Consider the following 144179-nt stretch of genomic DNA (forward strand, 5'->3'; position numbering starts at 1 on the left):
AAAAAAGCAAAGTATTTATAATAATAAATATGCCGTCGCCATACATCATATTTACCCATATATCAACGAATTTTGACAAGCAAACATACGAGTATAAGCTGGGCATAAGAATGCACCAAAATAAAACAGCGCGCTATAAAAGGCGCATAATCACTGAAAGCGCACATTTCTTTCTTTTCTACACAGTCACAGAAACACATATGTATATAGAGTCTCCTTTGGGTAGTCGCGTCATAAGAGCATTCCGTACATGCCAATTAAGTTAAAATCTTTAAATTGCTTTTAATTTGATAATGATTTGAAATGTTTAGGCTGCAATTTATTGTGTACGAGTATATATTTATAAGAAAGCTTGTGCGCTGCGTGTGTGTAGGTATCTGCGTCTTTTTCACATACAAATGCAGGGGCACGCATGCAGGCCTATTAAAAAGGGGATATGTGCCGGTGTGTGTGCGCGTCAAAGATTTGAGTAAATTATGTTGCATTGGCCGCGTCGCTAAGTGGCGCAACAAATGCATGCAACCGTAGTTTGATCTGTTGTTGCTTGTGCTGTTTTTTGACTCATCGCAACGCGTCTGGCCAAATTTTTGTACGGCTGTCCCCCTTTTTTGGCGCTTTCTTGTTAGTCTGGATCTCAATTGCCGGCTTGCTAGGCGGTTCACATTTATTATGTGTCTTCCAGTTTTTCTTTCTTCAATGCGGTTTCTTAGAAGTGCTTGCGTCCGTTTAAAATATTTCGGTTTCACTTTTTTTCCATATGCTGCGTAGTATTTTGCTTTTCTTCTTTATTCTTAAACTCTTCAAAGCGCTTAATTGTATATTTAGTTTATTTTGCTGTGATTTAGTAGAACAATGCAATAAATAATTATAAATTTATGTGTAGCTTAATGGTAATTTGCCCCCGCAGGGGAAACGTTTAATATTTCAAAAATATTATTCTTAACATAGCAGACAATACTAAATGCTTTGTAAAAAACTTATTGCGAATTGCTGCCTAATAACGTGTTGCTGCTGAAGCTTCAGACAAATTGACTTTATATCTGAATACTATGAAGACTTTGCAAAAAAAAGCTACCATAGAAGCAGCTTTTAACGAGATAACAGTCAAAACAGCTTCTGTATATATCGAAAACATACCAAACGTGCATTAGATGAGCTTACTTGGAAACTTTCGCATGTATTTCATAGTAAAAGCTTTCACGAAAGCTTTCACGTAAACTTCCCAAAGTTTCCAAAACTCCATTTAAGACGTCAGCTTGGAGATTAAAAATATGCTTCAAAATATTCAAAACTGAAAATGTCACAAAAAGCTTCATTTGTTGGTTACAATATGTTATTAAATATTTAACTGAGCTTTCAAGATAATTTCTTTTTTCTAAATACATAATTTCAAGCTATTTACTAAATTGTTGAAAATGATTTGTCAGTTCTTCAAAAAAGCTCTCTTTATCTAAAGACCTAATTTCAAGTTATTTACAAAAAAGTACGGAAATGATTTATCAGCTCATAATTAATGGAAAAAGCTCATAAAAAGCTTTTGGCTAAGAATTTATCGAAAAGCTTACCGAGGTAAGGCTTTGTTTTTTTTGTTCCCACCAAAATCTTACTACAATAGATATACGAAATCTTCAATTTCACATTTCAAACTTTTTTCATATCCACATTTTAAACAAATCATTAGTGCAGAATTATAGATCAACGACGTGAACTGACTATCATACTGAAAAAGCTTACCTGATTTAGAGCAAAAGTGTCAGGAATGTGAAAAGCCTACAGCTGACAAAACAAACAAAAAATAGTGTGAATGAGGCAACGAAAAAAGCTGTCAAATTAACACTTTCTAAAAATGTTGAAAACCCCCACAGGGAATGACAGTCGCAGCAGCCTAAAGAGGCGAGACAATATAAAGCGCAAAAAAAGTGGTTTGCAGTAGCGCAAAACGACAACAAGAAAAGGTCAAAGTGACAGTGAAAAAGGTCAAGTATCAAGCTGAGCTGAGCTGGAAAAGCAAGCATAAAAAAATTCAAAATAAATGAGAGCAGTGGTATACAAAGTTAGCAAAGTGAAACAAATAGATGCTCAAAACAGAAATGGCAACCGAAATTATTGCGCCATACACTGCACACAGTTGAAGAAGTGGACACGAAAAGGAAATAAGTGAAATAAACCAAAAGTCAACATGCGTAATAACCGCAGGCTATCGCTGACCAAAAAGCATCAAAGTTATGTCGAAGTGCAAATGCCGAAGTTTGTGCTGTGACAGTAAGATCTGGTTTTGTATTTGAAAGGCTCGTGAACTGGCACTGAGCCTAGAGCTGTGGCTGATAAGCATTTTAATGTCATCTCATTTGAGTGCTGTCAGTTGGCGTTTAAATGTTTCGCTCGAATGCATACGCATATAATGGGTGACCTTTGAAATAATTGAAAAAAAAAGCTTCTTTCTTATACTTTTACCAACTTTCAGAAGAACGATATTTCAGTTCTGGTCTTAATCTCAGTACTAAACTTACTTACGTGTAAAATCTCAACCCGAACTCAGATTTCGATTCGATGATAGCAATGAGATTAAATAAATGATCCCTTGAGATCATTGTTCTCGAAAGCTTATGAGCTTTCTATGAGTGGAAAAAAATGTGTCGAAATTTTTTGCAAACATCTTAGTCTTACAAATTCACCGGCGAGAAATTAATCAGTTAGCGAAAAATTTCGGAGAATATGGATTTCTTAGAATAACTCTGTGATATAGCTGAAAGTGGTAATTTAAAAAGCTGGTTAAATGATGAAGAAACTAGTACCTCTAATTCTAAAAGAAGCTTTTATTTGGACCACCCTGTATATGCCTATTTACTCTTCACGCTTTAGTTATGTTATAATATTAGCGACAAAGCTCATCTTGTTGCTAATGCTAATGATGACACTGATGAGCGTCAATAAAGCACCTACAACCAACAAGGCGCACATACAACAAATAAAACAATACTATCTCAACATTTACGAAACGCTGCGTTTGGTCCATGATTTGTGTGTCTGAAAAATTGCCGCTGGTCCCTACTGTTATCCTGCTGCTGTCCATAAATGTTTTATCTCATTTAAATGTCGAAAAGGAAAAAAAAGAAAAGCTTCTAGCAAACAACTACGATGTTGTTGCACATCAAAATATAGTAAAATGTTTTTTTTTGTTATTGTTTTCTTACGGTGACATGTTGCGGATGTGTTTTGTATTTACTGTTATTATCCTACGCTGCTTCTTTGCATTATTGTTTGTTGTTGCGTTTTGAAATATTACACTGCGGCATGTAGCATACGCAGCGGGTATAAGCAGTTCCACACAGCACTCGAAAGCATTTCAGAAATTAAATTACGCCCAACTCGCCTTATCAGCGTTTTTAATTGTATTTCGGCCAATAACAACACCGCAAACAAGCAAACAACCCGCATGCACAAATACATACACACACATATATACCACATACCCTATTTATGGCCTGCGCCTGCTGAATTGTTGTTGGCTATATTGTCATTGCAGAAGAATTGCCAAAACAGCTTATTTGATTTTATGGCAACATCTTAAATTATCTAATTGCCGCCGCCGCTGGGCAGCGTTGCCGATATCCTTGCATCCACCACTGACCTCCGCCCTCGCTTGCGCTCCAGCTGTGTCGCTTATGTCATGCCACGCTTAATTTTCTACAGCCTCAAGCTATTTGAACGTCTTCGTTGTTGCAGCGCGCCTTGTAAGCTTTATAGTGGCTGCCTCTTCCACTAATTTTCCTGTAGTTGGCAACGTCAGCTGGTAATTATTGTTATCCTGCTTGTCTGCTCGGTTGTCTTATCCGATTTTTGGGTATGCATATATGCCTGGGTGTATATTTATGTGTGCTTGCATATGCAGCACAATAAATTGCCCTGTGACTTGATCCTTTAATGCCACTTATCTGCTTCAATTGTCTAGCCCACACGCGCCAGCTTAGTGCGTCAAGCACCACGTATACTAGAAGGAAGCACGGCGCCAGAACCCAAACTATAATCTATGTATTATCTGCCTTAACCCCACTCCCAACTCATATTACGCACAACTATTAAATTGTCACTCTTTTCTTAGCAACACGCTCCTATTTAAACTTCCTCTCATTTTCGCCCGCTTTGTGCCTTCTCTGTCTGCTCTGCGATTGCTCTTACCATATTGGTATCTTATCTAACTAATTATATCCTTGGCATATAAAAACCAACGCTCTTAAGATTTATACGCACACAGTTGTATTTGTGTATGTGTATGTGTATACAAATACCCGCCTTTATGGTTCGAATTTAATTGCGAACGTATTATCTCTCTCAATTGCTAATGTATGCGTGTATATTGTGTGTCTGTGTAAGCTTACTGCTGTTGTGTGTGTGTATTTTCTATTCCGGTTTTCCTTTGTGTATGCTGTTGCTGGCTTTAGTACACACGTATATTCCCCGAATTAATTGGATTTTATGGCGTCATCCTTAAGGCACTCTTAAATACACTCATACTTCTCAAGGAACATCCGAAATTCCATTTAAAGCATATATTTCGAATAAAAATTTATCGAGGAAATATTTATTGGTTTGCTTAAGATTTTAACACACTCACTCAGGAGAACAAGAACACCCGACAAATTCTGCTACTCAACTTATTTACTGTTTACTAAGGTGATCGAAAAGAGTAAAATTATAAATTTATTTTTAATTTCGAAGAAATGCTATTCAAGGCTAAAAAGAAAAAATTTATAAACATATCATTATCATTTTATTTTTCAAAACCTTCTTAAAGCTTGACATTATTTCAACTACTAAAATTTAATTACTTAATAAAAGTTTATTAAACTGTACAATTTTACGAAAGCTTTGCAAACGCTTGTTATAACAGTTTTTCCCTTCCGTTTATACTACGGACACTTAAAGGAGAGCTTTCATTTGCTTTCAAACAGTTTTTCTCTTTCATTGCCAGCTTCCATAAGCTTTTATTAACCTTCAATAGCTGCCCACTAGTTTTTATATGAAATAATCGCCAAAGACACTTCTATATCTCACAGCTATTATAATTTGTAGGAACTCTTGAAACATGTATAAAAATAATATTATAATTCCATAGTAGTCGTTATGTTGTTATTATATCTTATTATTCTAGCATAAAATGTAAAGATATATACCTATATATATACTATGATGAAAGCTCTTTGAAAACTGTTAAGTTAACGGGTACTAAAGCCAACTTAAGTATTCTACGAAATTTATAATTAGCAGAGCTTTCGCGAAAGCTTTCATTAAGTTTGATAAACTATTCATATAATGAAAACATACTTCGAAAAGCTCTAATTATACCATTTCGTTCAGTGTTTTAGTGTAAAACCATTAGACAATGTAAATGCAGACTACAAGCTTATACCGTTAAAGTTATTTTAAAAGCTTAATACATTACCGAGTTAGTAGTAAATACATATACGTTTACTTGCATATACCTATTACGAGTATTCACTTTGCCTGAATCAAAAATCACATTGCTACTACATGCTAATCTTGTAAATCTCTTTAAGCTTCCATTAAATTTGTCAATTATTCGATATCTGTAAATGTGTAAGCATTTATGTATCGCTCAGTTAAGGATTTTGTTTTCAATGTTATTTCAAATATCTCCTGAAAATAATTAAAGCATCCCACTAGGAAAAAGTTGCATACCTACATTTTGTTTTTATTTGTAATGATGTATTGTAGTTTTACATGCTGAGTGGTTTACTTTTTATCACTCTCTCTCTCTCTCTCTCTTACTGTCTCTATTTATGCTGAATCGTTTACATATTTATCTCTCTCTCACTCTCCCTTTTTCTCTTCCTCTCTTTATTTATGCTATTCTATCTTATCCTGTTATCTTTTCTATCTCTCTCTCTCTCTCTTTGTCTCATTTTCTCTTTCCAAATCGCTATTCTCTGATATCATGGCTCATATTACGCCAAAGAGCTTTATCTAGGCTATTTCCTTTTCAACTTAAAGAAGATTCGCTGATGACTTGACAAGTTGGAATAAGAGTCCTTACTTCCCCATAAAAATTTTTCTTCTGAGGTAAAGAAATTGTCACCTAGATTTCCTGCATGGTACAAGTAAGTATATATTTTTTAAGCATAACCTTGCGTGTATGGTATATATGTGTATCCGTTTATTTTATGTCGACTATATCTTGTAGGCGTTGCATAACAATTGTAAATGCAGGATTAACTCACCACTTACCATAATAAGCGAAACTGCCTTACTCTAAAGCACACCACAAACATACTTAACAACACATACAAACACACACAGACAACATATGAGTGAGTCAGTGCGTGTATAAATTAATGTTGCACGTGCAAGCCAAGATGTCAACACCGTGATATATGTAACGACGACGCCATTTTACACTTAAAGCCGACCTTCTCGCAACAACTGCGTATATGTTTCTATATTTGCGTGTGTATGTGTGTCTTTCGAACGCATAAATAAAATACGCTTAAACTGAGATAATCTCATTGTGATTTTTGAACTCAAGTAAATGCCAGGCGTTATTAAGTCAACGCTTAAGTTATGCGGAAAATGTCAAATGAAATGTTCAATAACACTGCACACACACACACACGCAAGCGCATTTATATGCTATTTTATACATAAATGTAGACACATGTTTATATGAAATCTCATTTTAGCAGCATATCAGTGAGCAGCGTTGGCTTAAGCTGTTTCATATGTCCATTTGTGCAAGTTGCTTTCGTGTATATAATTGCGTCAGTGCATATGTGTGCGTGCCAAAGTAATGACTATTATTTTCCAAGTAATTGACAGCTAGGCAAAATGTGCAAAATCTTAATTGATTAATCCAGGATGTTGCAAGCCACAACTTTTGCCTATCACCAAAAATAATATCAACAGAATTTTCGACATTATTGTAAATACTTAGCAAGATATTTATGTGCATATACTATATATCATATGCATATGTATATGCTCATATATGCGTCTGAATGTATCGCTCTGTTTGTGTGTTGAATTGCTTTTTGCCTTACACATTTTAAAATTTGCTATCTAAGCCAATTTATTCAACTTAGAAATTTATTAGTTCACAATATTTACAAATATTTTTTGTTGTTCTTGTTATTTTAAGTAATTGTAGCCTAAATGTTTGGGACAATTTCAAATAAATAATTCACTTTAAAATTGAATGTGATATAACGCTGGCTGACGACAAGCTATTAAAGTGTTAAGTGGAAATAGTTCAGCAGACATTTTAATAAATATTCAGAGAAAATTGTTGCTATTGAAAAATGTAGGAGTAAAATAAAAAATCACTGGAAATCAAATTACTAAATATTATAAAATATTTAAAATATTGGATATTGCTTTAAGAAGTTGCAATTTAAACTCAAAAATCAAAGTAAATATGCATACTTGCACGAAAAACAATATCAAACGGTTGAAACTGTGTAAGTTTAAGGTCTTTAGTTACACATTTCTTCTTATAAGTAAATAGAAAAAAAGGAGCTCTCATTCGCTTCCTCTGATATAAACTGTTAGGGCGTTGTATATTTTCTGAGCTTTAGAACGTTGTATAAATTTGATAATGCACGTAACAGCTTAGTTACCAAACTAGATATTGTTATATCGCTATCAAGCTGGCACAACTCACTGTCTCTTCTCCTAAGCTGATCGACATTTTAACCCACAAACGTTGCAAAAGTGTACGTATAATCGTCCGCTCAAACGCATCATCTGGTTTATCATTATCATCGCTCCGTACTATATTTGGTATTTACGACAAAGAAAGTTTTATCAAAAAAAAAAAAAAATTATTTAAGATAGTCTAAGTAAATTCGTATCGCCTTCGAAAAAATATTTTAAACACATTGCTTTCTTTTTCCGCTAAGACAAACGCGGTTCTTATGAGTAATCATTTCTGGCAAGGCATTTGATGGAAGTTTCGCACTTGCGCTTCAATAAATAAAACTCTTTCGCCTTCCTACATACTCAAAGCAAATATACTGTTCATTACCTTTTTTTATTTACATACCTACAATCGTATTTATTTATATTTAATTACTTTTCTTTGACAAGCTCCATAGAAAGCTCAGTTAATTACCCAAAATATTTATGATATCGGACTTTTATGTGACTGCAGACATCTACAAGTACGAGTATATATTAGTGCTTGGGCGAAGAGTTGTTAGTTAAGTGAATCAAAATAAAATAAATAATTAGTGCTTAAACGCATATATACCATATATATGTTATATGTTTGTAAGTATGTAATTACTTCAATATTCATTGCGCTTTGAAGGTATTAGCCGCTCGCGTAACGAAGTCGCATAAAGTCGTGTCATGCCAATTTGACGCGCTGAGCACACACACAGCGCTCCACAACACAACTATAAATGAAATAATAATAAAATTTGTTATGCATATAATAATGAGCAGTGTGGGTAAAGAGCGCAAGCGAAATATGCATTGGCGAGGATTTGCTGGTGAAAGCATTAAAACCAATGAAATGCTGAGCTTTCATTTCACTCTCCAAGCGCAAAGCTACGTAGAAATGTGTGTGCGCGTGTGTGCCAACGGCAGTAGATGGAAGGGTAAAAAGGAAAAACAAAGTTAAGCAAATGAAATCTAATGAAATGAAACGAATTGAATGTGGAAAAGAAAACAAAAGGAAATGAATGAAAATTGTTGGAAAACTTTTTTGCCGCCACACACACACACACAAACACACATATGTATGTATATATAGAAGTTGGCATGAAATTACATCAACATATATAAGCATAAATAGCATTACATGGCAACGAGCTAAACTTTTTGTTGTAACCTTTGGCATTAATGGCGGCTGCAATGGTCGTTCCGCGGCAAGGCCAGTAACAAGCCGTCCACTTTTACTTTCGCCGCATTTAGTATCGCGCTGCTGTCTTCCAGGATAGTGACGCTTATAATAGCATAGACTACAGCACCCCAATGAGTTGTTTGCAATAAAAATCAAATAAATACCGTTGAATTTCGTTGTGTTAGTTTAGCAGGGAAGAAAAATGTTTGGACTACAATAATGCGGGGTAACTGCGTTTGGGCAGGTGTATGTGACGGCGGCAGCATGGCAACCCTCGTTAATTTGTAATAAAATCCGATTATAACCACAAAAATGCGGAAGGTGTTGGAGGAGATGAACAAAAAATGCGCAAAATCAGAGATATTGGGTGCAAGGTGTACAGAGAGTGAGTGGTCACAATCTACAGTGTAATAAAAAGAATGAAAATTTGCAATTATTGCGCTCAGCTGACTGTGTGGTAGTTCTGAATCTAGAACTCCTTTGAGTTTACTAAGATCCTAGTACTACATTACCGCCTGATGGCGACATATTTATTGTGCCGTTCCCACGACAATCGGGTCTTTGTAATCGGTTGGACCCGGATTTTATCCGGCCAAGGACTGTCAACTCGGCAGAATTCTACCGCTACAACAACAACATATTTATTGTCATTAAATTTTTGCACAAAAGCTTCGATGTAATACCCTGTTAAAGAGTAAACTTAGCTAAAGTTGCTTTGTGGGAAATTTTTGGATATTTGGTATTTTACTTTAGCTTAGTCTCAGTTTCACAATCTTGGAACCGGCACTTGTTGTTGGTTAAACTCAGCTTTGGATGTCTTTCAATTAATTTTCTTATATTTCTTAGCTTCTTGCTTGTAAATATTTTGATCCAAGTTCTTTCACCCATATTAGTCTGATTCCTTGCTGGCGCTCTTTTTATATCTCTCTTTACTAGATTTAAGAGTTGTTCTTAATTTTTTGCTGTTAAAACCGATCCATATTTCTTTCACCTAATGCTTTTTTCTCTTTTATCAAATTTATTGTTTTGAGCTCTTCTACAGTTTCCATAAAAGAATTTCTGCTGCAATTTTTACAACAACGAAACCACTGTGCGTCTATTGTCGATATACTCGTAATACATACGTCTTGTATGTCTATCCTTGCCTTCTCTGTTTCAAAAAATTTGTAGTGCCGACCACAGAAATTATGCACTCACCGGTACAGGGTTAAACTAATAAAGCATTCATTGGCATTTAAACGCATTTGGCGCGGCTGTCTGCCCAAAATACGATACATACTTACCACAGACCATAGCGTAACTAGGTAGTTTGTACTTGTGCTATGAAAAGGCAATATATACGACAGTTGAGTCCTTTATAGCTCGCATTTCTCGCTTCATACTTCGGTGGTAGCTTACTTTTAATGATGCTTGTTGTACTGATTTGGCTAGCAAAGCGTAACCGAATGCCTTGTCGTTCTAGTAGAGGCTGAAAGAAAAATATGGCTGGGAAAAATGTATCGTCACCCCAACCAATAGCGGGAGCTTCATGAAATCACACAAAGCTAATATTACTTGCGCACAGTTGGCGTGCTCCAACCCCACCCAACTGCGTTATAAAGCATTTTTACGCCCGAGGCGACGGAAATTCAAACTCGTTAGCAAATGAATTGTAAAAAATTGCGTACGTAGCCGAATGCCACACGGTGTTGCAGTGAGCGAGGGAGGTGTATAAGTGCGCGTGTGTGGAAAGTAAACTGAGACAAGACTGCAAGAAAGTAAAAGTAATAAAAACATTAACGTAAGAACTTTTGCCAGCGCCACTTTCTTGTCGATATTTATGTTTACAACAAAAAAACGTCCTGCGGCTTTCGAAGTAAGGCAGCACTCGTGCGTTGTCTGACGTAAGTATGTAGCTGGTGGAGTTTGCTGCACTTCATTACATCAAGCAAACAAATATATTAATAGTTATGTATGTATGTATATATATGCATGTGTGAGTGTCCGTTATGCGCTATATAGGCATTTGTGGGTACGCGAGTAGTCGAAATTAGTACCAGCTTGCGCCCATTTCCTGCATACTCACAAACAAACTGTGTGCTCTAAACATCCTGCTGCTCTACCACGCACACTCCACTCTGCACATCCGTTATCTTTGATGCTTTTAAATTATATCCCCAAGCTAAAAAGCGACAAAACACCAAAACAGTTAGACAGCATAAGCAAGCAATGCAAACTTTATTGCTTTTATCAAATTTGTTAAACAATACTTAAAAAAACAAGGTAACTCAAATAAACTGTGCGCCGTGGCTGGGGGTTGCTTGGATGAGCTTGGTTGTTTCGCTTTAACCTGGCTTCATTTTCTGCAGCTTTCGAAAGGGTAACACAATCTGTTTGCGCCCCCTTTTTTGTGTCCCCATCTTTTGTTTATTTGTTGACTGGTGTAATTTTTGTCTGGTAATTACCTGAGAAAATCCTTTTTGTGGGCGTTGAGCGTTGCACAACAAAAAAGAAACATTTTAATGGTGGTGATAATACATATGCATACAGAGTAACCACATGTAAAGCTATTTGTATAGCTGTGTTATATATATTGAAATTTTTATTTAGCTAAACGTGAATTTGCGGGCGATTTTGTGGATTAATTTTTATGTCGTTTATATATCGATAAATTTTTAGAACAGCGGTTTATATTTTTTATGGTTTTCGACGTATTTAAATAGCGAAGCACAACAACACACTGTATGACGTGTTTTTAGTGGAGAGTTCTAAAAGTAAGTACCAGATTTTTAGTTTCAGATGTATTTTTATATAGGTTTATAGCACAACATTTCAAAGTCTGGTGTTAAAAGTAAGGTGAAGTGTCTTTAAAGTAGTTCCAAAGTAGTTATAGAGTCCTATTCGATATACCACTTGATTATAGCGAACGCAGATCCGGATCACGCTTCTGTCTATTCACCAACAAGAGTGAACAAATTGTATAGAGTTTCAGCAAGCTCTTAGGAAGACAATCAGAGTTCTTAAAGACCACCAGCTTAATTCTGCCGCTGTAAGTTGTGATCTTTCAAAGGTTTTAGAGATATATAATATGATCGCCGAGATTAATAACATTTTCGAAATTGTGGAAGAAATAAGGTTGAAAACCAAAACAGTTATCATATTTGACATTCAAAACCGAAAAGGTTGAATCTTTAACATATATTCAAACTCGAGTAAAGTTTTTGGCTTCCGCTTCAATGAAGTACACTTAACATTTGGTAGTTGATTAGCTGAGCTTTTTCCGCTTTGTAATTTTTTTGCAGGGTATTGGGCAAAACTAAGGTCCTACGTGGCGGTCCTAAGTTAAAAAGTATGGAGGATATATACTTACTCACTTATTTTTGACAAAATATGGCTAAACAGGTTGAATACTAAACTGGAATGCAAATCCGCACATATATATGTAAGTATTTGCATGCAAATGCAGTAATTGACTTGTTTCTTCGACTCTGGCGGACATTGCACTCTTCCAATCGACTGCTGCTGTTGTGATTGTTGTTGTCACTGTGGCAAAAGAAGCAATTTCAAGCTAAATTTAAGTTAAATTCATTTGCAACACTGCGCTGTTCATAAAGCGCTTGTTGTTGTTGATCGGTTTCGACTTTTGCTTTGGAGCAGCGGCAGCAACAACAGCAACAGCTACAGCAACAGCAGCAGCTGCTGTCAATCGCAACACGTACAACAGCAGTAATGCGAACGAAATACCCCGACAATTGCTGCTTTCTGCTCGCTAGCACACCGTTCGTCTTACCGCGGCGCGCATCGACTGCTGGCTGTTCGCTGCCGGTCGCTAGTTGCCTCTATTATTGAGTAAAATTACTTTGTATGGAATTCAATTAACTCGAATTTGTTGCACCATCTCGACGTGATAGCATGTCTCCGGACTGCAGTCTAGCGGCGACTGACGGTAGTACTTATGCCACATCTACGGGGCCGCACTTGCGCCGCTGCAGCCGCTATTCGCTCACTTCGATTTCTTTTGTAAAATTTTGCAAAACTTTCGGTTGCCGGAGGCCGTACAACAAAAGTGCGGCAAATGCAAATCGGCGAGCTGTTATCCGTTTCGGGGAGCCGTTAAGGTGAGGCGCAAAAGGGGCAACGTAATTTTCCCTGCAACCGTCAGGTAGCACAAGTGTAGTGTAAGCAAACAAACAATATTTCTTAATTATTTAAATAATAAATAGAAATAGAAAAATGTATTTTAATTAAATTTTCTGATGAGAAAGTCAACCGTGGAAAATTAATTTACTACAAGTTGAGTTTGTAATCGCGACGGTGGGGCGCTGCCTTGAAATTATATATGAATATGAATTTAATTAAAATTATTTATGCCAGTATGAAAAATGAACGGAATGCAAATGTAAAAAACCCTCTTTACTATTTTAATTACAACTTTATTTTAAACCATAATTGTAATACGATATTATCCCCTTCACATTTTTATTGTGAAAGCTTTGAGCATTTGTAGCGTTAAATACCTAAACTTTAGTAATCAACTGTAGAGCTTACGGTTGTTTGTATATGAAGTGAATTATGAAAGCGCTTTTATCGTTGGTAAAACTGTGAAAGCTTTTTAGCCCGTTTATATAAGTTTTTTTTTTGGTATATAAAAATATATGTGGCAGTAGTAAGCCCACCTGCGTTGCAACTTCTTGTTTTTGCATCAAATTATCTTTCAAAAAAGATTTGACATAAAATATACAAAAAAAAGCTTTCGATCGTTTTCTCTGTTTCTCAAATATTCAAAAACAAATTTGCTGAAAGTGAAAGCTTTTAGTGCAGCTTAATAGTAAGAAGCTTTTTAAACATTTTTCAGCATTACGTGTTTTAAAAAGTAAAGCTCTGTAAGCTTTCTAGCGAAATTGCTTATAGGTTTCTCGCTTATGTAGCCTACATATTGGCAATTTATTAATTTTATTATTTCAAGCGCTATTAAGTGCGTTTAGTGTTTTCATACATATTTTATTTTTGCCAGAAAATTCCAATTTTTTTCCATTATTAACTTTTTGCAATTTTCTATATAATTCATTAAATAAATTCCATATTTTTTGCTTTGAGAAATTTTCTTTGGCAATTACTTGAAATATTTACTGGTAATTATAGTGTATTATGTTGCTGTGAACAAGCGTTTCTGATAAACATAAACTAGTTCAGCCAGCTTTAAAAGCACTTGCGCCTGCGCACATTCCCACCACAACCGTTACAGGTTTTTCAGCACCAGGTATATAATAGAAATAAAAGAAATATACTGAAAGTTGTTTTTAGTTCGTATATAGTCCACGTAATAGCTGGCGCCAACAAAACAATTATTACATTAAAAATAATTGCAAAAAGCAATCCTTTGCACTGTGAAGCTTTAGCCGCAGTCGTGTTTGCTTTTGTATTGTGTGTATAATATTCTCCCACCTTTCGCGCGCACTCAACCTCATTTGGCTTTGGCCTTTTCTAATGCTTTAAAAATTCGTGCACAGCTTTGTCTCGAGCTCAAAGCGCTATTGACTTTGTTCTTTTATTGTAATTATTTTATTATTTATTTTTTTCTGCGCATTTTCCGTTTGTGAGTTATATCCGCTGGTTTTTAGGCGATTTTTAAAACAGTTAATGTTGGAAAAGGTTGGTGTACGTACACTGTATATATGTATATTATACAAAAACAATACAAATAGACTATCTAAAGTTTTTAAAAAATTGTGTCGGGTTCGAAACCAAATACGTAATATTTAGCGGAATATGCGCGAAAGAATGTAAATGCAACAAAAAATCAAATAATGCTACAATCTTGTTTGCCAGGAAAAGCAGAATATTTGTTATAAATAAATGTTAGTTAAAACCCGCTAGGTTATGAAAATCAACCCAAAAGGTTAAGCCTGCTTTTTGTGTGCTTTTATAGGCCATGTATGCAGAAACTCTTGCACATATGCATACATGCAAAAATTGTGTATTTTATCGTCGAAGAAAAAACTTAGTTGCTCTCCATTTATCTTTCTTCCCCATTTCATTGTGGTAAATTGTTGGTGGTTAGTGCTTTTACTTTTACCGGAAATTTTACTTTTTTTGACCGGAAGCTTTATGCATGAAAATGAATTATTTGCGGTTTGTGGTAAAGCTGTGACCGTAAATAATGTGTTGCTGGTGTAGTTGGATGAAAAAAAATATATTATTGAAAAATTATTGAAAGCAAAGGATAAATCAGCGCAGTTACCTATTTGACTCACCATATTGATTGCTATAAACATTTATTTATGTTTGCAGCGCCTTGTCATTCAAATTGCAGCTTGACCTATTTACGCAATAAAAACGCTAATAATTCAAGCTTTCACCCATTCCTCATACAAAACTCAATTCTGCTTACCTACAATTTTTGCACATATTGGATTCTTATTTTTTGCAGCAGCTTTTGTGTTGCACATATATGTTGACTATGAATTTTTTTTTTTAATATTTTGTTAAGCTTTCGTCTAATTTAAGCTTCATTTTCCTTTTAGACTTTTCCAATTTCAGAGATGTTAGTTCATATACTCGTATGCTGCTGCTCTTTCTAATCTTTTATAGTTTCAGATTTACCAAACTTTCAAGGTATTTTAGCCATGTGTTGCCAGTTGAAAGCACTAATACGTTAATATTATTCGAATTTCTCATATTTACATTAGTTTTTGACAATTATTTAATTTATTCCGTACAAGCTTATACGGCAGTGAAAGCACTGTGCTTTCAAGCTTTCGTGATTTTAGAAGCTTTTGCATAAAATTTTATTTCAATTTCAATTATGTTAAAATCTGATATTTTTGTTTACTCTACGGCAGTGAAAGCACTGTGCTTTTAAGCTTTCGTGATTTTCGAAGCTTTTGCATAAAATTTTATTTCAATTTCAATTATGTTAAAATCTGATATTTTTGTTTACTCTAGCAAAGCTTTCTGTTGTGTAAATATGCCTAAGCTTTCTAATCAAACCATTTCATCCATAATTCATTAGTTGTTAAAAACCCATTTTTAGTATAACAAAAGCCGCTCTTCTGGGTAATGTATGCTACTTTCAATGTCTCTCGGCTGAATATTTGTGCTCACATTATCATTCACTTACCGACCTATTTCATCTTCAACTCACTCCAAATAAAAGCAATGATTTGCTATTGTAAGCAATCTTTATAGGTGCTTCATACAAATTAAAAGTCCTGTTTGAGAAAAGCTCTTACGACCATGTGTAGTGCACTAGAGCTTTCCTATTCACTTGTTCAATGCGTTAACCAAATTTCCATTGACCAAGCGTTCTTCCATGTGGCTATTGTGTGGCTGAAGAATCGTAATTCTAAGGCTTTATGCTTTCATACATAATTCGCAGCAGCAGCAGGCACTCTACACTAAACGAAAAAAGTCAGCACACAGTTGCATTGACCACAAAGAAAATTGATTTTCACCACCCACTCAGGCAGATACATGTATATCCACGGCTCTATGTGCCATATAGCCAAGCACAAACTCACATGCAAGTGATAGCGGCAGCTTGACAAGGATGCGTATGGTTTTGCGCCGTTGGCCGTAAGCCCGCATCGGCTGTGCAAGTACATATGCATGTAGTGGTGAGGCGTTGGCGCAAAACCGAAAATTTTCATTTTCATTTCCAATTGTCATTCATTTTCTATGCAGCAATTTCGTTGTTCTCACATCCAACCATGTATGTGTGTGTGTGTGTTGGTGCTTTCACTGCAAATTGCTACGAGTGCGTCGCTGCTAACTATAATTCACAGGCTCAGTGCCTGTTGGACATCGCCACTCGTTCCTTCAATCAGTTGGTAACTTCAATATCCAATAACTGCAATGACGCGTTGTCCGTGATCTCTGGCAGGCGGTCAGCTAGCCCCGAAAGGACACGCATCCTATCCTATCAACGCCCACAGCCCATTAAGCGCGTAACATCCGCAGTACAGCCATCGAGCACTTGTAGTTGCTTCTGCATATAGGTATGTATGTGTGTATTTAGTGCGATTTTATTCAACGTTTGCGCTGCTGATGCGTGTATCTGCTGGTATTTGCGTATTGATGTCCGCAAATATAATCAGAATATTCAAACAAAGCATTTTCTGCAGCACAGCGCTATGTGCGTACAATTGTTCGTTTCATAAAGCATGTAGCTTTAGATGTGGATTGCTGGAAATTGGTTAATACAAATGAAGGATTCCGCCAGTACATTTTTCACATGTGCGCTGATATATGCACAGTTGTTTGTTTGTGTGCAATGGTAAAAGGTTGCAGATAAATTGAAATAGATGTCACTTTCGTTGGCTACAACCTTCATTCAGCTGCAGGCAATGTGTAACCAAATGTGTAACGTATGGCACATTTTTCAAAATTAGTGAAAGCTTGCTAATTTGAGTGAAAGCTTTATTCGCAGAAGTTGAGTTTTAGTGTGAAAGTCCTTTAAAAGTGCACACAAAATATATAATGGAAAATTTTAATGTATTTGAAAGTTGAATGAGCTTTGAATAGCTTTCATATAAGTATATAAATTTGTATTGCTTTAAATTAGAGAAAGTTTCGCAAAAGTATGTTTTTCAAGATATCATTCATTTCAATGTTCAATGAAAAAATCTGCAACCAAAGCATCAAAACTACTAACTAAAGTTATTTTGTTTATTTTTATGGTTGATAAGCCTTGAGATGGCTTTGTCAGCTTTTGTACTGCAATTATGTAAAGTATTGTGTAATTTTCAAAACATATTTGTCAATAATCGGCTTTCTCATTTGTTACGCGATATTTTTAATTTTAAAAGTGGTTGCGCATATAAGCACAAAATCTTTTAGGCATCGTTTATTCTAAGCACAAAGAAAGCTTGCATAATCGTTACCAATTACTTGTATGTATATTTGTAATATCGTCTTTAGATTGTTAATATGTATTATATACTGAGGGATATTTAGGTAAAACAATTGAAATTGAATTTTATAATAGTGAAATTTATTTATCGTTGAGCTTAAAGCTTTTGAAATTTTTTATATTCTTTCATAGCCATAATAATTAAAAAAAAGCTTTTAGTGAAAGTTCAATTGTGTTCGAAAAGTTTAAGGAGTTTTTCATACTTCAAAGCTTTTAGTGTAAGTTCAAGTGAAATGAGATCACCTAGTTTACCTTCCGAAAACCCAAAGAATTTTAGAAATAAATTTACAAAAGTAATGCAACAAACCGAAAACACTGTGTGAACTTGAGCTTTTTGCATAAGCATTTACTCGCATATATATGTACATATTACGCGCATCATATTCTATGCATATTTTACCCACAATCTACATATGTATTTCGCCTGATGAACAACACTGCCATAAAGCTTTCAAATACGGTTTTGTTTTATCACAATTGTATAAACAATGCACTACTCTTTTATCATCCGCAACCATAGTGTGCGTAATGGGTTGCAAATGATTACATAGCATATGTATTACATACACACACGTTGCTCTCATTAAACTACTATTTTTCAGCAATATTAATCAGTTGAGGAAGTCCAACGATTTTCAGGAAATGTGTTGTAAATTCCAATTGCCGCTGGCACTTACTTACTTCTGTGTGCTTATTTCGGTGCACTTGATTTGCTGTAACTGCAAATTGTAATAGCAATCAATGCGTGTGTGTGTATGTATCCGATATACACCACTACTACATACGCTCCGAAATACCCACTCAGAACCTACAACCGAATGTTGATGTTGGTGTGACGAAGGGATTTGCTTTTGTTGGCGAGCAGACAAGATTTTGATACATACGTTAAATTATCTACGACTCGTTTGGCTGGGCTGTGATTGTTGTGTTAATTCTATTCATATTGTTTTTGTGATTTCAATAGTTTGTGTAATTGAATGGGAATTGTAGCAATTTGAGTATCAAGTGTGATTGATTTTTTTTACATACAAGTAGTTGGTAGTTGTGTAATTGAGAGAATTATTTCAACTTGCTTTTAGTTTGTGTTTGAAATTCCTAGGCTCAAGCAAGGTTGGTATCTAAAATATAAGGTGAAATCTTTTTTCTAGGATTTTTTCTAGGCTGCACAGGATTTATGATGGAGCAGCGCAGCTTTTTCGGTAACAGAAGTAATCTTCCCAAACAGAGAAATCTGGAGCTAAGGTACAACAATCTGTATTGATATTTTAGGTGATTGAACTTCAACGCGCAAAAGTAATTATTTAAACAAGGCCAAGAGTATGCTTATGTTGAAAACTTCTTTGTACAGAAAGAAACTTTATACTGAAGATATTTTAATACGTTCTTCAAGAAGTAGGAAGTGAGCTGATTTTTTTTTTAAAGGTTTATTAGATGTCTCGTTGATAACTAATTGCCGAAAGAGGTTATCTAGTCGATCGAAATTAAATTGAAAATTCTAGTTTGTGAAAAGAGGGCACAAATAGGATTTATACTTTAGGTACTCTAAAGTTGGAGTTTCCTAGAAGTAATAAATAATAAATTAGAATATGTCAAATATTAAGGAAGCACAATGAACCCTCTTGCTGGCTTAAAAGTGACCGCTTGAAAACAAACGAGTTAAAAAAAGAGCTTAATTCACTATCTCACCTGTTTAAGGATTAAATAGTGACGGTCAAAGCGGTCACTCTGCTGAAGCCACAATTAAAGACGTTAACCAAAAAGGTCTCCTAATTCATTTGAGGTTTCGTTTTTAGTCGAGCCTTTATTTTGAATCACTTTTAGTTTCTTCAGAAATTACAAGAGAACAATATTGAAATAAGATATTTTGAGTTAAAGAAATAAATAAAATCTCGAATATAATTATTCTCTTGTAACTATTACGCCTGAAAAATTGCAAAATTCAAGGAAGTGCGCGAATAAAAGAAAATAATATTGCATTTTCTTGCACTTCTCTCCATATCCAACCTTTAAAACTCCTTGTTGATAAATTTTACTTGCATTTTCTGTGCCTTATATGCACATATACACATGTAACTTATTTATTGTCAATGCCATTGTTATGATTATGCATTATCTGTACATCTAAATTGCTCACTCGAGCATGTTATAGAAGAAGAGAGCGCAAACATGCAAGTTGTGTTAAATCCGTATGCTCATCTCCACATACTTACATATATTTCTTTTCTTTACCTAGAGATGTCTATCTACTTACCTACAGTGGTCTCCATCATCTTACATTTGTATTTTCCAGTCACTCGCTCCTTTCAAGCGTTATTTGCACGCTTCAAGTGCCAGTATAATGATCTGCTTGGACTCGGACTGCCTGGTACGTACATTCAATCATTCAGTCATACATCCCAACTAGCCAGCTATTACTTACTACTTGCACTGCAGCACTTGAGCATTGTTTGCTTAGGGGTTTTCTTTATATTTTTATTTTGTCATTTCACATGTTTTCTACATTTCTTTGTGTGCGTATTTTTTTTCGCTGCATCCGTTGACAAACCATTGACATTGTTGTTTATTTAATGATTTTAGACATACAAGAAGTAAATATAAGTGACGTCCTGTGCTTAAGATTGGCAAATGTGAGTATTGTGTTTGAAATGTTAAAGCATCCGAAAGAGGTATAGTTGTAAACTAGTTAATTTTTAACTAGTCCGAAACTAGTTTGAGTTTAATAAACTCGGTAGTTTAGCATAAAGGAGCGATGCAGGTCTTTAAGTTCAATAATTACCACTTAAAGTTTAGTACACAAGAATTTTATAGGCTTATGATTTCTCAAGGAATCATACAAACGACCCTGATTTCGGTTACTGGTATCCATATAATATTTAGTTCCTATTAACCATATTTACTTATGATACTACTGAAGCTCCAAAAGCCGTAGGACATCTCACTATAGTTTTTTATGTCGAATAACTGCGGTTATATAATATATGAGCTTATTGTGCGCAGAAAGTCAGGGGTGGTCACGGAGTATACAAGAATGATGCAAATGGATAGGTTTGTTTGAGGTGTGAGTCAACACTGTAAAATAAACAATAATAGAGGTTTAATATCTGGCTTGAAAGAACTAATGTCCAACTGGAACTAAACAGACTAGTTCAACACTAGTATGAATTGTATTTTGTGCTATTTTTTCAAATTTTTCACTCAACTGAACTCCCAAACACTGCACATAAAAGTATATAACCAAAATTATTATGTACAAGTATATACAGATGAAAATATTTCATTACTGTAAACCGCTATCAAGCGTGGACGCTATTTTTGTATGACATCTGCGCATCCTTAGCACATACGTATATATTTTTACAGTCTGTGCGCATACATCTACTTGTACCTATGTATATACTCAATTCTATTGATTTCGCTCTTTTTGTATGTCACCAATTTGCCCTAGAACTATTTCATTAATGGTTTTTGAAGCGCGCATAATTGTTAAAACACAATGAACCATCTAGATAAATATACCTATAATCAAATTCAAAGGTCTGCGCTGTGTCTTTGACATAAAAAAATATTTTTCCAGTAACAAAAATATGTGTTGTCTTTCAACTTTTTTCTTCAAAAGTAAACAATTATCTCTTCAAAACCCAGCTTTACTTATTCAGCTTCGTTTGGTTTATCGCAAGCATTTAACTCGCTGACGATATCAGCGTTTCATCATCTTTCCGCATGACAAAAATCACTGATCTGTTGCCAAATTAAAGCAGTTTATTTTAGTTGTGTTATATTATGCAGCTACGGTAGTCGTTTGCGCCTGCGCAGCAACAAAATATGCCGCAGCGCCTTTGATGAGCATTCGTAACGGTTGCTTTGCGCTAATGGGGGAACCTTTAAAGCAAATGTATATAGATTTATATATTTTCTTATTTTAGCAATCCAATTTTATCAGTCATCCATCTTCACATGCTCATATTCACTGCTTCACGCTTAGTATCTGCGTACCAGCGTCTCAACTGGTGCTCAGTTCAATTGTCTTGCCTTTTGTTGATTTTACGTGAAATTGTCGCATACGGAAGCAGATGTTCCAACCACACTTTTTGTCGTCTCTACCTACTCGCCTGGCTCTCGCTGCGTTGTACTCGTTTGCAGCACATCAAGCATCTCCAATTGCCATTTGGTTGATCAGTCAACGCCTCTGATTGCTTCCATATGTTTTGCCATTTCAGTTTCTTCCTTGGTGTAACACATGTAAAATGTGTTGGCGTATGTGCCGCATTATATTGCATGAAAAATTAATTAGTTTGCATGTACAACGCAGTGCCTGAAAGTGAGAATGTTGAGTTTATTTCAGTTAAATTAAAATAGCTGCTATAGGTATGTATTATACCTATAATTATGTATGGTATATTATGCCTGACTGATGATTTTTTTTATGGTTATAATATAAGCGTTCAATATCTGGGCTACATATTAGTTATTCCGACTTGCAGCCGCAACTTTCAAAGAGATGGTTAATTTGACCTTATTTTAGCTTCTTCATAGGATGTAACACCTCAATCCTTTAAAAATGACACAAGCTTGCCTGATACTATAAAAAAGTAAGACCCCATTTATTTACAGGTATATTGTCTATTTTTCACAAGCTCTTAGTCTGCATTAGTGGTGAATTAACGCAGCTGCGAGCTTATATAAGGTTGTCAAATATCTCCCTTTCGCTTTTTTGTCTTTTGAATTTCGCGGCTATGTACAAAGCGCTACAGAGCTCATATCTGACTACACTATACATAATTTGAAAGGTCTTGACATAACCTACAAAACAACGCTATGCATGATTAGTTTGGATATTGCGTTCAACAGTTATAGACGTGTAAACATGGAGTTCACTAACGCCGAAATTCGCGCTATTTTAAAGTTCGTTAAAGGCAAATCCGCTAGAGAAACGTTCCGTGAGATTAATGGTGTTTTGAGGGATGGTACTCTATCACTTCGAACCGCGGAGGAATGGTTTCGACGATTCAGAGCCGGTGAAAACGACACCATGGATAAGCCAGCCGGCGGAAGACCTGTAACGACAAATACCGATCAAATCATGGAATACATCGAGTTAGACCGGCATATGGCATCTCGTGACATCGCCCAGGAGATGGGAGTTAGTCACCAAACCATTTTGAACCATCTGCAGAAGGCTGGATACAAAAAAAAGTTTGATGTTTGGGTGCCGCATAATTTGACACAAAAAAACCTTCTGGACCGAATCAACGCCTGCGATATGCTGCTGAAATGGAACGAACTCGTCCCATTCTTGAAACGGATGGTGACTGCCAACGAAAAATGGATCACATACGACAATATCAAGCGAAAACGGTCGTGGTCGAAGGCCGGTGAATCGTCCCAAACAGTGGCCAAGCCGGGATTGACGGCCAGTAAGGTTTTGCTGTGTATTTGGTGGGATTGGAAGGGAATCATCCACTATGAGCAGCTCCCGCTTAATTCTACCATCTACTGCGAACAACTAGACCGCTTGAAGCAGGCGATCGACCAGAAGCGTCCAGAATTGGCCAACAGGAAGGGTGTAGTGTTCCACCAGGACAACGCCAGACCACACACATCGTTGATGACTCGTCAAAAGCTACGGGAGCTCGGATGGGAGGTTTTATCGCATCCACCATATAGCCCGGACGTAGCGCCAAGTGATTACCACCTGTTCCTGTCCATGGCGAATGTCCCTGGTGGTGTGAAGTTGAACTCAAAAGAGGCTTGTGAAAAGTGTCTGTCCGAATTCTTCGCAAATAAGGAGGGGGGCTTCTACGAGGTATTATGAAATTGCCGTCTAGGTGGAAACAGATCATCGAACAAAACGGCGCATATTTTAACTAAATCCGATCACTGTAACACTTTTTATAAAGCATTGAATGAAGAGCAAAAAGGTGGAAGGGAGATATTTGACAACCTTATATTAAAGAGTTACTAAGTCAATTTCAAACATTTACTCTATGCTTCATTGCCTAGTGCCAAAAACATATTCGACTTTGATATGCCCATGTGGCGGATAAGTCGTCCAGAGTTTACTCCATATTAATATAATATAATAAAGATGGAAGTTGTCTCTTGGTGAGGAAATTTTACATTTGGCACCAAATTTGAACTATTGTTCAAGTGCAGTCACTAAATAGGGGTCAATGCACAAGCGCTGATTTTCGAAGTTCGAACTTAACCTTAAAAGTTGCATAATACAATACTTCAAGCTATGATAATTTTACTATGGAATTTTTCACTACTTTCAGTTAACGGTTGTATTTTTTACTGGATATTTAATTTTAGTTTATTATACAGGCTCCAAAAGAGTTATATATAGACTATTAAAAAAATATACCGCTATATATTGAATCGCCTATAGTTTATATGTATAAAAAAGAGGTTACAGAGAATCGTTACACTTTAGATAAACAGAAAATTAAACAAAGTACGTGCTACAGATATGACAAATAATAAATTTTAACTAAATTTTCGCATAAAAACTAGAGGCGTTCCTCCAAAATAAATATAGGTACCATCTCGTTAACACACTACGCATACCACGCAATACACTTATGATGCTCCGCAACAATTTTTCAATTTAACAGTGTTTTTCAATTACAACACAACGTAGAATGCCAAAGCAACGGTCGCAGCGTCGCATTACACAAAAGCAGTGAAATTATTAATTACAGCACTTAATAGGACAATGCGTGGTGGCGGCGCACCAGCGTGCCACAAACACATACACGTATGTAAGGCTGCTGCAGCCTGCGTGGATGCTAGCAATTGTGGCAAGCAAACGATGCTGGAGGCAAGTTGTAATCGCATACTCGCGTGCATGTGTTTGAGTGTGTGCGTGTGTGTGCGTGAAGGCATTGCATTTGTAGCTCATCATTCAACACTTGGCACTCAGTCGACAAGCTTTTGTCAGAGTCGTTATATGGCAACAAAAGCAACAACAGCAATAATAACAACAACACAATAGAACTGCCGCAATCGTAGCGCACATAGACATCAAAGTGCATGCAACAATTGCCGGTGGCAACAACATATGTTTACACATGCAGTTATTTATTTTTTATTTATGTGTGTGTGAGTATTTGCGTATTTATTCACATGTAAGTGCATCCAATTGTATAACACTTTGACTGACTAAACGGCCAGGCAGCCTGACTTTTTCTGTTGCATTCTTGTGTTGTTTTGCAAGTTTCGCGCTTAAAATGATGGCTATTGCTATTGTTGTTGCTGATTTGATAAACAACATGTCACTTTTGTAGACATAAACCATAATCTACTCAGCACATGCACTTGTTGTTTCAAGAATATATATGACGATATATGTGAATGTGTGTGTGTGTGCGTTCGCTGAGTGCAATTGTGCCTTGAACTCTTGCTGCTCACTGGCGCTTCCCAGTGCTGCGCTGGCCGCAAGCTGACAGTGCGCGAATGAGTGTGTTGCACAGCATTTCATTGTTGCATGCCACAAGTCGCTCATGTGCTGCCTGCAGTCAGACAGCTAAACAGCTAGTCAGCCAGCCAACCATATCAGCAGTCACCCAAGATGCAACCAACACGCATACACGCAAAACATGCACCACAGCAACAACAACCATGAAAAAGCTTAACACAAACAATTGCATACTTTTACACGTTCCACGCGCATTCCTTTGCGCGCCCACTGTGGCAACAAACAATGCAACAAAAATGACAAATACAAAAAAATAGTGAAAGAACAAGAGCAAGCAACGGAATAATAAACATTTTACAAGCTAAGCAACAATAAGCACAACAACAGCAAGAACAATAGGCGCGCAAATAACTCGTCGACTGTCGCTAATCCATCTGCGGCAAAAGATAAACATTAAACAATTGCAAAAGTGTTAATGTTACAATTTATGCATGTCACAGTCGCACATACAATCACACAACCACTCACAGCCATACACTATATATGGTGAATTCAAGTGAAGTGGTTGTGTTTCTGGTGCGGTCCTGGGGTTTTCTTTAATTTCCTAGTTCTTCCACACCAATTGAAGTGATTTCTTCCCTGTGACTTTCGGAAACCGAAACGGTCTGAACGGACACTAGATCTATAGAAAGATAAGTACAATTTGTATTTTTAAATTAAAAATAATTTGCACTTACTTGCATATTTTCCGTTGCAAATTTTTGTTGAAAAGCAAATTATTCTTCCCCTGACACAGCAATCCAAAAAAAACGCGTGCTTTATTTGCTCTGCCGTTTTGTTTTGGTCAATCAGCTGTTCCCCTTTTTTTGTTTCTCCTTTTTATATTCCCTTTTGGTTTTGGCATTGCCAACTACCAAAAATATTAGCAAGGTTTTAGGGGCAGTGACTGAACACACCTACTGTCAGGTGTTTCCAACTGTTTTCTCATTGAGGTATGGCCTCTGAGAACAGTAGTGGGTGCACTCCAGAGAACCCATTTAGAAGGAACTCGAAAATTACGAGAACGCCTCCTTTTGGGAAAAATGAGTTATCCACCGTTGCTGGATCAACACTAATGTGTGAAAATACTAACCAGGCAACAAGATGTGCCAAACCTGCTGGAGAACCACAAGACAGTGGAACTACCCAGAACTTTAACCAGTTGGGTAGTAAGATTAAAGAGCTTGAGAGTATGATGTCTGGCCAAAGGCATATAAACCAAGCAATGCGCGACTTAGTTAGCAACATAGTGATGCTACATGCCAAGGCGGAAAAAGGAGAAAACCTACCCAAAAGGACTATGGTAGGAAAGGCATCCCAAGTATCCCCTATGGGTAAAAATGTGAATACGCCAAAAAGGCTGCGTGAGACTTTAGGCTTTTTACCGCCAACAAAAAAGCCAAAAAATATAGGAAATATAAATAAAACAGCGCAACCTGCTAATAACGAGGCAGCTAAAATAATTCAAGGCAATACCACGGTTAAACCCGGCATAGGCGAAACATGGGTGGACGTTGTCAAGAAAAGAAGGCCGATCGAAAAGAAAATAAGATCAAGGCCAGACGCCATCATACTCACCAAAAAGGATGGTGCATCGTACGCCGACATCCTCCGGAAAATAAAAGGTGACAGCGGACTAGAGGAGCTCGGCACAAGCGTCACCTACATAAGGAAAACATTGAAGGGAGACCTGCTTTTGGAACTTAAAAATCAAGCGGAAAAGAGAGCTGAATCATTTCAAAGCGCCTTAGAGGGAGTGATCGGTGAAATGGCAGTCATACAGCCCAAAACCCACAACGTTACAATTATGTGCAAGGATTTGGACGAAATAACAACTCCGGAAGAAATTTGTGAGGCGCTGCAAAAGGAGTGCGGGATACAGAACTTAGGGAAAACAAACATTAAAAGTATGCGAAAGACCCGAAGCGGTACCCAAATAGCTCTCATATGCCTGCGCGCTCAGGATGCCAAGGCTGCGCTTAAGGTAGGCAAAGTTAAGATCGGGTGGTCTATCTGCCGCCTCCGGGAATATTCCCCTATTCCCCGCTGCTTTAGGTGTTTCCACGTGGGGCACATGGCGCGCAAATGCTGTAACCCCGTAGACAGGTCGTCCCTGTGCACACGTTGTGGCGCCGGCGGACATGTAGCAAAGACATGCACCAACGACCCAAGCTGCATGTTTTGCAAAGGTGCACACTCAGTATTGAGTACGACTTGCCCCAAATATTTGGAGATGGTAAAGTCGGTAGGAAAATGAGGATACTACAGCTTAATTTAAACCACTGTGCTGCAGCACAAGATCTGCTTAAACAGACATTATTTGAGGAAAACATTGATGTCGCCTTACTAAGCGAGCAATACTCCCAGCGTTCGGAAAGCACCTGGATCACAGACATATCTGGCAAGGCTGCAATATGGTCATGTAAAGGCCAGCCTTTTATATCCTGCTCCAAAAACAATAATTGTTTCACATGGGCAAATATAAGTGGCATATACTTTTTTAGCTGCTATGCTCCTCCCAGCTCCTCAATAATAGATTTTGAAAACTTCCTACTGGAACTTGCTCTAGAAACCAGAGGAAAATCGCCAGTCATAATCGCGGGCGACTTTAATGCGTGGTCAACTGCCTGGGGTAGCAGACGCACAAGCCATCGTGGACGTCTGTTACTAGAATTCCTAGGTCAGACGAATCTTACCATAATCAATAGCGGAACGCAAAATACCTTTCAAAAAGGAAACAAAGGCTCTGTAATCGATCTTATGTTTGCAAACGACGCTCTAAGTAGGCACATAAAGTGGACGGTGTCGGATATATTTACAAATAGTGACCACATGGCTATTATTGCTGATGTTTCGTTTTCCGGAGAGACGGAACCCCGCAGCAAGAGCACTTGCCAAAAACGTATCTGGAAACAAAAAGAGTTTGATGCCGACCTTTTTGGGATAGTTTGGGGCTCAGCAGATGCACAAGGTGAGGAAGCCACCCACTTGGTATCCGCAGTGCGGAAAGAACTGGTCACAGCATGCGATGCAACTATGCGTAGAATAGTACACCACAACAAACGAAAGCCTGCCTATTGGTGGAATGAAGAAATAGCTACGCTCCGAAAACTCTGTAATGCAGCTAGACGCCGTCTGCAACGTAATCAATGTGGGGAAAATGCAAACAGCCTCAGAGAAATGTTTAAAACACAAAAGAAGCTTCTAAAGTCAGCCATTGCCCGCAGCAAAAGGGACCATTTTGAAAAGCTCTGTGAGGAAGCAAATGTAGACCCTTGGGGTACGGCGTACAAAATATGCATGTCAAAGTTCAAAAACAAGACACAGCAACCCAAAGCGCATCTTTTATGAAGAATATTGTAGACACATTATTCCCAAAACACCATCTAATTTCCTATGCTACACTACGAACAGAAGTGATAGAGCCACCGCTACTAGTTAGTGAGGATGAGATAGTGGCCATAGCGGGAAAAATTAAAAGCAGCAAAGCGCCTGGTATAGATGGTATACCAAACAGGGCCTTAAAAGAAGCCATGAATTTAAAACCACATGTATTCGCAAAAATGTACAATGCGTGCTTAATGGAAGGTATATTCCCCGACCCATGGAAAGTACAGCGTTTGGTTCTACTTCCCAAACCAAATCAGCCTCCGGAGGAAGCCTCGTCATATCGACCTCTGTGCATGCTTGACACGATTGGCACAGTGTACGAAAGCATAGTAAGAAACCGCTTGGAGATAGCAATCCAGAAAGCCGGCGGATTATCAGAAAGACAATACGGCTTTATGAAAAAGAGGTCCACTATTGACGCATTAAACAATGTCGTTGACACTGCGAAATGCGCAGTAAGTGGGAAAAGGTGGAGAGGCGGAACTAAAAAATATTGCGCGCTGATCACCCTGGATGTGAAGAATGCCTTCAACTCGGCAAAATGGGCAAACATAATCAGTGCTCTATATGAAATACACGCTCCTCAATATCTTATAAACATTATTATAAGTTATTTTGAAAACAGACGACTAATATTCGACACCGATGAAGGCACCAAGAGCTACTCTATTTCGAGTGGGGTACCGCAAGGCTCGGTTTTAGGCCCCATTCTATGGAACGTGATGTATGATGGGGTGCTAAGAATAAACCAACCAGAAGCCGTTAAATTAGTCGCATACGCTGATGATCTTATAGTGGTAGCAGTGTCTAAACATCTTGATGACCTCCGGAGCAAATGCAATGAATGTGTAAACAGTCTGCGGCAATGGTTCTCCTCAAGGAGCCTGTACTGGCTGAGCACAAAACAGAAGTTCTCCTAATAAGTACGAGGAAAGTGGAGGAAAGGATATCTCTCACCATAGGGGAGTGTGAGATACAATCACAGCCACAACTAAAGTACCTGGGAGTAATAATAGACTCAAAGCTTAAATTTAAGGAGCACCTAGAATACACCTCGAGTAAAGCATATAAAATCCTCAACGCCCTATCAAGAATGATGGCAAATAAGGGCTGCGTGCGTTCCAGCCGGCGAATTTTACTCGCAAAGGTAATAAGATCGGTTATATTATATGCGGTCCCAATATGGATCAAGGCGTTTAACATTAAAGCATATACCAAACAATTAAACACAGTGCACCGGCTGTCGGCACTAAGAATAATCAGTGCTTTCCGAACAATATCCAGCGAGGCTGCTGAAGTAATAGCCAGTATGATGCCCATTGACATCCAGGGTGAAGAATTCGCGCGACTATACAAGTTGTCAGCAGAGACAACTAAAGAATCCAAAAAAGAAGAGAGGAACAAAAGCATGACAATGTGGCAGCAACGGTGGGAAACCTCACCCAAAGGACGGTGGACACACAGACTCATACCGGACATCCGCTCGTGGATAGACAGACGACATGGGGACCTGGATTTCCATCTTACCCAAATACTAAGTGGACATGGGTGCTTTAGAAGCTACTTGCACAGATTCCATCGGGACACTAGTCCGAACTGTCCGGCGTGTACGGAGTGCTTAGAAGACTCTGAACATGTATTATTTCACTGCCCTCGCTTTGTAAGCATAAGAGAAAAACTAAAAACTATACTTGGTGGTAGTTTTACGGTGGAAAATTTGACGACACTCATGTGTCAGTCCACTGAGAACTGGAACGCTGTCAGCGAAGCGGCAGCCTCAATCATGACAAAACTGAGACATATAGAACAGATTAGGCGTCCGTCAGTCCGTACAATAGAGGAGACTTAAATGTCTTATCCCCCCCACGAAGTAATACTTAATCAGGTGGTTCCGTGGGAGGGATATGCGGTGGGAGTAGGTTAGGTTTAGCGGATTAAAGTCCCGCACTTCGGCTTTCGATGCTTCCCCCTACTTAAAAAAAAAAAAAAAAAAAAAAAAAAAAAAAAAAAACAGCCATACACAACTAACTCCCTCACTGAGCACTTCATGAACACACTTCGCTCGCAATGAGACAGCTGCACTCATAAGTGCAATTCTCCATGGAATCGCAATGAGTTGCATTTGGTTTGACTCGGCTTGACTTGTCTTGACTTGCCTGAGCTGGGACTGTGATGCGCTAGGGCTGAGTAAACGCTGCTTTCCGACTGTTGCATGAGCTGGCTTGCGCTTCGCGCTGAGCATTGTTCTGTGTCAACACTTGCCGACTTTTATGCCATTAACGCCCGCGGAAGTGTCACCAGTGTCGGCGCGTTACAAATGCCGGAAGTCGCAGGGAAATGATATGCGCGCATATGTTGTAAAGTGTTTGTTGAAGATGAGCAAGCTAAGTGGCATATTATTAGTAAGTCTAGGAGAGTGTAGAGCGCACTGAAGAATGTGGTATCACTTACATGTGTCTAGTTTGTCGGACAAGTAACTGCAGTTGAAAAGACCTTATAGACGTTTGAAATATTCTTAAGACACAAGATACCCATATTTTTTGCTCAATTGAAGTTGAAATTTGAATTTAAAAATTTACAGTCTTCAAAAGCTCTTTCTTTACTTGGAAGTTGGGTGCGCTTTTCTAGTAATTAAATTGAATTTTCGACACTAATTTTAGACAATGAAAATAGAAGAACTAATGTATTGAACTAAACTGTAATATGAAAAAAACCTATAGGTGTATAGAAAATTTTCAAAATTTTGTAATTTTGAAACAACAAACCAACGAAGCTATAATACCCTTCTTAAATTCAAAAAATCCCCTACAAGACTTTGATTCTGATCGTTCAGTTTGTATGGCAGCAATATAATATGGTGATCCGATATCGCCAGCTCCGACCTGTATTTAAAAGCTGTTCAAAAAAAGTATGCGAGCCTTTCAAATATTTCCAGTTTAGAAAGCATCTCAAAAGAATTGGGTCTTCACCTTCACAGATTCCATCATTAGCATTATAGTGGTAAATTGTAAAATCCACTACGGTTGGGCCTCCTTAGGTTCTAATACTGTGTATCGGAAATCTTAACATGAAAAAAATATTTTATTGCTCAACGCCTATAAAAAGTTTCGAGTGAAGTTCTGGCCCTATACCGCATAAGATATATCCATGCATTTCAGAAACTTGAGCAAAAAGCTCCCTATGCGATTTTGAGTCAGCGTTAGTTTACTTTCAAACCAATTAGCCACGTGTCAGAAGTGTGAAACTTACGCGGTGAAATGTAAATGCTTCATATATGAACTTGTGAAACACATGCAGCAGCGTTAATTAAACTCTGAGTTAAAGTAAATGACTTTCATTAAAAGTAACGAAATTAAATTTCACCTAAAACCATGCTCCAGCCACTAATTTTCCAAATTGCTAAACATTGTAGTAAGCCAAAAAAAATATAACCAAGCAAAAAATAATAGGAAACAGAGAAATGCAACAAAAAATGCTGCTGCAATGAGTGAAAGATAGGAAATATCGCTGACGGAATAAAAATTGAGCTCAATTTCAGCTGAAATTTAATTGCAAATGTTTTACTCTTTATTATTTCAATGCATTTCGTTCGACCTCAGGTACATCATTAGCGTAATTAAACGGGTCTACATTGCGAGTCTACATTGCGTGGTTCGCAAAGAAGGCAAGAGCACAGCAGAAAAACTAACAAGCTAGGGGGTGAGGGAATGCAGTAAAATAAAAAAAAATATATATATTAAAAAGAGTGTGTTGATATTTTTTGTAAACTCGAAAAACAGCGACTGAGAAAAAAGCCTATAATTAATCAGGGCAGCGCAGCAACGGCGACACTGCAGCGGCAATCCATCACATGGAGACACACCAACACATTGCCGCTGCGTACGAACAATAATTTGTATGCGTTTTTATGTACCTGCATCCATATGTCATGTCAGTGCACTTGGTGCTCGTAGTTCGTCATTCGTTATATTTACATTTTTTTTTCCTTATAGAGACATGGCAGCGCGTCTAAGTGACGCCACTCCACACAGCAAGTACCGCAATGAGAACAGACACACAACAAACAGTTGGTCGCATATTAATAATGACAGTGAAATTTTGTCAGGTTAATTTTTTAATCACACTAAATTTAGGATGCCACATACCCTCGTATGCACATACAGTTCTTTGTTTCTATACGAAATACAGACAGATACAGATACTTGTACGTATTCGCTTTTGTGTATTCATTTCAATTAAAGCGAGTGACTTTTTCATGTAGGAAATTATTATACTCATTAGTTCATTCATTCATTTATTCATCCACTTGGCAGCGTTTTTTTGTTTGACGGTTGGGTTTTTGTGCCATGTTGGAGCGCTACTGGTTCCACCCGCAGAGCCGCAACTCGCCGCCACTCCACACCCTTTTGTCCGCTGCGCAACAGCTTAGCATCATCATCACTCACTTTGTTTTTCTTGCTTTTATCATTGCCATATGGCTGCCTCATTGTAGCAGTACCAGCTCATGTGCCAGCGTGTGTGTGCGCTTTCCCGGAGTTTTCAGTTTTTCACTCTCCTTTCGACTGGGGCGAAGTGTAATGAAAAATTATGTGGGATAAATGAATTTAAGCTCCTGAAAATATTTAAATTTAAAAGATTCGTTAGTTTTGTTAACGTAGCTCAGAACTGCAAGAGAATTTAGCGCTAAACGCAGGAAAAATCTCGAGAAAAGCAGGCGAGAGTGAATATTTTATTATCAGTATTTGTAGTATATACATAAAGTCGTCAGTAAGAGTCTTTTAAGGACCTAAAATACGTGAGATATTCACGAAATTTCAATCAGTTGCGGTCGCTTATTTAAAGCTATATTTTTTAGGAAAAGCTTGCTTTGCACATACTCTAAGATAAAGTTGCTGAAGTCTTACTGAATTGCAGAGTTTTTACTAAACTAAAATGTGCATAGGACATCAGTGTTCTTATTTGTGTATAGTCTAAATCGCCTCTGATATTATATGTCTTCCTCAAGTAAAACATATTTTTTTTCATTTCTCTGGCTTCACTTATTTGAATCCAATAAAAATGTGGAGTTTTATGAGTAATACCAGCAACTTAAGATTCCCTATTGTAAGCGTAGCGTAATCAGCCAGTTGACCAGAAATATCCACATTTCTATTTAGTAGTAATTTCATGAAAATTCTCAAGCAAATTTTATCTTAACGAGTTCGAAACAGTTGAAGACACATTTATAATTGTCTTGGTGACACATTCTGATTTTTTAACATGATTACCTCAATTCATGTCTAATATCATGTTCTCACCAAAAATTTGAAGTTTTTGGATTAAATTTAATCTATTCACTAATCCAGACTGTTCTCACCGCCGTTGCAGATTTATAAAACAGCTGTTTTTGACTAGGCGATGGAAGCTGTGACTTTTTCTCGCCACAACTCTATAAGATCGGCTTCGGCAGCCTCACTTCACTTCATTTTTTTTCTAAATTTGCTTACTTACTTGATATTGCTTTAATTTTTTACTTACTTTATTTTTTATTTTTTTTTTTATTTTTTTCACTTTGACAGTTTGTAGTGTCTAAATCAGCTGTGATAATGTGCTAAATTTCCTTACTGACAAACAGATGGCGCTAAACCAATGTCGCATAATGAGATTTCGAGTAGATAAGCTTCAAATTTCTGCAGTGACGAGATTAACAAGTGTCATTTTTGTATAGCGAAATCTAGCTTAAACTAGTATGCAAGGTCAAGACAAGCTTTCACAATATTCTTAACTTAGTTGAAAGGCTTTTAGGTGTTAACTTTTATGAGCATCATCCTCTTGTATGAACTACTCCACAACTCGCTAATAATAAACTATTAACCGAGTCAGTGCGTCGAGTAAGGAAAAATAATCGAAATATGTCGGATTTTTCTAAGAACCGAATGAAAAATCGAGTGAAACTTTTGAAAATAACACGCAACTGCATAAGAAACACTAAATACAAAAGAGATTAAAACCAACAGAAAATGTCTCCCCAACACAACTGACATAAAAAGCTTTTATGGAAGCACCGATCATTTGCGACCACTTAAGATTTTCTCTTTCAGTGAGTAGAAATCAAAAGCATGTACGCTACTGCATAAGTGCACCATCAGTGATCCACTGATAAATGACAAACCGCTGATGACGCTAACCGAAAGCAATACCGAAAGTAGCCACATGTCAAGTGTCGCCAAGCTCCAGCTGGCTGACGCACATTGAAGCGTTAGGCACTATCTACAACAACTTTGAGGTCCGAATGAGGCGGCCAACACCCAAACACTTAGGGAGCAGACAAGTAGCACGTAAAAAGCATTGTAAGACCAACAAATAGGCGACAGCAGCAAAAATTAAAGCCAACAATCTCGAGTGAGTGCAAAGCGTGATTGGTGGGGTGTGTTGTGCTCTATGGTATGTATATGTAGGTGGCAACTTTGCAGCATTATATGTCGAATTAATTGATGATTATGCCACTTGAAGGCGGCGTTGACGAATAGTGCTACATACTATCGACTCTAAGCATGTAGATGGATGTATGTATGTGCACGCATTGTGCTTCGCATAAAAAAAATATACACATGAAAAGGTACAAAAAAAGCATTAGACAGCGCAGCAACCGAATGACAGCAGCCACTCGAAATCTGTCAAATGCCAAAAGCGAGCAATTCAGTGGAATACACATGTGAATTATTATGCACAGCACATCAAGTGGCATGCAACATACTAAAAGTACATAGTTTTACTTAATAGAAGCACAACAATAAAAAATATGTGGCAAAGTATGTGTATTTGTAAGTGTTTATGCATTTATGTATTGTAGCTGTTTAAGTAGGTTTACATGCGTTTGTGTGCCTGTCGTTGTCATTGGTGACAACGCTGCTGACACCTACTCGTCCATTTCTGTCACGCGTCAGTCACACGCATACTATTCTAAGTTCTACGATTGCTAAGCAGAAGTGGCAAAGTTTATATACGAGTATGTATGAAATTGCTGTTGTATGTGTGCATCTACTTTACTTGTGACATTGTTTAGTGTCGTTGTTTTGTATTGTTGTCCATTTTATAAAGTATCTTTTTTTTTTGTGCCTCCTTATTGCTGTTCTTTTAGTTGTTGCAAGCGCATTTTATTAGTAGCTTTATAATAAAATTTATGCGCTCATGTTGACAATCATTAATCAACACACAAGTTACAATTTTTTATCGTTTCGACTTGTTTTTCAGTCTTCTCTCTGCGTGTTTTTTATTATTTCTTGCCTCGACATTATTTTTGTTAAACATACAAGCATTTCTATTTTTTTTAATTTTTTTATAATGCTGCATCTTTAAACTTTGACTTTATTTATTGTGTTTTCGTGTGCCTACAAAAGAAGCTGCTTGTTTTACAAGTGTTTCCATATTAGATTTTCGTTTTCTTTTTTATTTATACCTTCCGCTAGCTTTGCTATAATAAATTTGTGCTTTCTTATTGTGCATGTTTTGTGTTTTTATTGTTTGTTGTTGAAATATTTTGCTATAAAATATTAGCATATGTTATAGCGCATCAAAGTCATGACAAGTGACAAGTGTCAAACGCTGTAGCTGACAGCTGTGTTGTTGGGTGGTCAGCAGCCAGCACACGCGCCTATGCAAGAATTATATTTTTAAATGCAACAACATGTTGGGTGCGGCGCTTTTCAAAATATTGGAAATCTTACAAGGTGTATACGAATGTGTCGCTGTGTCGGTGCAGCCTCATTTCCGTTCGAACTTAAATAGTTTATGGCTTAAAGTATTTGATACAAGTGTTTTATGAGACACATTAAAGATTTGATTGTTAGAAAGGAGAGCAAAACGTTAAAATGAGTGCATATACAAGATTTCTTTTTATTGGTAAAAATATATGTAGAAAATACAAATATCAAACAATTATGGTTAAAAGCTTTACAAAAATATAAGATTATATTATTTTATAGTATGAGGTTTGAATATGATAATGACATTTAAATTAAAACTGGTTATTTGCTCACTTAAAAAAAATACAATAAGAAAAGGTTAATAACTGGGTCTGAAATTTATCGGAGCGAGGGTAAAATTGATAGCAACCGTCAAGAGGCCATATTACTAGATAACGCTTTGAGACGTTAGTTGCCACTACTTACTGACTTGGTGGTCTCTATGATCACTTCAGAGCATCCATATCGCTTTGAAGTTTAGCTAAAACTTCAAAAGCTTTCATTTAGTTTCCATGAAAGAAATACTAAAAGTAGCCTATTCAACAAAGCAACTTAGTTACTAGTAGAAACACAACTTCCCGATTCATTCTTATATTTTATGAAATATATTATATTAGCGGGTTTTTCAATATCATTTTCTTTCATAAAAACTGCCGATTCCAACTATTAGTTAGCTTTTCAGCTCTCTACAATGGTTCTGCAATGTATGAGCTTTGAGCCCGCGCTCTGTGCCGTATTCGAGTCATCATTGACGGTGAACATAGCATCTCCTCAAAACAGCAGGGACAGCCGAAAGTTCTACATTCTTAGCCAGTGTTCTTGAAATAAACAATACTGTCATATAAAATCTACTTCGAATGCAAATTGCAAATTCGATCAACAAAAGTATAAGCTTAGGCGCTCAGAGGTTTTGGAAGCTATCATAACGCTTTCACTAAATTTCTCCTCTCTTTCTCTTTTTTCTTCACTCCACACCACTATTCCAGCATATGTTAATAGAAAGTTAATAGAAAATTTAAATCTTCTTATGGAATTTATACAAACACTATCTTTCAGTTACGCATACATGCTTACGTGTTTATATTGACTACTATATAATGTTTACTTGTAGGAGCGTCGGTTTCTTAAGGCTTTTGCTATGCCAAATGCTAAGATTTAAAACTTTATTTTGCAGCCTAATCCAACCTTTTTAAGATAGCCTTATTTTCACAGCCTTCCCATTCAAAATAACTCAGCCACACTTAAATCTGTTAAGTCCGCCTACCAACTTTTTGCATGCATATTCAAAATGTTTGTTCAGTTGTCAAAAATGCGCCAAGATTCGCATGAAGTAATGGCCGCTTAAGCACCGAGTGCGGGTAAACAAAATCAAAATGTTCAATATGACAAGCGTTAAGTGGCTCCGAGTGCAAAATCAAAGCAAAGAAAGCACACTTGTAGGCGCCAACGCCGTGTGCGCTTTCATGTGTTTATGTGTGTGTTTCTGTGTGCGTGTGAATATTAAAGTATTGATGTTTGTTTATTTGTTATCAGCTTAGCGTCAAACAAGCAGCCAGGCTGCCGTTTTATATATATCTATATGAGAGTGTGTGTGTGCGCTTGTTTGCATGTGTTAAAATTACCTTATTAAGCGCCCGCATTTCCTTTCAACTTTTTATAAGATTATTATTTTTCCCTTTCACTATGTTCACACACACAGTTTTTTTATCCTTTATTTTACATTTCACTTGTTTACCATCCCTTTTTCTTCAACATTTTTATTTTCTCGCTAAGGATGTGCGAAAATTTCACAAACATCAGTGGCAGCTAAAGCAAACAAGTGCGCACACACACAGCTTATATGCAGATATGCGCAAAATTTCTATGTGTGTCCTTGCTATATCGCTTTAATGTATGTGTGTGTGTATGTGTCTGCATGTCTGTGCGGTCGTGCATTGCAGCTTTCAACGCTTGCTGCTTCTTTTTCTTAGCTCAGCTGTTTGCTTGTGCGCCTTGGGTCCTGTTTTGTTTAAGGATAATCTCCTTACATTAGCTGCTGATAAAAGGAGCAAAAATATTCAATTGAATTGTTTGCAGATGGTGGGCAATGTGTAGGTGGTGCTATGCATAGAGTCTCTTACATACATATGCTCGCAAAATCACGCTACACCCAATGGAATTAGGGCGTCTTCCTGGAATGGGCTAGGGTTGCGCTAATATGGAGCAACGCATTTGTAATTTTTTATATAATCATTTAGCGATTTTGTTCAAAAATAACATGTATATTGTTAAAATTCAGTGTTTCATAAATTGTGTTTTTAAATGCATACTTGAATTAAAGTCCTTAGTATTTTTTTTGTCTAGTTCACTAAACTACGCTTCGTCCTTACAACTCATTCGCCACTTTATTTATCCGCGCAAATGTATCTCCAGTATTTCTGTGATCATTAAGCGACATCATTTACAATTTTCAGCAGCAAAAATGCAGTATCCGCAAGCAAACGGATGTCTGCCTGCAATGAAATCCGAGACGCCTGTCCATAAGGTTGCCATCTTATCACCTTGCAACTAATAGTTCAAATAAAAATTGTTTATTGCTGTACTAATGGCCATCGACAAAGCGATAGCTGCATGCAGCTAAAAAATAGAAATATACCAGAAGACGCAAAGGAAAAAGGATAACTGTAGCAATGAATGTAGCAAAAATTAAATGCAGAATAAAATGTATGCTAAAGTACGCAAAAGTGAAATTGTAGAAGTGTTGAAGCAAGAAAAAAGCAGTCGGCGGTAAAAACGTTAAATGAGCTGATAGCGAACGGAAGTCGAGAAATAAGTGCAGAGAAATAAAAAATGAGAATTAAAAGCACTAAAATAATAATCAGAAAGTATTGTTTGTCTCCGTGCGCTATCGAACAGCATAGTTTAATGGTTTTCAAATAGATGGCGTTTTCATAAATACACGCTACGATGAGAAAAGTTACCCAGTGAACCAATATTTTTTGCTGCCCAGCCTCGAAAGCGTCTTGCAGTAAGCAGCCTCTCGCAATTATTGTTAACATATGAGAATGTGCGCTCTTTTTCTTCTTAACATCTTTTTTTACTTGATATCAGTTTTCAATTGGTTTGGACAATGGCCACCTGGGTTCATCTACATTTATTTGAAAGTTAAAATTTTATCCACTTATTCGCAGGCTACTAAGTATTAGGTAGTCAGTTACGAAATATTATACTAATTAGATATTTAGTGGTCAATATAACTCTCTTTCGGAGACTAAGAGATTTTGCAGAGATTTTGTGAATGGTCCGTATTTATAAAGACATAAGATATCAATTATCAAAAGTTTTCTTGTTGTTGAGGAATCAAATTTCAGTACTAAAAAGAACACCGGACATTTTATCCGACTTTAAAGCTCTGTGATGTATGAGTAACCAGTTATGAAAACGTAGTTCTGAGGATTATATAATACGTCTTTCGGTTTCGTGGCAGAGATTGTAAAGGCGACAATCTAGTATACTAAATGTGAGAAATAGTATATTAAGCAGATATTTAATGTTAGTTCTAGGGAGTAATATTCACTATCGGATACAAAGATTATACGACAAAGAGAAAATGATTTAGAACTTTCATCGTTTTGCTTGACATGTAAGTGTAACGATTCTTGAAAGTCTCCCAACATAAGAAACGTGTTTTAGGGTCCTTCCGCAATTCCGAGTTTTCACAAATATTTTATGCTTTGTGGGTTATTGCTGAGTTAATGTGAAATGCGTCAGTGCGTCATCTACTCACTGGCCGCCAAAGTCAGCAAAGAAATTGCGCCATTAAGAAATTCGATGCGCATCAGTGAACATTCAAAAGTGATGGGCCGCCGCTTGCCACACAGCAACTCGTCGCTGTCCATCGTGCTGCTTTCACAACACAGCGCGCACAAGTGTCAGCTGATGGCAGCAATGACAAACGCAAATAAACACATGATACCGCCACAGACCAAAGTACAGTGAACGACGGTATATCGGAAGGAGAGAGGCGATGTGGTGGCTTAACCACTAACAGGCGATGGCTTGATAACTTTGGCTTGGCGCAAAAGTAGACTACCTGTTCCTTTTCCGCTACCGCTGCAATAGCGCAGGTTGTTGTAAAAGCTATGACTGTCGCCGTCATAAAATCGGCTCCAAACGGCCGGCAGCGTTGTCAGCACAAACGTGTTCACCGAAAGCAGCCGGCCAGCAAGCTAGCAAGCCAAGGTGACAGCACATCCGCATAAACTAACGCCCACTTAATTTCATGACCTCCTACTGCCTGCTCGGCAGCGCTGTCTTCTTGAGCGGTTGGGTGTGTGGCATGCCACACCATTTATTTGAAAATCACTTGAATATTACACCAAACGGAAATCGAAAAGTACACTGCAAGCAAGCAAAATGTGGAGGCCCCAACTGGAGTTGCTGGTGGGTGAAGTTCAATGTGGCGCCAACTTCTGTGAGGACACATTTGGCGGCGGTGTGACGACGAGTGCCATTACAAAATATTGCAGTTTAAAAAGCTTATGACAATATAAGGGACTTTTGTTTGTATGTTTTTTTTTGTTGTTGTTTATGATGATAGTCCTTTAAAATGTACAAACAAACATACAAATGCATGAACTTTAACGTACAAAACTGCGAACTATGAGAATTGCGAAATTGCGATTGCGATATGCTGCGACAGGATGCCAGGCTGCGAAGTCAGGATTTAAGCGCCAGCAGACGCCAACGCGCACAGCGACAGCATTGCTATTGTTGGCAGTGTGGCAACAGACTACGCTACCCGTTGTTGTTGTTGTCATTTGTGCTTTGTGCGGCGCCAATGGACAATTTCGCTGGCCGTTACATGTTGTATGCAACAAAGCGATAAGCAACCGGGCACCCAAGCAGGCGAGCCAGCAAGGAAAACGGCCAGTCAGTAAAGTCGAAAAGCTGACAGGCACACACCGCTGGCTTTCCTACAGTCGGTTCGCACATTTTCAACGCCAAAAACTGTAAGCATATTTCGTTGATTTCGCTCACTACTTGCTGCTAACTGCAACTTGTTGTTGTTTTTGTTGCCACTGAAACTCACTTGTCTTGCCATTACTAAATTTTTACCCCTGTTTGGCGGTTTTTGCCAACTCATCGGTAATTTTGTGGTCGATTGCGTAGTTTGCGTTTGCGAAATGCCAGTTGCTGTTGTTGTAGTTCACTGATTGTAGAACACTGTGGTCACCATTAATGTATATGAATTGTCAGCAAGCAAGCCTCTCCTCTCCGGCAGGTCGTGTGGCGTCACAGGATGCTGTTGTAATGACTAGAAGTTGGCAGTTTGCTCAGCACCCCTAAATGTATGCTTCTCATTTGGAGTTGTCATAAGCAGTACTTTCTGTCTTTGATGTCATTCCCAAATCTAATTCCATTTTTGTGTGAGTAGTTTTGTTTATTAACACATAATTTCGGATTTCCCGTTTTTGTTTTTGTAGCACAACAACTCATTACCATCCATAAAATACCGTATAAAAAAGTTTTTATCTCGCTGCGAGTAATTTTCTTCGAATTCGCATTAGCAATTTAGTTTTAATATGACAAATGATCATAATTAAAAGACAACGAGTAATTTTAGCGCAAATAAATTGATTTAAAAAAGTTAACCAATTTGTGAATCAAACAAATGAAGAATGGAGTTTAAAAGTAGCATGCATAAGTTCACACAGGAAAGGTGATGCTTGGTACAAATCTCAACATTAAAATCACGAATCATCTGCAATTTTAATAAGCGAAGCGCTTAGAAAGCATAGCTTCGAAATGAGTTTCGCATATCCGAAGTTGTTGGTTATGATAAAATTTTTTCAAAAGTATACTTTTTTGAGTTTTGTCTTTTGGGAAAGAAAAACTCTTAACGAAAATTTCCAAAAGGACTCGGCGACTAAAGAATAAACAAGTACATATATCTGTCATGATTTTGTGTATATAATTTTGTGCTTCTTAAGTTTGAAGGCCAATGGTATAATACTTCACAGTCGATACGACGAAGAATGCAATGCTTAGCATACATTACGAACTGTTTAAACGATTATTGTTAGAGAAAATATAGAAAACATAGAAAGAAACTTTTCCGGCGTTCAGTAAGCTTTAAGTACTTCTTCTATATTAAACATTTAACAAAAATATAGAATTGTTTCAAAAATTCACTAAGTTTTTCCCAAGTGTGACCCATGCTGATATATATTATAAAACGTTTTTATATCAATACGCCAAAATGTAGGCAACATTTAAAATACTGCTCTTACAGTACATTCTGTGCAACACATTCTTCTAAAATCCTTATAGTGAAGCTTTAAAATTTTATTTTGGTAAGATTTATTAAAAAAAAATATATATATGTTATATATACATACATATAGTTGCGCATACATATATTATATACACATATCATCGGTCGTAAACATACATATAGCCCATATGGTAGTTTGTGTCTTAGGCATTTACTTATTTATAATTTTTTGTTAGTAATTTGCATTATCAAAATAAAATTCATTTACAATTCACCAAACACGCCAACATATGACATCACAACAACAGCTGTGGCACAACACAGAGACATAAATGTGCTACGCCTGGACCAGACGTACACTGCCCACCCGAACAAACATTAATCAATCAATCAAACGACTATAAATACGAAACCAAGAGTCAGCGAAAGGGCAAAAAGAGCAAAACGAGAAATAAATGAATTTAAAACGTTGACTGACTCAGCCGTAAAATTGTAGCGGTAAGCAAACTGATTGTAGTAGAGTAACACTGAGTTGATATTAATATCGGGAAGACGGCCTAAGCACGACGGACATGCAAATGGTGTTCATATAGTGGCAAATTACATAAAGAAAGCAGTTGAAGAAAACATAAGTTGGTGGCTACAAATAACGGATTTCAGTGCTGCAGTCGAAAGAAAGGTCACATAGCCGCCCTGAAGTGATCAGTCACGCAGTTGCTAATAAGCCTCGGTTGACTCTCGACTCACAATGAGTAGAGTAAAAATGAAGAGAACTGGCTACAGCAGTGACTTCTTAAATGTTTTGTGAGTGCTGTTGATATGTATATGTGCGAAAGGGTATATATATATATATATATATATATAAAACAATTTACATATCAAAATATAAATTCACTTTGCCAGCACTTTCATGCTAATAAATGTAATAATCATTGTTGAAACGTCAATTCGTCCGTCTGTTCGTCTCAAATTCAATATTCATTTCTAGCTGCGTGTTTGCCTATTTAAAAATGCTTCCAATACCAGCAATAAATTTCCAAAGCAAATGCTTATAAAATTTTTGCCTTCAAAAACTTTTATATACCGCTATATGTCTGTATGCATACACTTATATAAGTATAGATGATCATAGAAATCATTTAAATGATATCGCCAGCGGGCAGGTCTACTCACAGAAACCAACAACAACGTGAAGTAGCCATGCCAACTGACGCGCACGCATGCGTGGTAGCCTTTACCGAAATTCATCATTTATTATTATTGTATTTTTTTGTTACATTTCATCTACGATTTCAATAAAAGAAAGCAACTGTTTGCTGTTGTGCTGCCATAGCTGAATACTGTCTGCGTAGATTGATGAGGAATGTTGAACGTGAAATTATTATTTGTAGTTGGCGTCTCACGCAGCTCGATGCACGCATTGTCTGTCAAGCGTCACCGTTGCGTGGCAAGACATGAATATTTATAAATAAGTATGTATGTAATTTTACATATGCGTTTCAGCCTCAAGTGCTTGCGCACGCGTTCCTCACGCAACTTCACGCGCACGTTAGAAGCATGTTTGCTTGGTGTAGGTGGCCTCAGGCTAGTTCATTCGGCTTGCACTGTAGCCCAAAATAGCTGAAAACGCAACATTGCGACAGGTTTCTAATTTAGCTTCTACTTTCCCCTAACAGTCATAGTGTCCATTATGCGTGAATTCTTTGCTAACCATCAGTGTTGAGCTTTGATTAAGGTCTTGTATTACATATGAATAATTTTTTCTTTGCGCAAGTGACACTGTAAAACAATTTGGTCACCATTACATATGTAATCAATTTATAATTTAATTAAATATCGTTTAACCAGAGGCAGTGTCTCACTTCACTGTCACATGACTCATACCGGTGTCTCGTGAGACTGATATCTTATGAATATAATTTATATACTGTATTATCAAACCTTACTCTTGTTCGGTTTACTGTAAGCATCCTGAAGTCAGTTAACTAGAACTTCGGTAAGGTTCCTTTTGAAATTGCTGTCAGCTTGTGTCTAAACCCTTTTCAACTTAAAAACACACTGGAAAGTCCAGTTTTGGCCACCCGCTATGTCTACGTTTCATCGTGTGCTAGTAAAAAGGCTGCTGCTGGACAGCTTTTCTTCACTAATCTTCAAATAATTTTATCTAATAGAGACTGGATACGAGATTTCGTGATAGCGATGAACAGCATTTTGATTTTTGTTAAAAAAGCTGGTAGGACTTCGGTTGACACCATTTTTTGACATTGCGGTATTATAAAAGCAAACATGATCCATTCAGAGAAATCTGAGAACATTTTTACTAATTCTTGTAGGCTTAGTAATTAGTGAGTTAAGTAAAACTAGAAATCCGCTCTTTAAAATAGACTTTTCAATTAACTCTGCTATGAAAATTTAATAACTGGTTAATCCCAGCAGCCAAGTCATTTGAGTAGCAAAGCTTGTCTAAATAAAGGATATATTTATCTCTGATTTGACTGTAAAAATAGAGCAGGCGAGCTATGAAACCTAATAATTGAAGCCTATATACTATTTTGTCGTAACGTAAACCACTCTGTACCAAATCCATCGCCACCGATTTTAATGCTTCACGACACTACGTAAAGCGAACACATTTTTTTACTTTATTACCTATCCAAAGCTATGAAGCAATTAGCAATACACACAGGCATATTCCAAAGCTCATCACTCAAACTGAGTAGTACGTGCAATTTTACCAAGCCACATCCACTCCCAGTCAAAGACAAGATTGAACTGTAACTAATGTTATTTAACCAATCAAACCTCATGGGCAAAACCGGGCGGCTTGGAGTAAAGTGCACTGAGACCGTCAGCAGCAACGAAGGGGTTTGATATTGAACCACTACACGGCAGCAATTCAAAAAGGACTTGCTACATGGATTGCTGCGATCACGCAAAAAAGATTGCAATTGCTGATGGAGGCTTATGAGTATGTGTGTGTGTGTGTGTGTATGCGTGTTGTAGTGAAATGTTAGGCGGTAGTTATCTTCGTAGCCAGAAAGTGCGACAGAAATGCATATTGGTCAAATAAGCAATCAGTTTGGCGAAGGTGGAGCAAGGTACGGCGGACAGGTAGATGCAGAACTCTTGGCACGTGCGGGCGACTTCTCTACGCAGGCTTGCAGGCTTGTCTATTTGCTGCTGCGACTACGATTGCCTCTTTCATCGCGTCTGTCGTCAATTAGGCAATGCTCACTAGTCGCATTGCTTCTCTGTTATTTGCTGCATCTACCTTATTCCCTTTGACAGTTGTCGTCTAATGGAAATTGGTTGTTTTTGTCTTTTGCTACATATCTCACTGTGTTAGAATCAGACAGACTGCAGACAGGGCTATAACTACTGCGTATAGCCGGTAACTAAGTGTGTAAGCATTTCATCTAATCATCGAGAACATTTTGCTGCCACCAAAAGATGTGGCATGAGACATTTTACCGACAGTGCAGGCAGCGTGGTGATAGCTTCATGCCTAGTGCTCGTACTCACAAGTCGTGGAGAGCCACTAAAACTGTTCGACAGTCGCTCAGCTTACGTCAGTTGTTGTGTGTGTGCTTCAGCAAAACGGTACATTCGTCATGACGCCAACGCATTCATGCCACTTTTAACCGTTATTGCTGATGCAGTGCCGTTGCCTTAAACTCATGTATGTTATGTGTATGTCTTTAGGCTGTTAAGCGTTTTTGCTGTTATTTACCTTGCAATACCTTGTTACAATTTGCAATTTGTCGTCATCAGCAGCAAACAAGCTCCGCTACCATTCGCATCTATTGACAAGGAGGGTGCAATCTGCTTGCCAATGTGGCAAGGGTAGTGTCAGTCAGTGTGAACTCGACAACCAAGTTGGCCTCACTGCAAAACCGTCAATATAGCTGTCTGACATTGCAACCGCATTCACGCTGACATTCATTGCAGCCCAGTATAGCGCACTTGCCACACGTGCCACAATTAATTTTTGCTTGTTTTACTTACCTTGCGCCTATTTATGATTACCATACTCCGCACTACTTTTGTATTAAATACTGATTTCACTTCTCTTGTTACGATTACCTAATCCAGGAACGTCGTCTCTTCATAGCAGTACTTACAGCCAACCATCAGTATTGACCTCATCACAGCCACACTTATTTAGCCATATAATCTTTTCTTATTTAAAGCTTGCATTTCCCGTTCACTCTCTTAAGCTGGCTGCCTTCATTCATTGCGTTTCCTTTCCTATCCTGCTTAAGTCCCCTTTGTGTTGTTGGCAATTAAAAAGGATTTGCTTTTGTCTATCCCAACTGCAAGATTATTTGTTAGTTATACTCGTTTTTGCCCTCAACCTCACTTTTGCACTTTGCACTTGGCAAAACTATGTTTTCTTTCCATTTCTCTCACTCTCAGCATAACGCACTTTCTTTTTTCTTTCTTACTTAATTCATCTACCTTTGTGTCTTCTCTTCCTGTTAATACTCGTACATGCCTTTATACCTATTTCTCCAACACATTCAGCTTTCTTTCAGGCGCTTTGTGCTTCTGCCCTCAACCCCCTCATCCCCCTCGCATATCGCTTTCTATGACTTCTTCTACTCCACCAACTGCGAACACACTTATTTATTGCCTTCGATTTACGGTACTATTCATCAGTATACTTACACATACACAAACACATATATAGCTGTTAACCTGCTAATGAAATATATTTGCAAGGCCAACTTACGTCTTTCTTCTTATTCTTATTAGCGTCATCTGAAAAGGGAAGTGAGAAATCGATAGTTTAAGCACATAAGCAAGCTTTAAGTTTTCACCAGTTTACTTAGACTAAATATTGTAGCGAGTTCTAAATGATACCTTAAAGTTTGTATTTTCTGGTTATGCAAACCTCGTCAGCAGTCGAGGAATCAAAATATATAAACGAATGCTCGTCTTGAGCGTAAAGGCTGACTGTAGCCCAGATATTCTTTATTATTGTATTTAAAATAATATACGGTTTTCAGTATATACTCCGCACGTTAATTGCCTTTGTCAATATATATATTTAAAATTTCTATTAATTTTTATTTATTTTTTTATCAATTCATGTCCGCTTCTCCCCACTTAAGCATAAGCGGCTGCCACTCAAAATTTTCTGCTCCATCTGCATTTGAACAGCCGCTATACTTTTCCGCCCTCTCACGAAGAGGACCACAGCAATTTTAACCAATAAAGCTGTTGCCCAACGCCAACGCAACAACTTTGGTTTACTTCAAACCCCACCCCACCCAACCAACATACTGCCTGTACAAGTATTTTCATCTTCTCTCTCCGTCTACTTAATTTTCAGCTGCCAACTCATCCTCTTTTACTTACTTCAGCTTTCAACGTTAACGTCTGCGTCCAGCCTGCTTACTGTCCATTTAATATTGGTATTATCGATATCGTTCATGCACGTGTTAGACGTCAAACAAACCAATACTACGTACAAGTAGCGACAAAGGGCGGTTCACTTTTGTAATAAACAACAGTTACCACTAACCCTCGTTCTACCACCACGCTTGCAACATTTTGTTATCCTACGATTTGTTGGTGGCGTACTGAGCACACCGTAAATTATGCTCGAAATGAGCCGAAAATTAATTCATTTTTGATTAGACGAAATATTTGTAAACCAATCACTTTTTATTTGGTCACATGAGAGCTTCGTTTTTTTTTTTGTTTTATTGGCAATCTTTAACATAAATTTAATTATAAATTTTTGCCGTAGGGCCTGACAAAATGCATAGTGCTTGCTTGGAGAATCTGTGCCTACTTGTTTTTACATAAGGGCCCGCAAAGTTCATAGATTTGTCGGTATAACCTTTGCCCGCCAGATTTAATTTAAACACAGTCTATACATTTCCTTCTCCTCTAATAATTCCCAAAAATATATTTACGAAATGTTGCTGAGTGCTTGGCAAGTTAAAAGTATGGATCCGTTATAGTTACTTGGAACCACATGTGAAATTTTACTAGTATATAAATTAATGTACGACGGGTTCTTCTACTTCTGTCCCATCCTGAACTCACGTACTCGACCCACCAAGGGAATAAGTTTTTTATTGTTGGCGAGTTGCGTTGTTGGGTCCTGAACTTCATTAGCCGTGAGGACATACGAAAGTAATGCCACTCTACTGAGTTTTGTTCCTGAGATCGAACGTCCACAGCAATTAAGTTTAGAAAAGACATCGAGATGACTGCTTTCGGTCTCGGGTTTTCTTCAAATATTGTACACAACCATCCATTCGTATATTATATTTTCTAGATCGAATAGATCGTAGTACGCAGTGTTGCAAGTAAACTCAAACCATTACTAGTATCACATACAGACACTTATGGTAATGTAACGCTGCAGGGTAAGTGGCAAGTGGCCGGCGAAGACTAAATATACATAATATATGCACATAGATACCGGTGAGCGGAGAAATGTTCGAAAAGGAATTAGTTCACTTTCGAAAAGCACAGCTGTTATGGTTAACGAGTGAGTGAATTGCGCAATTGGAAAGCTAGCAACTAGTCAGACAGCAATCACGTTGCAACCACATACACGTACATACATATACAACCGTTTTTAACCGTGAATGTGTGTGAGTGTTTGTGTGCATAGCTTGCAGACGTTTTTGAAAAATTTAATGAAACTCATCCATCATAGACGATTTCTAATTATTTTTCAATTATTTTGTGCTTGTGTTTCTGATACCTACCGACATCCAACGCCAGCGCCATCGTCATCGTCATCATCATCGATGTGGCACTCCAAGCCACAGCTGGCACTTGGCGCTGAGATGCTGGCAACAATGTTGCTCGTTGACTCGGGCGTCAAAACAAAATTAAATTGCAAAAACCAAATGCAAATATTGAATTTTGTATTTTTGTGTGCAGACAATTATGTCTGTGTATGTATGTGTTTGTGTCGATGCCAGCTGACGCCCGTACAATATCCGCTCCGCTGTCACCGCTGAATTGATTGGAAGCCGACGCTGCTGCGGAAGGCATGCGGACAGATGGACTCTACAATTAGAACAGTTAGTATGAAAAGCATAGGAAATAGAGTGGAGATGGCGTCTTTTCCATTCTACCTCCCTTGCCCGTTCCGCCCATACGCTTCCGTCATGCAGTGTTGCGACAAATGTTGCATGTTTTGTTTAGCTGGTTGCTGCCGATTTTCCTTTTTTCACTCTGCTCAACTTCTTTTAACAACATAAATGTGTATGTGTGCGTGTGTGTCACAGTAGTAGTGGCAGCGGTTAGGCAAGCTGTTGCAACACTCAATTCAATGAAAATTTAAGCGGCAATTGATTAGTTGCTGGATAGGTGGTGTTGTCTACACTTGGTGTGAGCTGAGTAAATTTGAATACAATCGATACGGGATATTGCGGTTGAAGCTGCAAGAAGTGATGACTCATATTAAAAGATGCAAACGCAGGTTTTTCCATAAGGCTTTCTTTGGTGAGCGTAAAAGCATTGAAATAATGTCCACCGAATGCAGAACATAATTGTATTCCTCTTACTTCACTCTTATATAGATGAACCTCTCTGTATTAACCTGCCAAGTTATATACTTGGCGTCCTGACTCCTCTCTCTAACCGAGAGTTTCGCCGAGCCATTCTAGTACTCCAAAATTATTATGAACTTGGTTTCTGATAGGAAAATATTTCACCTATCGCTACTAAGAAATCATCCCTGATTTGAGCACTCACAGCTGTTTCGAAAGTTCATATAAATTCTATACTGTTCTACCGTAACTCTTCGATATTGCATTTTTTTGTGTCATCTCGAGGTCTATCTAGCTTTTTGCTATAAGTTTCTACATACCTTAATCCACATGCGAATAGTCCAATAATAAACACTAACAATTCAAATTGTCGCGTAAAAAAGTTGTGGAAGTTGAGAAAATACGAAACTCGACCACTTCGAAAAAAAGTGAAGACAGAAAAGCTTTCGAACACGAAGCATCACTTCGATCTAATTTTATAAATAAATTCAGCATTAAGTTCTAAGTGTTTTCACTGTATTTTAACTAATTTTTTGTATATACAATGCAGTGCTAAAGCTACATATTCACATTCAAATCGCTTTTGCGTCCTTCGACTCTTTCACTCAAAGCATATTAACCACGAAACTTGCAGCTACAAAATGTAAATATATGAATACGGCAATAAATTTTGCTAAGAAAGTTAAAAATAACAAAATCAGAAAAGTATTTTCAACTGCCTTGTCGTCAGCTGTCTTTAAGTGTTTAAAAGCTTCGTACGTGCTTTTAACCTAAATCTCTGCAGTGTTGAACTCAGACAAATTGTTATGTAAAATATTTTCACTTCTCAATAGCAAACGCACATAGACACACCCATACTTGTGTGTCTTAAATATTTATTTATATTTTTTAGATAAATGTATCATTTTATGTTTCCAAAGTGTTTGAAGATGTCGTCAGCCTATATAAATATTACTTTTCGAACAACTTTTTGAATGCAGATTTCATGTCAGGTGGTGCAAATATGCCAGTTTGTATGGCTTTAGCGCAAATATAAATAATTTCAAACAAATTTAACGAAGCGAAAAAGGAATATTGAGTTCAATTTGATATCGGGTTCAAAGTCTCAAATTAAATTTAGTTTAGTTTTATTTCTTAACTGTGCTAAAAACTGTTGCAAGCACACACGGCATTCCAAAACGTTTTTTCAACACGGTTATCAGTTCTATTATTATTAAATAAACTATTTATTTTTGTGGTACAAGCTGTCATTGGGTAAGCTAGTAAAACGCTATTAACTATTGGATATAACCCAGAAACCTACTTTTGTCAGTTTGTCAGACAATACTCGCACCATAAAAATGGTAAGAAACCTGACTTAAAAAAATTTAAGTACATTAAGAAAGCAAAACTCTTTCTGCCTATAACGATATAGAACCAATAGCATAAAAGGCATTGTCGGCGCCATCCAAGTTTTAACGTCATTTTATGTGATGTTCGAAGGTTCATGGTTTTCATTTACTTACAAGTAGTTCAGATTTGTATCGGGTTTTCGCAAGTCGGGTATGCATATAGTTCTTTTGCTGCTGCGATGAAATGGATGATTGTAGAACTATCGTTCTCGAGTATGTCTAGCAGGAAGAGCTTACCGATGTTCTACGACCTTACTGCTGCAACCCTCCTACAATCACATTTATATCACATTACACTTATTTATCTATATTTTTACATTCCATTTAACAGTTATCACAAAAAAGCTTTCAACTTTTATCTAAGACAATAAAAAATTCCGTAAGTGCCAAAAATTTGCTACCGCAAGCCATTGAAATGAAAGTATAGCAGGCAACAAAACATAACGATATACTTGTATGTATATGGCTAAGTGGAGGACAACACCTACACATGCATATAGTTAGGTACCTTTGGTACCTTCACTACAGTGACTTTTTTGCTTTCTCGAAAGCTGTAAAAGCGCAATAAAAGGGATAACAAAGTTTCGAATGTCACTTGCACCGTTAGTTAGGCAGTTAGGCGGTTCATCATCGTCAACAGTTAGCTTGCTTGCTGACTCGCTCAGCCTGGACGCCTAACTGTATGCCACTTTAGGCACTTACAAACGCAAATATACACATGTGTTGTTGTCCACCTTGTTGTAGGTGCTGCGTCACACAATTTCAAGGTATGTGAGTTATTTTTTGAAACTTTTTTTTTCTAAATTTTTCATGCAGATTTTCATCTTTCACTGAAGGTTGATTTCACTACAACCTCTGTTTTTATTCCTCGCTCGCAATCTTTTGTTTTACGTATCAGTACACAAAACCACACACGCACACAGCCATACATATATGGTTGCGTGTCACAGAAATACTCACATTGCCCTCTCATATTTTTACACATCATAAAATTCTCTGTATGTTAGAATTTATGATGGTGTCATCGTTTTTTATTGCCGTTGAAAGCTCTTTCGTATTGCATTTCTTCTAACAAAATCACAACGAATGTCTTTCACGATGTGTGAGTGTGTGTGTGTGTGTGTCTTGACTATTGTTATTGTTTTGGCTCGTTGGCGCGAGGAAGGGCAAAAGCAAAAACAACAACAAGCACGCGGTTAGGTGTGAAGTGGAGTGTTCTGATGTGATGTGTGTCATTGGACGTGATGATGTGATACGATCTCTCGTTCGCTTCACCTGTTTCGCGTATTTACCATAAATTTCGGCAAGGGTCTCCTACGCCAACGCCACCTCCATAGGGATTTAAGGCAAGCCAAATATGTATGCATTGTATATACATATGTATGTGTGTATGAAAAAATATTTAATGCCGGTCTCTGTAAAGTTGGTGAAAGAGGTTATGCTCGAGGTGCTTGTGTGGGGTGGGAGCCAATGTTATCTTTAAGTGACATACGATTAATGAAGTTAATGGGCCCCATTTGGGAGTAATATGCATAATCATATGTATCTGTGTGTGTGTGCGTTGTAGCGCATGTGTATTGGAAATGTTTATGCGCTGGTATTTCAACAATTTAGTGTGAGTTATGCGCTAATTTTTTGCCAGAAGTCAGTCAACACAGCGCTGATATAATTTTTGTTTTATATTTTTGAATTTGTTCATTCCCAACAAATCTGCGTTGAATTTATGTGACACAGTTTGTGCGCTGATTAAGCTTATTGGGTTTCTTCATATTGCTACATAATGAAATTCGTGTCACATGAGCAATTATGAATCTGTACTTAATATATAACGTTAGGTGCTAACTTTTGATTTTATTTTTCGCAATAAAATTTTGTTATAATTGGCTGATAAGCTCTAATGAACTTTAGAAAATATTTAAATTCGAAATGACGTTCACATATCTCTTCACTTAAGCACAGTTATTTATTGTTTATTACTTCTGGTTCTGTGTGGTACTAACAGTAAATTTGCAGTTCACTAAAATAGTTAAGCTTTCTGCTTGATGTTACTCGATATCAGTAGTAGCTTTAATTTTTTGTGATATGATAGCTATAAGGACTTATTTGCCAATTCTAGTGAAATATGATATGATCACGGATTTCAGTAAATTTTCAAAATCATGTGCAAAATAATAAGCTTTACATTATCTTCTCAACTTTTCTTTGATTCTAAGCTCTTAATAGAGACAAGCTCCACAGTTATTTATTATTATGTATATATACAGTTTTAAATAAGCAAAACTAAAAAATCCAGGCAAAAACTTCCAAAGACGGAAAAAATATTATTAAAAGGATTGAACGTGGTCACTATTCAACATCTGTAATGATTTGGTGCGAAGTTTCCTGTAAAGGCGTGACACTTCCTCACTTCTGCGGAAAAAACCAGTTTGGAATTGAGAATAACGTGTCCCAGCATGATGTTTTAGAAGACGTGGTAAAATATTGAAGCAATAATCTTAACGATGGAGTGCATTGGAACTTCTAACAAGATTCTGCTCTAGCACACAGTGCAAAAACCAACCAACAGTGGCTTCAAAGCAATATTTCTCGTTTCCTGCAGGTGGTTGACCGTCTGGAAGTTCAGATTGTAATCCAATGGACATCATTTTGTGGTCTGAGTAGGAAAAAATAGCCTATCGAATACCCTACAGATGTTTGAAGAAGTTCAAAAAATATTTTTACCGAGCAGCGTCATCAATAGCAATAAAAACTATGCGCTATTGATCAATGGTCGAATAGTTTGAGGGCTTGTATGAAAGCTAATGGTGATCATTTCATATAAAGTTTTATGCATCGCTCAGTTAATAATATAATAATTATATAATAATATAAAAAAAATTAACTTTATTAAAATATTTGTGTTAAAGGTTAATTTTTATAACGACCTGAACTTGTAACAGAACTTATGGCAGGACTAAGTATTATTTTTATGGGCGATGCATAATGCCACAGTTGAATTTAAAAGTCACTACATCTATTACTACTTAAAAAGCATACAATTGGGTTCAGGCACCATTATTCATAATTTAACTCATGCATTCAAAACCGCCTACTTCTTTCGGTATTCTAACGAAAAGCATTGAAGTTTTCTTCACCAACCTGGAGAATGTTAAATTCTTTAATAACAGAAAATTCCAATTGCTTCTGCATATAACAAATTTCATAGCTCTGATCTTTATAAAGAAGATATCATTAAGAATTTCATATTTACGAGTATACCTCTAAGAAATTAAAACATAACCAAACTATAAATAGAATTGGAATAGCTATTGGTTGGTGTATTAAATAAACCAAACATTTTCTTAAGTATACAATTTTTCAATAAATATATTTATGTGCTCAAAATCACCTAAAACACCAACGAAAAATTATGCACAAATCACTTTACTGCAATAGCAGACTTCACCTGCTTCTGCAGCCAACTAAGCAGTGTTTTATGAACACCGTTTGCTCGGAAGTATGAGACCAACGACAAATAACGTAGAAACTGAGAAGCTCAGTGCGACAATATGCACTTACTTACTTTAGCTGTAAGTGTTAAGTTAAGTAGCGATAGTGGCTCGAGACCAACCGCAGCGCTCCAAAGACCAAAGACAAATAGACAACTTAACAAGAATAAAAGTAAATCAAAAAGGGAACACACCCAAAAACCAGCAACCGCAAAGTGACTGCAAATATTTCGTATAACCATGCACAATACTCAGTTTACATGTGTTGGTGTGAAGTTCAAGTTTTCGTCTACGGCCAAACTTGCACTTTGCAATGCAACACCGTCGACTTGGGGCTAGCGACTGGTCGACCGTTGCTGCTTGTTGTTTTCAAGGGTAATAAAAAGTAATTTACGATTTCTCGTACAAGTGCATATGAAGCTGCCTCCTCCAGCTGCCACGTATACACAAATAAATTACACTCGGCCGCTTTGAATTGAGTTGAGTTGGGTGGAGTTGCAAGTGAATGTCCGCTTGTGGGTTAATTAATATTTTTCAACATTTTTAAAGCCAGTGAAATTTTGCCTACGGCTATGGCGGCGCAAATAAATTATAATATACTTGTAATATGAGTGTATTTTGTGTGATTGCAGAGAGACTCACGGCCGGACTTTACATATTTGTTAGTCTCAGCCGCTGGCGGTGTGCAGTGTCCTTGAAGTTAAGAGTGAATTATGTTGGCAACACAGTTGCTGAAGGCAAAGGTCAATTGTCTGGGAATAGTTGTAAAGACACACTCAACTAGTTAGCTGCTTTTGTGGCTTTCTGTGATTGTGCACACACACTAATGCATGCCAATTAATATGCGCATAATTCAGCAGGCCTTAAACTTAACAGCTGCGGCTAATCCTTTCGTTTTAAACTGATAGCGCCGCAGACTAATTAACAAAGTGACTGCGATGTGAAATACAGCATGAACTAATTAATAATTCTAAGTTTACTTAACGCAATTTACTTAGCTAAATAAACTTGCTCTCACGCTCACGCTCAGGCAGCAATATTTGTGTAATTTCTATAGGTTTAGAAGCTTCAAAACATCAATCACAAAGCCGCGTTAATTTGATAATTCTAAGCGCGGCACTGCAGTAACGATAAGTAACACAGCGACAAATCAGTCGCTCTTTCAAATACAACACTGTGATAAAGTAAGCCCAAAAGTGCACTTGACTCCATGCATGCGATTTTTTGAACATACAAGTATATTAGAAATTGTACAACAAATTACACAAGGTTGCAGTTTTCATCGATTCATTAGTCATATACACCGTTAAAAATAATACTTATCTGGCGTATATTGGTTTTAAGTCGGTACAATTTCTGCTAGAGTGATGCTGAAGGTTCGACATTGCACAATAGGTACATATACTCTATCAGTTTATACTCTGCGTGCCTATAGCTGCGTTCCAGAAGTTCGGTAAACTCGACCTGCCAGTTACATTAGCTTTCACTAAAAAGAGTATTTGTTAACACTATATCAGCTATACACTCATTATTTTATAGCAGTTAGAATTCAAAGAGATATTTTTCATCGTTCAGGCTTCCTGGATACAGCTGCCTGCTGGTGAACAATTTTCTACCAGGGCAATCTTTCTAATCACGTAAAATATATTTAAGTAATATTTTCAAAACAGTTTTTTCAACGGTGTGAATATCTTTAATTTTTTTTTGTAGGTTTTATCAAAACTAGTAGGCACTATAATGTTTATTATTTCCAACACTCATTTCATCAAAGCCTTTTAAGGCCATATAACTTAAGCTGCATAGAAAAAAAGTCAAAACATAAATAAACATATGCGCCACTATACGTGTATGTGTCAGGATAAATGATGCAGGCAGAAAGCATAAATATTGGCGCAAAGGGTTAAGGTAAACGTTAGCGTAATTTTACTACTCTCTCCGTGTGTTCCTGTTTTATTGTCCTTACGCTTCACACACTGGTTACACTTGAGCAAATGCCACTAAAACTGTAAAATATGGCAAGACATTAACTCGAGAGTTGAAAATTGCCAACAATAAAACGCTATAAATCACATAAAGTCCTTGCATGTCAACGTGTCATATACTCAGGTAAATATACAAACACAAATACACACACATATACAGGCAGATAGCAGCATTTACAATATCAGCTTACACGGCACTTATTTATGTGTAACAGTGTTGGTTGCACGCTTGAAACAAATACATGAACACACAGCTTGTGAAATTGAGTTGACTCCCAGCACAGACACACAGAGACAGCGACCTGCACACATGCTAACGTTAGTTAAGTTTAGAGTGTGCTAAAGCCAAAAGCCGCACTCACCTACAAACACAGCTACAGCAGCTGCTTAGCTTTGCTGTGGCGAGGTCAACAGCAGCAATGGCTGTGCCAGCTTCTTGGCAGCGCGTCGAGATGTTGGTTAGCCAGCTTGCAACTTCCTTTGCTCAACTCGTGAACCCTTTGAAGTCTTTAGTACTTTCTCTCTTCCGCCTGCAAAAGCGTTGTTGTTGTTGTTGTTTTTGCTTGTGTATGTGTGCGTATTTGTATTGTTATATTTACCACGGCTTTTGTTATTGTTATTGCTGCTTAGCTTGTTTACTTTTATTCCGCTTCTTTTCACACCTTTCTTTGGCTTTTTACTAATTTTATTTCACACTCTGTTGTTTCTTGTTTATTTTGCGCAAGGATTTTCTTCCGCCATTCATGCCTTGCGCTCGTGCGCCCAGAGTGAGGCCTAATATGTGTGTTAAAGTATGTCCCTATACTTTGCTACAAAATCTACAGATTTATTTATGTATGCCACATGTTGGTATTAATGTATGTATATTTAATTTATTGTGTGCTCACCTCAGTTTATACCCTTTTACACTTTTCTCACACAACAAGGCTCCAACAAGGCGTAAGAAAATAGCATCTACAAATTTACTAGGGTGGCCCTTAATAATAAAAAATTTATAATTTTTAAACACGTTTTTTAAGTGTAAGGCTTTATGTTAAAAACAACAAAAGATGAATATCTTAATATTTCTCCGTTAGGGTGATCCTTAAATTTTTAAAAAACCAATGTTTTAAATCAGATTTCCAAACGGTGAAGGTATAAGTCTTAGCTACTACAAAGAAATATGAAATATGTAGAGATTAATTCCAAATGTAGACATTTAGGGTGTGTTACAAGTAATACAAATTAACACATACTTAAGTTAATCTGAAATTTTATCGCTTAATATATTATATAATAATAAACTGTACGTATATCCAATTGTTAGACTATGGATTTTGACGATAAGCATAAAAAATCGTTTATTAACTATTTTTCCGAACCACCCTATTATACGTGCTTAGTATACTTGGGTAAGTTCCTTTAGTTTCATGCGCAGCCGAGGTCTCTTATTTATTTGTGTTTCGCTTTCTTTGCATTACAACGACTTTTGACATTTACCATATTCTTATTTTTAATGTAAATTCCTTATGCGGCGACTTTAAAATGCTGTTGTTGCTGTTGCTGTCAGGACTTAAGTTGGTAAATACTAAATTGCATATGCTTGCTTGCATCCCCTCCCAACTGCTTGTGAAACGCTTAACCGTGCAGCTGTGTGTATTTTTGAATGTGCCACATATGTGGCAGGTGTAGTGTAAGTACAACAATTTACCGCCAAACATAATTCTCACGCTTGCCACATGCTTACATGCATATTTGTACTTGCAACATATTGCTCTCATAAGCACACTTATAGTGTTATACACTTACGTTGCAGCCACACCGCATACAGGCACACACACACATACACATGCGCAAGCGTGTGTTGCAAGTCAAGCGTCAAGCATTTATTGCACTTTCGTCAGACCTTGCTGTCGGCTGCTTGACACTCAGCTCCTTCCGGCCCACTCAGCTGTGCTCTGCTGTTGTTGGCATTGTTGTCTTGTTCGTCTTCTTGCGCAAAACGTAATAATAATAATAATAAGTAGTGCTAAAGCAGTTTTTCTTTTCATTTCACATTTTACGTTTTTCTTTGCGTTTGCCGTGCGCCTTACAGTTATGCGCTTATTTTATGTGGGTCATCTGCATCTAAACTGGATTGCTGTCATAAGCTGGAATGAGTGCTGGAAAGTTTATAAGCTTCGGTGTCGCATAGTGTAGGCGTAGTTATCACTTTCGTAGAATTGTGGTGTCAAGAGTAAAATATTAAGGGTTTTTTTCGAAAAACACTTCTCCTCTCTTTTCATCACTTACAAAAATTTAGCTCCTAAGCGCTCAAAAATTTAGACAGCAAAAACGTAAAAATGTTTTTTCATTCAAACAAACTAAAGCGCATGAAGTTCTCATCAGGTTTAAGAAATTGTCGAAATACCTTTTTAAGCAGTTTTCTTAAGCCAATGTTTAGAGAGATTTTATAGTAATACAAGTACTAAAATTTCAAAAGATAAGACACTCGAGTTTTCTTGATATTAAATTTTTTTAATAAAAAATTTCAAAAAGTAAAAAAAAGTGTAATATCTGTACTCTTATTATCTACAACGAGTAGCGCTGAAAAGTGCACAGAAAATTAATAATAAGATAACTTACGTAAAATACTTAGGCGTATAATTTTTCAGGTGGCAAATAATCGCAAAGGCTCAGCTCTTCGTAGAGCCAGAAATAAACTAATTGGAAGCCTATTTTCTTTGAAAATGACGTAAGCTCTCAACAAGCCTCATTAGAAGAGCATTAGATTAGCAAAGCATAAAAGTGAACAGTGAACTTATGCATTCCTCAATAACGAGCTTATCGTTCTACGAATGTCTCATAACTATCTCAAATCTGTCAGAAACGCTGCTAAATAAATTATAAGATTATGATATAGCTGTTAAGCCGAGTAATTGGATGAGCTTCTCTGTCGCTTTTTGCATGGCCTTCGTAGAATTCTTTTATTTTGCTGACTATCAGCATAATTTACAACAACATGCAATATTAAAGACACTGAAATTTGCAGCAGTATTATATTCTAACAAGTTTCTATTACTACCGCCAACACCAATACACCAATAACCATGAACTTTTATGTGGAAATGCATTGCTGTATAAAATCTATATGAGTGCAGCTCTATTACTAAACTACTAGGCTACCACTACTATAATACTCTTTAGTGTAGTGGTAATTGTGGCGGGTTTATGTGCATAATACACTCATATAAAATTACTAACACACAAAACTGCAACTAAAAATAATTGCAACTATGCCACATTTACATACAAATATGGCAGAATGGCAAGACCGAGCCACCTTGCAAAGCAACACCGCTTACCTACATACACGGCTACATAAGTGAGTGGCATGTAGCAAAGGTGCTGCCGCAACAGTATCCTTCATAATGACAGCAAAGTTGAAACTGCAGAGCAATGGCAACTTGCAACAGCAACAACAATAATAACAACAACAACTAAAGCAGGTAAACTAAATACGCCAGCTGGCAGTGGCCGCAATGCGCATGCAATGTCAATGTGTTGAAGATCTTTGCGCTGCCAAAGCCAACAACACGCTGGCCCGTAGGCACTTACCACTACAACTGAAATTTTATGCTGCCGCTTTATTAGTGTGTGTATATTTAGTAAGGTTGTTGCGCTAATGTATGCTTATTTGTCTATGTGTGTGTGTACTTATGTGTTTGAATGAATTTCCATACAGCTGTATGTGTTCGGCTATAAAAACTAGCGGAAAGGTAGTGAAGCAATTATGCAATTACTTAATTTGATATAATTTCACCGGCTTTGCTTTGCGAATAGAAAATTGTTTTATTTCTCTCGCCACGCCCACAGCGTGCTAAGTTCCAGCAGCAGAGCGGTGTTGGTGGCGATTGTGACAGTAAAGCGACCGTTGGCAATATGATAATGCAGAAAATAATGCTTTTATGCATTTATTTATTTATGTATGCACTAGTAGATATGTGCGCTAATTTATATATGCATATACGTACATACGCTTCTATTGAGCGACTGCTGTGAATCGCTTTTTTGCTCTGTTGTCACTACCATAGTTCTTCGTACAATTTTGCGCTTATTTTTAATATTTTATACGTGGCTAGTTGAACAAATCAGTGACTGAAATAATCAATTGGAAATAGATTTATGCGAAAATATTTAACTCATAATGAAGTTCCTGGATTCACTGAAAAATTCGAGCATCATTTTTTTACTTTCAAAAATTATTATGGCGGATAAAGCTTTTTTTAACGCACGTATGCTTTTATAAAGCTATAAGACTAGTTTAAAACAAAACCTTTTTATGAAGAGTATTTTTGTGTCAGAAATTCAAAGCTTTAATAGTTACCGCCGTGAAAGTAATGATAGCAGATTTTAATATTCACAAGTTAATAGTCACGAACTTAGCGTATATTACTGCGGCAGCAAACCACTTCTCGAGTTCACTTTCACATACAGTATATATATAACAAATTGCTTTGTGTTTGAGATAGTCGTATCTTCCCTACATCCTACGCTGTCAGTTTCTACCTTGACTGTGCGATAGCTTTTGCTGTCTGGTTGCAAATTCATTATGGTACTCGCTTTACCAAAATTATTCGTAAATTTTTTCCAAATTAAATAGTCGCGCGTTAGTTATCGTCGAGCAGGCTCATAGCTGGCTCAAGGCCACTTCCAATATCTACTTGAATGAATTGCTTTCTGCGCTTAAAATTCACAGACGCATCTAACCGCGCTCGTAACCACATGGGTTTCACACACTCACTATACCGTGCATTATATCCTTTTGCTTTTGTTTGTTAAAGCAAATGAAATTATTCATAAACTAGAAGGTCGCTTCAATGCTATAGCCGTTACTCGTCTTATTTGTTTAGCTGCAGCTTTTTCCACGCTGCACTTATTTTATTTTATGTGCTATTATTGCCATTGTTGCTTTTATTTTATTGCTTTAACCACTAGCGTGCCACCAACCGCTCCCCTTGGTACTACTACCTGCTTCTCCCAACCGAGCCATTGTTTACTTTCACGCTTTTGCGCGAAACTAAACTAACGGCAATTATGCTAGCATTTCCAATGTGGCGTTGAAAGGTGAGTTCATGTGGCGCTCAATACATATATTTCGTTGTAGTTATGTATGCGCATAGCAATGTGGCCTGTATGTTTGCATATGAATTCATAGCTAGCCATATTTGCTTTGTACTCGGCGACGCTGCTTTTAAGTGCATTAACTTCGTTGCAATGCAGTTTGCAGCAACATTTATATTTAATTGCCTTTATTTACCTAATTTGCTGGCCAGCACAGATGTTGCAACACAATACAAGCGGCTTGGCTGTGGCGCTTTGAAGTCCAGCGAAAAACTAGCAGCCTTGTGGGGCAGTTGTACGTTGAGGTATTAGAGTTTTGAGTGAGCTGGCGGTCATTGCAAGCTGACTATTTTAATTGAAATGGAAAGTTTTGCTTTCAAAAGATATTAGAATTTAATAACATGATTTTTGCGTTTGAGTATAATAAGTTTTAAGTCAGTATGACTGTAATGAAATTATTATGAGTTTGACTTAAAATTATATATTCCATACAAATCTGTATTAAAGAAATCTCTTTCGGCTGAAAGTTCGCTTCTAATTCTACTAAGGCTTAGAGTGCTTCCACTTATGCTAGAAACTATCACGATATTCTGGAATATCCCAAAAATTCTTTGAAATCCTTCTACTTTTTACTAGAATGATGGGAAGCGACTTCGAATGTGGCTTAGCGTCATGCGGAACAGAGAGCAATTACGAAAGCTTTTACACACTTTTTTTACCTATTAACCTTTTCTTTATAATTGTAAATCTGTCGGATCGATGTCTAAACTAGTCAAGAATCAGTTGTTACTAAGGTTAAGCACAGCATGAAATAGGAAAATTTTTAGCATTTAATTTTACCAACTTTGCTTCCTCATTCGCACACCACTACAACAAAGTAGTTGTCTTTTAGCAGCAAATCGCTTTGGCATATTCGGACGCCGTCATTAAAGGTAAACGACCTGTAAGTCTAATTGTTTTCTTACAGGCCTGTAGTGTGCCATAAAACAATTACGCCGCCAATAAAAGACAGAAAGTTGACCAAAAGTGCCACAAGCGCTATGAGTTTGAACGCGCACAACAACAACAACAACAAATAAAGTTAGTCTCCAACGACGCAAATCAACACAAGCAGCTTTAATACCAGCTAAAGCTGATTTAAGCATATAAGTCTACTCGCCTGTATGCTCTTCCTCTTCGTTTGTTGTACATTAGACCGCTGTGTTACAGTTATCCTTCGCACTGAAATAGCCGTCAGAGCAATTGTTTTGCGGTTTGATTCCTTAGAGGAAATTTTCTCAAAACATTTTCAGCCAAGCCAGCTATCAAATGTTTATTTCAACCATAGACAAACAGTTACAACGGTGTGTTTGTTAAGCGCAATATAAGTACGTATGTATGTAGGTGTAGGTACATGTTGCATGCCACAATATTTGTTATTGCTGCTACGGTATTGCTATTGCTATTGCCATTTGATGTTGCCGTTATGTTTGCTGCTATTGTTACAGCTATTTGGCTGTGAGTGTTCAGTGTTTGCGTGTGTTGTAGTGTTTGCTGGCTCGCTGCCTGACTCCTGGCCTAACCGCGTTTGCATATAACGTTCTACCGGAATGATAACATTTGGCCAATATGGCGCATTCACTTGAGCCATTAAAATCGCCCAGGCGCCGGCTATAATGGCCAACAAACAGCGCTCGCTGCAGCTAGTCCTGTGCCATGCACCACCCACACACACATAAACAGTTACGTGTCGCTGTGTTAGCCCATAACTGCTGTTTTGTGCCTTTGTTTGAATTATTTTCATTTTATGGCTTTTTCTTTCCATTTTACTTTGGTAGAAATTGATTTTTTTTATATTTCCACTTTTGTTTATTCTACTTCAAATTTCATTTCGCTTTTTTCCCCGTCAACCGCTCTTTATTGCTTTTATTTTACAGTCCACCGGCATTGCGGAACTCCGCGAGCGTACCATATGTGTGTTGGCGGTGGCATGGCTCCTTTTGTGCGGCCATTTTTACAACGCCTCGCATATCCTTATAAAAGTCACTTCAGCTCAATCGCAGTTTACTTGCCGCTATTGGCTTTTATGTCCGTCTGGCTTGCTCCACTTACGCAAGCACACACATACACTGACCGTTGTGCATGTGATTTTTTCTTAGCTTGTGTTTATGCGTTGTGCTGCATGCCGCCTTGCATTGTGTCGTCTTGGTGTTGCAGCTTTTGCTTGTCTGCTTTCCTTCCTTATTGTTCGCTTTCGTTAAATTCTACTTTGCTGTTTTGCCCAAGCGTTTATTGCATTTTTGTGGCGTCTCAAAGTACTGTTTTTACCATTTATACACAATGGCCAACCTATTTTGTTAAGCCCTGACTAAAATGTTGTAGAATTTACGCTCTGCGGAAGTGCATATTTAAAAGAGTAAGTACATATATGTTTATATGTATGTAGGAATGTGTTGTTACCTACAAACCTACTTAATGACTACTCGTTGACTTCAATGGCAGCAGGACTCACGCCATTTGATTCGGGAACGGTTTCGAGTAGCTTTTGTATTGTGTAATATTTACTTTTTATATTTCTAAGGTAGACAATTGGCTGTTTTACGTTGCCACTAAGCTCAATTGGTGCTAAAGCTTTAACTATGAAGTGAACTTGTGCGCTAAAAGTAGTAAAATGCAACCCCTCAGAGATCATTTACCTTTAAATCATATCAAGATTTAAATATTTACATATATACTATAGATCTATATCTATAACATATTTTAAGAAAATCATGAGACTTCATTAATATAAAGCCTGTTCGATTCTCCACTTCTAAGCTTAGTTTGTTCTTGCCAAAACAAAATTACGCATGGAAACCTCAATAAAATTGTATAAATATTTGCTATTTTATCTCTTTTTCTTTAGACGAATATATTTGATTCATATTAATTGTTTGTTCGATTCGCCTTTATACAAATCCGAATCTCAGAATCATCTCCAACAGCGATAGCTGTTTGGGTGCGCCATATTTTTGCCATTTGCAGTATTTTAAAGACCAGAATACCACGAATAATATGACGGCGCGTACGACAAATAGTCCAAGCAGCATTTAGATGAGATATTAGTATCTGCTATATCAGTTTGTATGGCAGCTATATGCTATAGTGATCCGCTCTAAACTATTTCTTTGGAGATTGCATTTCTAACATGGATAATAACCCAAGCTAAATTTCTTACAGCTTTCTCGTCAAAAAAAAAAAAGTTTTTCATGCAAGCACTTGATTCCGATCGTTCAGTTTGCATGACAGCTATATGCTATAGTAATTCGATATCGGCAACTCCGACAAATGAGTAGCTCCTTGTAGAGCAAAGGACGTGTGCAAAATTTCAGATCAATATCTCTCATATCAGCTCATCATGCTGATCATTTATATATGTATATATTTAAGAGGGTATCCAGCGTTTCCCTCGGGTGTTTCAAACTTCGTACCAAACGTTATATACTTAGTAGTCACAATCAAATTCACTTAGCAAAGAAAAAGATCCCCCCGATATATTTGACTTAATAATTTTATCACTGCTCTTCCACTTGTTTCCACACTTCATTGCAATAAATTATTTCCGTCCTTGTGACCATAAAAAATATACCGACAAATAGGCGCGCCACATAAGTAAATACTCATAGATATAATATATTAAATGAAGAAATTTCCATTAGTTTCAGTTCGTTGCCAATTTTGAGTTATTTTTAGTGGCAATGCGTGAAGATCATGCGTTCAAAGTGACGGCAGGGGAGTGGCCGCCACAGAGGGTATGCGCGATCAAACTAGCATGAAATAATTTCCTTCATCACTTTCATCATTACACAACAAAAACAAATAGAAGATGCTGAAAAATTGCGCTGAGTGTTCTGTTTGAGCATTGCCGGCAAGTGAATGCTGTCCCTCGCAAAACTCTGATCCGTTATGGTAAGAGCAAAGATGCGCCGCCCCAGCAGAACGCTTTTGTATGACGCTTGCCGCCCGTACGGCGCGCACTCAGCTGCTTGTTGTTGATGTCTTTATTGCTAAGCAAAAAGGCAACTAAAAATTAATTTCAATATTTTTTCTTTTTTGTTTGTCGACTTTTATTTGAAAGTACAGCGAATGATATTTTTGTGGCGATTTTGATCTTCACATATCATTTAGGCGCGCATGCGAAGCGAAATATGTGTGGATTCTTATAATTGGCTTGTTTGATGCGCGCTTGTTGCTGTTTGTTGTTGCTGCTGGCATGTAGTTCCTGGAAGTGGTAAGCGAATGGCAATCTAATTAACTCATTGTGGCAATGCAAAGATACATTTGAATAATAAATATGTGTATGCTGTTAAACAGATGGCGATATCCGATGAATGGGCAATGAGTAGACAACGAATGAGTGAAGATTCGGTGGATTGATGGAGACAAATTGTGTTGCTGGTGGTTTTACAAATGTGCGTGTTGTATTTTTATTACAGGAATATGCACTTTAGATATGAAAGCTTTCATTCACTCGTTTTAAAAATCCTTAATCAGCTAAAATTTGTCACATAGAAATAGTACCGATCTGCCCAACCTTAGTATGATTTTTTTGTGTATTCTACTCTTCTCTTTTTAAGATTTCACAGTTGAAGTTCTAGAACACAAGAAAATGTATGTGTAAAAGAAGATATTTCGCAAACAATCGCCGTTCTCTTTCATTTCAAAGAAGTATATTAAATGTCAAATGCACCGTATAAACAACGAGGCAGTACTTTTGCTATAAAATTTTATTAATTTGCGCTTCATTATACCATATATTGTCTTTAAACACACATTCATTCAAAGCTCATAAAAGCTTTCAAATGAGCTTTCACCGATAATTAGCTTAATAATGATTAAGATTACATTGTCTTTACTACAATTAGTAGATCGCTTCGAGCAGTCACTTTCCTTCCAAAAATCTGAAACCTCCGAAGTAGTAAACGTTTCTCGCAGTGTATAAAATCATTCTTTGGCTAATAAATACCTATATATTTTACTTGTACCAGATATTTGCAACTTTATCTGACGATGACGAGAAATTCCGCTCACAATTTCTAAAGAAACACATACTTTTGAAATTGTTTTCCTACCTTATAAAAATATTTATTTTGGACTGGTTTCTTTCGTTTTGTGTACATATAATATAAGACGTGTTAGTTTCATTTAGTTTTTTTTTTTTTTTGTTTTCTTATACAATCCTTTTCTTAACCCTTTTTAGTCATTCTCTTAGCATTGGAATTTGCATTTGAATTAAAATTTATTGTGCCGCTTTTATTTGCTACTCTTTTATTTTTCTTGCGCTAAGTGTCCGTATATTCACATACCGCATTCTCATTCAAAGGCTGCAATATTGTTCTTGGCAGACAGATTTGTTTACTTGTATTTTGACTTTTGGCCTTTTTCTGCCATTTCAATCATATTTGTGTTGAAGACTTTTATATCTTCCAGATGCACTGTGAATGTATTTATTTCATTGAAATTTCTTCATCAGCAGCACTACGTCATGGTTTTTGTATGATTTCTACGGAACGCAAAAGACTCTGACTAATCATGTGTTATTCTCAACTTGGTATTGCTATGTAATTGCTGAAATAAATAAAGGATTATGAATCATAAAAATATTTCATTGCCCATAAGGTTGCTTTCTTGTTAATATGCCTTTGAACACACCTCGTACAAGTACACAGATAGCATTCAACATTCGAATGATATCTTGAACTCAAATCATCTACGAGTATATTTGAGGATGCCGATGTTTCCTTCTGACTATGTTATGCAGGATAATATTTAAAAATACTTGAATTCATATAAGGCATCCGAAATTTGATTTCATTCATATGTAGGTATATGGAAATATGCCAGAAAAAAAACTACAGTAATTAAGTTTTAAGTATCGACAAAGCACATTGTACCCATTACAAACGCCAAAGCCTAAGAACGTTCAATATCTATTGCACCCATCTCAGTGGGATATCTAAAGGTGTGGAAGTCAAGAATTTTTAGTGCTTATGAAGTGATTGTTAAGATAATTCTACCACGTCTTCCTTCAAGCAGCTTCTGCAATTGGCATCTGGTATGAATTTTAACCTTAGCGCATAGGCGCCAATAGCTCAATACCCAGTTATAACCTGCACATTTATAAAAAGCTTATCCTTGGTATTGGGAAAAGCTCGTTGGTTCTGTTGCTATTTACTTTCGGTCTGAAGAATTTTGCGACCGCGAAGGTATTGATAGTTGCTCAGAGCACACCAATTGTCCGTAATACCCAGCTGTCCAATAATAACCTGCAACAGGACAGCACAGTGTACCCATTTCCGTTCAAACGAATGCGAGGCTGATATGCCCTTCCATAGCAACACATAAGCTTTGCAGTTGCTTGCGATTACACTAACGCCTGCTACCCAAACAAGTATTAGCCAGAAGTCACCCGATGCCATTTTCATTGAGGTTAGACAACTACAAGTATATTATCAAAATATATAAGCTATGTAGAAGTCACGTCAAAATATTTTAAAGCTAGTCCTTCGTCAGTTTGTGGCTGATTCTGGAAACTAGATCGTACATTGAACTCAACAATCGTCAACACTTTGCAATCTAATGCAATGTCAAAGGCGATAAGATGAAGACAAGGGTTTTGAAATAAGATGTGTATGGTTAAGAAGATGAGGTTTCTAGCCAAACCAGTTTTATACTGCCTAACCTGGACAACATTCCACATCTTAAACACGAAGTAATCACTTCGAGTTCGGCCCTTCGAGTGAACAGTTCTCAGGTTGGATTGAATGTCGTAAAAAACAATACTCTTTGGTTGAAATAAGCACTTCGAAGCATGAGTTTTCTACAAACACCTTTAACCCTAAAAACCAACACCAAACACTACTCCACTTTTTTACCGAAACCAATCAATGCAAGACTACATCAATACATAGCTAATTTAACTGTATTTGCTCTCCATTTAGTGTCAAACAAATGCTTTTAATTAAATATTTTTTGCTTGCCCAATGGAAAGTGCACTCTGCAATTGTTTTCAAAAGAAAAAACTTGTGCAAAAAAACTTTACAACTGGAAATCAATGCTAAAAACAATTTCGAACAAATACACATGTATATTGCACGTATATATGTGTGCGTGTGTGTGTTTGTCGAGCTAAAAAACAAACAAATGTATTGAACTCAAAACACAGTGCTGTCAACATTGACAGTTGACTGGAAAATATTTACATGGACTTGCGGTTTAGGTTGCATTTCTGTGTCACCCGAACTGCCACGGCGCTCATTCATTTACGTTGCCGCTCACCCGCAGCCCTCGTTGCAGCGCGCGACGGCCCGACTGATTGAATGCAGAGTGATTGGCGGCCGAACAAATGAATGGGTGGTTCGAGTGCACTATGTAGGATAAATATTGTAGCAACAACAACAATAACAGAATAAAGACACAACGAAAATGTGTAACGATTGATTTTTGTACTGTGTACACCTAAGAGCTTGTAACGGGACTTAATGAGTGAGGGCGCTTTGTGCGCCGACCAAACTAAAATGTATTGCAAATATATCGTGCAACAGTGGACGCAAACACGCGCAGCACACAGGATGTGTGTGATGTAAATGGAAGCGCTTGTCACATGTGTGACCTTAGCCATTAGCCTCTGTCTGTTTGTATGTCAGCCTGTCCGTTCGTCTGTCTGTCTGTGTGTTTTTGTTCGCCTGCGTACTTTTCCAGCTGTGTCTCATTCGCCATTCGACTGTCTACAAAGCGTTGTCATGTGTAAAACAAAATCTCTGCAAACAACAAAACAATAACAACAACAGCAACAGCAGCAGCATAGCGACAATGTAATTTTCATTTAAACAACAACACAAAAAAATTGTTAAAAAAAAAACCAACGAAACAGAAAAACTTTTTTAGCTGTTGCACTACTCGCATAACATGTGTGGCATACAACATTGCATGCGGCATATTTATGGTAAGGTCCTCTACAACGTATACATGCACCTATGCGCTGTATGGCATGTGGCATGCTACATTTTTGTGGTAATGGCAACGCATGCGGGTGATTGCACTTTACTTAAAATTAAATGTAAAAATTTAGACCAAGTTACGGAGCAATAAAAGCGTAAGAGCCACAAAGTTAAATTTAGAAAACCGGTATTGTTGGTCAAGTGATGTGGAACTCGTCTTATTTATCTGCTTAATTGCTTCAGAATCGCTAAAATCGGCGGCTGTAGAAATAACAAGCGGCATAAAAATATTTCATCTAGATATATATTAAGACCAGAAAATTGCCATAAATTGTAAATAAAACGAAAATTTTCTATCTTCATAAATATTTATTTTGTCGCCTTTAAAATATGCTTCTTCTGAAGCGATACACATATGCCACCTCGATTTCCACTCCATCGAAACATGACTTGTAGGTCCGGGACTGCGATCGCCTTCAGTTCCCTCTGCGAATTGTTTTTTGCGGCTTCAATCGGGTCGAAACTAGTTCCACGGAGTGGTAACTTGAGTTTTGGAAACAAAAAAAAGTCGCATAAAGCCAAATCCGTTGAATACGGTGGTTGATCGAAGGTATTGAACGAGTTTTTGGTCTTAAAATCATTTACAACTACAATTCGGTGCGATGGCGCATTATCGTCATGAAAAATCCATGAGTTGTTGGCAAAAACGCTCGAATAATACTCTTTATTGACCTTCTTTCCCGTTGAAACGAATTCATGATGAACCTAACCGCGAATATCGAAAAAAAAACAATTTCCGGAAACTTACTGGTCTTAGTGTATAATATACGCTGTTTTCACAACCGATTTTTTTCTCCGAAACCGCTGAATCGATTGACTTGAAAATTTTAAACGACTATTTTATATATATGGTACTATTTGTCAAATTATTATCGAAGGAATAAAATGTTTGATTTTGAAGCCAGTTTGATATGTAAACTTTTTCACAAAGAGTGTCTATTTTTGCGAAGACACCATCAATTTTGGCAAAAAAATAAAATTTGAGTAGTTACCAAATATTACCTGTCTTCAACTACAATACAATAATAATAAAAATAAAAATTTTTTTTTTGTTCAGAATTTTAAGCAGAAAAATCTTCCTCAACGTCAGACACCTTTTTTTGGTGCTCACCCTGGAGTTCATCTACGGTATCAAGTGAATCCAAGTTTTTTTTTTTAAATCAATCACCGATTATTAAATTACAATAAATTCTGTAAATTTTTATTTTTTTATTTGTTCAATAAACAAATTATCTTTTCAAAAAAAATTTACCAAAAAACACATTTTCGCGACTTGCAAGTGTATATAACCCCTTCACAACTTAGATCGTACTCATGCCTTTAATGCCAGTAAATATGAAGTAGTTTATCTGAAGCTGTAACCGCATCTTACAGTTGCCTATTCGGATGCCAATCAAATGAAAATTGTATAAAATGACCTTTTAAAATTTTATCCAATAATAACTTTAGCGTTTTTTTATATTGATTGGCCAATATACCAGTAGTAATGAATTTTGCTATTTAATAATTAAGCTAAATAAGTTTTACACTTAACCGCGGCACTTAACCAAATAAAATATGCAGACGCATCAGCTTTTAATAAAATCATATTATATATTTTTGAAACTTCAGCTTATATAAATTGAAAATTAATAGATTCTTTTTAAATAAAATAAATAAAGAATTAGTTTCCAGCAGTAGATGTGCTTTTAATTTGGAAAGCACTGCATATTGGCTAAATGGAAAATATTTAGTTGAAGTTAGAAATATCAAAAAATCATGCAAAATCAAATTGATTTGTAATGAATGCCGACAACAAGTGCAAAAGGCAATTTCAATTTACCACAAAATACACACACATGCAGACATACAAGTGAAAATAAAATGAACAAAGAAAAAATAAATGAATGTGAAGTGCAGCAGACTTTGTTGCCAGTTGCACGGCGGTCCGGCAGTGAACGTGTCATAATCATTTTGAATTAAATTTAAATCAAATATTTTGCTGTTTGTTAGCGAAAAGTATATAGAAGCGTGTAAAAATGAGGTGAGAGTAAAGGCTGTGGCATATATGGTAAAAATGGAGTAAGCGGCGCCAGTAGAGATGGCACACAATCAATTCAGCACAGTCGGGGTAGACAACTCGTAGCGCCAGTGCGTGCTTAATTTATATTTTATACAAATAAAAAATAAAAAAATTAAAAATAAAATTACAATAAATATAAATATAAATCGAGATTGAAATCAATAGCAATGAAAAGCACGAGCCAAAGCAGAGTAACCGCTCAAACAACGCTGCGACACACACACACTCGTTCGTTTGCTGCTGAAAAGTAAAATCGAAAGCATATTTTGTTCATTTTCCAAGCCAAACAATGTCACTCGTATTATTTACATACACACACACACACACATACATATACATACGTGCAGGCATAGCACATTGCTTTTGTTTACGTCAATTTTTCATTAATTGAATTTCAACACACACAGCGGGAGTGGTGTCATTCCACCTGCGCTCTATTGTGAACTTTATTAATTTATATCCATGTAAGCTCGTAATTTTCGTACGAAATCAATTTGGTGGCGCGCGCGAGCGCTCACGTCGCTTTGTGACGCGCTGACGCCGCTCAATTCAATGATTTGCTGCTGTTTCTTATTTGCATAACACATTGCAGCTTCATGTGTTGCCTCTGCGTAATAGTGTAAGTATTAGTAATTGTTGTTGCTGTTGCCGCTAAATAAATAAAATTGTAATATTTGGAGCGCGCAACTCGCCCCAAATCAAACACAGCGGCGCACAGGTGCACACACATAGGCGCACACATAAGCTCACATACACACATGTACCTCGGCTGGTGGCGCTACAGCCTCACACGCATTTAATTAATGTGCATTAGCGTAACTCCCTCTCATCGGGTGGTCATCTCCACCCGCCCGGGGTCAATTCGAAGCTGTCACCGGCATTTCACTGCGACACCGTTAGCAATATCCCGCTGTTACGATTATTCTTGTTTTTAATCAATTTTTTGTTGTTTTTTGTTTTCTTATGCGTCGCGTTGTCATTTTAATTGATGGCACCTTTTGTTTGCGACAACAACACGTGCTTTTAAAGGTGCATGTAGGCGCATGCGTATATGTGTAAAAATTGGTGTGTATGTGTGTGCAAGTGAGCTTGCGCCTGCATTTAAATCAAACATTGACTTGTCTCACATTTATTGCGTATTTTTGTATAATTTTTTTTATTAATATTTTAATATATTATTCTAATTTAATGGTGCGCCATATCCAAGCGCCTAAAGTGTACGCTTAAATGACAGTTTTATTGAAGTGTGAAAACAGGTGGTGCCACTAAGCAAGCCCTAAATAAAATATGCTCATCTCTACGCTTTTGTGTATGCAAATTAAGGAAATCAACAACAAATTTCAAATAAAAATTCGGCTTGTGTGTTTGTAAGCGCTGCTCTACCTTCTTACATTTTGGTTATAAAAAGTAGTTATGAATTAATATAGTGTGTGCTAGTTATATATGGCTTTACTTGATTATAGTTCGATAAATGGAAAGTAAGAAGCTCTGAAGAACTTTCACTCTGCTTTAGACATACTTTCTTTTTAATGGTTTCTGCAACTAAAGTATTTTCTATATATTGTAGTTTGTGTACAGAAGAGCTGTGAGTGAGGCAGTAGTAAAATGCCTATGCAACATACATAGGAATCGACGCTTCGGAATAGATCAATATAGCAAAGAATACTCAGAAAATTTGTTATTGACGTTTAGCTTTTTAGCTGTTATAGAAAACATTAACATCAAATCAATTTAAGCGAGGTTCAAAATTTTTAAACATGAAGAAGGAATGGCACTCTAAATACGTCTCAGCGACTAGTTAGAAGGATACTTGTATATCAGTCGACGTACAATGTTCCCAAATAGCTAACAAAGTGAACCTTTAGAAATAAGAACTTTTTATTTCTCTTTTACTCAGTCTCCGAGTATTCGCTTAGATTGATTCCTCGTGGATATACATACGATATGTCGCCTGGACTAGGAGCTCGTTCCTGTAATTTACATATATCTATGTGTATTCTAATACTTACTAAAATATTATATATATTTGTTCATGCAGTAGAATCCATAAAATTTTTTGTGGTATATAAATTGTCAATTATTTTGTCACATATATCCAAGCAGCTTCAATGCCTTCAGAAACAACGTAGCTTATACAATAAAACAGTTTTTTGAAAGAAAATAGTTTATAGTACAAATTGTGCTGCCTTATCTCTAAAATTTGATATATCTTCAATTCTTGTTTTTACCTAATTCAGCTACAGCTGAAACGAGCCAAAAAACTCAAACCGCGACAAATTCAAAAAAATTTGAATTTCCATTCATATTACCAACTAAAATTGCATTTATATGTGTGCTGCCATATATATTTTCTACCAAAAGAATATTAATCTAATAAAAGCTCCAAAAATTCGACACTAAACTCAATTTAAATAAAATATGTCGTAAAATTTAATAAATTTTTATACACGTTCAACGATCTATACATGGTAAGGTAGTCCTTAAATTAGTATTACTATATCTCCGGAACCTTAATGGCTTACCGATTTATTTAAAATAATCATAAAAATCATTATTTAATATATATTTTTGTTTCTTTTAAGGCGACAGAATCTATCTCAAAAGCCTATATATATAAGAAAAAGTCTATATACATATGTAAGTAGATAGATTGGCTGTCTAACAACGCACGTAGGGCTTTAAAAAGCTAAGTGGGATACCACCGAAACTGAAATTCCCTCACTCTATTATCTCCTTTCTGAATCACCCCGCGCTTCTGTTGAAGTTCATCAATACGAAAAGTTTCATCCGTTGCCAAGACGTCGTCAAAAAACCCTCGACCGAGAATTGTGATTCTTTTCCTATACAAATCGTTGCATTCGCATAGGAGATGTTTTATAGCCTCCTCTTCTTCTAGCTCCTGACAGCTTCTACAATAGTCGTCGTATGGCATTCGCAGTCTGCTGGCGTGTCTGCCATTAGACATTGACCCGTTAGCACTCCTAGTAGAGTTCCTTCTCATTCCTTTTAAGTTTCTTAGTCGGCATATGTGGTCCGTATTCCATTCATGCCACATTGCGTGCTTGTCTAGCAATTCAGGAATTGACTTAGCTATATTTCTTACATCTCGATCGTCGATGAAGTGTCTACAAGTAGCCAGAGGCATATAAAATCCTCTCTTTCGAAGTCTAATTGTAGTTTAGTGCCTGTTATGGCTAGTTTAACTACTTCCCAGTTATCAGGGTATCATTATGTTCTGGAACACATTGCAGGTTTATCGTAAAATAGGATGTTATAATCGATATATATATATATATATATTCAATATGTTCACTTTATAATTTATTTAATATTGTAGTTAAGAGCACCCTAGTACATACACCCAAGGATTTAAAAACATATATACTTAATAAAAATATTTTTATATGTAAATATGTATATATAGGTCTTTGCTGTTGCAAATTTTAAACATTAATCCATTTTCAGTACTAAACTCGTTTGAAATGCTAACCCAGTCGTAAAAGCGTGTAGACTTTTATGTGGTTTAATTGAATTTGAAATTTTGTACAAAGAGGCAGCAATTTGTGTGCCTAAACTTCAATGCCACTAAGTACACAATTATAGTAAATATATATCAATATACATAACTACATTTACACAAATATGAAAAAGCATGACTAAAGCGCTTTATAAATACAAATATGTGTGTATAAATATGTCAGATAAATAAAAATAGGTTTTTTGTTGTTGGTAAATATTATATGTGAAATACACGTGCATATCTGCAGCTATTCTTGCTGTGCGGCAGACATAAAAATACATAAATTGTATGAAGGCAACTCTATATGTATGCGCAGACAGTATTTGAAGCAAAAATATATATTATATATATATATATAAGATATAATAAATATACAACTGCAGCTTGCAACTTATTTTTCGTATTGCTACTAATGTCGTACGTGTCATTTCTGCGCTGTATTCCACACAACTATATATGTGCTGGCGTTTGTATAAATAATTTTAGCAATGGACACACTTATGTATGCCGCATAAGCGATTTCGCAGCGCCAAACTGCCATAAAGATGAACGGTAAGGGCGAAAGCGCCTGAATGTATGCCAGCTGTGACGGATGTATTTACAATGGTTACATATGTAGCGCAGCACGCGCGTTCATACACACATTAAGCTACACACATATAGAGGTGCTTGTGTACGTTTTTAAAGATTTGAAATGAAAATTTTTGTCATGAATTTTTGTAAAAAAAAACAACAACACGCAATCACAAAAGTGGTTTGAAAATAAATGTGTGTGTAGTATAGCCACCAGGTTGCGCAAAGGAACACAGAAATGCAGACATTAGTACTCAACTTGTTAGTGAAATATATTATTATAGGTTAGTAATATGTGTGTGAAAGGGGCATGCACTTATATTGTATATATATATATATATATTTATATATAGCTAAAGTGATATATTCAGCAAAATATTTATGGCTGTTCGGCAACTGTGTCTGAGCCATTTTGGAATTCATACATGTGACACTGACTCCTTTTTATGGCAGCACGACGTTTTTGTCTCACTTTCCAGCTCAAACTTATGTATATAATGAAAACACCCAGCAGGAAATTCGTATTCTGGGTGCAGTTTTGAGGAATTATATAGAAATTTGAGGTTAGGTGTGTAACTTGTTAACTATTTCTGCCTTTGAGATGAATACCTAATGTGTCATTCTTTGGAGCTATTTTTTAGATAGCTGTAGAAACCATAAATAAGGTCACACCATACATTCAATGAAAATTCGAGGTATTTGTTTTTGAGAATTAGCAAAAAATATACCTATAAACTTTTGTTTACTACTATTTGCTTTAGTCGCAATTTTATCACCCTTTTTTTTTTTTGTATAATCATATTATTAACAATATATATCCTACTTGAATTCTGCAAACCGTTAAACTAAGCTAACAACAAACTTTTTTATTAAAAATTTAAGCATGTGCTGCATTTCCTACAAGGCAGCTAGGCATTAACTCACCAACTCGTACGTCTGCTTGTTAAGGAAACGGAAATGGGTTGGCAAATGGCATCTTTAAATGATTTAATATACCCAAGATTCTCATAATTTCACAAGATGTCATCTAAAGTATGCAACGCCAACAACGTTAGCTGTGCGACAACAACAAAAAACAGCGACATTTGCGGATGTGGGTGGCCGCAACTGAATGTGCGGTACCGCATACTGTCACTTGGACTTTTATGCACATTTACATGTGTGCGTGTTAGCACATGCAATTTAAGCTAGCAGTTTATCTATGTATGTGTGTGTGTGTAGCAACGCATTTCTTATGAGCCGGCAAGAGCAGGCAGCGATGCTTCGACATTCGCTCTGTTAAATAGATTTATACAAAGACCTAGTAAGCATAATAGCTGAGAATATGTCTGGCAGACATGTGAAGCACCGCAACGATGTACATAGGTAGTTATGTATATATATTTCGTATTTTATATAATGTGTTGGCGAATTTGTAGGTAAATATGTCGCTTTAAATATATTCTACAACATTTTCCATATACTCTTTCACGCCCACTTGTGTATTGAATAATTCAAATTTTATACCGTCTGTGTCGATGATATGCCATTAACACACAAGCGCACACACACACACACACACACTTGCGCTCTTGTATGTGTGCAGCTACATACTTTGTAAACCACACACTTGGCATTGACGAAAGTAGCAAATACATAAAGACTCATTTTCGGACCGTTTTTCCAAGCCTCACACACATATACATACAAGTACAGTTTTGCATGTATTCACACACAGCAAGCGGCAGCCACACAAACACTGTCCTAGCACATGCTTATTTACGCACAATTACCTTCAAAGCTGTGTTTTTTCATGATGCTGGTCTTGCTCTTGCCACAACTTGCTGAATGCTGTCCAGTCTCATAGCTGTCTTCAGAGTTTTGCACAAAATTAATTTAAATCTAATTTAATACTTAGTCATGGCATGCTGTGTAAGACCAATTTATGTAAATAATTCATATTAGGGATCAACTGTGCTGATATGTATGCACTTATTTGCACATACTTGTACCATATTTTGCTTTTGCCCACACTCACACACATAAGTGCATAAGTAATGTATACACAACATTTGTGCTGCAAAGCGTAACTTATTAAATGAATTTTGCCAAAAGTTAAAGCAAACTTCATAATGTATGTCAAGCGTTGGAAGACACAAGCCACTCTTGTGTTTGTTGTACTTGCGTTAAACGTAGTTACGCTCTGGCGTAATGCAGCTAATTTGTAAGCTCAAAGCATTTGTGGCAAATTTAATAAATACTTGATTGCTTAGGCATGCATGTTTGTTGCTGTTGTAATACTTTTAAACTTTCGCAAAATTATGAAATTTTTTTTTTTTAATTTTAGTAAAGTTCCTTAGTTTGCTCTGACTACCGACATACTTTGCGGCGAAATTATTTTATGAAATGGCTGAAGAACTACCGCAGATAATAATTTTTTTTTTAAATATCAAACACAATAAACTCAGCAGCAATGGTATGGAGGTTATACAACGAGAATACGCCGCTAATCTGTGGTCGAGTTCGTCAAATTTCATTGCCACAGATTCTAATGAGCTCGGCAAAACTTTATGCCTCATAATTCAAGAATTTGATAGAAGAAAATATGCCAGAGCAAATATTAAAATTTTTAACAAAAAATTTGACAATCTGTGAAAGCCTTTTGCAATCTGATGCACTTTATGCCAATACCGATTTTTGCGAAGCAAATTGACATGAACGTCGTGCTATATGGTATATAGAGCTCGGACCTTTAAAGCGAACTCGCTTCAAGAAGGGAACGATTAGGAGTAACAAATAAAGCTAATGTATGCAAGGTTTCATGTAAAACCTACCGACCTCACTAAGCAGAAATTAGGCCAAATTTACAATTACTGTACATTTCGCTCTCTTGTTGTCGGGATATTCGCTTCACCCATAACTTAGCTGAACACGGCCAACAAAAAAAAAAAGCCGTCGGAGATTTGTCTACACAAATCCTTTACCAAAATCAAATTTAACTTAACACTTTAGTTAAAACACAAATTACTTCAAATTGCAACATACATGCTACAACAACAACGATAACTCACCAACCACATTGTGGCGTCGTCCACGACGCGCGTACTCATTGTTGCAACAACAAATAATGATGCGTTAAATTTATTGTAGACAACATGGCTGCTACTCATGCGTGTGCGAGTTGCAACAAAGCTAGAGAAGAACATAATTGCAACAACAGCAACAACCACACATGTGAAAGAGCAATATTTAAACGTAGCGAACTGGTTATGCGCCTTTAAGCTGGCAGCACGACTACAGCAGCTAACTGCTGGCATGCATTGAAGGCAGCAACAGCAGCACTAGAGGCAACAATAAACAGAACAACAACAACAGCGCCACCACAGCAGTAGCAAAAATTTATCGCTACTTCACGAATGCGTGACATTGAATTTGTAAATTAGCAACGCAACACTGGTGTTGCAACAAAAACATACCAACATACATACATAAGCGCGCATATGCGTCTAAATATCGTCTGCTGATAATGAAGTAAGGAAGGCGCAACTTGCAACATGGTAAAAACAGCGTGGAGGCGAGAGTAGTAGCCATGCCACTGCCGCTCAACCGCACAACCGCGCTGTATCAGTGTTTAGCGTTGCAAGCGATGCACACGCGTATGCGGTATGCACATGTGGCATGCCACATGCCGCAACAGGCATGAAGATATCAACAAAACTAAGAGCAAGCAAGTGAAATATAGCTGGCTGCACACAAACGCACGCAACTATGTGAAAATATATACGAGTATGCATGCGTATATACACATAAGTACGTATGTATGTATTGGCGCTTATCTGTATATGTAAAATGTATGCCAGCGCCTTGTAGGCGATGCATGGGATGCGTGAAATAGTGAAAATGACAGTGCAGGCGCCAGTCCATTGCTGCTGGCAATTTATGCATTATTGTTGTTGTTGTTTATGCGCAACTAGCTGTTGCCATAATGGCGTTTCGCTTGCAAATCGTTTTGCGTTGGTTACGCGAAAGATATCTAAATGTATACACTCCTTTTGTTGTTGTTTTTTTTTGCACAACTACTGCGCTTGCTGGCCGTATAAGCTGAGTGTGCGTTTTGCTGTAGTTGTTATTGTTGCATTTTGTATTTCATCCCAGTGTAATATGTTGGCAATTTGTTTTACAATCAAAACGCCCGCAATCAGCAGCGGCAGGCAACATTACTCAACAGCATGCGTGTTGAACGAAGAGCAGTAGCAGGCATAAAACAACAATAACATGACAACTGTGGATAAGATATTGCCGAAAGACTTAATTATGAAATTAGAAATACTTGCTGTATTTAATGAAAGTTTTGCACAATTTGTATATTTATTTAATTTGCATTATTTGAGGAGTGTTCTTTTTTTAGAATCATAATCCGTTGGCTGAGAGTAAACGAGCGCCATGCCGTAACACATACGCTATTGGAAAGAGACTGTTGAGTATAAAACGATTTACAGATAGCGTTTTATAAGCCGCTATAGATTCAAACAGGAGCTGCAACCTTTGTTAAACCAAAGCTCAAAAGCAAAGTAAATTTCATTGAAAGAGCATACTATACAGAGAGTACGTACGTGCTTTAATAAGCTTAATTATTCGAAGTAGAGAGAAGGAGTTTGGAATAACGATATATGACCAACACATACAAGCTATAAAAAATCAAATGTACACTACTTCAAATTATAGTAGCTAACCACACAGTCCCAAAATGACAAGAAAGTGTATATGAAAAAAACTAATTTTGAAACTCTTTCTTGAAGGAGCTGAATATATATGCTATATGACCATAATTTTGCATGTATGTTCATATATAAAATTTCTAAAATTTGATTTTATTGAAATAATACATACAAATACATATACTTGTATACACGAGTAAATACATATGACATAAATTAGTTCAGAGAAATTTTCCTTGATATCTGAACAGCTCGCTAACAACAACTGCCCGCTCTATAATCTGCTTTTCATATGTTTTCTACGCTTGTGTTTGTAAATCTAAATTGCATGTCTCGAACCGCTAACAAAATATTATTTCCATTCAAATTGTGACAAGCACTTGTCATACACACAAGCATGTACGTTAAACCACGCACACACACACACTCAAAAATTCACTCACACTACAAGTGGCATTAAAGAGCAATTTTGAGTAGAGTTGTCAGATTGTGAGTAGGAAAATTGCTGACATTCACATTCAATACGAAATGCATTTCCGGCTAAACAGTTAACGCACACTCAAACACACACACACACACATGTGCACAGAATTGTTTTTACAATTATTACTTTAGTATTGTTCGTATGAGTGGAAGTAAATGTTTGGCGGAAATAATTATTTACGTTAGGCGCGAAATGCATAAAATTCATATATGGTGAATAAGGGCAGAAGAGCATGGTGGAATACTCTGTTGTGTTTGGAAAAGCGCTAATGGTTGTGATGGCGAGCGTAAATGCCTACAAATGCGTTGAGGTATATGTAAAAATGTGTAACCGCATTTCAAAATATAATTACTTAACTACATATATTTGAAAAATAAATAAAATTATATTAGTAACTATAACATAGCGACAAACATATATGAAAAAAAATTACTAGCCACATGTATTGGTCACTCTCGCAAAAATAAAAACAAAAACAAAAAAATTATAAAAGTTTTTATTCTCAAAATATTTTGAAATGTCTGCCAAAACACTGTCATGCAGTCATTTTCAAAAGTAAAACAGCTGTTCTTCAAATTTGTACACACTACTGTAAAGTCATATATAATTTATTTTATTTTTATTTATTTACACACACGCAACTGTAAGTAATAAGTTTTAAAGCCTGGGCAATTTAAAGTGACAACTGCTACATGACGTTATGCTATGCTGCGCCAAGCTATGCTATGTTGTTGTTTGCTCAGTAAATTTCTGAAATTCTCAAGCTGTCAAAAAATTGTCGGAATTTTCAAAAATGAAAGCGAAAAATTGCTTTTACCAAATATTTGCGGTTTTTAGTACAGAAAAACATACGCGTACATATGTATGTGCGTATAACTATATTTAGCGGCGTGTGCTTGGTGCAGAGGGCACTTGTGTGGATTTATGTAGACATAAAAAACTACATTTAGCTCAATGGCGCGGTGTGCCTGCTTTTCGTGTGAATTTTTTTTGACTTTTTACTTAAAAAAAAAATAGATTATTTAAGTATTAATAAATTGTTGCTTACATACATATATGCTTGTATTTGTATGTATGTACAGCTAGCGATTTCTTCGTTTTTCAAAATCTACACTTTTAATTTCTTTATCCGTATTGCATGCCACTCACTTTTGCCAAATAATATGTGTATTTTTTATTGCATCAATTCATATGAATATTTATCATACCGAAAGTATGCACATGGGCGTTCCAAAGTCATTTTAAACGCTCGTAAAATTTCCGAGGCGTTCAGAGCATTTCACATATGCGGATATACAAAATGCTCCATTTGTTTACACACAAAGCAAATGAATGAAAGAGTTGGCAATTCGCGTAAGTGTGCGCTGATATATTTACCAGCATAGTTTTGTACACGTGTATATATGTACAATAGTTATATATACCAAAGCACACGTGTTTGTTTTTGTTGCTTGCCCGTAAACAACGTGGGCGTCACTGTCACACCACCCACCATTTTGGCAGAGAGCTCAAAGTCAGCAGCAGCGCACTTTGATTTAGTGTTTTGGTTTTCAAATATTTATGTGTCATTAAAAAATCTTTTGAAAATCTTTGAAATTTGCGGTTTTACAAAATTTGTTTTAATGGAAAATACATTTATAATTTCAAACTTATGTCTTTTATAAAGTATGTTCACTTTTTTTTTATTAATATCTGCTGTTTGTAATAATTTTTGTTGGCAAATAAGTTTAGTGCTTCCTCGTGGTCTACTTCAAGGCGCTTATGCTTACAAATTTACTGCAATACGTTTCTGAATGGTAGTAAAATATTATAAGCAGCCACAGTTGGACTGAGCTAGGCAGAAATATGACTACTATGAGCTAGTTGTCATACTAATTTGAAGCACTACTGTACCCTCAACGCTTAACAAGACTTTTCTAAACCAGTAATTATCCTGCATTAACTCAGCGGTTACAAAAAGCCACTAAATGTTATGTTTCTTAAGCTATATAGCTACGCTTTTTGCGTATTTTAATAGCGATTTGATATCTAAATCAGATACCAAATACAGTCTATTGAACTGCGAGGCACCTAGATATCTAAGCCGAGTTCTGCGTATGGCCAAACATAAACAGAGGAGGTTTTTCTAGCGTTTCTCTCATGCCTACTTCCCTGCAATTTCTACATGTGTTATGTGAATTAGTCCTTCAGTTTTTGAGATATTGACCGGAAATTTTGCACATATTCTTTTCTCACCATGAAGCTGCTCATTTGTTGAAACGGGACACTATAACGAATAGCTGCCATATAAACTGAACGATCGTACTCAAGTGCTTGTATGGAAAACTCTTTCATGTGACGAGATATCTTTAAGATATTTGGTACACATAATTTTTTAAGGCAATAATGCAATATCTGAAGAAATTGTACAGATCGAACCACTATAGCGTATAGCTGCCATATAAACTGAACGAATGGCATCAAGCTTATGCTATACAAAATGCACCTGTGAAGGATATTATAGCTTCAATGTAGCCGCAGTAAACGTTTTTGCTTGTTAAATATATGTTTCATTGTTTATGTAAATATGGCAAAAATATTTTTGAAATCCATCAACTAATATGACATTTTTCTAATGACAAAGCTTTCAACGTATTTATTTGGTTAAAAAAAAAAATTAAACACACACTAAACCCACTAAAATTGTATTTGAAAATAGCACATATCTGTGGCGTATATATGTACGTATGTGGGAAAAAAAAACATTTGGTTTCAGCAAATTGACAAAGTCGACAGGAGTAAATGCAATGAAATTTAGTTTTCGGAAAAGCAAAACAAAAAGTCAATCACTGAAAGATATCAAATGACGGCAATTTGTGGATGCGTTTATTTATACATGCGGTTTTATTTATTTGTAGGTTATGTATATATTGATTTAGAAAAAATTTACTTATTTTGAAAGCAAAGAAATTTAAAATTTTCGAATTTTTCAATTAAACTTAAAATTGTTAACAGTTTTTACTAAATCAATAATTTTATTTTTAATTTTAATAATTTAATAAAATTTAATGTACATATAAAATTGTATGCTAATTTTTTTAGCAATTTGAAAACAAAAAATATTACAATTTGTGAAGCAACATTTTTTTTTTGTACTACCAATTCTATATGAACTTTTAAAGCTCCTCGCTTGACAAACAAATATTTTTATTTCTTTCTCCAACTCCAACCGCTTTTACAATAGTTGACCTCAAAACCCTTACATTTGCTTAGAAATTCTAGACGCATACAAAATTTACAACGCATTATAAGCCAGTAACACCAACACACACCCACACATACCTATTTCAAGTACTCAGAGCACAACTTTTCTATGCAAGTACAAAAACCCCATGAAAGGACGCACTAATTCGCTGCTTTGGATTGCGCACAAAAGCCAATAATATGTAAACTAAAAGTATAAAAGCTACAAAAGAGTGCTAAACAAATAGAGAGGCACAAGCGATGAACAAATGCCGCAGCAGAACGAAGAAGAGTGAAGGATAAACAAATGACGGCATTGTCCAGTCGAAATGGACTCTAATGCTGTCTGATAAGACCAATGCTCATATGTGGATTTCCCACAGCAATTAAAATTTTTTGACAACACACATGCAGCAAAAAAGCGGAATAAAAGCAAATACGCTAACACACACATACAAACAAAGAATGCATGTAATATGAACAACAATGAAAATTCGAGGCATCAAGCAACAAAGCGAAGTAAGGATAAATGTATACAAGTATGGGTGCACGTATGCAATAGCAGTTGTAACAATAGAGTGAGGTTAAATAGCAACTTAAAAGCATACACTGACAAATAGTACGTATGGACGAAAATATGCACAAACAAAACACTTGTTAGAGAGGAATGAGACAAGTTAAATAGCAAAATTAAAAGGCCAGCAGACACCAACAGACACAACAACAAAGGTACAAGTATATAAAAATTGAATGAGCAAAAACAGAATTGCGAAGCATGTGTAGATGTGCTTTGGATGGAGCTATACAAATATACTACTTTTGTATATATTAGAGGTATACTTATAGGCGGCAGGCAAGTTTGTTTCTAACAACGGCGGCGATAGTGTTTGTGTGTGTTCGAATATACGAAAAACGAACAACTTTTGGTCTCAGATTAGCCAAAGTCTGCAAAGTAAGAGACCAAATTCGAATTAGAAAAAGGTTGCACACACTAAAAGCAGCAGACTGACGTACTCTTGTTGCAAGTAGTGGAATTTCGCTTATTTTGTGGGAGTTGTCAAAAAAGTGTGTGCAAACAGGCACTCAAATACGAAATCTGAGCTTTACGAGCACGTGTACGCCAGGCTATAGCATATTTTTCAGATGTCGCAAGTGAGCACACAATTCCAATGTGGTTTAAAAAATAGTTTTTAGAACGAAGTTCTCGTTTCGTAGTAGACAGCAATATTTTGAAAATATACAAAGCCATGTGAGTGTATTTAAACTAAATAACGGTACTTTGAGAGTTTTAAGCAACTGTTTATTTTAGTTGCATCTTTTTTTTTGAACATATTTCGTATAATTTTACAGTAGTAGTGGATTCAAAAGTAATTTTTGTATATTTTCTCTAATTTTTAAAATTTTTTTTTTCTTATTTAACAACTGCTCAACATGCAAATTAGCTTGAATATGATGAACGAGAACTTCGCAGTACACGATATTGATCACAGATTATATGAGCTACAATACTACAAAAGCTTGGTTCTGGGTCAGCATACGCATATAAAGGAATGTGGATCTTAAGTCGAAAATATAATTTCATAATATTTTTATTTAATTAATAAATTTCATAGCTGTTTCTCAATCATATTGTATTTCATATAATATGTTGAAATATTGTTTATTTTTTTTTTAGACATTAGAATTCTCAAGCCAATTGAAGTCAGAGCTCTCTTCCAGCGATCCAACCGTGTACTACAAGACTATATTTTAAGTTCTTGATCGCACGAAATAATATTCTACAGTCATTTCATTTTTGAATTAAATTTTACATGCTCATTTCGTATAGGAAACGATATAATGCGTTTTTTTGCAAAAAGCGGAAAAGTTGGAAACAGATAACCAGCCATTAATGATAAGAAGTCATAATAAAGTCATAATAAGTCATGAAAATAATGGCGAAAATCGGCGAATATCAGAGGAAGGATATTGTTGCAGCAATGCTCACATATTTTTGCGATAGCTATATAGAAGGTATATACTCGTATTTATGTACATAAGGTGTAAAGTATATATGTGTGTAAGTAACATGTATAAAAATGTTCTACGTGAAATTAAATGCAAACCAACGTGTTTAAAACACAAATGTAACGAGTAAATGTATAGTAACGAGTTTATGTTGTAGTCATATAAATACTTACGAGCACACATGGTGAATATAAGTTGTACAAGTATATGAAATGACTGTATAAAAATGATATCCAAAAGTAGCGCCATAACACTGCGGCAATACTGTATGTTCTACGACGAAAATATAAATAAGTGCAAATGTATATGTGTATGTAAACGTGTAGTCACGTGTATGTAACAGTGCAATGAAGCGTTAGTTGAAATTTCAGTGAGCTGCCCAAAAACAAGGAGCATTGCTGAAATTGCGATAACAACAATAATTGCACTCACAACAAGCGAGTTGACAACAAGTGTGCCAACTACAACATTTAAATATGTATGTATGGCAGCATATACATGTGTCATGGCATATAAACAGCAAACCTTACAACAACAAACATAACAAAATAAAGTAATAATATTGTAACACAACTGTCGCAAAACTGAATGGTCGAAAAAATGTAAAAGCAGAACGTGAGTTAACGATTTGAGTGGTATAACCCAATAAACGAAAAGGTTCGAACGGCTATGCAGAGTTTTCAAGTTTCAAAGTTTTTGCGGTTGAAACCAATGCTTGCTGATGAGTAAACTAAATGAGAACGCAATAATACACACCAAACTGCGCAAGTTGCTAGCTTTTACGCTGTTGGTCGCAAACTGTGTACAAGAAATGTTGTAAAACTTATTTTGCTTGAAAACATAACCGCCAACATTGCTTTAAACAATTTTTTGCTTTCTTGGTTGTTTAGCTACATTTATAAATATATATTTTTCATTATTAAAAAAAATAAAGTTTGGAAATTTTTTATTCAAGCAATAACAAAGTTTGCCTATCAGGTCGTTTAACCGTATCGACACTTTTTTGGCACACATCTACTTGACTGGCGCTAGCTCTTCGAAACACCGAACACATAGCAAAGCAGTGCTGGAAAAAGCGCTTTCCAAAACTCTGCTGTACATATTTACACTTTACAACAAAAATATACATACATATACTTATGTTATCGTTGTTGTTGTAATAAAATTTTGTAGCTTACATTCATAATAGTCTGTATGGAAGCTGCTGTTGATAATATTGTTTACTTTGCTGCTGTCTCCACTTCACGTACTCCCATATACTTGTATGTACACTTGTAGTGGTTCGTGTATATACACACACATGCACACAGGCGTGTTGCCACGTTTTTATATCATAATATAATATTTTGCATACGTGTAGCTACTACATTAACATGCCGCTATGCGTGTTTTATTCGACTTTCTTTCTTTTTTTTTGTTGTGTGCGCACTGCTTCCTTTTACCGTGTGTGTTGTTGTTATGCTTGTTTCACGAGTGCGTTGCTTATGTGCTTTTCTCGTTAAGTTTCGCGTACATGTAAATAGCTTTTACTGTTGCGTGTTGTCATTTTCGGTTAAAGATTATTATGCTCGTATTGTGTACCGTTACGCAGCTGTGGTGGAGGTGTCGTTTAATGGGCGACGAAATAAGCTGATATGGGTCGAATTGGGAATGCATAACTATGACGAACGGTTTTTTTTTCACTTGAGCGCAATATTTGGTACACCAACTGTAACTGTAATAAAAATAGAATATTTAAAACTGTGACAAGAGTTTTAAAATACCTTAGAACTTTGGCTTGTAGGTTATGCAATTTTGGGATGGAGGTTACAAGTAACTTGAGAGCAACCGATCCACTGTGAGATTTATCGCAATTTTTATGAGCACGAGGCTTTTAGGTCTTGCTATTATACGATAGCTCAGCTGATGGAGCTATGCAGCTACTTAAGAAATTATCCAAATCACATTACTCTTCTTATTGTTTTTTTTTTTTTTGAAGACAAGGGTATGTAAAAAAAAAAGTTTGCGGTATTCTGACTTGTTTTTGTCAGTTCCAGCTCGCGAATTTTGGTTAAGGTTTCATGAATCAGGAAGAGGAAAGGAGCAAGCAGGAGGTTTGAAGTAGAAAAATGCAAAACTTACTGTCTATTGCGTATGCAATAATTCATTACTTCCCTCTATTTTTTTTTTCTATATAGAAAAATTTCATAGCTGCCGCCATTTCAAACATGGCTTATATCTAAGCAGATGAATAGGGTAACTACAAATAGTTTTATCTTTGAGCGCAGCCTAAAAACAAAACTAGTTAACAACAACTAAGACAAGCAGCTGACAACTTCATTAAGTTGCGTGGCTACTGAAATTTATGTAGATTTATGCTAAATTGCTAAGTGTGCGTAGAAAAAGACGGGAGTGGAAAAACTATGCTGCCAAAGCTATAAATGTTGATTGTGCGGAAAACGTACTAACAATGCGTTCAGCGATCTTTCAGTAGTCGGAAAAATAAATTAATTAATACAAAACTCGAAAAGGGGAAGTGCAGCGTATAAATTCAATTTGATTGCCGCGAACATTTCCTACAACTGCTTACAACTTATTTAAAGTTAGTCACACATACACAGACACATATTGAATAAAAATGCGCGCTGACAGCCAATGTAACCGCTAATATTTCACTTGAGCCATGGCAAATGTGCGCGTTCTATGAAGTTATCACAATATTTTTGAAATAACAAGAATTATAAATATTTAGCTACTCGTTAACTTCAGCATGCATAAATTTATATCTTTTATATTTCTTTTTTGTTGTCATCAGAGAGTGAGGGCAACAACAACTGCCGCATACATTTTTATTTATTTCCAAGCTGAAAGCAACCACCAAGAAAATACCTAATTAAGTGCCGGTAACAACTAGCATATACAAATATGCATACGAACACACACACACACACTACGAAAACATTTGTTAGTACAGCGGTAAAAATGTGCCGCCGCTACACTAACTCTGAGTTATGCAATAATAAATGAGTTTTGTTAAATGCGCCTACAAGCGCTTACGCAATACCTATGCATCCACACACATACAAAAGTAAGCGCTCTACTGGCGCATTGCACACACCGCCAAGCTTGCTGGCGATCACTGTCTGCCAACTTACTGCTTTGCTTGGCCAGCTGTCGCCTGTGCGGGCGTTGCGGGTGTAGACATTATCTCCGCATGCGGATCGTGTCTGGCAGCAATGCAGTGAGTGAAGCGTGTAGGCTGCTATTTATCTTCTTAACAATCCATGGCAGAGCACACACACACGCATACGAGTGCATGCCACACACACATGGACACTCGTGTACGCATGTGCCTTGCTTGACTTCGCTTAGCTGCGATTACGCAACAAAAAGGCGTTTACAAAAACAAATATGGCGGTTCGAGCGGACAGGTGTGTGGCCGCAGCAGCGCGCGCAGCGTTCTAAAGTGTGGGTACACATTGTTTTTCTTTTCGTGTATATATTCTTACATACGCTGCTCTTGCTCTTGCTGATAATTCCTTTTCAAATAACAAGAGTGTTGCCGGACTTAATTAGCAACTATGTTCGCATTTGTGGGCGGGTCTACTGCCTACTTGAAAACGTAACTAGTTATTATTTAGAAATTAGTAGCGAACATCGCCGAAATATCATGAATATTTTCTCATAAACGCAATGTCGAAATTTGTATGAAAATTAAACCTAGACAGTGCTTACAGCATTAAGCAGATGCAGCAATAGCAGAACATTAAAAATATTTATGGGACCAAGAAATTTTTTAGGGATCCTTTAAGGGGTTATATGCAATTGTAAATTTTAAAAATTAGATATTTTTGCATGTTTATCGCATGTACATATATAAGTATATTTGAGAATAATCTCCAAAAATTTCAAGCTGTACCACAAAATAGTTTCGGAGATAAAAAGCGCACGTTTCATTTTTTAATTTATTTAAGCCGGTTTCCAAAACTTTAGACGAGTTTCTCCCGAGACACTGTTTTAAGGGTCGGTGAGGAAAAGTTCTCGAAAACGGCTTGACCGACCAACTGGAAATTGTCACACGCTTTCTATATATTTCAGAAAATGATCGAAAGGAAAAAAATTTTTTAATAATAATTTCGACTCTAAAGCGTAAATTTTTCACAAAAAAACACTTTTTCTTTGAAAAGCCACCACTTTGTCAAAAATTAAAATTTTAACTTGAACCTGTATTCATCTATAATAAAAATGTTTTTTTTTGTTTGAATTTTGTATTTCTGATCGTTACAAATAAAAAATAACCCTCATTGCCAGACATTTTCTTCCGGAGGTCTTTCTGGAGGTCGGCTACGGGGCCAAAAGTAATCCTAAATTTGCAAAATTTATTGCTGGTTATTGAGGTACAGGAAATGAATACTTTTATTATTTATTTAATAAATAAAACGGCTTTTCAAAAAATAATAATAATAATTAACAAAAAGATGTGTTTCTTCTGACTTATAAGTGGTTATTTCAATAGAGATTTTGATTTAATATGCTTAGTATCTTTTAAGACAAGACTTCGACAGATATTCAAAAAACATACTTTTCAAGCCTTCGAAGAAATCAGTGTTTTTATATAAATAAGTGTTTTATATAAAATGAATACCTAATAATAATCTTAAAATATGGTTTAATGTCCTGTTTACCATAAAATAGAACAAGAAGAATTATGCATTATCAAAACAGCGCTCTAAAGCAAAATAGAAATAGAAACTTTCAAATACAAAAACTTTTACTAAAAACAGCATATTCTCATAACTAAAAACGTGCACAAGAATTTCCTCTTAATTATGCTTGTTTTTATTTCCGAACCAAAAGGCATAGTAAATTCAAAATTATTCACTTATGCACTTAAACGCATTTACTTTGCATACAAAAGCAGGAAGAGGTCTTTGTAAAAGTTGCAGTTAACTTTAACGACAATTTAATTGCATTTGCATTTACATTTACTCGAGCACAACGACACTTGTACACGTACGCACACGCACACACACGCTCATCTATTTACTGATATAATTATTTAATTTCATTTATTTGCTTTGCTCACAATTTTTTGCTTCTTGCATACGCTATGACTGTGTTGCTTTTTTGCATTCATTAAAAGGCATACACAAAGTATAATAATAGTTAGTTTGTGGCATGCAACAAACGTAATGACACTAAGTTAAGTACGAGCAGCAGGTACAAGCAAAAACACAATAATGCTATAAGCTATTTATGCTATGTGTGTCAATGTGTGTCTATGCTATGCAACAAAAAGCGCACAGGCGAGCAGAAACAATATGGCATTTTGCATATTTTTTGTAGTTGTTGTGCTTGTAAGTTGCAATAGTAATAAAAATAGGTGAGGCATGCAATGCGAAACAGAATAGTGCTGCGTATTACAGTTATAAATATATATATTTATATAAATGTGTGTGTATGTAATGTCTATGGTATGATAAAAATAACCGATACGAGCATCAATGCTGGAAAACTGTTCGAGAAAAAGTTATGAAATATTTTTAGGTAACGTTTGGTAATAGACACCTCTTTATCATCTAATATGAGGAACCGACTTATTACTTACGAATCGCGAGATTCTATTTCTATGGTCGCAACCTTTTTGACATTTACTTCACGATATATTAGTAAATCTTTTCAGCGAGCTAAGCGCCCGATATTTAGTCATTCATAGAGAAAAGTTTAGCTATAGTATTTTCGAAAAAAGTGGCACTTGCTAATTAATAGTTATTTTCTTTTCACAGTGACTTTTAAGCGAGCAATGAGGTTTGAAATGAGGAAAAGTTAACTGTATATCGGAATTCGGTAGATAAAATGTCTAGAGAACATTTTTTGTTGATATATTATATTTTTCTACATTCAACAATAGAGATCTAGCGTATGGTAGTGAACCGGCAGGTCGAGCAAGCTCAACAGCTACTATCGGCACTTCAGATTGGTGCTAGCGCAGTTTCTTTTTGAATACCTTGCTATTTGTGTGCAAAAATCGAGAGTTTTTCAGCTAAGTAACTCTAAATAGAACTTTCTGTAATTGGCAGAAACGTATGTTACTCTCTACAGGGTGCCGCGAAATGTGCTAGTAACCGAGTAGACACACATATATGTGCTTAAAATGTACAACAACACAAACTACTTAACAATGAAATTGTAATAATCATAACAATATGCACAGATACAGTTATTATCCTTGCAAATACACTCACGCCAGCACACATACACATGCATAAATGCTGATATGCAGAGAAACACCGAGTTAGCAGTGGAGCTAAACGCCACGGAGTCACTTGTAGAACCGTAGAATCCACTACTAAGCCGGTCTGGTAAAGCTGAGTACTTTGTATTATTCCTATATAATTTGCAGGTGTAAGGATGCACAAACGCACATACATATTTGTATATGGTACATGTATGCTTGCACGTTTTCACGAAATAGTTATGCAACATTCCAGTGTTTCTTTTGCTGTTGCATTTGCCGCCGTTTTGCATACACGCAGCAGCACACAACTACACACACGTCTTGCTACACGTACGTGCATGCATGCCACATGCAACATGCCGCTTGTCATAACCATAAAAACGTTTGCACTCACACACACACACACACACACATACGAGTGCACGTGTGCACTTTTTTGCCTATTTTATTTTATGTTTTTGTGGCACTCACATATTCACCTTATCATATGCGCCATTTTGTGATTTTATTGCGTCTTTTATGGTGTACTCTCATTACGTGCGTGTTAGTGTGTTTGTATGTGTGTACGCATACTTCGGCATTGTCTTATCGTTTACCGCTGCTACTTTTGGCGTATATACGTGTACTTATGAATGCTTAAGTGGTTAGCTAAGTGTGCTTACTTGTTTTTTTTTACGCTTGTTGGCATTTTGTTGTTCTCATTGAAGTGAGTTCAATTGAATTTTATGTCTTAACAATGGTTATGTAATCTTGATGTTTGCAATTTCGAGCGCATAGAAGTGTAAGTTTAAAGAAATATTGTGTAATTATGTGCGATTTGAGCGCACTTAAATATTATGGAGATTTGTTGAAAATTGAAGCATACCGCAAGGCGCTCAGAATTATTTTGTGTTTATAAAATAATGGTTTTTGAGCCAAAAGTCGTTTTAAACTTATTGTAATGAATTTCTTGATACACTTATGTCAGATTGTATGATTTAAAATAAAAAATCACATTACCAAAAGCTAGGTGCTTTGAAGAGCGTCAAATGGTTAGTAAAGAGTAATAAGTTTGAGATACAAATCCAGTATGTTTTCGCTGAAGCCAAGATAAATATAGCTATGCGCTGTGTTCGAGTTACTCTTATTATCACATCAGTAACCACTTACACCGTAGCTACTACCTAAATTAAGGAATTAGCTTACTCCCGCTGGAAAGTTCTATTTACAGAGAAACCCGTTCAATTAACCTTGCATAGCAAAACAACAAAGTACGCAAAGAAAACTGCAATTTTCACTATAAACAAAAGGTTATCAGTGAAGTGTGCGCTAATAAAATCCAAAATGTATGCATTTAACAGCAAATTAACTACCATATTTTGCGCCAAATACAAAAGAAATTAATTAAAGAAAGTGCGGAAGTAACGAAGCACAGTGGCTAACGCCCATTTCCGCCAACAATACGCCAGCACTACTCCAAGCACATGCAACAGAACCCATTTCAGTTGGGTTTACTTGCATGAATGTTTACGCGACAAGATTTACTCCACCAAAAAATGGTCGGCTTTATTGTTATTATGGAGTGTAAAATATCGGAAAACTTTGGCGACAAACAAAAGCACTTCCATAGTCGCATAGAACAATGCTGACACCTTTCATGTCGTATTTTAACGATTACAAGCATGTAACCCATACAGGTATGCTGCTTCGCAAGCTTACGTGTGCTTGTGTGAGTTTAGCAGCTTCTGTGTGCGAAAGTAGAACTGTAATTGAAAGTGTCAAAGCGTAAAACGCCATATATACAATACAACTAGAGCACTTCAGCGGCATGGCAAAAGTTTGGCAATAAAAAAGCCGCAAACGCATTTAAACAGTTGCACACAAAAGTATGCACTATAACGTACACGCACACAGAGTACATTTCGGCATTACAAGTGAACGTGTGAGTGTGAGAAGGAGAAAATACAAGCGTTAACTGTCTCTTATAGACAACGCTTAGACAATACAGTGCTCTGCAAAAGTATGTAGTGTAACGCTGTGTGTGTAAATACAATTTTGTTGAGCTAAAAAACTTGTGCGCTTAATGAATTGCGCACATTTAAAAGTGTCATAAATGAAGCGTTTTGTGGTAAATGAAACATGAAATCCAACAGTTGCAACCACCAGCAATTTTTGATATCAAAACAACAACACTGTGTTGCTAACTGTCAAACCACGCGTGAACAATGGCTTAAATGAGCGTACAAGCTGAAGCACAAGGCAGCAATGCACACAGGCAAACACACACACACACAAATATTTCCGAACGGATACAACAAGCCATACTTCATTTTATGTCACAACAGCGAATAACGACAACTAGTTGACAAACCGCAAGTCCCTGCCGTTGACACTATGTCAGTAGCACACTCACACAGTCGGCCAGTTGGCGGTGTCGTACAAGTGTGCGTAATGATAGCGGACAAGTGTGCCTCATTAAGGTCTAATGCGTTGCATAATCTAGATTTTTTGGCAATACAGCTACACCTTTGTGGCCTATGTCGCATGAAGGGGGAAATTTTAGTAGAACTTTTGTGAGATTTCCACGAATTCGGTATTCCCAGTTGTCTGACTATATGCCGTTGTGTGTCAATGAAATGTCAGTAATGGTCGTAACTGTTAAAATAAATGGGGGCGCGAAGTATTTATTGTGTGGCATACAAAAGCAATCACGCGTATTTGAGTCCGTTTGTATGGCCGTACGCAAGAAAAACTAATACACACACAGCCGTTGGCGTGTCATCAACGCTTTTCCTTTTAATTTCGATAAAAAAAGGCATATGTACCTAAACATGCTCACATACACATATGTACATATATTTATATTTGCGTTATTGCATTGCAACCCTCTTTTAAGTACTTGCAACTGTGGCAATTCATTACGTTGATGCGCTGCTTTGTATGTCAAAATTGTTGGTTTGGTTCGTTGACTGGTTGCACGCGGCCGGAAACGGCCTTGGCCTGTTATCGTCACATTTTCATCATCAACATTTTATTTTCACTGCTTTTGTATTCAAATACAACACACTTAATGTACTCTTCTTCCCTTTTGTTAGTGCTTTTATGCGCTACTATTATTGCAAGTAAAACTAAGTATATAAAATTTTAAAATTTTAAACACTTTCATTTTGTGGTAGTAAGTATTTATTTGTGATTTAAAGTATTTTTTAGTAAAATTTTTACATTTTTTCTTCTTGAATCATAATATATTTCACAAATATACTGAGAATGAACAAAAAAAGCTCTTCATTTGAGCTAGATGATTCCGTGACATCAAAACTGGCAGCCTTTCAATGGTGCTAAAGGCAAGAAGGTATGCTGTTTCTACTTTTGGCAAACCAAATTTAAGTCATTGAAGAACTTCCATCAATAGAAGGCCAGGACGGTTTTCGCTCAAGTTAAAGCTCAAACTTTATTTTGCCACTTTTTTCACCTTTTAGTAGTACCTTTTAGTATCACTTGAAACACATAATTATGCAAGACAATTGTGAACTTAGAGAATATCGTTGTCTATTATATATGCTATCTACGTTCGAATCAGCTTAAAGAGTCAAGCCAACAAACGAGAGTCTCTATCTATGGTATACACAGAACCTCATCCTCTAACACACGAAATTTAGCTTATTAGGCTGTGTAGGACAACTTCACACAGTAATCAGTCAGCTGAAAAAACTCAAATCTATACATATGTATGCCTACTTCAGTTTCAGTTGACAAGTTGTCACTGCAATGACAGTCTGTCTGATTAGTATACCCTGCACTTAACACCTCTTCGATTATCAGTAAATCGCCCACACAGACTGTATTGCCAACTGAAAACCAGAATTTACGCGGTTAGGTTGTCTGTCATTTAAGCTAAAGATGGAGTGACGACAGTGAGAAGAACAGTGCGCTAGTTTTCAGTAGCTGAGAGCACAGCAACGCATAGCAAAGAGAATTATCGGAAATGAAGCTACAAAACAAAGATTCAGGCACAGCAAATCCTACACTTACAAGTTTTCTAGACGGTTTCTGCGTAGTTGCAGTTGGTGGCATTCGTTTTCCAGCAAATATATAATTACCACCAAATGTCAAAACTAATTATGACAGCTGTCAGCATGCTACGCTAACTGTTAAGCGCGTCAACGGGAGCAACAGTGATGTCATGTGGACTATGCAGCAGGAAAAAATTCGGAAAGCAGCGAGTAGGTTCATGCAACAGTACTACAGAAAAACAATAACAAAATACGTAGGCCAGTTATGAAAAGAGGGACTCAAAAGCTTAACAAAACAAATAAAAAGGCGAAAAATAATCATATTAAATGCTGAAACAAAAGGCGCGTCACCAACAAATGCGAAATGGGAAAAACGAGTGCTGGCGCGTTACAAATAAGCGGCAGCGCGGAGATGAAGCAGAAATATAATCAGTTAAAAAGCCATATTTGCGGAAGGAGCAGTGGCAGGTCTAAACCAAAGTCGCGACGCATAGACAACACAACAACAACTGTTAGAGAAAGAATAGCGTAGGCAGCGGCAGGGAGGGGCAGCGAAATGTTGAAATTAAAATTGAAAAGATGAATTACCAGAAGTTGTTGACAAGACAAGGCTAACAAGCAGACAACAACGATGCGCAGGCATAACAACCACTACAAGCATACACACACACACAGAGCAGTGAAGTGTTAGCGGAGTGGCGAGTCAGTTTGGCAGTTGGCGTGCACGTCAACGATGGAAAAATGCGGGCAAGTGGCGGTTACAAGCAGCCAACAACTTTTTAGCTACCACCAATTGCGCTTTTGTTGTTGTTGCACTAAGCTTGTTGCTAACTTCGGTGGTCGCCACAAGTTGGGCGTGATGGGAAACTGATTGTCGAGCGAAGAATTAAATTTTTTGACATTTCACTGCTCACAGCCAACGGCTGCTTGCTGCATACTGTTGCTGTTATTAATGCTTTATGTAATTTTGTGCGCTGCCGCGGAACTGTCATGTCAAAAATTGGTATTTAACTTATATTTCAGCGCTTAGCTGGTGTTTGGGCGATATAAATGCATATGCCACACACACTCACGCACAGCGCTATGTGTTTGTATGTATTTGTATATGCACAGCTTATTATTTATTATTTCTCGAACATTTTGTGAAATGTTGTGTTCAACAGCTTTTGCCCACCTTCGAATCTTTCGACAAAATTGAGCTTTGAATCAAAATTCCGTAGAAAAGCTATAACATGAGTTTTCATGCGCAGTGCGCATTCATAGAGTTGTTAACATGACTACATAAATAATTATGTATGTACAGCCAAGGTAAGCTGCCCACCCATGTTGCTACAACAATTCTGAACGCTGGGCATTGCGCTGGCTGGTTGCTTGGCTTGGCTTATTACTTACGAGTACAAGTTTATTTCCGATTCTTGTGTAGTTCTCTCGTAACTGTTCAGTGGGTGCTAATAATACATTTTGGTGCTATGTAAAAATCGTGTTAGTTTATTGTGACCAGAAAAGTTCCGGCAGTTGTAAGTAAAACGAAATTTTTTTAATCCTTATCAATATTTATTTTGTCGCCTACAAAATATATATCAAGAAATTATTTATGGCTTCAATGCATGATTTCGTTATTTTTAGCAATTCTATAATAGGTATATAATGCAATGTTGCCACTTTTTAAAACCGTTAACTGAAATATTCGTCAAAATTTCAACACAAACCGTTGAGAAATTGAACGCTTCTGCCTTTCAATCATTTCCATAAACTGCAAAATATACTTTTAAATTTAAAACGGAAAAATAAAAGATAGATTGCTCTCTTACCTCTCACCACAGGTTGCCTTAGAGTATTTTCACGTGAAAACTTTTAAATGCAGCAAATATTCTATGAATTCTAAATAAACAACCGTCTGCCGCATGATCTCATTTTTCTCGCAAAAGTGTTCAATACTTTCATTATCACCACTTTTTCTTCGAAAAAAACGTGCACATAAATTTTTAGCAATAAATATTTTTTTGTCACTTAAACACAAAGTAGCGAAAAAAATGCCAAATTGCTTACAACACAACAAATTATCAGACGACGCCACAAAGTCATTTAAACTTTGTCACAAATAATGTAACAACCACTTTTATCAACGTTTTCGTGCTGGCTGCTGCATAAAATTACGCACTTATGCATGAAAGCAGCAAAAAATTCATATCCAAAACAATAATAACACAGCGGATAAGCAGCGACACTTAAAGTGCGGCAAATTCCAATACGCAGCCCAACGTATGCAAACCATAAATATCTTAAACTCCAGCATAAGACACAAGTCAACGAAAGTCAAGCCGTCAGCTAAGTCTATAGCAGCCGAGCAAAAGAATGCCAAATACAAACGGCGGAGTGAAGAAACAAGTGGCTTACGAAAGCCGCAGCTGCGACAAAGCAAAAAGTCGCTTAAGTGTCGGCGACGACGGCGCGTCGACAAAGGTGCCGAAGGTTAAGGTGAACTTAAGGTAAGCAGTATGGGCGCATGGCAGGCAGCAAGGCGAGAACGTGCACCAAAGCGCGTTTGGCGTAAAAATTGTCGCATTGTTTATCTAAAAAATATACAAAAAAAAAAAAAACTGAAGAAAAACCAAACTCGCCTAGCCGTAGTAAAGGAAAACACAAAATATGAAACAAAAGCCAACAACAACAATGTTTTGTAGCAATTCAAGCAATAAAGTATACAAAAATTTCGGCATGAAAAGTTGCGAATAGCAAAACTGAAAAAACAAACAAAGTCTACTTGTTAACTTGCCGAGCGCCACTGAAGAAAAATGCGAAAAATTTATTTACCTGCAATAAAGCTGAAAAATAAACAAAACGCATTTTTCAAGGGCGCGTCTACGGCGAACTTTTAAAGAACGCGCTGCTTGTCGACCAGAATTTTCATAGGCGCGCACACACACGCACACAAAGATTTTACTAAATTTTCTATTTACTTGCCGCTTTAAGCTAGTACATTAATTTACGCTGAGACTGCAGGAATTTGAATAGAAATATTATATTATCAAGCTAGCTTCGTTTTTTTAGGCATCATTTGTATGGCTGTGTGTGTGTGTGAGTGTGGCCTGGCATAATGACAACTTAAATTACTGTGTGCCTGCTAGTCTGCTCCTACAAAGCATTTATTTGCTCAGCAGTTGTTGCTGCTTGGCCAGAGTGGAGCTTCTTTCACTTATACTGCTTTGTAGCAGCTAGCATTCTAAGCGGTCGGCGTAATGAGGTTGTGGTTAGGGGATTTTACCATCTAGTGCTTTTAATTATACTTGTATATAAATATTGAGAGTGTGGAAGTGTATAGCATATTTATGAAAAATGCTGCTTAGAAAATTGTTAGAAAGAAAAGAATCTCACTAGACTCACACTCTCTGGCACTCGCTCTGTGAAATTTACCACCAAGCTACCTTTGGTAGCTTTTTAAAGATCTAATTGTGATTTCTAAAGAAATTAATTGATGTTTATTTCATCCTTAAATAAATATTGCCAATAGCTGTAATTTTCAAATAAAATTTAGTCTAGACTAATGCTATTTTTATTAGGCGCCTATTTTTATTGGTTATAAGGCAAGTACAGACCATCTTTCAAGTATTTTTTTTTTTGTAGTTTGAGATCATGAATGACCAAAATGTCTCATGCATATATAAAAATTAAATTAATTTCAGAAAAGAGTGCTATATCTTCAAGATTTTGGGAGAAGGAATAATTGGACCAGTGAAAATCTTGCGATTTATTAATTTTATGTTAAGCTTGAAAATTTTAACAGTCAACTTCACTTTTATTGTAATTCTGTAGTCAGATTTTGAAGACAAAGCAGATAAATCGATCGAGAGGTAACCTCTAGGAAAAAAATTCAGATAAGTGGACCTTTCGAATGTTTTCCAATGAAAAAAAATTGTTAAAAAAACTGATTTAAGTATATAATTAAATAAGCAGAATTGAATAGAACACACCGCCCAGCTACGTTTATCTATTTTTGGGAAAAATATTTGAGAGCAAATCGATAAGAATATAGTGAAATCTCTAGAGCATTTGAGCGTAAAAACTGAAATAAATAATGAGCCAAGTATATAAGTAAAACTGAATAAAATATTGTAATTGGTATACCAGAGGATCTATGCACTAACATTGGCTTAGCTAACATACAGACGTATTGTCATCTAATTCTGAGCATACAATCTTTTGACTAATTCTTAAATATCCAAAAGTTCTTTGTCACCACAAGCGCATATATTCACACAGAGCTAAGGAACAATAATAATAATAAGAAAGCAACGAAAATTTACCCACCAAAAGCCAAGCTATGCCACAATATAGTAAGTAGGTACATAATCAAACTCAACGTCACCGCAGACAGGACTTTACTTACAGACACACAGCTGTGTAAACTTATATGTACACGTATATTATATTTTCATTTGTAACTTCCGCATTTTTGTTGTATTTTCCTGATGGCGTAAAACACATTAAGAACGTCTGCCACGAAACAGCAGCGCGCTAATGCCAGTGCCACTGTCAGCCACGGCTTGGCGCTGCACAAGCAAACAAGTGATAGACGCATTGTAAGGCACAGCTGGCGTGCCGGGCCATTGACGCCGCCAGCGATGTGCGGCCAAACAAACTGCGGCATGCACATACATTAGTAATGTATGTAATAGCATTTAAATACACAAACAAACACATACATAGCATACATGCACAGCGAAAGTCAGCGCATGCATGCAAGCAGCAGCAAAGCTTTCACGAACGCGTCACTCATACGCCCCGTACACACTTTGTAGGGCGCCATTGTTCGCGCACTGCTGCGGTATACGCTTAAGTAAGTGGCATAATTTGTGTCTGTGGGCGAAATATAAGCGATCTGCCATGAATTTTAGCGCAATTTACTTTAACTTATTTGTTTGGCGGCGCGATTTTCCAGCAAAAACAATGAATTCGACCGAAAAAATTATAGTAAGCAAGCGTAGCGGTGGAAAAAACAACAAAGTGCAGTTGAGAAAAATGTGAAAATAAGTGAAATTTTGTAGACAGTCAAATTTGCAGCTGCCTATCTTATGGCCTGACTGTCTGTCGACCCATCTCTCTGCGCTTTTCAGCCTTCCAGTCAGCTTATAGGCGCCGTACGCCACCGCTGGGCTGCTATAGTAGACCTTAGCACACTATTACCGTAGTTGGCTGGCCTTTATTTGTGTGTTTGCTAAGCTGTCTATTTTTTGAAGGCCTTACGCTCTGCTTTTTACGTATACAATTCCTTTTCTTGCTACGCAGTCATTTCGCGCCTGAATGGTTTGCTGCTTGTGCTGCACACTGTGTACTCCTGTAGTTCTCGTTCGCTTGTGTAATAACGAATTTTATGGTAAATGAAATTTGCTTTCGTTACTTTCAATTGTTTTTTTTTTATTTTTTTTTTCGAACAGGCCCGAAATCTTTTTACTTTTCGGAGTACTTTTCCATTTTGTTATTTGACAACAAAGCTTTGCCCGCAAGTATTTGTCTGTTTGACTCGCTGACATACTTGCTCCTTAGTTTGTCTCGCTTTCATCTTCTTCTTTACCAATGTTTCACCACACTTTCGCACAATGTATTTTGCCATAATGTATACCGTTTCGCCTGCAGTTATGCCTCACTGTTTCGTTGCTTATCTTTCGTTCCACGCTACGTTGCCTCGCTCAGTTGCCACCTTGCCTACAATCTGATCACCTGAGGTTATTGATTTGTCGCATTAGATTGTGTAACGCATTCCTCAACGCATATTTAATGATGCCGCCATTGGGTAAGCTTTCATATTTACGCTTATCCGCATGCCTTCATTCCCCATGCTACGCAACACGACCACCGCACTTCAGCACATCCTTGTAAGTCGCTTACTGTCGTGCACTACCATGCCAGCAGCTCTTCCTAGTGGCTTTTGGCAATTTACTAACGCTGCTGCCATAGCAGTGAGGCCTACTGCAACGTGTTTGCCTTGCAGCTACTCCATGCCATGTCCTTGATTTCAGCATTCACCTTCATACATTATGCTCGTGTACCTTAGTAGACATTGCTATGCTTTCGCAATATCCTCTGTGTGTGTGTGTGTGCCTTAAGTCACTGGCTTGGTGTTATGTAATTTTCATTTTGTTCGTTATTTGCGTAATTTAATAACTTTGTTTAACATAATTGTCAATTGAAGCGTTTTGTAGCGTACCATTGGCGTTATTGTGTGTGCCATGGCGTATGAGTAACCAAATTTCGTGTAGATGACTGGAGATGTTTGAGTACGACATAGCCCAGGCAGCATTACAATTGGTTTTTGCTACAATTTAAAGAAATTTAAAAAGCTTAATATGTATTAAAACAACAACAATTAATACCAACAAAAAACTATTTCTACATATGTATATTAATAAAAATAAAAAATAAACTTTAGCAGCAAAGTAAATATATTTTTTACAGGGTTATATTAAAATAGTTCACATTTCTAACTACATCTTACGCTTAAGCTAAATTCAAAACTCGAATGCTTACTGGCAGCAAATTAAGGAAAAAAAGATTCTTTAATGTATGCACATACGCATAGAAAAAGAATTATTCAACTGTGAGTTGCTACCTGCGCGCCTGCTTTTTTTTTTAAGCCTAAATGTGCCGCATAGCATCTCAGTTTGCGCTTGCTATCTTGTCTTCTGAGCGCTTCACCTTCAACATTTTTATTTTGCTTCATTGCCAACAGCTTTCCGTAAGCTACAATTGTAATCTTTGTTAAGCGCAATGAACTTTGAAATTTGATAAAGAAAATAACATGCAAATTTATTGTTCCGCAGCTATTTTCGTGGTTTATGATTTATATTTTTTAGCAATTTAATCATTGTAGCTAACATATGCTCCTGTGGACTTATGTAAATTAAAGCATTTGTTTAAAAAAAATTCAAATTATTTGCATGTACTCGTGGGCGTTAAGTTTACATTCTTTTTGATTTTTCCATATAATGTTAAAAGAAATTCCAGCTTAAGAATCTATGATTTCTCAAAAAAAATTTTTTTAACGAAAACTAAAACCAAATTAGTAAGTATAGTGCGCTAAGATTATGGTTAAGGAACCTGTTATCAAAGGATATATATTTAAAAAAAAAATTGCATAGTATTTTCTTTTATCTAACAGGAATTTCTATGTTAACTTTATCACACATGAGCTGTTTTTGGTTTGTGATTAATATGTATATTACACCAAATTTTCTCTCATACTAACTAAATTAGATGTCATTGCAGTCTTGAGCTACTCTGCGAAGAGCCATGTATCTCTTACTCTCACTTACTTCAACTGGGTCTAAGCTAAGCCTCAAAAGCGTCTGTTTAACATAACAAAAATATATGTACATGGCATCGGTGACATCAAAAACACATCCAATTTTTAAGCAGCCGAGTAAAAAATGTTGACGTCTTATAAATAATAAAACAAAATCTACACTCTCGTTTGAAAAGCGCAGCTATAAAGAAATGTTTACAGTGATTACCACACTTACAGTAAATTATCGTATCATCTGCACAACTGGCTATCACTTTCAAGCATCAAACTCGTTTTGCGGAACTCTCTTTAAATCAGTGGCGAAGTACAGCGGTATTTGAGAACGCGAATGAAAGAACATTATGCTTTACTGAGGGTATAAATGAAGTGATAATAATAAAGCTGAGTAATCGAATTCTTCACAGTGGTATCCAAAAATGGCATATTAATTAAATAAACAGATCTACAATAATACATTGCCTATTGATGATTGTACAAAACTAGTGAGATACTAAAAATCCGTTACATTTTAACATGTACAGTTGTTGTTGCTCTAATGCATCAAATGAATTCATCATATCGATTGAGCTTCCCTTTAAGGCTTCTTAATAAAAAGGCATTTCCACAGCCTTTATAAAAAACATGACACCGAAGAAAACCAAAAACGAATTGTATGTTTTTGTATTTGTATTTGCTTAACGTAAATGATTACCACTTAAATTGTGCTCGGTTGCCACCTAAAAACCAATTTGGGCGCACAATAATGGGAACATATGTTTTTGCCTTTACAGCAAACACGCTTTTGTATTTATACGATATTTTTTTCGTATTTATTTATTTATTTATTGTATTTGTAATAGAGCGCAACGTTGCCAACAATAAGACACAAACACACATACACACACGAAAATGTAAAACGGAAAACAAATTGTAGTAACAAAAGGACACAAATGAAAGGGCAAAGACGGTTGGTGCGGCTCGACTATATGAAAAAGCGTGCTTGCTCTGTATGGACGCCCGAAAAAAACGAGAACCAACAACGCAGGCAATGTAGAAGGAGTAGAAGTATAAAAAACGGGCGGAAAAGAAAATTCACTTGCCTATTTAAATAAACTCGTAAAGCTGCAAGCCCGCGCCAAAGCAGTACATACATATACATATACATGTGTGTGTAGGTATGTATGGTGTCAAGGCCCAGCAAAGAGGTGGAAGTTGCACGAAGCCTGCGAAAGAAGCTGCAATTGCCGGCAAAGCAAATAAATTGTCAGTGCCAAAGAAAGAAACAGTGCAGGGACAAGTGGTGCTTGCAGTAGGCAAAACACGATACGAACAAAGAAACATGCTAAAGCATACAGCTACATACTTATATAATTCGTTTGGCAGTAGCTTGGACGCACGTACTGTGGCCATAGTGGCATAAGCGGTGAATGTACGTGCGGCCGCCATTCAATGGTGCAGCATGTGAGCGTTTTCAAGTTTTTGGGTGCTGACTACGCCATGCAAAGCTCCGAAAGGACATAGTCATTCATTCGCGCCTTTGTTTTTGTTTTCCCTTGTGTCTTGTACACTTTTGTCTACACTCTTGTGTTGTATTGTGTTGTTGTTTTCTTGTTTATTTCGTGCACGCTTTGTTTACTTGTTTCGGCTTTTGGCTTTAAAGCCACAACGGTTGTGTAGCGCGCTGCAGCAATTTTAGGCCAACTTTTCGGGAGCCAAATTAATACTTCTTCGGCTTTGCTGCTGTAAGCGGAGATCACAATGTTTGCGGTAAAGGTTCGAGAAATGATATTCCAGAGAATCTAACTTATAATATGGAGTTTCGATGACTTTTAAGAGCTAAAACATATTCCAATACAGGAAAATAATCTAGAAAATGTTATGAAAAATTTTAATTATTGACTGCAGACCTCCATCAGCTAAATATAATTGTGGAGATTACAGAATCTACAGTTGCTTACACAATAAAAGTCATTTAAATTTCAGTACACCTGACATCGGCAAAGATAGAATTTTCAGCAACACTTAAATCATATGTAGTTGTCGTCTCGATGAGATTATAATTTCAAAATTTCAACTGAAATTAGCCTGTCTTTTAGCTACCCACTAAGTAATATGCCTACGAAAAACTATCCACCCTTAAGTGCTGCAACACTACTTAGTCTGCATTGCTTGCGCCATTGTAGTTAAAGAACTGGATTGCTGCCATGTTATTTTAGGCTCGTCCTTAAACCTAAACAAACGCCTTCACATACCGATATGCACTTGTTAACTGAAATACCGTTACACACCCAAAATGTGTAAGTTGCCCGCAGCAAGAAATAAGCCGCATAAATACATACCGTTCCTTCTTTCTAGCCTCCTACCAACTTGTAACGATTATACGGTATACCCACCCACGTCTGAAGCCATTATGTAATGCCATTAAACACCTACTCGCGCTTTTGGGCAACCCAAACCACACATTGCCTGTGCTCCCCTTTTGTGTAAGTCTGTGCATTGCTAGGCTAGCGCAGTTGTATCTCAATTCGTCTGGCAGAGTCTCCCCTTTTTCATAGACACCAACGGTCTGCGTGCGTTCATTGACTTCACAATGTCGCATTTGACGCTGAATTTGAATTAGATTTCTTTATGGGCGGCTATTTTTTTCACCCTCCTCGCTCGGCTATGGCTTGGCGAAGGGATGGTTTCGTGGAAACGCTACCTTTTTCTTATTGTTGCATTTTTATTTAACCAATTTTTCTTGTTTATGCCTTTTTCGCTTCACTTTTTTAGGTCATGCCTTCAGTCTGCTTCTATTTTATTATTATCTTGTGCAAAAGTGTTTTGTTTTCCATTCAATTTGTACTTTTATTATTTTCATTTATATTACTGTGCACCTAAACATACTCACAGACTATACAAGAACCAAACACTCATCGTGCAACACAATGAATTTCTTCATGTTTTTCATTTCTGTTTGTGGCCGTAGCATGTACGCGCGGGTGTGCGCGCTGTTCCAAGACAAACATTTGCTTGGCGTTTTACCCCTTTTGTAGGCGACTTTTGTTCACCCCTCATATCTTATTCTACCACTTCGATAGCGCAGTGCCGTCAAGCGTACGTCCGTTCAAGCCTGCTGATTTCTTATATTCACTACATATACAGAGTCATTCACGTAAACGCCATTTTCCTGCGCGTTCGATAAATATTTTGCTCTGCCCTACAGCTGTCATTGCTACTGACTTCCTTGCACTGTGCTCCATTTCTTGTTTACTGTTATATGCTCGCTACGGCAATGCCAATACAATTTCGCATGAATATTTTTCTGCTGCGACAAAAAAGGAGAAAAGTAATGTTAATAAAAGGAGATTGACATACGAGTATACAGGCTTTAACTTTGGCCTCAGCCACTTTTTGCATACTTGTCCTTTGCCATGCTGCCTGTTATCCTTGCTCCGGCCGCCACTCGAAACGTTAATGTACACACACACACAAACACATACGTCACACTTTCACGCCATTGACAGTTTATTTCTCCCAATTTTTGCTATTATCAGCTTTATTTTTCTGTGTTTGTTGGTCATTCCAACGCCTGAACTCTTATCAATAAATAAATATTGAATTTTATTGATTTTCGCTGCAGCCAAGCGCCATGTCTAATATTTTGCTCCACATATACATATGTACATGGTATATGTATGTGCGCCTATAATTTTATTTATTCGTTATTTTTGCGCTTTCCTTTTCATTGCGATTTTTCGCTGGAGATGCTGAAAATATTTGTATTTGATGGAAATTTAATGAGTTTGCTTTGCTGTTACCCTGGCCACCGCTATGATGTTGGCTACTATTACTGCTGCCGCTCACATTGTCCTTTTTATACTCTCGCAACCTGTTGCTACAGAGTATAATAGTTTTGTTCACCTAACGGTTGTTTGTATCACCTAAAATTAATCGAGTTAGATATAGGGTTATATATATATAAATGATCAGGATGAAGAGACGAGTTGAAATCCGGGTGACTGTCTGTCCGTCCGTCCGTCTGTCCGTCCGTCCGTCCGTGCAAGCTCTAACTTGAGTAAAAATTAAGATATCTTTATGAAACTTGGTAAACATGTTTCATGGTACCGTGAGACGGTTGGTATTGCAGATGGGCATAATCGGACCACTGCCACGCCCACAAAACGCCATTAATCAAAAACAAATAACTTGCCATAACTAAGCTCCGCAATAAGATACAAGACTGTTATTTGGTACACAGGATCACATTAGAGAGGGGCATCTGCAGTTAAAATTTTTTTTAAAAAAGTGGGCGTGGTCCCGCCTCTAATAGGTTTAATGTGCATATCTCCTAAACCGCTAATGCTATAATAACAAAATTCACTGAAAGCAAATATTTTTAGCACTTCTATTGACGGTGTGAAAATAGTTGAAATCGGGTGGCAACTCCGCCCACTCCCCATATAACGGTACTGTTAAAAACTACTAAAAGCGCGATAAATCAAGCACTAAACACGCCAGAGACATTAAATTTTATCTCTGAGATGGTATAAGATGACTTTATAGGGACCGCGTTCAAAATTAGACAGTGGGCGTGGCACAGCCCACTTTTAGGTGAAAACCCATATCTTGAGATCTGCTTAACCGATTTCAACCAAATTCGGTGCATAACGTTCTTTTAATGTTTCTATGTCATAGTGTGAAAATGGGCGAAATCGGACTACAACCACGCCTATTTCCCATATAACACCTTTTTCAATTCCATCTGATTCTTTCACTTTCCACTATGCAAATCAGGTAACAATGATTATATCGGGGTAAAACTTTGCGTGAATAATGCGTTTGAAGTATGCCACCTTGTGAGCAAAAATTGTCTAAATCGAGTCAAAACTGTTCAAGCCCCTAGGTAATTAATATGTTGACCCCAGTGCCTGTAGCTGACTTTTTACCGAAAATATCGGTCAACATAGAACAAGGCGGCAAGATCCACAAAGAAATCTAAAACGAGTATACCATTTGACTTTGCGGGAGTATAAAATGTTCGGTTACATCCGAACTTAGCCCTTCCTTACTTGTTGTATATGTATTTATATGTTTGGCATTGCCATCCTTTGAATTTGTGTCCAAGAATTTTTCACTCAAAATTTGTGTCAAAATGTCAATTCATTGAGTATCTTGAGTGCAAATTGACATTGATTGAGTGCATGATTGATGTATTGTTGTTTGTAGTAATAAACCCAATTTATAACTTTACTTAAAGCTTAAGTGATGAGCGCAGATTTTTTTTAAATATATGCTCGTATGATACAATGACCTAACAGAAGTTGATATATAACAAATATGGTCATCCAATAGAAGTACTGGACAAATACACATTATAGGTTTAGTGGAAGCAATAAAACACCAAATTCTTCATAATATGCTCCAAGCTCATCTAATTCTGAACCTTCTCTCATATACTACATAAAATTTGAGTGAGAAAATTATAACTTCTTTGTAATTGCGACTGCGCCTTTAAAATATAAATTTCTTATAGAAATATTCGTAAAATATATTCCTAACTCAATCAAAGGTAGAGTTAAATCAAAAACTTTCCTTTTTCATTGCCTGTGGCAACATTTTTCTTAAAAAAATATGATGAATGTATAAAGCCATTTGAAATGCATTAAAATATCGCGTCTTTTACTATATATAATACACATGAGCATCGGTGTGACTTGAAAGTATAACAAATTGCTAATAGAGCTGCCCATTTTCCCACACGATTAACGCAGCTAGCACGCTAGAGCCAACTTCCTTTTTCCACATTTCGTTTAAATAGCTAACATTCACTCGCAGTGATTATTTAATTTATTTCGATTGCCTAGCGGGCATATAATCCACAGCAGCATGTAGCAGAAATTCGATTTTCCCACTAAAATGCTGGTAAGAGTAATGTAAAATGCTCTAATTTCGATCACACGCGGTCAAGATCAAAGATCGTGCGCCGCATCGCTCGATTACGGGCGCATAATGGTGTTTTAAGCTATTTACAACAACATAAGCGACTCAGAGACGCTCACACGCCACTAACTCAAATAAATATATGTATATATTGTATATTATGCTTTAGTATTTTTTGTGCTTGAACTACGACAAGACGATCAGTGATCGACAATCAGCAATCGTTGTAACGATTTAAGTAGCCTTCAACGCTTAATGCCGCTCCTGCCGCGCACGCTCTCTTACTTAACATTTCTAGATATGGTATTTGCCGTTGTACACTTCTATTGCAATCTGTACGTGGTGGCAACCACGTATATGTGATTTTTATCGCCGTTGTGCAGAAGATCACTGCGACCCAGCGTTCGGTTAGTCGTTTGTGTGTGTGTGTGTGTGTGTGGCGGCTGCGGCTTACTTTTCAGATCTTGCGCGGTCGCTTGGCTTACGGCTGTCGGTAGCAATGTTCAATTTTGCTAGCTTTGTGTTTTTTTTCGGGTTTGTGGTTGTCAGCGTACTACTTATTGTGGTGGCCGTTTTTATTTATTTTTTAATTGTCATGCCACCTGATGATATGTTTTTAATTTCAACGAAATCTTCTTTACACGGTTGCATGCCGCATTATACAATAAATACAGATATCGGCGGCCCCTTGCGCACTTTTTTTTCTCTGGCTGTGTCGCTAAATACCCAACTCGTTGGAGTAGCGATCTTGTAAGGTATGTGACTCGAGCATCGCCGTACTCATTGTTTTGCCATTTTTAGTGTTGAAGGGATATACAATACATATATCTCGTTGCTGCTGTTGTTGTTGCTGCTGCTGTTGTAACGCCCAGCAACAAACAATTCCACATGCCACAGCGTAGCATCGCTTACCTATTTTATTATTGTTGTAGTACATTATTTAGCTATTGCCCAAAGGTCTTCCGTCGCTTCCGTTCTATTCTTCTGTTCTTCGGCACAGTCATTTAGCCAAACAACGTTGCTCCTTAGACCACTTTCAACTCGATGCTATACTTTTAGTTTCTTTTTCTCTGGCGGCTAGAGCTGCGGCTATGCCTGCGACTCTATCTCGGACTGCTCGCGCTGTTGCTTTGATATTTTTGTCAATGTAATCGTGGCTAAGCTAAATTACAGGTAGTCAATATAATGCCTATAATTGATTGCGGCATAGTTATGAAGTATTGTTCTAGTTTCTTTATTAGCCATTTTCAGCGACTGCTGTTCGGTCGTTCGGCTTGGCTGTGGCTTAGCATTTCTTCTTTTGCGCTCGGCTTGTAATGTGCGGTTTCACTTTGATCTCTGTCAGTTCCGATCTTTTATTGGTCACTCCGCTATTGTTTTGTAGTTGTGGTTATGAATGGCATATTTTGCCTTCAACCATTTAAAAATTGACTAAGCAATGACTTTGTTTGACTCGTAACAATGAAATCATTTATTTGTTGTGTCTGGCCTTTTCTGCTGGCTACGAAAAGTTACACCGCCGGTTGGGGTTTTGGTGTCAGATTTAGTGAATAGCTTTCGGTACTTACATATGAGAATATTATAAGAGGGGTGTTTTGGTAAAAAAGAAATAAATTATATTTTATTTAATTCAAAAAAAATTGTTTAAACAGAGTGTTTTTAGAATTTTGAGATCGTAACTGAAATTTTTGGCCGACTACTGGAAGATAGTTCCGAAATGTTCAATATTACTTGTAGAAGGTATTTAATTTAAAAATTGGTAACTTTTAAATTTCTGTTTTTTGGCTATCTCGCGAAAAGGATCAAACAATATTGTATGACGATATATAGAAAAATACGTGAAATGAATTTATACTGTATACCTTATGCCTTATGAAATCTTATTTATTACGTTCATGGTCAATATGTTTGTCTCTTTGAAGATTAAGTGGTTATATTTAAACTTAAGCTTTTGTATTTAAAGAGATATGAAAAATATTAAATCCAGTCTCTCTAGCCTCTGGTCTACCACGAGAGTTTGGGAGGTGATCGAAAGCAATGTGGTGCTCTATGAAATCCATTAAGTTAAAAGCTAATAAAAGACAGAAATTTTGTTATAAATGGACATTCATTTTTTGGTTTGAAAGTAGAGGGAATATAGCTTGATGTAGTATGACATGCATTCGAAAGAAAAATTTAAAAAGCGGCAAAACTAAAGTTTGAAATTTATAAGCATTTCCCTACATTTGTAACAATTTAGACAAAAATCTAAGCTGCATAAGCGCATTAATTGGTGGATTAATAAACATTCGATGAACACAGAAGAGGTATTTACTAAAATATTTCCACAACTAGTAGATATCTATTCATCTATTTCACACAAATGTCATGAACAATTAAATAACTACTAATTTTTAGATGTCAGATGAAGGCAGAAACAAAAACAAGTATGTAAGGTTTGGAGAAAAGGTCACAGTTGTAGAGGGTAACGAAAAGTCTAAACCAAGTTTGAGAGTAAAAAGTATAAAGTAGTTTAACGAAGACGCCAGCTGGCCTTAGTTATGTATGCAGGCGATATAAATGTACAAATACACAAAATCTAAAATAAATTTCTTAACGCTAACTCACTGCTTTTCTAATTTACTGTTGTCTATCACACAAATTGACCAACTGCAACTAGATTGTCTAACAAAAAATGTAAATATATATCAACTAAATCTACAGCAAATAAAAACACAACAAACACTCTGATAAAAAAACAACAAATTAAACGAAATAAAACTAAATTATATACAAACACTATTTACAAGCAGTGTAGGACAAGTAAAATTTTTAACAACCAAACAAAGTCATCACACTAATCATGAACAACAACAAAATCATCAAAAACAAGCAACAACATATAACAAATAACTAACAACAGCAAATAAAAACGAATTTATTCAACATTTCCGCTATCCAACGCTCATCAAAATCATGGAAGTTGGTCGACGAGGCGAGCGTGTACGATTGACAGTGAGACGAGTAAGGCCACAAGTAGTCAAATGCGCCACATACCCGACACCAGTCAACGCCATGGCAAAAGAAAAAGGCATGCACAGCAACAACAGCAACTGTATAACAGCGTTGCCTTTGGTGACCGTTGCATAGTTGACGCTTTGACGTCTCACCAACGGCCTGTCAAATGTATTCTATGTAATCTATGCAAATAAGCTGGGCGTATATTTCTAACACGAAGAAGAAGAAGTACGTCGAAGCAGTCTTTTGAGTTGGTTGTGGTGCGCGTGCAACGAGTGTAGCAAAGAGAATTATGAACGCTTCATAACTGCATATAAATTAGGCAGTTATGCAGACACTACTGAATGCCACTGCTTTGTTTGCATAAATGCTTGTCCGTATGTAAATACAATAACTGTACATTTTGATGGGAGATGTCCCGATGAACAGCTATTATGGCTATAAAGTACATATTTATCTATAAATTTTTTACTCTCTTGAATGCAGTTGGCATCTGTGTCTGGAGATTGAATCGCCAGTCTGCCTGAATAGCTTGGATTTTATGTTTATGCTTAGATATTTATATATAAATGCATACAGTATTTGTAGCGAGTTGATTTTAACAACTGGCAATTAACAAAGGCGATTTTATTTGAATAGTTAGAGTGTTATATATACATTTGTAAGTACATATTCCAAAGCGTTTCATGTCATTGTGCCCAAGAAAGTTTTATGCGGATTTGTAAGCTTATATATGCATACATCTTAGTCAAGTTATAAAAATATAGAAATAAAAGTTGGTGTATACAGCCGTTGATGGTAAAAAAGCTGCATATTTTTACTGATTCCCAAGACTTATAAAGCCTTTTTATGAAAGTGTTAATAAAATGAAATTAGGTTAGGTTGTTTTTTAAAGCTCGGCTTATGACCAGTAACACACCTCAATTCTATATATTGTAGTATATTTCTACACCTGTATATTCCTCAAAACGATTTAATACTTATATGTCTTCAAGTCACTATTATCGCCTTAATCAATAAGTATTGATTCAAAATAATGACCAAGAACAATATAAGCCGCGCAATTTCCAATTAAAGTTATACTTATCAAGAATAATTCCAAAACAATTACACAATATTATATTAGGGTAAGTAAAAACAACGAGGTTTTTTCGCTTCGTACTCTGAAAAATTAGTTGATAGACACCTCTAAGTAAGGCTCTCCAAGTATGAGCTCTTTCTTGTAACTGAAAGGTCATCCGCTTAACAATTTTCTATATTTCTCTCAATGTCAGATCGAAAATTTATATCTGGCCTCCAACTGCTTCCAAAAAAAAATTTCTTGTTTCATAAATTTTGTAGGAAATTGAATGCTCTATAAAGTGGTATCTAACGGTTTTTCGTAAAATTAACCGTTTAATAGATATAATTGGTTGAAATGTGATTATTTTTATTAATATTTAATGTGGTTTTTTTTTTGAGTTTTATAACTCATTGAAAAAAAAAATATATTTTGAATTGCAAACCAATTAGTCTTGTTGGAAATTTTCTGCTCTACAAAAATTATCGATATAATTTTTCGATTAAGTTAAGCGTTTACGGGATATTCATCGTCGAACATCAATGTACATCAAAGAAAAAATAAAATTCAAAAAATATATAAAAGAAAACAAAAAATATAAAACAAAGAGACCCACCCTAATATATTATATATGCTTCACAAAAACTTCAACCTTATTATATATTCGATTACAGCAATTCCAGATCGTTCGAAATATTCCAAACTATAGTGAAAATATTCTGTTTAAATGAAGGTTATATGCATTGGAAGCAAATACCAAAAGGAAGAGTTATCAAGAAGTCAAATTGTAGAATAAGCCGAAGTGTAAAAGGATCGAAAATGTGAATACTCTAGCAGATCTATAGATATTATGTATTTTTTATGTGAAAGAGTTGAGTAAAAAAGTTGCCGTAAGTTGTGTCTGCGCAATGAAATTAGACTAACTGAATCTTCTCTGAAATCTTATTGCTAAACTTTCTAATTTCTAATAATGAAGAATTTGAAAACAGATTCAGATAAACACCCTGCTTCAACATACATATATTCTTGAGGTGAATTTATATGAACATATTGGAATATTGAGAATCAGACTACATCAGACTTCAAATTATTGCTTTTATTTACTTTTAATAAAATATTCAATAAAAAAAACGGAACGGAAAAATAACAAAATTTTCATATGCGAAGCATATTCTGCACAGATTTTAAACCCAAATTCGGAGGAAACTGCTTTCAAACGCAAGAAGAATTGCGAATTCTGCTAAACTGCAAATCGTTTCAGCGTAATGTCGTTTCTCAAAAGGCTAGCCAAAACTCTTATGGCAACGGTTCGAAGCAAAAATGTAACCAACGAGATAACAAATACCTTCTTCGACATCGTGCGTGGCGAATCGAATAAGGTGCAAGCCAAAGAATCAAAATGTCCGCCACAGAGAGAGCCATACCGCAAACGGAATACGAAAGCTATATATTATCGCACAAACTGCGCGAAGCCGTATCCCATTTGCGGTGTGAAGATGATGTCATTGAAATCTTGTAGACCGCAACGCACGTGGGCCTTAGATGTGGAAAAGTGTTGTACCGCGCTCTGCAAGTGGGCTCATCCGCGTTTCGATGATCTCTACTACATGCCGGGCGATAATTTGAATAAGAAATATCAACGCACATGGGCCGAATGTACGAGGTTTCGTGTGGCGCCAAAGGCGATATGTTGCCACCAGCAAACTAAATATAAGCCGCCAAAGCGTCGGAAACCACGTCGAGCTATTCCGCTATGTGACGATATGCAGACATGCCGTTTAACACTGATCTGCCGCAATCATTTGTCGAAACGTTGTCCAAAGCTCGTTTGGCCCGGCTGTAAGCCCGCGCGCGAACCACCAGACTGTCATCTCAAGAGAATTGATTGTGGACCCAGAAAATGCACACCTTACCCGAGTTTCTCGGACTGCTTGAAAGATAAAGTGACAGCGTTGAAGCCGGTTGAATGTAATTGTCTTCGGATAGAAGCGAGATGCTGGCGTCACTAAGTAATTTACTAACAGTGAATTGTATTGTGGATGCTTTAGCGCTTTCGCAACTTTTACAGTTGTTGTCAACAGTAATTTGCGCTGCAATCAAAGTTTGAACACAATTTTCGTCAAATGTATGTATACAGTTTGGCTGAGAAATTCGCCAGTTATTGCTTTTTAAAAAACCATTGATGATTTCATAACCATTTCATCTATGGTGTTTCAAAAACTAGTGACTGCCGCAGTTTGAAACTCTGTATTAATACGGGACGAAAAATTCTATGTTGAAAATTTAAAATGTCTTTTGTAAAGTAAATCTGTAATAGTCGCTTAATTAACTGTATAAAAATTGTAAAAAGTTTAACGAAAAATGTAAAAAAACTGTAAGTAAATGTATTGTATTGTTAAGCACACGGAGTTGTGGTGCAGCATCTCGCAATCAGATGACTACACAAGCTGTCGAAGCCCTCTTTATGAACTATTTCTTCCAACGACTAAATCGACAAGAAGTAAAAGCTACGAAGTCGAGTGTAAAATGCTTGTTTTTGAAATGCTGTACTGAAGGCTAAAAACACACTTGATAAATTAGCTACTCAAGTGTTTAGAATTCCCATACCATTTCCTTCAACAACCCTGCCTTGGAAACTGTTCTTCCATTTTTTCGTAAAAAACTTAAAATAGTGACCTTTACAGTAGATAGCTCAAACAGTTCATGGAATCAAACATATAAAAGAGCCAAATTTTATTTTTTAGAAACACATGCTTACAGGTTTTTTTTATATATTTTTTTTTTGATGCTTAATCCACATAAAAGTGTCGGCTGAGGTGCCAGCATAAACATAAACCAAACCGACTTATTCTATGTAAACACACAGCAACGAGGCAACTCAATTAGTTGCACGAAAATCAAATTTTCAAACCACAAATTAGCCACAACGAGCCAAAAATAAATCGAAGAAGAAAAGAAAGAAAAATTGAGCTGATCATAAATGCAACAACACCTTGAACTTGGCAACGCGCGCGGTAAAAAGAGCAACATAAACCATGTTGTTGTACATAGAACATGATATTAAACTCTATGCAGTGGCTATGGAAGCGGTGTATGTTGTAATTTTTCAAGATTAAACCGCAAAATCGAAAAGCAGAAGGCAAAGAAATCACTGATCGAAAGAAAAAACTAAACAACGGCGTGGCATAAAAAACCTGCAATATAAAGTTATGAGCGGAAGCGTTACACCGCAGCAGAAGTAAATATGTGGAAAAATTGTACGTTTTTGAATTTTTTTGGAATTTTAAAAAACATGATTTTCACCTAATTATAAGATGTTTTTGCTTGCATTAGGGGACCAGATATTGACCGTGCTGAAACGAATTCCAGCGCTCACATAAATACTAAAGCTCATTACATATCTACTACTTGTATAGCTATAGTATAGTATAGCTGACTTGCAAGCACTTATAACAGTAATATTTTGAGGTTAGATTGAATTGAAAAATAGGTTCGTGGCAAGTTGAGGAGCTTATTTCAAAACTGTGCCTAGTTATAAACTGCTTAAAACTTATATTGAATATATGCTGTACTATGTGCACTCATGTATCGACACATATGTTAGAAAAATATTAAACACCAAGTTTTGGCTGTAGTTGAATTAAGCAATTTGTAGAAATTAAGAAGTTAATTATTATATTATGCGCGGTTAAAGTAACAAAAGTGGTAACAATCATTATATATCTATGCGTAACCAATAAATTGGAATGTGTTTACAAACAGGGTGCGCGCGTAAACGCTGATGTGTACATGTACAGCTGGTAAAGAAAATGTTAGTTGAATATTTTCTAATGAAAATATGGCCAAATTTCTTAAAAGTTGACTAATTCGTAGACTAAATTTGAACAAAATATGAAAGTTCTTCAATCTATAGCAATTAATCATTCTACTACTATTTTCAGAAGTATTCAAAGCCGGAAAAATATTTTCAAATCAATATATATTCGTATAAAAATATGTATACGCTTTCAGAAATTGATGGACTGATTGTTGTTACATTCATTAAAGCATATATAAAGCCCCTTAGAATGGCATTATGACACTAAATTTTCTTCTGAAAATAAGAAATTAAAAACACCCATACATGAATGTTAATATTTATTAAATATATTTTCCATAGATCTGTGTAAAAAACTCTCGCATACCCTGTATATGAATATCAACATATGTACTTCACGCGTAATTTGCGGCTCATTAGCGGTATTAAGAACTGCTTAAGGCTTAAAAAGCAACTAAGAAAACGGCTATTTAAGTTTTGAAGTGAGTTTTTCCTAAAGTATAGTAGATATAGCCATTAGTTACACTTGTAAGCATGTAATTGGTTTTACATACAATACATAAATTAATGCTTATAAGCCTATACTTATACATACATAATATCTGCTCACAGCTGATATGTAGCCGCAAAGGGCCATTCTATCTATTGAATATGTGTTTTTTTTTCTGTGATTTATAATTAACGCAGAATTTCAAGGCTTGCTGTGGTAATGAAGTGATTCAATAGTTAAATAGTTGTATATCGAATTCTCGAAAGAGCGCTTTGCACTTATCAACGCTAGCTTATACTTGGTCATTTAAAGCTAAGATCGATACAGCGTGGATTATTAACTAAAAAAAATGATACCTTATGTATGTTGAAAGAACCGGGCACCAGCGTGGAAGTACTAAAAAATGTACTACATATGAAAAACTTGGTTAAAATACCATTAGAGGTAAATGTATTGAAGACTGTATGATATTTTGAAACTGTAATCACAAAAACTCCTACAAAGCCATGGGTTGAAGCTAACATTGAAACCAATTAAAAAAGTTATATATATTAAAATATACTGTGGGGTTTGCTAAAAACCTCTAAGAAATTAAATTTTGTGCTAAACAATATTTATTTAAAGCAAAAAAATATGCACAGTATACATATATTTTTTAAGCTCAACACACAAGACAAATATTTTTGTATGTGCCACTCACATAACTTTACTGATGGCTTTTACAATCATGCCACATATTCCTCTAAGTATGCAGATATTTCATTAGAATAGTTCTACTTTCCCTACTGTCTTCGTACAAAAGAAATTGCGCAATAAAAAATATAATTCTTTGAATAAGTGAATCTGTGAAAGCCATAAAAATTAAAGTATAGAAGAAATTAAGTATAAAAAAGTATAATAAGCTTTAACTTAAAAAAATTCCAAAGCATGCGCTAACGTAATTCTAAACGATTAATTCAAGTTTTACAGACACACATGCATTTGCCTACATATGTGTATATACAAATATAACAACAAACACTGCTTTAAGCGCGCTTTGAAAAACGAATTAGAAACTATATACAATTCATATAAATCAAAGCAATTTGAACTGGGTCAGCAGTATTTAACTACAAAAGAGATTTACGAGCGGAATATGCATACACACATGCAAACACACATACCTATACGGTATTAAGTAGCCGATCACATGTAAGGCTGTGAATATGTGAGAGTGTTTTTGGCTATTACTAAGCTGAGAATGCAATATAACAACAAATAAATACGCATAAGAGTCGGTAGATCAAAATGAAGGCGCAGAAAGCGCAGCTGGTGAATTTGGTGAACAATATATAATATCTACAATACATACACACACATAGATGTGTGCGTGGCACGTAAGCAATTTGATAGTAAGGCAAATGGGCAAGCGCCAAAAGAAACGCATAAGATCACGGCAGCAATAACTCATAGTAAAAAGGCAAATAGAAGGTGAGGAAACAGCACACACACACTAACGCGCACATACAGCTCAGTTGCTATGCATATGTTACTTTGCAACAAAACCAGTTTGAAGGTGAGAAAAGCAAAAAGAAAACGCGGACAATATAAATCGCTGTGTATGCGTATGTATATACATATATATGCATATGTTTGAGCGTATGTTTCTGGCTACCCACTACTCCACTGGCATCTCAACTCGCACTAATTTCGTTTGCACCGTTTTCCATTGCCTCTATTACAACGCGTTTTTGTGCTAGCAAACAAATTTCAAAATACGCTATATAAATATATATATATATATATATATATATATGTAAAGATATATGTGTGTAACACGCTGACCGCGACTGGCGCAATTTTACTTGAATTTAGCTCAGCTTACAGCAGCCAACAAGTTATTGAGGCACAATACGCGGCGTGCCACACTTTGTAGCGACGCGTGTGAAACGATCGGTCAACACCTATGACTACATGTGTAGATATGTACGTTTAGGTGAATATAAGCGCACTCACACACTCACACACATATTCATCTAAAAGTATAAGATTTGCATGCACAAACACACAACGCACACATAAATATAAATATATATACATATGTGAATTACAACTTGTCTGCCAGTCCAACATGGAATTGAACTCAGCAACAGCAACAACGCCAACAATAACCGTAATACAGTTCTCTATGTATAGCTAAAATCTCAGCGCTAATAAAAATCGTAAAAAGTAAGGCGTAGCAAACAGGTCAGTCGGCACGCCACAATTTGACGGTGGCAACAATGGAGCGAAAAGAGAACAGCAACAACAACAATGACCAACTCACCTGTGGCATACCTGTTCGGCACTGCATACATAGTAGTATGTAAGTGTGCTTGAAAATATATTAGCTCCATGATTGAATTGCTGTTCGTGTTCGCTAAGCGCTGTTTGAAATATCGAGCCGCTATCGAGTAGCTGCCACAAATTATTGCGTCTCAGCGGACCAGTTATGCGTAGCAAATGCATTAAGTGAAAATGCGGTTTAGTGCATTTAGAATTTCTTAATTTACTCAGGCAAGAAATTAAAAACATAAGTTAGTATATTTTAGTACTCTACATCACTATTAGATCGGCTTTGGAGAATATTCAAAAAAGCGTTGAAAACATGTTTAGTGCTTTATTATACTGGGCTATGAGTTCCCTTATTGCAGTTTGTTATCGAAGCAAGCTTAGAAGAAAACCCACAGACCGATAACCAATTGTCGAAAAAAAAAAGATTTTGGAATGTCCTCATTGTCTGAGTACGAAACCACTTGTTTAGCAGATTTGACACATTGCTCCTTTGTTGCACATCTTCAAAAATACGATAATTTTAACAAATGCGGAAATATTATAGAAATCGTCGAACAACAGTAAATTCGTTGGGCTCATAAGGTCTAATTTTTTGTCAGATAACCACTAATGTCCATCGCTGCTGCTCCAAATTGTCTCCTGGTGTAGCAAAAGCTTCCTAAAGAGGAAAAACATTATCTGTTAGCCAAATCGATTTTACCAAAAATTGTTTTCCACGAATGATGCAATGGAAAAGACTGCGACAAAGCTTTCGGTGGATATTGAGTGCTTCCTTAATCTAAAAGTATTCTTATATGGTATATTTCTCTTAGAAATTGTCGGCCGCTTATTACAATACTAAGAACAAGAAACATTTCAAGCTCAATTTTAATAAAAAATCATACTAGAGATAAAATTTTGTGATTATTATTTCCTATATATTAAGTAATTTCTTGTTTCTATATTTCTGTATCACCTCATGTCCGGCTGCAATGACTTAATATTAGTAAGAGCTTGTGATTTCAATTATCATCTCTCGCCCAACCTTAGTGTAGGCTAGTCAAATTTAAACAAAGCTACGTCTAACTTTGCTATTTCCTGTCAGTTCTCAAAAACGCACAAATACTTTTACACAACTCAACTCAATTACGCTTTATTTGAGCGCAAAATTAGTTTCAATAAATCTATGAAAATTAGCACTTACCCAGCAACAGCGGCCAATGCCCTGATTGAGCGACAAAATAAATAACAGAGCATAACCAAGAAAAGCCATATACATATCTGTGCTGCAGCAGTGGCACCTGTGATGGCTCCAAATAATTACTGTTTACATAAAAAATCTGTCACAACAACGTTTGTGGCACGTCCAAACTACAAATAGCGGCGTGACATAATTATCAAGTGTAGCATGCCACAATGGGCAGAGAAAAATTTGTATTTCAATCAAGCGCACAACCAAATTCAATATTTGTGGAATACGTTAGCGACAAGTAGTGTGCGCACAAACACAAATACACACACATACACACATAGTTATGTATGTTAGTTATATGTAGAAAGGTGGCAATTGCTTATTGCGCTTCAATGGGAAGGCCAGCATGCTAGTAAATGTGTGTTTACATGTTCTTTTGAGCATTTTTATTAACAAATTATAACTACAAGCGACTAACTGACTTACTGACTTACGCACACACACACACACACACTTGACTACATTTGCGCCAATCAATTCCCACTTGGTCGATAGAGTCATCAACTTTTCCATTTGTTTATGCTCATTTACGCGCACCACTGCATTGCAGCTTTGCTTTTGGTCTTATTACCGCCCGCTTGTTCGCCGGCCTGTCTCTCCTACGTGATGGCAACTGTCACTGTCGCTTCGCACCGATTTGTTCTGGATTTTCACTGCGTTTATGTACTTTTCAATTTACGCTCTTAATTTATGCATATATATATGTGTGTGTGTGTGTGATACATATAATATATATGTGTGTGTGTGTGCTCGTGGCTTAGTTATAATTTTATTTCGGTTAGCACACAATTCTATGTAATATTTCTAATTTACATAGCATAGTAAATTTCATTCGTAAATATTTGACAACACTGCGCTGCGACTGCTGGTGAGGTAAATTTTCAAATTAAGTGTTCATAATTAAATTTGTTATTTATTGTTTATTAAAGCTGTTGTTGGTGCTGTTGGAAAGTTTCGAATTGTTATGTATTTTAATAATATTATTAAATCTTAATAAAGCCGTATGATAATAATAATATTTTTTTTTGGTTTTTTGTTGCTGTTTACATAGTAAATGAGTTTCCCATGCATTGGAACTTACACACATGAAGCTGCGTAGCCGCTTAACTGGGTCATTGAAAATTGAACAGTACAAAAAATCATAACACCACTGAAGTTTATAGCTTTAAAATTGTATTTTTCGCCGCAAAAATCAATATTTTCATTCTTAGCAGATGATACGAAGCTTTCCTCCATATTCTCTCCAAGTTAGTCTGATTTTGAAAATAACAACGCCACAGTTGGCATTTTTTGTACACCGACGGTGTTACGCATTATAATTCATGAACTTTTTGCAGACTTTTCTAGAGCCGTTTCCTCTCTTCTATCTACATATGAGGAGATTAACCTAACCTCAAATATTTAAGATTACAGAGCAAACATTATATGAACCGTGATAAAAAATTTGAGTTCATGGAAAAATTATCAACCTGACATAAATATTTCAATATCAATTGTTGTTGCCTCAAACGCACTGTTAAGGTCAAAGCCTTCACGAAGCAATTATCATATGTATGTATCAGTTGGTAAAGCTTGGCCAAAGCTTTAACTTCAATCGCCTGTAGAGCTTTAAGCATAAGAAAAAAGTGTTTGGAAGTTAGAGCACTTTGTTTCACATAGAAATATATAGTCCTAACAAGAACAAATGTTAACTTCGTTTGCTTGGAAGCTAGAATAGTTTTCAAATGTTGCAACGTTGTATTGGAAAATAATCCATACCACATTTCGTGAAGATACTAGAGTGGTCCGATATCGGCGATAACTCAAAAGCTGAGGTACCAGTTGGCGTATATACAAACGAGCGAACGGACAGACAGACAGGCATAAATAAATTGACTCAGCTCGTCCTGCTGATGATTTACGATTTATATATATATTTTATAGGGTATCCGCCGTTTCATTTTGGGTGTTACAAACATCATGACAAACTTAATTAATTCTGTCCAAAGTATAGAAAAAGCGTCGCTTCCGAGCATATGTTTTCGCCGAGTTTTTGTACTGGATTACTCTAGAAATAGTTCTCACTCACCGATCTCAAAGAATCTGAAATTATTTTGATATTTTGGATATAATTTCAGACTATTTCTGGTCCAACTGTAGTTTCCGCGATAATATAATCTCATCGCTCAGAACTAGATGGACAGAGTTGACAGTTGTACTATATACACATACGCGATTACGATTATGCTATTTGAGTATAAGTATACGTACATATATGAGATGGAGTAGTTAGTGCAATGCTTGTCATACGCTTCTTCAAACTTTTCTATAGCATTTCAGATTTTTAAAGAGAAAAAGTGTTCGATAATATAGCAATACCGACCGGCAACAAATCATATCATCATACTGAAAGCAAATAATATTTCAACACTTTTTTAAGCTAGACAAAAAACAAAATATCGAAAAAATATTCAGTTCACAAACTACAATATTTTATGACTCATGTGGCACTAAACGAAAGCGAAATTTCGCTGCAAAGTCATTTATGTTGTTTGACTCAAAATGCGCTTATACACAATGGCAATATAGGAGGGAACTATGCAAAATTGCTGGCTGTAAACAACAAAACAAAAAACGAAAAGTCGAACAGATAATACCAGAGAACACAGCTCCAACTAAAATAAAAGCAATTACTTACAATAAGAGCAAAGATTTATCTCCAGCTGTTACGCTGCCGCTATAATTTACAGTTTTGAAGGCCAACAACGACAGGTTAGGCAGCTAAGATGCAAAAATGGTTACACAGCAAAAAAAAAAAACAAGCGCAAATAAGAAACACAGCAAAAAGCAAGTAAAGAATTGCAGACAAAATTTGCGATTTTATGCGGCACACAAAACACAAATCAAAATTTTGAAAACTCAAAATTAAAATGTGGCCAACAGGAGCACACATAAGGGACAAACAAAATCGGTTTGCAGCAAATATTATACAAACACAAGCAAGCTGAAATGCAGGTGGGGCAGTATTCAGGGTATAGCATTTGCGCTCTTCACGGGCGGCACCGTCATTTCGCAACCGAAATACATAAATTATAATCCTTTCGATTTTTGCTGTTGCTGGGTAAAGCGCCAATCGCGCGCTGGTGTCTTCTTTTTCTCCTGTAAAGAAATACACAAATGCATATTTGCCAATAAATAACAAAATCAAGCAAAATAAAATCTAAGAGAGTTCAAATTGTGTATTTTACAGTCAAATCGACTTTGCAGAATCAATGCAAAGGCGTATAGAAATTCGTATATTGTTCGTCTGCGTCAAAGTATTTAGTAGGAGCCTTCCGTTTGTGCCCCATTAATTCTGCAAAATTTTGCCAAAGTCAAATGATATATAAACCAGCCGAAGCTTTTATGTTTTATGACATTTGAAATTCTGCTGCTGCTTTAGCAATTCTAAGAAATAACAACAATAACAGCAATAACATGTGTAGCAACAGACAAAGCTGCAGAAGCTATTGTTGCTGACTTTTGGCTGTCAATTGATTAATGTCAAAACGGAGTGAATGTTTTTATTCATTGAGGCTTAGCTGGAATAAAATTTTAGCTCGAAATGACTCACTTTCGTGTGAATTTTGATTAAATGGTGTTGTATATATTGCATGAACCGTACTGACTATGAAGTTTGGAAATATTATGTAATTGACTTTTGCCAAAATAGTTGAAGAGCACAAACTAGATTGATTTAGCAACTAAATGTAGACACTACCTGAAATATTTTATTGAACGAAGTGAGTTTCAACACTGCCGATTTAGACGATCACGAAAAAAATATCACAGTTTTAAATATGGCCGTCACTACTGAACCTTTTGCACAAAAAACTATTTTAGACGTCGACAAAATGTTTTTTTTTTTCTTACCAAGCAGCGAAATTATCAAACTATCTTTTGTCAGGGTAGTTCAAAAGTTTCAGATTATACTTTAATGTTCACAATTTAATGAGAACCATTTCGGCACTTGGGCATAAGGTATAGAACGAAAGCATAGCAGGCTGAAGCGCTCACTCAAAGATATCAATCATACCAATACTTAATGCTTAGGATGTAACGTTACTTTAAGGACAGCTATCAAAGCCAAGCTTTTGACTTTGCCAATAATCAGTCTAATCGACCTACAATCTGTTTATACACCGAACTCAGACCATTTATAGTAAAACACACCTCATAGAGACTAAAGAATACTATTCATAAAAGATAAAAATACATTCCACTCAAAAAGGATGGTTAGAGATGCTATAAATACTTAAATTTAATTTCCTACGCTTCAAAGTAGATTAAAACTAACAAACGCTTAATAATTTAAAATAATTTGCACGAACTTACGTTCAATATCTCCATAATAATCAACACTAAACATATTCGAAGTCACTTATTCATAATTCAAACACATATTTACACAATAAATAATGACCGAACACACTTGATAAATGTCATTGATGAGCGGCACCAATGAGCCATTGAGACTTCATTGCGGCGACCAATTGGGCGGGCAAAAATGAAGAACGACATGTCATAATAAATTTAAATAAATGTTGACAACTGCTATAAACATAAATATTAAGCGCCGCTCAAGCAAAACCGAACACACACATACACACTTTATATATCTATATACATATATATACCATATATAGATTGAAGAATAAATAATTGAGGCAGGCTCGAACGACGCAAACGACAACTGTTTAGTGTGCCAGCTGAGGCTCAAGCACAGTCGCAAGCCGGGAGATTGAGAATCTATGCGGCTCGGGGTTGTACAGCGCGTTGGCAATGCGTGCAAATGCCCGGAAATCGTTTCGATTAATATAAAACGACATTAATTTGTGGACAACGAACACTGGACACAAGTCAATGAAAACACAAACCCCACTCTTGTACAGACATATTGAAGGAACACATGTACGAGTGCTTTGCTGAGTTTTTGCAAACACTCTTACCATTCATTACGATCAATCAGTGAGCTGCGAAATGAACACAACAACCACACATTATTGCACAATCGGTCAAACGCCAATTATTGCAATATTGTCATCGCTGTTACTTCATCTTGATTAACGCACGCCGTAGCGTACGATGGTTGAAGTGAAGCGCACACTGCATCGACTCACGAACGCCAAATGAGCGCGCTGTACAAAAAGATCGTCAAATCATAGCCTTGCATTGGCATATGGTGCTGCAACTGATCTGGAGCGCTGATACCACAACTGGTGTACATACATACTTATGTGTGTAGTTATGCTATAAATGTGTCATAAAAAAAAAATTTTAATTGGTTAGCAATCTTCCTGTGATCGTTTGTATTGATCAATGTACGCTGCCAATCGAATTTGAGTTGAAAGATCACCATGCGTCTCACTTATTTTGCGAGCGTCAGCTTTCTCACGCTTGCAAAATTGTTAATAACTTTTAAGTGATGTTTATATGCGCATAATTTAGAAGAGTGCGGTGAAATATTTGTGTTTACTTTTTTACTTCAATTTAATATGATTTACTTGCACAGCATGTGATCGTGTTGATCGCGGCGTGGTGCGACTGGCAGAAGTCAGGTTTTGCAAACTTTGAAAGTAGTAGTTCTTTATAGTTCTATGTAACTTTATGCTAAATTTGTATATGCTGCTAAATTGTATTTGCATCCGTTGTATAAACTGTCTCGTTTCCACAATATTCTAAAATATGATCAACTTTTGGTTCAAAGGTTACACTATGGTGAAAAATTTAAAAACATTAATGTTTAAAATGAAAAAAAACATCGGAACGATATTTTGAGTTCTAATATATTTTATGGACTTAAAGGGCGCATAGTTTAAGGCATCTCATATAAATATTTGATACTTCTAGTCTACAAACGAAGTAAAATAGGGAGTAGTAAACCTGGTAGACTTGTCACATGGCATTTTCACTGATTCGTAAAGAGATCAAAACAATGAAAGCCTCCTCATAACACTATACAAAATCTTAGTCTTCATGATTTTCTAATAACACAAGTCTCTATCAAATATTTGTCACCACAAGAGAACGTTTGCTCAATTGCACTTTCTCTTATACTTTTTTCTGTCGTTGATCTGAAAAGCTCATCTCGTTTCAACTTCACAAGTTCACTTTTTATAGCATAAAGCTGTATAAAAAGATCTTTATCTTGATTTTGTTCGGTTAATTTATATTGTAGCTATATGTTGTATCGTCCGATCTGAACAATTTCTTCGGAGAGCAATAAATGATACCAAATTTCTTGAACATAACTTCTCAAATTTAAAAGTTTTCCACACAAACACTTGATTCCGCTGCTTCAGTTTATATGACAGCTATATGCTATAGTGGTCCGATATTGGCGGTGCCTACAAATAAGCAGCGTCTTGAGTGCTATAGTGAAATCCATTTGCAATTTATTTATCGATTTTGAACTCATTTTGCTGATATATTTCTAAACGAACATTTTGTGCAGAATTATCGTACAATTCAAGAGACTAATTTTTGAGCAGAAAATTTTTGCTATTTGTATGCGCTTTTGTTTTAAATAAATGCCAATATCAGTTTATGACGTAACCATAGAGAGCGCTGGCGAAATGTACGATATTTGTAATATCTTTTACAATTGCTATTGCATTTTACGTTGACTCATTTGAATTAATTTCAGATTTGCGTTAAAAATTACCAGCTGAATCATAACACGTAGCAGCACACCCATTGGAATTTGAATTTTATGCCATAATTATTGTTTGCATTTTGAGTAGTTCATTTATTTTTTTTTTTTTTTTGCACGTTTGCATTTTCAAAAAAAAAATGTTTTTGTTATTGCAATCCATGGGGTGTGCATTCATTAACAACTTCACTAATATTTCAAACTATTTATCCATTACACATTTGCATTTGCTGCTTTGAATTGTTTGGTTTTGAAAATACGTGAGTAAATATGTTGGTATGTATGTATGTTTGATATACTGCATTGTTCAACTGACAATTGTAAATGGGTATCACCCATTTCCACATTAGCATACACACTACTAGATCACAAACAAACGACAAAAAGGCATATGCAACCGCACAACTATGATACATATGTATGTGCATGCATGTGTTTACAGCTATGGATCTATCAATTTCAATTCAGACACAATTGAAAATGCGGGCAACCGCACATTGACCGCAGCCCTAACTGGGCGTTTGAATGGCGTGGGCAATAGGGGCAGCAATGAAAACGAAAAGAACTACACAAATTCCCCCACTGTGATGAATGGTGCAAAAATTATACACATGCAAACATAAATACATACATTCCTGTATATATTCCGATATGCATAGTACATACATATGTGTGTGTGTGTACTGTTAGCGAAACTAACCGCAGCGTCAATTTCACTTATGCAGATACCGCTGCAAATTGTTAGTTTATATATGAGTGCCTATGTATGTAAGAGAGTTTACAATTGCACGGTCATATAAAAACAGTCAATTCAAAGCACTGCTTTGCTTTTCTATTTAATAACGGCATTTTGACAATTAAGGCCGCATTTCTGCACAAATTCGTAGTTTACTCGATTCCTAGGGCAATGCAGGGTACAAAATTGCATCTTAGATTTTAATTAACAACACTACGTATTATAGCAGTGCTTTAGAGTGATAACTCTCTTTCCTCAAATCATATTAAGGAATACCGTTATAGTTGTAAGTAAATGATTAAATCGGTAAAAGCTCGGTTTTCTGTATTGACCACTTTTTTCCTCATACTTGGTTCAATGAAAACGAATTAAGTTTCTTTCTCAGCTAATTTTGGCAATATTTACCTAGCAATAGTATATTGTTCTCTAAAGCCCTAATGGATTCGATAATCCACCATACTGCTATAAGATCAGAGCATTTGCTTGCCACTGCGCTGGTTTCAACAATCAAGGTAACCAATTCATGTTTTTTAATAGTAGTCAAAGCTCACTTGGTTCTTTTCTCGACCCGATACTAATACGAGTGTAATAGCTTTTGGAGAAACGCTTTTTGAGTTTCAGACGATTTCAAATTTTTTATTAAGTGTTGAACTACAGAAAAGTATGTAGATACAAAATTTGTATATAGAACAGTGATAGAATAATCTAAAAACCTAAGAAAAATGTAAATAAAGAGTCAAAATACACAAGAATTCTATATCTTTGAGGTTATTGGCAGTAATTCTTTGAGATCTTCGACGTACATTCGTAGCTAAGTCTGTGGATATATTTCCGAACATAAAAAGTGACTAATAAACAGTAAAAATTATAATAAATAACATCAAGTACTCATAGCTTGAACCCAATAAGCTCATTTAAATAAATATCGCACTGTGACAATAGAATTATTATGGCAGCATCATATGACTGAGTTTAATGGTCAACTAGAATATGCTAGACGACTAAACAAGTCAACTAATGATGAGAAGTACACTTCACTCAGTCTAGTCAATAGAATCCACTGTATAAATTATATGAATCAGAACGAGGCTAGAAAGCTTATGACTCCATAATGCCAGCAACACCACAAGTGTTTTTGTTGTTATATTTTATGTCTTGGTTTTTTCGCATACTTGTACACTTGCGTCGACGATTCGCTCGCCAAAGTGGCATATCAAAATAATTGTGTCATTTTAATTGACGCATTTACATTTTATTGATGGTGTCGCAGAGCATTGATTACGGTATTTTTATACACAATTGATGGTTGACTTCATTATAAATGTAAGAAATTGCGAAGAACGCTTCTAAATGGATAGTTGAAGAAGGAAAATTATTGCACTGGCAAAACTAGAAGAGTCTGGAAGCTAAATCGCATGAAGAATGCTCCAATTATTAACAACATAGTGTTAAAGTATTGTCTGACAATAGATAATCAGGCAAGTTGACTGGAGAACTGTAGGTCAAAATGTAGGTCGCTTGGACAAAGGCATTCCATATCATTAGCATTTTCATTGGCTTGAGCGAGAATTTGAAATCATTTCTACATATTGCGTGTAGTTAAGTTACAAAAATAAAAACAATTGCGTGGAAAAAATCAATTAACATTAATTACCGGTGTAATATTCATTTGAATGCACAAATGTCAAAAAGCATCACACTCCGCGGATCAAAGCCAATTAATTTTTAATGAAAAAAGTTCAAATAAAAGTTATACTAATTATATAAAAATGAAGCGCAATGAAAGTAATGTGAAAACTAATATGAAAATGTAAACGATATGAGCGGAAAATCGCTTCGCTTACACGAGCATAGCTTATATAAACACTCACTTTAGTCATATATATATTGTATATACAATATAATAAAATAATTTTAGTATTCTAAATACTACTAAATTTCTATAACTAAGATAGCGACAAAAGTAAATTTTGCAATATAAGTGATCAAGATCCTTTATTTCTGAAGGGGGTATTATAGTGTAGAATTTCAAACAATCGACTTTTTTTCATATTTTCAAAGTTTAACGATTTAAAAATACATCTACGAGAGGATTTTTAAAAATTTTAATTATTTTTGGAGATATAGATATTTTATTGACCAGGCCTCCAAACTGGTTCAGCTGGGTCTAATCGAACAAAAGGGGCCTAATCGTAAAACTTTAAATGCGTTTTTTTTCAGACCAGACTTTTTCAATGCGATACCCATGATTTCTCGAGTTCTGCTAGACCGATTAGCTTGAAATTTTCAGAGAATCTTCTTTATATATCTTTCTCGAGTATGAACTAGCCTCATCCCCAAATTAAAATTTTTGCTATTTTTAAAATATACGAGAAAATAAAAAAAATTATAAAAAAAATCGTTTTGTTTTCAAACAGCCATTTCGCCAGCAGATAGTTTTTTAAAACTTTAACGTTTTTTTTTTAATTTTTTTCTGTCTTCTTTTAACATTAATAAATCACTGATAACAATATCCATAGTAAAAATATTTTATTGCCTATTTTTATCAACACTTTAAAAATTACCTAAAATTCATGTCTCTAACCTCAAATATCCCCTTAATAAAAAATCAGATATCATATCATAACTTGAGATTCCTGAAATGTGTTTAGATAAAACCACTTCAGCTTAAATTGGTTATTTTTGACTACATGCTTTAGAGTCTCTTTTAAGAATAGCTTCATAATTATAGACGATCGCAAGGATACTGAGATGAAGTCTAATACATATGTGAAAAGAGGTATGTGACCCCCTAAAAGTGCACCCCTCGCTTAAGTATACAAGCCTAACACTGATTGATGAGTTGAGCTTATTCATAGATTTGTTTAATCATCTTGAAATCGACGTCGGCCTTATGATATCTGATATATGGTAAATAGCATTTGACTCCCAACAAAAAGGGAAATGGACAAATTCTGTTATTGCGTCTCTTAAACTTGAAGTTCGCCAAACGTAAGCTAAGTATCTATCTAACATTAATTAAACCCTAAACACACACACAGCACAGGTAGAAAAATCTGTATATTCATAAATATATATTATATTACAGCACCTCATGACTATTAACAAATCGCGTATGCTTAGCAACCAAAACAGTAAAAAATTTCACTGTGTTTTACTCCGCAGGAATTCGCGTGCCTTTATGTACATATACATATGTACAAATGTCAATGTATTATAAATATGTATATAATATTTCCATAAGTGTCTTAAACACATCTAATGTCATTGTAATATATATTTGTTTATTTATTTTGTTTATCTTGCACTTTACATAATTCTTCTTATTGTTGTTGTGGCGCTTGTTATTGCTATCGCTGCCGGCATTTGTGCAAGCTCCACACGTTTTCAAAATTTGTTTATGCTCAAGTCGCTGGGAGCAGTGCGCCAACTACGAGTATTATTAACGTAGAGCTCAATGAGTGCGTAAATGAGTGTGTACACATACGCGTACACACGCACAGCTAGACGCTAAACAGCACTCTGTATGAATGAATGGCAGTTTGACTGCCACTATTGACAACCTGCCGAATTGACATTTGTATTGGCCACTCCATGCAATGTTTGCTTATCTGCTTATTGTTCCTGGCTGGTTTGATGTGTGCTATTTGCTCAAATGCGCTGGTCTAAGCACACACATGCACATGCATATGTATGTAGTTGCACGTGTGTGAGCAGCAAGTATCATTTCATTGTAGTTATCTATATGTTTGTTTGCTTATTACAACAATGGGTTGTAATTAAACATTGTCTGCTTGTATGAATTAAATATACATACATATATCTATATATGTATGTGTATGCAGAGAAATGCCTACGTAAGTTAATGTGTACATATGCACATGTAAAAGCTATCTTTCGCTGAAACACATTTGTTGCTGATAAATACAGGAGCCAAGGCAAAAGCAAATAGTATATAGTATTAGACAAACAAACAAGCATATCGTCAGGCTGAATATAATTACAAATGAGTATGTGCTCAGCACATACTTGTACGTATAATATGTGTACATATGTGTGATTGCGCAGATTTTTTTTTTTTTTTTTTGCATTAAACAAATATTATAATATGCCTGCAAACACCTTTCTTTCCCAGCTTTATCTACCCAACTCCGTTATCTACGCTGGATTTGTGGTTTGCCAATTTCTTTTTTCGATTATTTGCTTTTCATTACCGTTCAGCTATTATCTACCATCAAGCGACAACTCCACATTTTTTGCTCGCATCTATGTCTATGCGTTTGTAAGTATAATCCTTTTTATGTAATGAAAAAAATAATTTTTTTTTTTTGCTTGCTTGCTTTTCAGCGCCAGAAGTAATTACTTTCATCAATAATTTTAATTAGTCGACAAATTTACATACAAATATGTAAGTGATTTAATCATCAAACGTTGTCAACACGATCGTTGAGTATATTTTTTATTTATATTTATATATTTATTTTTGAAGGCAAAAAAAAGTTAATTGAACAATTTTTTTCGTTTAAATTTTGGTGTTAAATTTTTTGTATCGAAAATATATTACTAAGACTGATAACTTATTTAGTACATAGAAAAAGTTTGCTATGCATACACTAACTATTTCATTTATTAATGGTAGAGTATATTAATTAAGGATATAATATGCAAAGCTGTAAAAAGCGACTTTTTGTATTTAAAGCTTGTATATTTATATTCAAAATATGTTAGCTGCGCACACCAGCAACTTTTTCAGTAGAAGGTAGGAAATCTGATCTTCTTGGTTGGTTGGTTTCAAAATTTGACAAGACTCTGTGTGTTAAAAAAGAGTCAAAGGTGCAATATACTTTTATAAAACTGCCTTTACTATCCTAGAAAAGGTAAAAACTATTTTAAAGCAGTGTGCTAAAGGAAAAACGCACTTCGCACTACCTAAAGCCGTTGCAGTAAAATTTAACTTTAAGCTGGCTATATTTTTCTGTTACTAAATAGAACTCTCATATTATTTTTGCAGCAAGTTCCTTATGGTGTTAAAAAATGCTTGATATTTTGTTTTTGACATTTATTGATATGCATGATATTTCGAAAAGACAACATCTGCTGCTGATGAAAACAAGTCTCTTAATTTTTATGTGTCAAAAAATTGTGGTTGGTTATGTTAAGATCTAATACTTACCCAAAGCTAGAAGTTTCAGAAAACACTTGACATATATTTTGTAACTAATCACAGAGAGAAGAACTTTCTACAGTAAAATTTAAAAACTCAAGCTAATAAACTCTGTTAAAATGTATGATTTTACCTTAAATGACCTACTGCCGAAAAGCTAAACACAGTATCAGTAGAGGTATATGACATTTTCCTTTTTAAGTCAAAACATTTGTGCCAGGAATATCTTCTTTCTCGAAATAATAGCCTCTTACACAAAGCAAAATACTCACTTGTCTAATTAAATCAACGCAAAGGATAAGGTTTCAATCAACAAAAATTTTTCGAGTAACCGAAATTAGCTAAAATATATATAAATATCGTATACAATTCAGTACTTTCCGCCATTTAGACTTAAATTTTGCCAGAATCGAGCATAATTTTTATGATTAATGATAGCAAATAATAAAAATGCTCACATCTTCGAGTTATTTCCGGTTTCGGCATATGGTTTCATAAATACACCAAAACCGCTCAGAGCAATTAATTATCTAAAGATGCTACTGACCCAATTAAAAGCGCAAGCAATTTCACAAGCAAAGCACTTCTGACTCATTTACGAATGCGATAAAAATCTTAATGATTTATTATTATTAGATTTCTTAACATGAATACAATATAGATGTATGTATGCGGGTATTTATGTGAATGAACACAGTCATTAGAGGCAATAATGCAACAAAACAATTAAACAATTGCGGTAGCAATAACAAAAATGAAGCGCTATTAAACAAATAAGTGTATTAAAAGTGCACATAAAGTATTTAAGTCAATTAAAAAACGAAATGAAATGATTTAAATTATAACAGCAAAATAGCAAATTACTACGCGTGTGTGTTTGTAAGTAGCTGAAATATTAATCGAATTTCATTGAACTCGAAATTATTAAATAAATGTGCCGTAAAATTGGTTTATGCAGCTTTTGAAGCTATAATCGAATAAAAGAAAAATGAATAGCTGAGAAATAAGCGTAAATAGATTTGATAAATTAATTCGTGAATATTAAAAAAAATATATTTTTTTGCGCAATATTGCAGTTGCAGAAAATATAAACAGGTTTGAATATTTTCGAAGTTTTATTAGCTGTTGCTGATTAATTAATCCGTTATAAGAAATAAAAAACCAATCATGTAGAAAATTACATCAAAACTTATAGAAACTAGTCTTAATCAGTGGCAACCTTATAGTAGTAAGTATAATAATATGCATGTTAAAACTAAACTTAAAGTGCGTTGTACATAAAACTAAAATAAAGGCACTCTTCTAATGCAGCTAAAGCACATTATCAAACATTCTCAAGAACTATACGTCTTAGTACTTTAAACTTTAATACCCAGCAAGCGAGGAGACTAAATTAAATGCGAGCATACTAGCTGATAACCTCAGCACCTCAGCGGCTAGTGACAAGCAGCTGAAACGCAAGGGTCATATATATTATGATACACTGCACCGGCAGTGAGCCTCATTTTCTACAATACATACCCTATCCCTATCAGTAGTTGCTTTTAGAAAATAAAACTAAAATACTATTATCTTCACTCATTAAGCAGCACAGCTTTTGCTGTGCTTTACTACAACAGCGAGCACTTGTCAGCAGCTTGTTGACTACTGCATTTACAATAAATAAATAACGAAGCTACTTTTAAATTTTTCTGAAATATTTATTTTTAATTTTTTAAAGCTGCTGCAAATAAAAAGTGCCATTAACTGTAATTACTTATGCAATGCGATTTCATGAAGCCGGCGCTGCGCTACTTACGGACTTCGTATCTTAAAGAGCAAGCTTCTGCTTTTCGCTATCAGTCAGCAGCCAACTAAGGGCCTTGCAGCCGCACACAGAAGGCGCCAATTATAACGGACGCGGTTGTCTTCAGTCCGTGCTCGTGCATATCAGTCGCTGTTGCTTACGGTCTACTGCAACTCAAGGCTCTAGCAAAACCATAAATTAGCAGTAAGCCGATATGTTGCTCATTACTTAATCAACTATTTATAAGAAAAATTATAATAACAATCATAATCAGCAAGATGCTGTACTTTGCTTTATTTAAGTTTGTTGTTGTAAGTGTTTTAAAGGTTCTAAAATGCACTTTGCATATTCTAGCGGTTGATAATGGCTGCTAATAGAAATTTGTGGAATATTTGTATTCATAAATTCATAATCAATTGCATGTTGCGTGACTCGTCGTTTGCGCACAGTACTGCCAACTAACAGTGCGTCACAATGTCGTATATCTGGAACGAACTTTATGTGCTTTTCAGTACGCTAATAACATTAGCGTTATTTTCGTTAGCTTACTCACGAGCGATGTTGCTTCACTTCCGTTGATAAAACTATTGAGTTTAGGTATTTTAAGCTTAACTAAAGCTTTTAGAAGTTTACTTAAATCGGAAATACTTCTTCATCACTTCTTGCGTGCATATGTTACGCAACACTTTCCAAGAAAATTTGTGTGCTACTCTCAGGTTATGGAAATAGCGCTGTTTAACACTTAAATGCAGGGAGATTTTCAGGGGAATATTACTAACAAATTCGAAGATCTATCTAGATGCTGTATTCGAGAATTCTATGTCTCTCAAAAATATTGAAGAATCAAGTGTAGAAGAAATGCAAGCAAAGACAAAGAGAGGATGGCATAACAGTAAAAACTCTCTCAGCATTTGAATTTAAAAAATTAGAGAATTAAAATTACCCAAAATAGATATCTAGATGAATAAATTCTTTATTAGAAATAAAAATGTGTGTATGTAATACTTAATTAAGTTGTTGGCTCACTTTCCGCTTAAAGTTCATTTGTCTGTATGTTATATAACAAAATATAAATTAATGGAGTCAATATGTACATATATTAACCTACACAAATACACACAATATAATATCAGCCACTAAATCTTGACAAATGACAAACTTCTCGCCTCGAAATATCAATGGCTGCAAATTAATTTAATTTCGAGGAACAAGCTAAGAACAGCTAAAGAAAAACAAAACTAACAGCAAATACAAACACACATACCCATGGAGTGTTGCTAAATTTAGTAATAAAATATTTCGAGAAAACAAAAAAATCTATTTTTAATGCTTTCCGTCTAATACTAAGCATCTAAAAATTGTAACCAAATATTTGTTTTTTCCCACTTCGTTTTTCAGCCATTTAAGGCAGAACAACGACAAGCGTCAATACTGTTTGTGGCTTATCGCTGAATGACAGATTGGCCGCATTAAGGGCAGACACACTCCGGTACCGTTGCAGCCATGACAGTTAAGGCGTCGCTGGCAACGGCTTGCTTTTGTAATGCCACGTTGACAGATCGGTGTATGTGTCGCCACTCAATTTCCTTAACTACAAAATGCTAATACTGCCAATTTGCATTTACGCATTTTCATTACGTTTAGTACGGTTCGGTCTAATTTTTCTTAGCGTTAAAAATATATATTTTTTACTACTTCGTCTAGTTTATTTTTATTTTTTAGATGCCAATGAGATTTTATAAGGCCGCACAAATTAAAATTGTACGTACTTGAATTCTTAGTTGTTTTTTTTTATCACTTCTTTATTTTTATTTTTTTCCTTGGCTACCTTGTTATTTATGCTATTTTTCTTTCGTTCCTTTTATTTATTTTCCGTGGCACCTTCGCAGCCTCAGGCATTGATTACAGGTAAGTGTAGCTGCTTTGTCAGTTTGAACTTTTTTTGCTACTTTGTTGTTGTTTCGCAAGAGAAATTAATGAAATCTGGTATCATATCGCATTATTCTTAATTACTTTAACGCGACTGCTGCTGCTGTTGGCGATGTCGTGGAGTCAGCACTTAGTCAGTACGTCAGTGGTTTCGATTTTGTTTTTGTGTTTAGAACTCATCGTTTTTTTTTAGATTTTTTCACTTGCTGCTTTTTCCTCTATTCTGTACTGCTGAGGTTACTAACATTGTATTTGTTATTGTCAACTTGGCAACACTGCGCACTTTGTCTGCACCACACCTGTTTGGTGGATGGATGCCATACGCTCGCAGCTTCCACACTCTAAACAGTCAGTTGCTAGGTATTTCAAGAATAGCGGTAGAGCAACGAGCTGTATGATTGGGAGTGGAGAAACATACCATAAAAGCATGCTTGGCGATGGAGCACTAACGACAAATTGCTTGACCAACGAAATAAGTAAGAAATGTGTGAACTTTTGGGATTACAAAGTGAAAACCAAAACAAAATAAAATATATAAAAAAAAAAACAGAATTTAGTTAGAAGTTCATACAGTTTGAAAAAACTTAATATCTGTTTAGTACAGAGGCGGCGAAGACCAAAACTAGTTGAGCAAAGTGAGTAATGGCTTTAACGCATTCCAGTCGAATTTTTGGAAATTAAAACATTTAATGTTATGTTAGCTTGAAACCGTTGTATTAAAACTAAGCGAAGATAATAGTATCAGTCATAGTTTTTATGTTAAACATTCAAAAGTCACATGTGAAGTTAGGAACTACAAATCTATATATCGTATATACACCAATAGGTAACCGATATACACCAATAGGTAACCAATCGACAGCTTATATATATTGCATTATTATTGCAATTTTATCAGCTGTACCTACACAATAACGAAATACGTAACAGCTTCCTCAGTTTTTATAAATTTGATTTCATTCAATAACTTTTTCAACAACTTACCCAATTCTCATGAACGGGCGCAATCAGCAGCTAAAGCGGTGAAAAAAACATAAATATTTAAAAAAAAAACTATTCAAAACAAATGTAGACAAAGAAAAATTGTGATCTAAAACCTCATTTTTGCACAAAGCCTCAGCTTTCATAGGTTTGCAAACTGCTTTTCGCAACTCACTTTCTATACAATGGAATTGATTCAGCCACTGCTCGATAGTTAGCTTTCTAATTTTAGACATGCACCTCGACTAATTTCGCAAATTTCGCGTAATTGAAGTGTGAGGTCACTTAACTTCCATCAATTTCGGTTTAAGTGTGTGAGCGCGTATGTGTGCTATCAATTTGATCTGGGAAGCCATTCCACTATATACTCGCAGTTAAGAAAAGAACACAGCCTTGGTGTTGTGGGAATTTTGCAAGTGTTTGTTAAAAGCTGTGAAAGTTTTGTAATTTAATTGTTCTTAACCTGCTTGTCTGTGTATATGTAACTAACAAATATGCGTGGTTACCTTCTCATTTGCTTTCGCGCTTCTCTTAACTCTTTTGCTACGTTTAAATGGCGATTTTTAGGAGTCAAACTTTAATGTTAATAGAAATTAAAACTTCAAATGGAAATATTTTCTTATCAAAAATAAAAAAGGAAAGAAATGCGCAAATTTTATTCATTTCACTAAAATGGCAAGAAATAAAAATTTTATGGCTACAAAAGAAAAGCACACATACGTTTGAAATTTAAGGAACCATAACATACACAAAAAATAACGGCAAACAAAGGCGAATAATAAAGTGAAATTACAGTTAAAATGATATGCGAAAAAGACAAACGAAATGAGTTGTTGCAGGTATCGGTTGGCGACATGACGAAGCAATAAAGTTTATTTTACGAGCACATCAACGTGAGAATATGATTGTAAAGCAACCCGAAAAAAAAACAAAGGAAATGTCCAAAAATGATGAAAATTTTAGCGTTTATTGACAATTATATAATAACGCAATTGACATAAGCGGTGATCAAAAGGAAACACAAATGTACAGAAGGCGCTGAAAATGGCGCATAAAGAGTAAGAATGTTGGTGGCTTGTATAAATAGCTTCCTACAAGCATGTTTGGCTTTGTATGTGTCCGAGCTTATTGTTTGCTTTTATGTGTCGAAATTTGCAGATATTTTATCTGAAATTTTTTATTGGCAAATAATAACGTATTGAACTCGTTGACAATGATGACAATAGTCACATAAAAGTACATATATGTATGTAAGTATATATTATATTTATATCGATATTGATACGGATTTTTATATTTAAGGGGTTACATGGGTTCTACGGCTTAAAAAATCGATATTTTTTATTGACTTATTTAATTCTATAACATTATAGAATATTGCGCTAAATATTGATCCGTGTAATAGTTTTCGATAAAAGGCCTTGAAAAGTCGTGTCCAGCTATATAGTCACTTTGTGTTTCAGTGTTTACAAAGTCGGTTGTCAAGATTTTTCGCGAATTACTCAACCGAGCTTAAGGAAATTTTACACAGATCTTCGAGATATAATTTTAAAGATTTTGAACGTAGAATTTTTCCAATTAAAACTATTAAAAATAAAATAAAAGAAACAATAAACATAGATATTTTTAACAAAATTTATATTATTTTTTTTTGTTAATTTCTAACGAAGAATAAATATTACTGAAATAATGTGAAACCGATAAATCGAAAAAATCTGCAATTAAAATAAAATAATAAGTAAAACAAATAAAAATTAAATTAAAAAAAAGTAAAAACAAAAAATGCCAACTTCAGCTGCGCCGAAGCTATTATAACCTCTACAGGTGTCTTATAGCATGCAAGGGTAGAAAAAGATGCTTATCTTGATATTGATCGGTAAGTTTGTATGACCGATATATGCTTTAGTAGTCCGATCTGAACGATTTGTTCGAAAATTACAACGTTGCATTCCACAATAATCTACCGCAAATTTCGTGAAGATAAATTTTGTTAAATAAAAAAGCTTACCATACAAGAACAAGATTTAGAACGATCAGTGTTTATATGCTATAGTGGTCTGATTTTAGCGCTTCCGACAAATGAGCAACTTCTTGTTGAGAAAAGGATGTGTATAAAATTACAGCTCGATATCTCAAAAACTCAGAGACTAGTTTGCGTATGTACAGACAATGGACGGACGGACAGACAGACGAACATTTCTACATCGACTAAACGCGTCATGCTGATCATTTATTTATACACTTTATAGAACCTCCGCCATATCCTTCTGGCTGTTACAAATTTCGTGGCTAACTTAATATAGCCTGTTCTAAGTATACGTTGAATTTTTATATTGGTTTTATTGCATTAGTTTAAGTGATAAAACAAACACGCTTTTTTCCAGTTCATGAAAATATTAAATAATGAGTAAAACTAAGTATCTCTGGTATATTATTATCTTTTTTATGCTTCATTTTAGCTCTCCTCGCTTTTTTTATGATTGCATAACATAACTGCATTCTGTATCAAATTACACAAAATTGCTGCCATTTCATTGCACAGCACTGTAATTACCTATAATATTTGTTCCTTTAAAGCTAAAATAGACAAATAGCATTTATAATGCAAATTTATTTCTGAAAATCATTATGCATGCAATAATGCAAGCAAGCTAATGAAAAAAGTCAAATGTGAAATGTGAAAAACAAAAATAATTATTAAAATGAAATTATAGATAATGTATTAAAATAATATTTTAATATAAACAAATGCATTCAATTTACTACTGTAGTAGCTGGCATGCTTCTGCCGTACGCCAAATGTGACTGATTATATAATATAATGAATATATAATGCATAAATTACTCGGTAGTCACATGTGTTATTATATTTAGTAAAGTAATAAATTTGGCTGAAAAATTATTGTTTTGCTATGAATTATAATAAATAATTCAATAATTTTTAGTCAAACATTTTGTTAGTACAAAAAGCTAATTTTTGTTGCACAGAGTTGCTTTCAATAAAAACCAATTCCAGCTAAACAAAAATTACGCAGTCAACTTTTAGCACCGAGAAAGCGTTATTTTACTCAGAATTGGGTCAAAAATGCTCTTCAATATTTTTTCTATTTTAGAATTTCATAACAATTTCACTTAATTAAACATATCACTTTTTTGCACTTCAAACATTGTGTGCAAACCACTTACCGGACATATTTGCCATTTTTTTAGCGTGATGAATAAAAATTTATTGCATTAAATAAATCAAATTGCACCGAGTTTTTATTGTAGCAATAGCTTGCAGATTGCTGCTACAACAAAAACAAAAAGAATTTTAGAATTACGCGCTTTTGCAGCTGCAATATTTGGCAATTTTTTCATGCATTTCACGTCCTTAAATTCAATATCTGCTTGCTATTCGCTGGAATTAATATATTTGTATTACTATATGTATATGCAAAGCTGTGTGCAATGCCATAAATAAGTAATCAGTTTATTCATTGCAAATTTATTTAATTGCATCATCATATTTAGTCGCATATTGTGCGCATATGTATGTGTGTGCATATGTATGTATGTAATAGCAGTTCATAATGGCATTGAAAGTAATTGGAAAAAACAATTGACCGAAATCGCATTATTAGGAGCATTGGATGGCTTTTTTGCCGCACTCACGCGGCACAGCTGCAATTTTAATGCGTCGAACGTGTCTAAACAGAAACCGCTGATTGTCCTTTTTAAATATGAATATAATGGGACATATTTCGGCAATTTCATGCATTTTAAATATCTAGTGAATTATTATTTAAACTGTTTAATTTATGCAAAAATATTACCAAATTAATTTACAATTGCCACATTTATATCATTGGATTTGCTAGACCAGGGCAAATAATTTTGGAAAACAAAAACAAAACCAGGGCAAATAATTTTGGAAAACAAAAACAAAATCATAGTGGGATTAAACTTATCGGCAACGAAAGATAAAATAACAAACTTTAAAGGAAAAATAATTTACGGGCGCACTGAGAAAGAAAAGGTAGGGCAAGAACGTGCTTGAGTTTTTAAGGGTTACAAACGGCTTAACTCGATTTCCGTCAAAACTACAAGTTCTATAGAAAAAAATTATATGGCAATGTTGTAGCTGATAAAAATATCTATAACTTTTGTATACCAACTTTTTTTACATAACCTCATAATTTATGTGGAAAATCAAAAACCCAAATTTTTGAGTTTTTTTTAATTTTATCTTGTACAAACTTTTTTTTTTTGAAGTTTGGAGAAAACTTACATACTTATGTTCAAATGCACTGTTTTTATTTTAATTTAAAATATTACAGACGAAACCTCCTTCGACTCCAAATTGAAAAAACACTAATGTACACTATTTTTTTTCTCCTTTTACCCACACTAATATATGTATACATATATATTTGGTATCACATTCTTATCGTTTTTATCTCAATATCATTTTGTGGGTTACTAACAAGCTTAGCTCTCCCACGAATTAGTGACATATGTTTTTCTCAGCCAATAAAATATTTTATTGACTAATATTTCACCGTTATAGTTACCAGTATTTGCTTGTTTATATAGATACTGTTGTAAAACTCAATGAAAACTGATACATATAAAAATCTATGCGTTGTAGAAAAAAAGCGAACTACAGTTAATTAATTTTATGACTTATATGCTTTTTTTCCTCTCGCTCTCTCTCAAATCACTTCGTTCCTCTCACTCTCCAATTTAGATGCATGAAATTTGTATTAGATGATTTTGGATAAAGGCATTAAGATTTTGTGGTTTCAGCGAGCACAGATTTATACATTTTAAATCTTTCTGAAGATAATAAAAAGGTTATAAAACTAAATGCCGAACAAAACCGCTTAATAAATTTTCAATAAAAATACAATAAAACTGCATGGCTCTAGAAAGAGACATAGTGTGTGTGGTACTACTAAGCCAGGTCATAAATTTGGATAACACGTGTG

The 144179-nt window shown here is 35.9% G+C and overlaps 1 protein-coding gene across 1 annotated transcript; it reads left to right on the top strand.

Moving 5' to 3' along the window:
• The first annotated feature begins 115163 nt into the window (after window positions 1-115163).
• LOC106626789 (uncharacterized) lies at window positions 115164-116417 on the top strand. The gene has a single exon (XM_014246621.3). It carries the CDS (start codon window positions 115358-115360, stop codon window positions 116099-116101), a length of 744 nt encoding a protein of 247 aa, XP_014102096.1. The 5' UTR covers window positions 115164-115357; the 3' UTR covers window positions 116102-116417.
• The last annotated feature ends 27762 nt before the right edge of the window (window positions 116418-144179 follow it).

This window comes from Bactrocera oleae, chromosome 4 (assembly GCF_042242935.1).
Source record: "Bactrocera oleae isolate idBacOlea1 chromosome 4, idBacOlea1, whole genome shotgun sequence".
In the NCBI taxonomy this organism is placed as follows: domain Eukaryota; kingdom Metazoa; phylum Arthropoda; class Insecta; order Diptera; family Tephritidae; genus Bactrocera; species Bactrocera oleae.

What these genes read in the sequence shown, in the direction of transcription:
- LOC106626789 (XM_014246621.3), top strand. Translation starts at nt 115,358, where the DNA reads ATGTCGTTTCTCAAAAGGCTAGCCAAAACTCTTATGGCAACGGTTCGA.